Source organism: Danio rerio, chromosome 3, assembly GCF_052040795.2.
Source record: "Danio rerio strain M-AB ecotype USA chromosome 3, GRCz13ab, whole genome shotgun sequence".
Classification (NCBI taxonomy): Eukaryota; Metazoa; Chordata; class Actinopteri; order Cypriniformes; family Danionidae; genus Danio; species Danio rerio.
In genome coordinates, this window is record NC_141023.1 from 63,308,805 (window position 1) to 63,452,983 (window position 144,179).

General features: G+C 38.6%; 5 protein-coding genes across 12 annotated transcripts in view; 3 read left to right on the forward strand and 2 right to left on the reverse strand.

The window, feature by feature from the left end:
• The first annotated feature begins 1,255 nt into the window (after positions 1 to 1,255).
• Positions 1,256 to 43,274, forward strand: sdr42e2 (short chain dehydrogenase/reductase family 42E, member 2). 3 transcript variants are annotated; one of them, XR_015481362.1, is made up of 13 exons: positions 1,256 to 1,336; positions 7,152 to 7,529; positions 11,837 to 11,932; positions 15,280 to 15,337; positions 18,504 to 18,622; positions 25,516 to 25,591; positions 28,087 to 28,169; positions 33,436 to 33,573; positions 35,954 to 36,019; positions 36,091 to 36,154; positions 36,242 to 36,315; positions 41,351 to 42,063; positions 42,290 to 43,083. XR_015481362.1 is itself a non-coding variant. In XM_087245295.1 (12 exons), exons 2-12 carry the CDS (start codon positions 7,182 to 7,184, stop codon positions 41,561 to 41,563), a joined length of 1,335 nt encoding a protein of 444 aa, XP_087101421.1. In that variant the 5' UTR covers positions 1,256 to 1,336; positions 7,152 to 7,181; the 3' UTR covers positions 41,564 to 43,274. The 3 variants fall into 3 exon arrangements, 2 of the variants coding, with proteins under 2 accessions (XP_087101421.1, XP_087101422.1); XM_087245295.1 differs by having other exon boundaries at positions 41,351 to 43,274; XM_087245296.1 differs by lacking the exon at positions 1,256 to 1,336 and adding an exon at positions 3,744 to 3,883 and having other exon boundaries at positions 41,351 to 43,272.
• A 6,529-nt stretch (positions 43,275 to 49,803) lies between these two features.
• On the reverse strand, positions 49,804 to 80,201 carry cdr2a (cerebellar degeneration-related protein 2a). 4 transcript variants are annotated; one of them, XR_015481371.1, is made up of 8 exons: positions 79,955 to 80,201; positions 74,075 to 74,187; positions 63,704 to 63,852; positions 63,342 to 63,509; positions 58,709 to 58,946; positions 51,619 to 55,985; positions 50,679 to 51,482; positions 49,804 to 50,514 (listed from the first exon to the last, which is right to left on the reverse strand). XR_015481371.1 is itself a non-coding variant. In XM_087245311.1 (6 exons), exons 1-6 carry the CDS (start codon positions 80,034 to 80,036, stop codon positions 55,440 to 55,442), a joined length of 1,296 nt encoding a protein of 431 aa, XP_087101437.1. In that variant the 5' UTR covers positions 80,037 to 80,201; the 3' UTR covers positions 49,804 to 55,439. The 4 variants fall into 4 exon arrangements, 1 of the variants encoding a protein (XP_087101437.1); XR_015481369.1 differs by having other exon boundaries at positions 49,804 to 51,482; XR_015481370.1 differs by having other exon boundaries at positions 50,679 to 55,985.
• A 153-nt stretch (positions 80,202 to 80,354) lies between these two features.
• Positions 80,355 to 93,765, forward strand: mfsd13al (major facilitator superfamily domain containing 13a-like). 2 transcript variants are annotated; one of them, NM_001122620.1, is given in 6 exon segments: positions 80,361 to 80,735; positions 84,687 to 85,406; positions 87,342 to 87,496; positions 90,492 to 90,575; positions 92,780 to 92,923; positions 93,509 to 93,765. In NM_001122620.1, coding segments are annotated over 6 exon segments (1,383 nt in total). In that variant the 5' UTR covers positions 80,361 to 80,588; the 3' UTR covers positions 93,642 to 93,765.
• A 3,541-nt stretch (positions 93,766 to 97,306) lies between these two features.
• si:ch211-165g14.1 lies at positions 97,307 to 110,618 on the forward strand. 2 transcript variants are annotated; one of them, XR_015481360.1, is made up of 6 exons: positions 97,307 to 97,414; positions 99,833 to 101,664; positions 102,723 to 103,982; positions 104,378 to 105,141; positions 106,622 to 106,696; positions 109,767 to 110,618. XR_015481360.1 is itself a non-coding variant. In XM_087245284.1 (6 exons), the coding sequence occupies exons 2-5, from the start codon at positions 99,835 to 99,837 to the stop codon at positions 106,664 to 106,666; spliced, it is 2,019 nt and encodes a 672-aa protein (XP_087101410.1). In that variant the 5' UTR covers positions 97,307 to 97,414; positions 99,833 to 99,834; the 3' UTR covers positions 106,667 to 106,696; positions 109,767 to 110,618. The 2 variants fall into 2 exon arrangements, 1 of the variants encoding a protein (XP_087101410.1); XM_087245284.1 differs by having other exon boundaries at positions 102,723 to 102,816; positions 105,092 to 105,141.
• Positions 110,619 to 125,862: 15,244 nt separating this feature from the next.
• The window catches only part of unm_sa1261 (un-named sa1261), a 40,270-nt gene continuing 21,953 nt past the window's right edge, over positions 125,863 to 144,179 (reverse strand). The window contains exons 3-4 of the mRNA XM_087245306.1: positions 134,742 to 134,944; positions 125,863 to 131,426 (exon numbers count right to left, since the gene is read on the reverse strand). Coding sequence (XP_087101432.1) covers positions 130,572 to 131,426; positions 134,742 to 134,944 — 1,058 coding nt within the window. The 3' untranslated portion in view covers positions 125,863 to 130,571. The remainder of the gene's footprint in view (positions 131,427 to 134,741; positions 134,945 to 144,179) is intronic.

Consider the following 144,179-nt stretch of genomic DNA (forward strand, 5'->3'; position numbering starts at 1 on the left):
TTGAAAAATATCATGAGTTCAATATAAATTAAATCAAAGCATATCTTATTCTGGATCCAATTCTTTGCAAAAAAGGCAAATTTGACAGCCCAAATATAAAGACAACAAATGGCATTGGCAATAAGCTACAATAGCAAGCAATGGTGGTGCACTGAGTTCTGTATTTTGTATTTTGTTGTCCATTGTGTAATGATTAATTGAAAGAGCTCATATACTTGTTTGCAAGTTGTGTTGTTTGAAGGTAAAACTAGCTTTTGTTGCATATTTTAAATGTTTTGACACTATATGTGCCTTTTGCAAGCAAAATGTGTCGTTTTGACCATGAGTGCCGCAGTTTAGGCCTATGTGTTAACTGTTTTGAAAATGTGGAGTTTCAGTTGACAACTGCATCAAAGCAAACGAGAAATACCTTAACAGTGGGTCTTTATCACTATAAAGTGCCTTTGAGACATGAACCTTTTCAAAAAAAAAAGTTTGAGATGTTTGATTTAAGCACATAGTTGTTGTATTAATTAGACTTTAGGCTGTAAGAAATGAATGTTGGTCAAGCTCCTGCACATTTTATAATACAGTTTTTATAAAATGTGGCAGAATTGAAAAGTTTTGCCCAATGTGTGTGTGTTTTTTGTGATTTGTGTGTAGAGTTCTGACAATATGAGACCTGCTTTCAGAAAATGTGTGTAAACAATTGGAAAAAAACTGTAACTGTCATGAACTAAGTAAATAAATGAAGTAATAAATATTGTAGCAAGCTTTAGATTTTGTAAACTGTGGTGAATTGTAGTATATATATATATATATATATATATATATATATATATATATATATATATATATACACTAGTAAATATATATATATATATATATATATATATATATATATATATATATATATATATATATATATATATATATATATACTAGTAAATACTTGTATTATATATACTATAAATTTTTTCTCAGCCTCCTTTGTTTATGTTGAGATATCACTTTCAAGACCGGGAAAAGGACTTATTCTATGCCATAAACGTACTAAACAAACCCACATGAGACTGATACTTATTTTAGAGGAAATGTTCAGACGGCATTTAGAGGTTTTTGCATCTGATCTCTTCATATATTCAAGTATTCAAGTATTTTTCATGTGTTTGTAGTCACCATAAACCCAACGTGATGTGTGCATTGTGCGCATGCGCGTGCTTTTGGTGTTTTACGGTTACGCGCTCAGGTGAAGCGCAGCAGGTGATTGACAGCTGCAGAACGTCAGAAACTCCGGCAGGATGACGCGGGGCACGCGCAGCTGATGAACAGAGCACACCGATGACCACAGACTGAGGTAAAACATGTCATTTTTCTTTTTTAACTTCATCAGTTGCCTAATAAATGTGTTGTGGAGGAGCAGAGAAATAATAATTAGGACATGCTGCAAATTTAATGATCCTCCAGGACGCACATGCAGGCTGTAGGCTCGTATCGATTACAAACCAGTCTACATTAGTGCTGCTACAACTACATATGTTTTATTTGATATGTCACCCTCTATGCACTGAACACTTGATGTGTGGGTTTAATTGTGCTTTGGGGTTTGCGAGCTGTGTTTTATTTTGGGTCACATTGTTTGGAGGGTTCAGGTTACTCTCTAATTACATGGTAATTCAGTAAAGGGTTTAAGTTTGCCCTATTTTTGGAGCCATTATGGACAGTTCTCTGATAAACACCGGATTCAGTTAGGTATTGTATTTTATTGGGTCATTATTTAACCCTCTCTGCTTTTCCAAAACCTTTTTCCACTTAAACCAAAAGGCAAGCTGATTATTTATGAGACATGGAGTCGACAGGCTTGAGAACAGGAAAGAAGTGTATGTATAAAGGAATTCGTCCATTCAGTGTCATTACTTTGTCATAAAATAATAATAATAATAATAATAATAATAATAATAAATATAGCTGCAAGCAGCAATTAAGGGGCCAAGCACTTTTGCCCAAAAGGTGGCGCTGCTCCTGAAGTTTTTGAGCACTTTCAGGGCATGGGGTTGAAGATGCATACAATGTTTTGTAATGATATGTGAATGTGTTGGTAAAATATAGCATTTTTGGCCAAAAATTGAAATGGGTGATGGCCAAAATGGCTGACCTGTGAAAATCAGACATCATTCGACTCAACATGCTCTGCCGGATGTAATAAGACCAGTTTTACGAGTTTCAGATGAAAGGTTGAGACGTTATAAGCAAAAATGCAAGTTTTTTGTATCTCCAGACCACTATGGGGCAGTGCGCTGAAACTCCGCATATAACCTCAGACCCTAGTTGTCATAACACACACCAAGTTTGGTGTGAATCGGTGAATGCGTTACGGAGATATTGTCTCAAGTCCATTTTCGCAAGTCCTACGTTAAATTTTATCGCAAGTTAAACAAAAACGGTTGGTCAAATCAACTGAAATTCCATAACTTTTGGTTGGCATGGTCTGTAGATCATGTGATTCAATTTTGGTGAAAATCGGAGAAACGGCCTAGGACGAGTTTGATCAAATAGGTTTTTCGAAAAATTTAAAATAGCGCGAAAAAATTCATGACGGAAAATGACGTCATAGGGTTAGGGTTTGAATCGGACTGAGCCAAGGGATCTGAGTTTATAGTATACAACACACTTTGTAGAAAATCTGTGAATTAAACTGCACAACCCAAAAGAAATAATGCTAATCAAAAAGATAAAAGTTGTCTCGCTACAGAACAAACATGATTGATTTCATTTTATTTGACATTTTTGCATTTTTGAGGGAAAAGCTTGGTTATGGATGTGACAGCTTTCCGTTATGGATATGATTGATGTTTAATTGGCACTTGTGCGACTTCGGTAAATCAAATATAATTGTATGAAAACATTGACAGAGACATTTTTTTGTATTTTTACATAACTTTAAAATATAAGTCTACACAAAGCTAGAAAGGGTTTCACTGTGGCAAGGTTGACATTTGCATTGAATTGCTTAGTGGAAAAGCCTCCACAATTGAGCCTTACTGTACCTATACCATATCATGCATTGGAAAAAATGCCTTAAGAGAACGAGAACAACCCTTTTAGACAATACAAAGTGTGTATTGACCTTTTTTCCCATTGTTAAACAAGCAAAAGTGGAATTATATGCCCACACATGTGCCACGAGTTTCTAACCTAGAGGTTAAAATACAGTAGGGAACCTTGTATTTAAACTTCCCATGCCACTAAACCTGTTCTCTGGTTTTGTAATTTGTATTAATTAAATGTGAGGTAAAGTATGTCCCACCTGACCTCAGGAATTCCTCACCTCCACCATTAAAACCTAAATAACATGACAGACAGCTTGAACACCCACACACTTGTAAACAGAGACGTCTCTGTCATTTTGGGTGAAGATTTACTACAAGAAATAAGTTGGAAGTTACTTCAGACGACCTTGGGGTAGTTACTTAATTTCATTGACAGGTTATTGACAGATTATCCTCCAGAAACAGCCATAAAGGAGGTTCTTATTCCCTTCAGTTGTGCATGCCTGATAAAAGGCAGTTTTCGTTTGACTCAAACATCCAGAAACAACATTTAAGAGACAGCTGTCGTTCATTTTCATTGGTGATTCCAAATAGAAAATCTAATCATAACCTTGACAAACAGTTTTGGAGAATTTAATGTTTTCTCATTCAAAGAGTGACCTGACCAATACCTTTAAATACCTGCTACACCCCCAAATCGTCTCCAGAAAAAATTTCTTTCTGTATTTTCCTTTTCCGACAACTGAACTAATTTCGCGCCTCGTGGGACTATTCGACTATTCAACCACAAAATCGAGCAGGACACAAGAACTCCTAAAGGATCTCCAACCTCCACGTGCATCAAGAAAAAGAGAGTAAGAGAGTTAATGCAAGTATTTTCTTTATATGTGCTTTAAAGCTGTGCCCTTTTAAACGTGTTTTAATGATCCTTCTGTGACTCTTGTTAAGTCTGGTTGAACTGAGTCATTCTGTACCCAGCTTCTATTTTCCCTCCCTTTCTTTTACTTACTGTGTGTTATTTATTGTGCGTTTGTGTGTTAGACTAGTCAATAAATCGCGCTATAATCATGTTGGATTGTCTTTGTTTGCCTCACAGAAACGGTAACTTTAAGGGTAAAAGACCCTTGCTACAGCTTATAAAAGTGAAAAAAGTCTTATAGTCGTTGTTACATTTATTTTGTTAAATTAACTTTAAGTTAGTTTTGAATATTCATAATTAATAATAACTTGGTTTTCTTGATCATTAATATTCAAATATTGAGCTAATTTTGCTACAAAGTGTTAAAGGTTACCATGTTCAAAAGTAGTGGTGGGAACTAAAGAAGTGTAAAAGGTTACCATATTCAAAAGTGGTGGCAGGAACTAAATAACTGTAAAAAGTTTACCATATTTAAAAGAAGTGGCGGGAATTAAAGTGTAAAAAAGTTACCATATCCAAAAGTAGTGGCGGGAACTAAGGAAGTGTAAAAAGGTTATCATATTCCAAAGTAGTGGCGGGAACTAAGGACGTGTAAAAAGGTTATCATATTCCAATGTAGTGGCGGGAACTAAAGTGTAAAAAGGTTACTATATTTAAAAGTAGTGGCGGTAACTAAAGTGTAAAAAGGTTACCATATTCAAAAGTAGTGGCGGGAACTAAAGTGTAAAAAGGTTACCATATTCAAAAGTAGTGGCGGTAACTAAAGTGTAAAAAGGTTACCATATTCAAAAGTAGTGGCGGGAACTAAAGTGAAAAAAGGTTACCATATTCAAAAGTAGTGGCGGGAACTAAAGTGTAAAAAGGTTACCATATTCAAAAGTAGTAGCGGGAACTAAAGTGTAAAAAGGTTACCATGTTCAAAAGTAGTGGCGGGAACTAAAGTGTAAAAAGGTTACCATATTCAAAAGTAGTGGCGGTAACTAAAGTGAAAAAAGGTTACCATATTCAAAAGTAGTGGCGGGAACTAAAGTGAAAAAAGGTTACTATATTCAAAAGTAGTGGCGGGAACTAAAGTGTAAAAAGGTTACCATATTCAAAAGTAGTGGCGGGAACTAAAGTGTAAAAAGGTTACCATGTTCAAAAGTAGTGGCGGGAACTAAAGTGAAAAAAGGTTACCATATTCAAAAGTAGTGGCGGGAACTAAAGTGAAAAAAGTTACCATATTCAAAAGTAGTGGCGGGAACTAAAGTGTAAAAAGGTTACTATATTCAAAAGTAGTGGCGGGAACTAAAGTGTAAAAAGGTTACCATATTCAAAAGTAGTGGCGGGAACTTAAGTGTAAAAAGGTTACCATATTCAAAAGTAGTGGTGGGAACTAAAGTGTAAAAAGGTTACCATATTCAAAAGTAGTGGTGGGAACTAAAGAAGTGTTAAAAGGTTACCATATTCAAAAGTGGTGGCGGGAACTAAAGTGTAAAAAGGTTACCATGTTCAAAAGTAGTGGCGGGAACTAAAGTGTAAAAAGGTTACCATATTCAAAAGTAGTGGCGGTAACTAAAGTGAAAAAAGGTTACCATATTCAAAAGTAGTGGCGGGAACTAAAGTGAAAAAAGGTTACTATATTCAAAAGTAGTGGCGGGAACTAAAGTGTAAAAAGGTTACCATATTCAAAAGTAGTGGCGGGAACTAAAGTGTAAAAAGGTTACCATGTTCAAAAGTAGTGGCGGGAACTAAAGTGAAAAAAGGTTACCATATTCAAAAGTAGTGGCGGGAACTAAAGTGAAAAAAGTTACCATATTCAAAAGTAGTGGCGGGAACTAAAGTGTAAAAAGGTTACTATATTCAAAAGTAGTGGCGGGAACTAAAGTGTAAAAAGGTTACCATATTCAAAAGTAGTGGCGGGAACTAAAGTGTAAAAAGGTTACCATATTCAAAAGTAGTGGTGGGAACTAAAGTGTAAAAAGGTTACCATATTCAAAAGTAGTGGTGGGAACTAAAGAAGTGTTAAAAGGTTACCATATTTAAAAGTAGCGGCGGAAACTAAGGAAGTGTTAAAAGGTTACAATATTCAAAAATTACGGATGGTGGCCGATAGACATCATGATTCTGAGCCGGCATCACGATCTTCAGTCAGACAGTTTATCAAGAATGTAGTGCTGGATTGCGTCTCATTATAGTTGTTAAATGTGATATTTAATTAATCTTATCGGTATAAAGCTTTCACTCGTACTGTTTGTTGGTTTCTGTCGGTTTTGCACCTTTTTTCCAAACAAGTTTGTCGACGCCATCATAATGCCACAGATCCCACAGAAAAAGTGATTGGCAGGTGGTAATTTGTGGTTAAATTATCTTTATTTATTCATGATTTGGTTATGGGTAAAACGAAGGTAGTTGAAATGGAAGGTTACAAATAATTAATTCGTTATGAATTAATAAATTATTCATAAATAATTAATTCACCGCCACCTACAACGACGATGCAATCATCCATTGCTATGTTTCACGTTAGACATCGTACGATGCCAAATTGGTCGACATCGCTCAACCCTAGTGTACATTCTATCCAAATGAATTGCACGGGACTGTTTGGAGCAGTCGGCACTTCAGCTCGAAAACTATTTGATTCCTGGTTATCGCTGATTTAGCAAGTTGTACGGAAATTATGTAATTAATTAAATACATTTTAGTAAGAGTGAGCAGGAGGCGACCAGACTAATTGGGTTTTTGTGAACCCTGCACCCTCTGACTAAATTCAGATTGTCAAGATCCTGTCTGTGAGAAACACGTAAACCCCCGGGCGTGAAAATTTGGTCACTAATGAATTTGGTCACTTAAAAGTAGAGTCAGATTGAATTCAGAGTTGCAAACAAATATAAATAAATTCTAATAAATAACACAATTCTTTTCAGAAGCGCTAAAAAGGCTTAAACGCTTTTAACCTTCGACCATTCATTAGATTCCGTTGTTGGGCTGATAGAATGGGATCTTACAGCAGCAAGAAGTGGGATATAAGCAGTCCCCATGTCTCAACAACCAGTGAGTCAGATTTTGGTAGCGGTTTCAAAGAGCAAGTGCAGGGTGTAAGGAAAAGTTTAGCATCGGCCTCTGTACATGGAGAAGTGAATTATGCATTCATTCACTCACTCATAGGCAGATCCGTTTCACTGTTCATTAGACTCTCGCTGTCTGTGTTCGTCCTGCAGACTGGAGGCATCTGAACCCACGTGTGCATTATGAAGGAGAACAGGTCCTCGTGTCAGATGGAGCAGCTGCCCTGTGCATGTCTACTGGACTGCCACAGGCAGACCCACTCCCGCAGCGCCGCCGCCACCATCCCTCTCAGGCACAGAGCTAACGGGGCTGTGGGCGCCTTGTGCAGCAGTCCCAACTGTGTGGTGTCCGACAGGCTGGAGGACTCGGGGAAAGGGCGGTTCGGGACCGGCAGGGTGCTGGTCACAGGGGGAGCCGGGTACTTCGGATACAGACTGGGCCGTGCTCTGGCCAGACAGGGGGCCGCCGTGGTGCTGCTGGATCTCCACCAGCCGCCCTGGGACATCCCCGATGGAGCCGTCTTCCAGCAGGTGAGGGGAAACCGGAGAGTGTGGGGATATTGGGTTGAGAGGCTGCTGCTGGGGGCGGTGGACTGTGACAGAAGCACAGGTGTGCAGTACAGGACGCGCAGGCCTCGAGTTTCAGAGAGGGTTTATGACTCTTCGCTGATGTGCTCGGGTGTCTCGGAGAAACTGCTGTAGGAAAGAGCTGTGAAAGTGAATCTGAAACTGCCATGAAATGAGTTCACTCTGATATGATTTGCTTTTCTTTACTTGTTTCAATCCTGTTTGAGTTTCTTTCTTCTGTTAAACAGAAAGGAAGATAAACCAAAGAATGCTGGAGAGAAACAGCCATTGACTTCAAGTAATTTGTGTTTTTACTATGGAGGCCAATGGTTGGTTCTTCTTCTTAACATTCTGTAGTGTCTTGTTTTGTGTTTATCAGGAGAGAATTAAACCACTTGAGTTTATTTTTGGGCGAACCAACCTTCAAAATCAGGCTTTGCTTTTGTCATTACAGTTTTTAGCATACAAAAGTATAGATGTAGTTATATGATTATATGCGAGGAGCCTAAAGGGATAGTTCAGCTAAAGATGATTTTCTCTTCCTCCACTTGTTTCAATCCTGTTTGAGTTTCGTTCTTCTGTTAAACACAAAGGAAGATCAAATGAAGAATGCTGGGAAAAAATAGTCATTGACTGTCATAGTAGTTTGTGTTCCTATGGATGCCAATGATTGGTTTTTCCCAGCATTCTGTAGTGTTTTGTTTTGTGTTTATCAGAAGAGAGAATTAAACCACTTAAGTTAAATTTTTGGGCGAACCAACCTTCAAAATCAGGCTTTGCTTTTGTCATTACAGTTTTAAGCATACAAAAGCATAGATGCAGTTATATGACTATATCAACCCGGGCTCATTGTGGAAACGTAGCCCTGCGGACCTCGAGATACGTCCTGGGAGGTTTGTATTCGAGCGGTTTTTGTTTTCGCGGATCCACGAGAGACCGCTGTGCGCGCTTTTTCGCCGACCCGGCCGCCCTCCTCTTCCTCCTTCTCCTCCTCCTTCCTTAAACCCAAGCGACAGTTTGCAAAAGCCGTCCAGAAAAAAAGCCCTCGTCTTCGATTTTGACCGCATTTTTGGATCCTGCCGCGTTCTCGCCCTTATTTTTCGGATTCTGTTTTTCATCTTACCTGGTTTCTGGAACCGCTGTTCCCTGGACTCGATCCCGGTCGTCGTCCCCCCTCCTGCTCCGGGGCCTCCGCTCTGCGGACGCAACGATGTGAGCTAAGCGGACAAACTGGTTGCATCGGGAAAGCCCTCCACTCGGAGGCGAGCCGTCGGCCGACGAGCGCAAAGAGAAGGAGCAGAGCGGCGCTACACCGCCCTGCAGCGTTCGCTCGAAAAAACTAAACGCGTCCGTATGTACCTCCGGCCACGTAAATCGCGGTCTCCAGAAATGTCCGCGGGGCTACGTTTCCAGAATGAGCTTGGGTTGGATTATGTCCGTGGAGCCTAAAGGGATAGTTCAGCTAAAGATGATTTTCTCTTCCTCCACTTGTTTCAATCCTGTTTGAGTTTCGTTCTTCTGTTAAACACAAAGGAAGATCAACTGAAGAATGCTGGGAAAAAACAGCCATTGACTGTCATAGTAATTTGTGTTTTTACTATGGAGGCCAATGGTTGGTTTTTCCCAACATTCTGAAGTGTCTTGTTTTGTGTTTATCAGAGGAGAGAATTAAACCACTTGAGTTTATTTTTGGGCGAACCAACCTTCAAAATCAGGCTTTGCTTTTGTCATTACCGTTTTTAGCATACAAAAGCATAGATGTAGTTACAGTTGAAACCAGAAGTTTACATACACACACAAAAAAGGAAAAAAAGGAACATAACCATTTTATTTTAAATGTCTGATGGTAAATCATACTAAACATTTACTATTTTAGGTCCGTTAGGATTTGCATAATCTAGATTTGCTAAATGCCAGAATAATGAGAAATTTTTTTTTTGAAGAAGAATTTTTTAATTATTTTCTAGACAGTAAAAAGTTTACAAACATTTCCTTGGTATTTTCTTAGCTTTGCTTTTGAACCCTATAACTTTGGTCAAATGTTTTGGGTATCCTTCCACAAGCTTCTCACAATAGTTTGAAGTAATTCTGGCCTATTCCTCCTGACAGAATTGGTGTAACTGAGTCAAAGTTGTCTTGCTCGCACAAGCTTTTTTAACTCTGGCCATCACAAAGTCCTAAACTCAATCCTATAGAAAATTTGTGGCCAAAACATTCACTCTGTTGTCCTCAAAGCACATTTGAACTAATTTGGCAGTATGCTAAGGGTCATGGTCTGTTTGGAAGACCCATTTGTGGCCAAGTTTAAATTTCCTGGCTGATGTCTTGAGATGTTGCTTCAGTATTTCTACATAATGTTCTTTCCTCATGATGCCATCTATGCTGTGAAGTGGACCAGTCCCTCCTGCAGCAAAACAGCCCCACAACATGATGCTGCCGCCCCCATACTTCACAGTTGGGATGGTGTTCCTAGGCTTGTAACCTTTCCCCTTTGCCCTCCAAATGAAACACATTTAGCAAATTGTAATCTGGCTTTTTTGTTGATTCTGGCTTGTTGATTTTCCCATGTTGTCACACAAGGAAGCAGTGTGTTTGAGGTTTTCCTTCAGCACTATTCTACAGTTGTGCCTCCAATTAACTCAGAGGTTGTCAATTAGCCAATCAGAAACTTCCAAAACCTTGACTCCATCATCTGAGCTTTTTTAGAGGCACAATAATCTTATTGAATGTAAACTTGACTTTCAAGAAAAGTTATAACAATTTCTCAAAAATATCTCTCTCATTATTCTGCTATTAAGCAGAAACATAGTTGATAATCCTAACTTACCTAAAAGAGAAAAAGCTTAGTCACATTAACATCTGACTTTTTTTTAAATGGTTATGTGCTTTTTACAGTGTATGTAAACTTCTAGCTTCAACTGTATAACGTTATATCTGAGGAGTTTAAAGGGATAGTTCAGCCAAACATGATTTACTCCTCCTCCATTTGTTTCAATCCTGTTTGAGTTTCTTTCTTCTGTTAAACACAAAGGAAGATCAACTGTAGAATGCTGGGAAAAACAACCATTGACTTTCATAGTAATTTGTGTTTCTGCAATGAATGCCAATGGTTGGTTTTTCCCAACATTCTGAAGAAGGTCTTGTTTTGTGTTCAACAGAGGAGAGAATTACAACACTTGTTTTTCGTTTTTGGGCGAACTAACCTTCAAAATCAGGCTTTGCTTTTGTCTTTACAATTGTTAGCATACAAAAGCATAGTTATATGGTTATATCTAGGAGTGTTCAAATTAATTGTTACTTCAGTGCACTGCGATGCATGTAGGGACAATTCGATATCTGTTCAGTAAAAGATTATAACCAGTTATTACATACTGATGTCATTTATCTCCTATGCGTGTAGTACACTCGTAGTAAAAAAAATGGTACAATGTTGTACCAAAGACGGTGCAAACCCTTGTCAGTACCTTTTCATGGAACAGAATTATACCTTAAGACAAAGAGACACAATTGACCATTGCAGTTTAAATCTTTAAGGACATTATTTGTACCATGGTAAACCTAAATGTACCTTTGGTTTTTCAAACCTGCAGATACAATATTGTGCCTTCATCAAAGGTATAAATGTGATACTTAAAGGCACCACCAGTAGCTATGTTTCCATCCACCTATTTTTATGTGCATTTTGGATGTGCTCATTAAAAAAAGGTTGATGGAAACAACAAGATGCGCATAAATTTTGAAAATTAGTAACTGAGTAGGTTAAAATTTTTTATTCGATAAGAAAAGATGGAAACACTTTTACCAAACAAATTCCAGTATGCCGTTAAAAAAGGTCATGTGATTTTGTAATAAGAGATCATGTGATGATATGATGTGTGTAAATGGACAAATCAGCAGGCTGAGCACATTGTAGAACATCTGAAATGTAGAACATCTGAAATATTAATAATGACCTCCAGAATCAAGAGTGTCTTAAAGTAACAGTTTAGGCAAATTATTGTTAAGCCAAGCATTTTCTAAGTTTATTAATAAAGCATTATTTTTCTTACCGCAGTTTGTCTGTTCCAGATGTACTTATGTAGAGAGATGTTATGTTAAAAAGATGTAGTTTCCTAAATCTTTTTAATAGAATAATAAACTGCATTATTGGAGACCAGCAGTTTGTATTAAAAAACACTGATATAATGAACGATTACTGTGATATTGATAATGATCGAATGGCCATTGTTGTGTTTCAGTACATCTGTGTGTGTGTGTTTTTTTTCTTGAAGATCGACATTCGGGATTATGATACTCTGTATAAGATCAGTGCAGGAGTGGACGTCATATTTCACACTGCGTCCTATGGGATGTCAGGACCTGAACAGGTCAGTCTGTAAAAACATTAATCTACTGAGAGAACCCTAGGTAACACTTTATAATAACTACACACTATGGGCTCTATTTTGATGGTCCATGCGCAGAGCGCAAAACGCAGGGCGCAAACGCTTTCAGGGCGCGTCAGAACGCATTTTTGCTAATTTAAGAACGGGAAAATCCGCTTTGCGCCATGGCGCATGGTCTAAAAGGGTTGAGTTTATTTTTTTAATGAGTTATAGGTGTGTTTTGAGAATAAACCAATCTGAGTCTCATCTCCTATTCTCTTTAAGAGCCAGCTGCGTCGCGCCATAAGCGCATTTGCTATTTACATGACGTAAAGTAAGTTCACTTACACTTTTGCTCTTGTGAATAGGGAAACCTTTATGCACAGACATCAATTAGCTTATAAATAATTAATTTTGATTGTTAAGCGCAAAGATTTGTTTCAAAACTATTTCTAAATTCAGTAAACTAATAAATGAACAATAATAACGAAGTGTGGTGAAAATACTGAGTTATATCCAAATACAACTGCCATACCCCATATGGTCTAAAACCTGACAGGTGGACAAACCTAAGCTTGTTTTTAATAAAACAAATATAAATATGGATATAATAAATAATACTGCTAATAATAATAACATTATACAAAAGCAAATTGAATTAACTGGAAAAGCCTCCCGAGATGAAGAAAGTAAAGACAGTGGTTTTTAAATTCATGTAGGCTAGAAATTAATGTTTTGTAATATTTTAATCATTTATATTTATATCCTATATATATCCTTATTATATATATAACCTTAATATATGATATCTTTTTCAAATGTAAAGATATTTGCGTATTGCTCTGCATATTGTTTGTAGTGTGTAAGACAGGCGCACTCTGCGCTGGACAATAGACCGACTTTGTTCTGGACTAAAGAACAGACTATTTACAGTTTCTCAAAATAGCAACGCGCCAAAACACGCCTGCTTTTTTAGACCAGAACGCCTATGGGCGCACATTTTAGCGCAAATGCATTTGCTATTTAAACTGTGTGGCGCAACACCTCAAAATTACCCTTGCGCCGAGCTGAAAGTAGCCACATTGCGCCGGGTGTATGATAGGGCCCCATGAATCATCAATTAAGCATTAGCAAATAGTTAATTTATTATTGTCAAGTATTAACTCTACATTAACAGAGGTTAGTAAGCAGTTTATAACTGCAGATACAAATGCTGTATTCTTGACTAATAAGCACATTTATAATGTTCTTAATAATTGTATTTCATAATTTATTACTGATTAATTGCTCATTAAATTCAGTATTGCATTATTTACAAACCATTTGCATTCATGAGTAGTTGGTGGATTTTAGAATCATTCAGAGTGAGGTAGTAAATGGTTAATAAACTATTCAAATCAACATTTATATATCTTATTATTCAGCTAGGGCGAGGCAGTGGCGCAGTAGGTAGTGCTTAACAGAATTTCTGCTTAACAGAGAGAAGATTTCTACAACACATTTCTAAACATAATAGTTATAATAACCCATTTCTTATAAGTGATTTATTTTATCTTTGCCATGATGACAGTAAATAATATTTGACTGGATATTTTTCAAGACACTTCTATACAGCTTAAAGTGACATTTAAAGGCTTAACTAGGTTAATTAGGTTAACTAGGCAGGTTAGGGTAATTAGGCAAGTTATTGTATTGTGATGGTTTGTTCTGTAGACTATTGAAAAAAATAGCTTAAAGGGGCTAATAATTTTCACCTTAAAATGGTGTTTAAAAAAATTTAACTGCTTTTATTCTAGCCGAAATAAAACAAATAAGACTTTCTTCAGAAGAAAACATATTATCAGACATACTGTGAACATTCCCTTGCTCTGTTAAACATCATTTGGGAAATATTTAAAAAAGAAGAAAGAAATTCAAAGGGGGCTAATAATTCTGACTTCAACTGTTTATACAGTTGAAGTCAGAATATTAGCCACCCTGACCTATTAGGACCCCTGTTTATTTTTTTCCCCAATTTCTGTTTAATGGAGGGAAGATTGTTTCAGCACATTTCTAAGCATAATAGTTTTAGAAACCTATTTCTAATAACTGATTTATTTTATCTTTGACATGATGACAGTAAATAATATTTTACTAGATAATATTCAAGACACTTCTATACAGTTTAAAGTGACATTTAAAGGCTTATCTGGGTTAATAAGGTGAACTACACAGGTTAAGGTAATTAGGCAAGTTATTGTATAATGATGGTTTGTTCTGTAGACTATCGAAAAAGAAAATTCTTAAAGGGGATAATAATTTTGTCCCAAAATTGGTTTTTAAAAAATTAAAAACTGCTTTTATTCTAGCTGAAATAAAACAAATAAGACTTTCTCCGGAAGAAAAAATATTATCAGACATACTGTGACAATTTCCTTGCTCTGTTAAACATCATTTGGGAAATATCTAAGAAAGAAGAAAAAAATCAAAGGGGGCTAATAATTCTGACTTTAACTGTATATAGCATATGATTTTACACATGTAGCATTATTGCAGTGCTCATTTTGCTTTTAGTGACTGGAAATTACCAGAGACATATTTTATATGAATATTTTGAATGACTAAAGTGCTGGCATCAACTGCATACCATAGTAGATATATTCACAGTAGCTCATATGGAAGATCTGGGTAATGATTAATAAACAAAAAACACTGAATATTGAATTTAATTATATTATTTTGTGCCTCATTTTGCAAAGAACCATAAATGATAACTTATGACCAAACATACAGTCATAAAAGTTGTAATAACCCCGAGTAACATTGTAGTATTTAAACGAATGCCTTATATATTTCATTTCACTTGTTGACTTAGTCCCTTTATTAATCTGGGGTTGCCACAGCAAAACTTATCCAGCACATGTTTTACACAGTGGATGCCCTTCCAGCTGCAACTCAGTGCTGGGAAACACCCATACACACTCATTCACACTCATACACTATGGCCGATTTAGCTTATTCAATTCACCTATAGTGCATGATTTTGGACTGTGGGGGAAACCGAAGCACCTGGAGGAAACCCACGCCAACACGGGTAAAACATGCAAACTCCACACAGAAATGCCAACTGGCTCAGTTGGGACATAAACCAGTGACCTTTTTGCAGTGAGGCAACAGTGTTAACCACTGAGCCACCGTGTTGCCCCCAACATACAACCAGTGTTCTGTAATTCATCAAACTGTGAATCGTAAACACTTCTTCCAATATTTCTTAAAACACAAATGCTTGCGATTGTTTGTTGAGTTAACCAGTTTTATAATGAAGTAAAGCAAGAGGTTGATTGTGTGTTGTTTTTCTTCTTGTTTGGCAGCTGAGGAAAAAGCAGATCGAGTCAGTTAACGTTGGCGGCACAAACAATGTCATAAATGGTGAGCAGACCCCATTCCTGTCATCCATGCTGTGATTATTACACCTGATATTTAAATAATGAGTGAAGTGTCTCACACTTAATCAAGCTTTTATTCTAATAATGTTTTTAGTAGTACACATTCAGTATTTCTAAAGCCCCCTTTCCACTGCACACGACATTTGAACACGACTGTCGGAATACGCCCCCTTGTGGCAGCCTCAAAGTATTTAGTGTTGCCGTGCACCATGGAGGAGAAGCTGATTCTCACGGTGTCCAAAATAGAGGAGTGCAAAAGCAAGAGCCTTTATTCTCTGTGCGTTTACATGGTTTAATAACGGAATGAATACTAGAAACTCATAGACCGCTAAAATATTGGAGGGAATGTGGAGATAACATAAAAAATATATATTTTTATTACTTTCTTACTTACATTTATGAACAGAAAAGTTTTTTTCTTTAATATAGACTTTTTATAATTAAAAAAAATAACCAAATAAACTCCTATTTCCCATCTCGTGTGCACAGACCTGCTTGTACAACACTAGAATAAATCACATCCGGTCAGCCAGTCGTATACGGTCTAGTCGAGTTCAAATATTTTAACGGATCCGCAGCTCAATTCGGATCCGAATTTTCCGCATACGGAAATGATCGGAACTCAACGCAGCTCCCGGACTGCTCTCCATTGGAAATGATCGACTTCCGGTCTGTCGTTTGTCGTGTGCAGTGGAAAGGAGGCTTAAGACCCTGGACCACAAAAGCAGTCATAAAAGTAAAATTTTTTCCATTGATAATGTTGTTTAGAATAGAAAAAATTAGTTGAGATACAGAATATCAGGAATCTGACGTTTAAAAAAAAATTCTAAATACCTATGTTAGCCCGATTCCACTGACTGGTACAGTACTATACGGGTCACCTTTAACAAGCTTACAATTGCCCTGCCTAAAGGGTACCAAGGGTACTCTTTTGGTGGTTGTGATGTACGACAGGAAGTTTTAAACGACATAATTTTTACTCAAGGGTTGTTTATATATCATATGAGAAGCACTTCTCACAAAACAGAGGCTTTATGCTGTGTTCACACCAGACGCGGTACGCGCACATAAATTGCGCTATTCGTGCACATTTGAGATTACTCGCTTCATTCGCGCGTCAACCCCCGCTTCATTCGCACATCAAATTCGCTTCAATCGCGTGTTAAATTCACTTCAAAACAGACGCGGATTCGCATGATGGGCAGGGCTTCTGTCTGCCCGGTGACTCTAGCTTCATAGCTAAATGGCTAACATGGATTTTATTAAGAAAATAACAGTGTTAATGTGCTTTATGGAGACTGAAAAACAGCGTCAATACGTTTAGGGTCTGTGAGCTCATAAACTCCTCCAGAAACTGAACCTGGATGACGGAGACTTTCAGCGGTGCCTCTGACTGAGCCAAGCCCAGTTTGATGACTTGTTGTCGGTGTCGCCTGCAGGATTTGCCCCGGGACACCATTAACAGGTTCTATGTCACAATCACGCCCCCACAAGAGCAAGCTTCTGATTGGTTAATGTGGCGTGAATGTCCACTGAAGTTCAGATTTTCGAACTCAGGAGATTCGCGCGAAACGCTCGTTAAGCGAGCGTCAAACGCGCAAACGATCAATTCGCCTCGCGCGAATCTCGCTATTCACACCGCGCAATTAGCCTCATTCGCTCCGCGCCATTCGCGCGTATCGAGCTGCAGGATGTCTATTCGCACGTTTACATTGACTTAACATGTAAATCACTTGCGCTTGACGCGCGTTCCGCGTCTGGTGTGAACGCAGCATCATACACATAAATACATCAGTATAAATGTTCATTACTGATCTTACTATGAACAGGATTTAATTATAACTGCAGATCAATGACAGTTTGAAATAGCCTACTGTAACGTCTGCAGTTTTATGAAATAAATCAATAAATGCAGCAAATATGAGCACATACAGACCCTTACAGTTTCCGATATGTTACCAATTACAGAAGAACTACACACAGCAGACATTTAGCACTTATTTGGGTTAAAAAATAACATGAAATATAGCCCACAGTCAGAGCAAACCTCTCATCTGTGTCTGTAATCTTCTCTAGCACATGTAACCTCTGCTAGAAAGTAATTCCCTCATTCCAAGTTCTTAATAGTCCAAAAGGCGATGGTAATAATTAAACATGTCATAGTTCATGGTTAGGTTCGCGTTTGTCTGTTTCTGAAAGGATTGGATGTCAGAAGCACTTCAATAATCACATGCACATTGTTATTATCAGCTCAAGAAGTTTGTTGTATCAAATATAGACGCTCGCTGAGCTCTCTGGAGAAAGTGAAACCGCTCGCAATTTTAGACGGACTCGTAAAACAACAATATGACATGGCAGATTTTGTTCTTCTTGTCTTTGTGGCTGTTCATCAAGACGACGACTAGGTTTGTTTGAGCTCATTTCGACCATAGCTCATTATTATATGCATATATTATTACGGTGTAATGTCTCGGCTGTGTATTTAAAAATGGCAGTTCCTTTGTTTTCACTCTCCTGCTTGTCCACAAGCAAGTGACGTATTTCTGGAAACCAATAGCGCTCAACTGCACGTCTAGTTCCGCCTTTTGTTACCCTTTTGTCATGCTAGGTATTCTTTGCAAAGGGTACCCAAGAAGGGGTACGGTACAGTTTGCTTTTTGGTACCCTTTGACAGTGGAAACAGCCATAAAAGTGTACCAAACCATCGATTCAAAGCATTATAAAACATTATTTTCTGGACATTTTGAGCTAAAACTTCCCATACACACTCTAGGGTCGTCAGATATTTATTTAACATCTTGTAAAAAAATTATACAATTGGTTCCCTTTAATATTATAATGATTTTTGGTCTAAAAGAAAAATCAATAGTTTGACCCTTACAATGTGTTGTAGCAATTTGATTGGAAATATTTACAGCAATAATGAATGCACTTTAATAGTTGTAATTGTATGTTGTGTTTAATAGTTAATAGTCACAATTGACTAATACGTTATGAGAACTTCATTGATATTTGCTTTTGAGCCGATTTGTAAAGCAACATTAGTAGAAAATGCACTGTGACAAACTGAAGAAATAGGAAGCTTAATGTAAAATGGGGTTATTTTTCTCAGTGTCAGCATGTGTTGTGTTGTGTTGTGTTGTGCGTAGTGTGTGCGGAGCGGGGCATCTCCAGACTCATCTACACCAGCACAGTGAATGTGGCGTTTGCCGGACGGCCCATTGAGGATGGAGATGAAGACTCAGTACCCTGTGTGCCGCTAGACATGGTGAGTGAAGAGCTCTTGTATTTGGGTTACACTACTTGAAGGGGATGGCTGAAAGACTGTCATGACACCTTTATAACCATGATATGACATGTCATAAATATAATTCAGATTTTATTCATACTTATAACAGTGTTAAGTGTCATTCAATCGGTTATGTCAATCTGTTTTTATCATGATAACTTTACAGAAGCAACAAAGCTAAAAATGACTACCATGAGGCCTTTATAATTGTGTCATGATTTTTATAACGTCTTTTTTAATTTAATGACATTGAATTTGTTTTAATTAAAATTATATTCTAACCTTATTTGACATAGAACTGACAATTTGGTCCCACTTTATATTAAGTGGCCTTAACTAATATGTACTTACACAGGAATTAATAGTTTGTTACAATGTACTTATTGTGTAAATACATGTATTTACTGTGTACTTAAGCTTGATTAAATACATGTATGTAATTACAGCTGTAATTAACTTTTGTAATTACATTTGTAAATACACTGTTGACCATCCCTTACACCTTAACCCACCCTTAAACCTACCCATACCACCAAACCTGTCCATAACCCAACCCCTATCCCAACTCAAAAGCACCACAAGTGTTCTCAAATACATTTTAAACACAGTAAGTACATTGTATTTATTTTTTGATGTAAGTACATAGTAGTTAAGGACACTTAATATAAAGTGGGACCGACAATTTTATTAAAACATTTTAATGACAAATAAAAAACATATATTCATGACACAATTATAATGGCCTCATGACAATCATGTTTATGACGGATTTATGACAAGCTGTCTTGGTAATGTCAAGTTGTCATAAAATAAATAAATCTTTGCATTTTTTGCAAATAATATAACTGGGTGAATGCCACCTAATGACAGTTGTCATAAGCATACATACAATCTCCTTTATATACATGACATATGCCATGTGGAGTTTGCATAATCTCCCCATGTTAACGTGGGTTTCCTTAAGGTGCTCTGGTTTCCCCCATAGTCCAAAGACATGCGATATAGGTGAATTGAATAATGGTTGTCAAACTGTAGTACGCGGACCTCTGTCTAGTACAGGGATGTCCAAGCTCGCTCCTGGAGGGCTGGTGTTCTAGAGAGTTTAGCTCCAACCCTAATCAAACACACCTGAAGCAGCTAATCAAGCTCTTACTAGATATACTAGAAACTACTTGGCAGATAAACTCTCCAGGACACCGGCCCTCCAGGACTGAGTTTGGATACCCCTGGTCTAATGGTATGCGGAGAATCGTTAAATAATAAAATAAATAAATAAAGGAGCACACTTTTAACCCTTTGATATGTACAATAACACAGATGTGATCAGCACCGACTGTTCACTGAAGCGTACGATCACTGGTGTGTTTAGAATGTCTAATCATAATTGTAATATTTAATAATATCGTGGCGCAGTGGGTAGCACGTTCACCTCACAGCAAGAAGGTTGCTGGTTCGAGCCTTGGCTGGGTCAGTTGGCATTTCTGTGTGAAGTTTGCATGTTCTCCCTGTGTTTGAGTGGCTTTCCTCCGTGTGCTCCAGTTTCCCCTACAAGTCCAAAGACATATGGTTCAGGTGAATTGGGTATGCTAAAATTGACCGTAGTGTATGAGTGTGTGTGTGTGTGTGTGAATGAGTGTGTATGTATGGCTGGAAGGGCATCTGTTGCGTAAAACATATGCTGGATAAGTTGATGGTTCATTCCACTGTGGCGACCCCAGATTAATCAAGGGACAAAGCCGAAAAGAAAATGAATGAATGAATGAATGAAGTCATGCAGCTCTGGATAACTTGAAACTGTGAGCACAAGTAAAAAGTTCTCTGTAGTCACCTCAGTGATAGTCCTGCCTTTGCTTTCATTTGATTGATGAATGAAAAAGACGCGACTGACGTAACTCGCTTTTTTCACTCAGAGTTGACTTTTTTCTATTGTGAGCACACAGCCACAACAGCAAAAACGCGAGGCGCATAAGCAGCGTGCAAAACACTTGCAAACGTTAGCAAACCATTCAAAAGATGCACGTTCGCTGTGATCGGCCCCTTGTTACCATTAATTGGTTAACAACGCACACTCTCAGTTAATGGTTGATCGATTATTTTGAGCATCCTTACACCAAACCATCAGTCAGCATTGTTGGTGGGCAACCATAGTTGGTTTAGTGTGTTCCACACATCCCCTCTCTTTGAGTTAACGTCAGAGCTCATCGGTCAATTCAACGTATAGAATCAGTTTCGGGTGTCGGATGTAGAGAGCCCTCTGATCAGTTCTTCAGAAATAAATCAGAATGTGATAACAAAAACAGAAGTGATGTAGCATGTAAACAATTCAAGTCAAGAAGAAACACAACGAGGAAGGCTGAAATATTGCTACATTTTTCAAATATTTACAAACAGTATGGATTATTAGATTATCAGACATATTAACATGAGTCAATCTCTCTGTGGTGAGTGACTGATAATGCCGCTGATTGCTGCTTTGTTTACTCTCTTTACGTGCTCTTCGGAAGTTCGGCTTATTCTTGTTGAATAAGCAAACAGATTACTTTCATTATCACTAGCTGTTTGGTGTCGACATTTGTTGTGTCCCGTAAATGACCTGTAGTAACCTATAAATAGTAAACAGTAACTTTAATACTATTTTAGCATTTTAAAATACTACAGGATTGTCTATGTCAGTGGTCTCAAACCCAATTCCTGGAGGGCCGCAGCTGTGCATAGTTTATCTACAACCACCTTCAACTCACATGTGCTTAATAGTCACAGAAGTTTACTGTTGTTAAATAATTGCACAAAGACTTGGGTTTTATGTATTACACTGTAATTTGTGACCATTTTACACTTTATATTGAGTGGATATATAAGTAAATACTATGGTACAGTGTGTACATACACTGTAGTTACATACAACATACACATCTACTTACCATGTAAATTCACAGGTATAAGCGACACTTAATGTAAAGTGGGACTGTTTGAATGAAATTTTGCATTGGCTCCACAGACCACATGCTCTGAACTGTGCTGGCTTATTGATATGGATATCGATTCTGAAGCAATATATTGTGCAGCCCTAGACTTAACCTTTGCTTCATTTGTTTATGTTGAAAAAAAAAAGCTGTAAAAATGCAATTATATTGAAGGACCAAAGTCAAATGTTGATAATTCAGGATGGAGAAGCGCGTTCAGACAATCTCCAGATCCAATATCTGACCTTCTTTCTTAATCTGCATGTAGTTTTAAATCATCCAGCAATGACGTCAAATGATGTTGATATTTGGTTGTTTTAAAGTTGTGTTGCAAACCAAAATCTAACGTCAAGCCAACATATTAAACCAACATCATATTGACGTCAAATACTAACATTTATACAACCAAAATCCGATAGACGTCATAGTGCTAACATACACAAATCAAGCTGTTAGACATTGATATTTGGTTGTTTTTAGGTTGTTTTGGACCAAAATTCAACGTCTGTCCAACATTGGACCTTGACATTGGCCTGATGATGGGTTCTGATGTTAACCCGATTTTCATTTCCACCCAAAATGCAATGTCCCATGACTTTGAGGTACATAGTCAATCTGTTGTCATCTTGTGCCTGCTGGTAATATTTGTCGTGTTGGCGTGGGTTGTCCTCAGGGTGCTCCGGTTTCCCCCACCGTCCAAAGACATGTGAATTGGGTTAACTAAATTGACCGTAGTGTACTGAATGAGTGGAAGGACATCCACTGCGTAAACATATGCTGGAATAGTTGGCGGTTCATTCCACTGTGGGGACCCCTGATAAATAAGTTATAATTAATTAATGAATATACAATACTATAAATACATAAGAAGCAAGATAAATGGTGCTGTTAATGTAAGTACAGTATTTTTGCAGGGATTGGTTTACAGTGAATTACTGTACTGAATTGCTGCCCAGTAAGGCAGATAGCATTATTACTTTTTCTCTTGAGGTCATGGACTCTTTTACAGTCCGAGCACTTTCACTAGGCATTAGCATGTCGTGTTGGACTGAACTCTTGCTTTCGCTGTGCTGGAAAACAGTAGACTGAAGCTGAGGAAGGTTAATGGAATCAAATGAGTCCATCCGACACCTCGCTCGCCTGATGGAGCTCCAAGTGTTACACAAGTCATGTGCTTTTGTCTGGCCAAACATCATACATGAATACATAACATCTGATGAATCATATAACGGTACCGCTTACACACTCAGATTTCACTCAGAGCTCGCTTTTGGCCAAGGTTGACTGATGTGTGAAGACTTTCACTAAGCGCTGGGAAAAAAATAAAAAAGGTAGCACTTTACTTGAAGGAGGTGTTCGTAAGACTGTCATTAAACCTTTTTAATCATGACATGATCATGAATGTGAATGAGATTGTATCTGTGCTTATAACAATCGTTATTAAGTGTTGTTGATGCAGTTTTGACATTTAAAAAGCAACAATGACATTGTTCGTTATGACAACTTGACATGAACAAATACATCGCAACCTGTTTTGGTCTTTGTCATGACAACTTGACATATCAAGACAACTTGTCATAAATCTGTCATAAACATGATTGTCATGAAGGCATTATAAATATTTCAGGAATTATCAGACTTTCACTAAGCGGTGGAACACTTTACTTGAAGGAGATGTTCATAAGACCATTATGAAACCTTTATAATCATGATATGACAATTTGTGAATGTGAATGATATTTTATGCATGCTTATAACAACTGTTATTAAGTGTCAGTCGCTCAGTTATAACATTTTAAATGGACAGATGACATTGTTTGTTATGACAACTTGACATAAACAAATACATCACAACCCGTTTTTTGTCTTTGTCATGACAACTTAACATTACCAAGACATTACAACTTGTCATAAATCTGTCATAAACATGAATGTAATGAAGCCCTTATAATGTGTAGTAGATTTTAAAACAGACTTTCACTAAGTGCTGGAACAGTTTACTTGAAGGAGGTGTTCATAAGACCATTATGAAAACTTTATAATCATGACATGACTCATGTCATGAATGTCAATGATATTTAATGTATGCTTATAACAACTGTTATTAAGTGTCATTGGCTCTGTTATGACATTTTAAATACAAAGATGACATTGTTTGTTATGCCGACTTGACATAAACAAATACATCACAACTTGAAATGTCTTTGTCATGACAACTTGACATTACAGAAACAATGAAACTTGTCATAAACCTGTCATAAACATGATTTGTCATGAGCCATTATAAGTATGTCATGAATTTATAACAGCCTTTCAGTAAGCGCAGGGGAAAATAAAGTAACACTTTACTTGGGGGAGGTGTTCATAAGAGTTCATGAAACTTTTAAAATTATGACATGACTTGATGTGAATTACTTTTTATGCTTGCTTTTAACAACTGTCATTAAGTGTCATATGCTCAGTTATGACATGATGACATTTTTTGTTATGACGACTTGACATAAACAAATACATCACAACTAGCTTTCATCTTTGTCATGACAACTTGACATACCAAGACAATAAAACTAATCATAAATGTGTCATAAACATGATTTTTATGAAGCCATTATAAGTATGTCATGAATTTATAACAGACTTTCACTAAGCGCTGGAACAGTTTACTTGAAGGAGGTGTTCATAAGACCACTATGAAACCTTTATAATCATGACATGACTCATGTCATGAATGTGAATAATATTTATTGTATGCTTATAACAACTGTTATTAAGTGGCATTGGCTCAGTTATGTCATTTTAAATACAAAGATGACATTGTTTATGACGACTTGACAAACAAATATATCACAACCTGTTTTTGTTTTTGTCATGACAACTTGACATACCAAGACAATAAAACTTGTCATAAACCTGTCATAAACATGATTTGTCATGAGCCATTATAAGTATGTCATAAAGTTATAACAGCCTTTAACTAAGCATTGGGCAAAATAAAGTAACACTTTACTTGAAGGAGGTGTTCATAAGACCTTTACAAAACTTTTAAAGTAATGACATGACTCGATGTGAATTATATTTTATGCTTGCCTAAAAAAACTGTCATTAAGTGTCATTCGCTCAGTTATGACATTTTGGAGATGACAATGTTTGTTATGACTTGACATGAACAAATACACCACAACCTATTTTTGTCTTTGTCATGACAACTTGACATACCAAGACAACACAACTTGTCATAAATCTGTCATAAACATGATTGTCATGAAGCCATTATAAATATTTGAGGAATTTTTATAACAGATTTGACTAAGCGCTGGAACACTTTACTTGAAGGAGGTGTTCATAAGACCATTATGAAACCTTTATAATCATGACATGACACATCGTGAATGTGTATGATATATTAAATGTATGCTTATAACAACTGTTATTAAGTGTCAGTCACTCAGTTATACATTTTAAATACAAATAGGACATTGTTATGACGACTTGACATAAACAAATACATCACAACCTGTTTTTTGTCTGTCATGACAACTTGACATTACCAAGACAATAAAACTTGTCATAAATCTGTCATAAACATGATTGTCATGAAGCCATTATAAATATGTCATGAATTGTATTACACAATTTATATTTTATATACAATAAACATACATAACATATGCTAAAAAAGTTAGCGGTTCATTCTGCTGTGGCAATCCCTGATAAATAAGTGTATGTGGGTGTATTTTCTTTTATCATTTTGTTCTTACTGGTTATAGTTCCTACAAAAATCTCCAAATCTCCTTCAATTTAATAGTCTCTTTGTATGAAAGTGTCTGCTAATGTTATATGTATGAATATAAAACTGCATCTATAATTTGAGATCTGACTCTGAATGATCTTTTATTGTCTCTCTTCAAGCACATCGACCATTACTCCAGGACTAAAGCTATCGCTGAGCGCATGGTGCTCGCTGCCAATAGGAGATCAACAAAAGGTACGGAAATGAAAACTTGTTCGTCTCTGAAGTCGATTGCGCGCAATAGCAATAAGCGCAAGTGGTGTCATGTACCCTGCTCATATTGTGTGTGTGTGTGTGTGTGTCGGTGTGTGTGTGTGCTGATGAAGTACTGAGGTAACGGCTGCTATGGTAACGGCCACAGTGTGCAACCCTAGCCAAGCAGACCCGCTGACACTGTTTTAAATTTAGACCTAGACTTAATCATTAGGTCGGCTTAACCTCGAGGAGCAAATAGTTCAGTTGATTTAATTTTAATTTAATATTTTTGGTAGCACTTTATAATAACTACACACTATGAATCATTTATTAAGCATTAGCAGGTAGTTAATTCATCATTTGTTAAGCATTAACCCTACATTAATAGACGTTAGTAAGCAGTTTATAAATACAGCCACAGATGCTGTATTGTTGTAATGTACAACGTGTTTAAAAATTGTGTTTTTATACTTTGTTGATTCATTTTTCAGTACTAAATTAAGTTTTGCATTATTTACAAACCAGTTATTAAAGAATAGTTGGTGGGTTTTTAAGATCTTAATTTTTTTTTTTAAGAATTTGAGGAGATATACTTTGGTATTTTGATTGGTCTGAGACTTTATTATAAAGCGTTTCACTTTCATCTCAGTGTTGTCTACTAAAAATAACTGAGATGAGTTTATAATCTCACCGCCTACCGAGTGACCCGAAGGTCCGTTCTGAATGAATGGTGAAAATTAAAAGGCATATCAGAACTCATTTTTAGCCAAGTTAAGGGAAATGGCACTAATTAGCTAACGTTTTCTTTCCCAAACACATGTTTTAGGTGCCATTTATCAAACTCGAGTTAATGAACTGATTCTTTCACTATATTAGACCCGTCACGATACTGAATTAAAAGTAAAACCGGCAATTTCCCACTCACATTTAAGGCCCTGTTGATGGCTTTCTTAAAACAGCGCTGATTTGCCATTGTGTTCATGTGCTCAACAGAAATGACTGTGATTGGTCGAGAAGGTCATCAGTTCACCCTCCGCTGTTTACCGAGCACAAACACAGACGAGCGATCTGCTTGATGACTCGACTGATCTTCACAGCTTCTTGGCGCTCCAGTCTCCGTGTATCTGTATTCGCACTGGATGAAGAGCGGAAAACTGAGTGCAAACACAGATACACGGAGACTGGAGTGCGAAGCAGCCGTGAAGATCAGTCGAGTCATCCGCACTCAGCAGCGCTTCAGTGTTAGCAGGAAAAAGATGTTTTTAAAACCTCAGTACCGGGACAACACTATTACAGACAACATGAGGATGTGCTGCAGAGGACTGTAGTGTTTTATCACTCACCAGGTTACATAGGCTGAAGCAGGATTACGTCCCCACAGTGTTTAACTGGTGCCATGAACTGAAGCCTTGAGCATATTACTCTTACAGATGTTGTTTGATGCTAAATTTCTTTTAATTGTTTAAAATAAACTTACTGAATGATATTAAAGTGATGTTTACACCATTTCTGCATTATAAAATATCGGCAACAGCTGGAGGTTTGTAGTACACATCAATGTTTACAGTAATGGTCCTAAACTTGCGGGTTTCTTCCCATCGCAGCCTCGCTTTAGTTCTTTAAAATGGCGGGCAGGTGAAATAAGCAACCCAGGCTCATTGTGGAAACGTTTCTGGAGACCGTGGAATATGTCCTGGCGGGTACGTACGGCTGCAGTTTTTGTTTTTGCGAATCCGCGAGAGGCCGCTGTTGTGTGCTTTTTCGCATCTCAGACGCCTCTTGCAAGAGCAGTTCGCGCCCGTGCTGTTCTCGTGTGAACCCACCAGAGGCCGCTGTCCCGACTGACCGGATGATTGACTGCGTGACCGGCCAATCGGCTGACCCGCCCTCCTCCTTCCCTGAACCCAACCAATTTTACAGATTGACCCGCCCGCCCGCTCGCTTCCCTAAACCCGAGCAACAGTTTACAAAAGCCGTCCAAAAAAAAAAGCAGACTCGAAACCGGTCGCCATGGTCAACTCCTCTCTGCATCTCGAGCCTGCCGACGTACACAGTGAGCTGAGTGGACAAACGGGTTGCAGCTGGGAAGCCCTCCACAAGGAGGTAAGCGGTCGGCCGGCCGGCAAGCACGAAAGGGAACAGCATCACACCGCCCCGCAGCGTTCGCTTGCAAAAAATAAATGCAGCCGTACATACCTCCCGGGACGTATTCCGCTGTCTCCAGAAACGTCCGCGGGACTACGCTTTCAAAATGAGCTTGGGTTGGAAATAAGCGTATAGAAATCGATCATTGGCTCTTGTACTAGTAGACAGGGCTTTAGGGCTTCACCAAATTGACCATTACACTTTCCCTCATTCAAAACTATATGAGTAACAGTCTTGTGTATTCTATAGTCTTTGCTATAACTAGGTCAGATATCAATTCTAAATGTGAAATCAAAAAGTGGAGTGATGCTTACGGATGTAATTCAAAGTTTTTTTTTTTTTTGTGATAGGTGGTGGTCTTCTACACACATGTGTCCTGCGCCCCTCTGGTATCTACGGTCCTGAAGAGAGAAGGCATTTACACCGAGTGATGGTGAGTTTTATTATTGTTTTGAAGAAGACCCTGAGAACGAACTTGCTGATCCACATGCAGTTTATTAAAGAACAGATCATAAAGGCAAAGGTCACAAACAGGAGAATAGGGGTAATCCAATAAATGTAGTCACAATGCAGATGAAAAGACAGGCTAGGCCCCAAATAAAGTCTAGAATCAAAAACACAGCAAAAACAAACAGGAGAAAACCCAATGCAATTCGTAACTTTTTGCTATAGTGGCTAATTCGTATGAATTCGTACGATCTAATTCGTACAATTTAGTACGATTTGCTCATCACCCAATGATGGTTGGGATTAGGTGCCACACTTCTCTTTTAAAATCGTATATTATCATACGACTGAACTTTAACGAATTCGTACGAATTAGCCCTTAAACTGACAAAACGTAAAATACTTACGTTTCTCGTGAGATCAGGCTGGAAAACCGGTGTTTTATTTGTGAGAGACACAAGACTCAGCAAAGGGAATGTGAATGTGATTAGTTCTACTAATCTGTCCATTATGAGCTACAGCTGTGTCTGTGTGAGTGTCTGGATTATTGTCAGCTGTTGCAGGGGTTGATGGGAGCAAAGAGTTCTAGGAGTTGTAGTTCGTTGAAATAGCGGAAGTTATCTCCAGTGGAGAAAACACAGCTGGCGATCACAACAGTTATTCTCTTTCTATCCATTTCCTACCATCTAAGGCTGCAGAATATATCATTTCAGCATCGCTATCGCAATGTGTGTGTCTGCAATAGTCACATCGCAGGATCTGCAATGTTAAGGGATTATAGTTGAACAGCACAGTTGAGAATACGTGAGTCATTGCAAAGTATAACCATAACAAAGTGAAACTTTATAATTAACAAGTGACTCAAGAGAGTTTATCGCGATCGAGCTTAAAAAAAAGTACTTTCACTTTTATTAACTTTATCAAAGAATAATTTTACGGAATTATTAATACACTGAAGACTATACAGTGTTATTTTACACTGCATTATTCAGTTTCTGTTCCAGAATACTGTTTGACACTCTGGCAAACCATAAAGCACTGTTTACTTTTTTTATTGCTCCACTGTAATTACTCTTGCTTGCAATTAGTTTATTATTTTTAGACATGATTCACACCCTTAAAGAATCACCTTCATCAATTTAAATGAATGATTTCTTTCCAATTAGAGCTATTCAAGCCACCTCGTGAAATCTTACTCATTTCTCAATATATACACTACCTGACAAAAGTCATGTCCTCTATACAGGATTTAGGAACAACGAATAACTTGACTGCTAGTTGTTCATTTGGTATCAGAAGCGGTTTATATGAAAGGCAAAGGCCTCTAGATTACGCTTATTTACCAAAATAAAATATGATCCCACCTTAATTTTGAATTATTTTATTAGGGCAGTAAAGTCTGACTTTGCTTAGACAAAAGACTTGTCACTGAACATAAATAATGTCCAGTTTAGAATATAAAGTCCTGCTGCAGTGGAGAAAGAATGAATGTTGTGTCTGAATCCATCATGAGCTTGGAGGACTGCATCCATACATCTGTGCAATGACTCAAATCACTTATCAATAAAGTCATCTGGAATGACAAAGAAAGCCTTCTTGCAGGACTCCCAGAGTTCATCAAGATTCTTTAGATTCATTTTCAATGCCTCCTCCATCTTACCCCAGACATGCTCAATAAAGTTCATGCCTGGTGACTGGGCTGCTCAATCCTGGAGCAGCTTGACCTTCTTTCAGGAGCTTTGATGTGGAGGCTGAAGTATGAGCAGGAGCGCTATACTGCTGGAGAATTTGCCCTCTCCTGTGGTTTGTAATGTACTGGGCAGCAAAAAAATCTTGACTCCTCAGGATGTTGATGTTGCCATCCACTCTGCAGATCTCTCAATGCCCCCATACTAAATGTAACCCCAAACCATGGTTTGTCCTTCACCAAAACGACTGATTTCTGATTGACTGGTTCCTTCTGCCACTTTTCCAAATGATCATCTAGAAGTCAAGTTATTAATTGTTGCTCTTACAACTGGGATCTATGACAATTTTTTTCTCAGGTAGGGTATATCACTGAAAAAATATTGCAATGTCAGGTTTTTCCAATATCATGCAGGTATTTCCTATCACATCATGATTTAGAGCAGGGTTGGCCAACCCTGTTCCTGGAGAGCCACCTTCCTGCAGATTTCAGTTGCTGCCCATATCAAACACACTTGGACCAATTAATTAGGACCTGAAGAACACCACGTGATAATTCAACCCAGGCTTATTGTGGAAACGTAGCCCCGCGGACGTTTCTGCAGACCGTGAAATACGTCCCGGGAGGTACGTATTTGAGCAGTTTTTGTTTTCGCGGATCCGTGAGAGACGCCTCTCGGGAGCGCGCGCCGTTCGCGCCCGCGCTGTTCTCGCATGAAAAGCCGCCGAAGGCCACTGTGGAGCAACCGTACGTCCGACTGACTGGCTGAACAATCGTCCGGGCGGCCATCAAATTGGCCGACTCTGCCACCCTCCTCCTTCTCTAAACCCAAGCGACGGTTTGCAAAAGCCGTCCAGAAAAAAAAAAGCAAAAGCCCTCGTCTTTGATATTGACCGTGTTTTCGGATCTCGCCGCATTCTTGCCCTTTTTTTTTGGATTCTGTTTCACCTTTTTTTTACTTACCTGATTTCTGGGACCGCTCTTCCCCAGACTCGATCCCGGTCGTCCCCATGGCCGGCTCCTCCTCCTCTGGGCCTCCGCTCCGCCGACGTAACGCTGCGAGCTAAGCGGATAAACTGGTAGCAGTGGGAAAGCCCTCGGAGGTGAGCCGTCAGCCGGCGAGTGCGAAGAGGAGGAGCGGAGCGGCATCACACCGAAAACTAAACGTGGCCATACGTACCTCCGGCCACGTAAATCGCGGTCTCCAGAAACGTCTGCTGGGCTAAGTTTGCGGAATGAGCTTGGGTTGTGATAATTACAGGCAGGTGTGTTTGATATGGGTTGCAACTGAAATCTGTAGGAAGGTGGCTCTCCAGGAACAGGGTTGGCCACCCCTGATATACAGGGACACTCAATAAGCATAATGTATTTTATACTGTTAAAAACCATAGACTGTAAAATAAATGGACGTAGTATCCGTGACGTCACCCATAGGTTTCTAAAGAGCGCAAAAGTAGCCACAAGTAGGCGTGGCCAACCGTCGCCATTTTGTTCGCTCGTCATCACACCCACGGCGGGATACCAAACAAGGGCAAAGAGGCGGAGAGTGAGCGGAGCTACAGACGCCTGCTGACAGTTTGCTTGGACCTGGTTCAGACACACTTTACTTTGGGAGAAATGCTTAATACTTTATCACCTGTGACCCGTTTGTATTCTGACCACTTGTGCTTGGTTGTATACTATATCAATAAAGTGTTTAGACTTTTAAAAACACTGCTGTAATACATTGAGCCACTGAACATTGTTCTGTTATGACGTTTTTTAACAAGAGGAAAACGCGAATTACTTCCAAACACTTCAGATATAGTCTGTGTTAGTTACTGTAAGACTATTGATGAAATCCTGCATAACCCTGTATGACAACGCTTCAGATGACTGTTCTAGAGCCTACAGCTAATCAATTCATCAGATTCTGAAGTGCATTACAGCTCTAATTATAAATATAAACAATAAATGACCTTAAATAAAACAAATACATGTACAGAGATGGTATATAAGTAACTTATATAAATTTACTCACATGGGAAACGGAGGCCACGTGAATGGTTTGTGAGCACAATTAAGTGCACTCAGCATGCCATGCCATCTAATAATTGTAGGAAACAAGTCCAAAAGGCAGTTGACTGTGTAAAGCCATGTAAAACAACACAGAAATACGATAAATATGCCGAGTTCAGTGGCTAATCTGCAGGATTCAGCTGAGGTGACGTGACGGCGACCAATGAGACCAAGCTGTCACTCAAGTGGCCACGCCCTTAATTATGCAAACTTAATATAACTTAATATAAAGGAAACGGATGAGTTATAAAACAATTCACCCCCCTCACAGTTGTCATGAAGGGTAATATTAGCTGTATTAACCAAAATCTTTTTTTGTACCAGGCTGTAAACACCTTTTTTTCTGCTGTAAAGTTGGCCATTCTAACAGTGGGCTCAATTGAAATTTGCTCTGTTTTGGAGCCAGGAGCGACCAGGACTAGCGGAATTTCGGATGAATTGCAGTTTTAGTTACTTCCGTATTGGCTTCCTGAGGGAGAGCCGGAGGTTGCCGCTTGTTAAAAACAGGCTTATTATATGGCCTTACCCTAACTCTACTCCTAATCTCAACCCTCATGAACTCTTGCCAAATTTTCCATTTTAAAACCCCAGTAAGTATATTTTTAAGCCTTTTGAATTACAGTAACATGAGGCGTGTCCCTGTAAAACACCTTAATAGAGTACAATTAAGTCATTATCCAACTTCATGTCCCTGTAAACCACATAAACTTATACACACACATACAGATTGCAGACAGTTGTACTCTGCAGCTTCAGCGGTGCCAATGTGCCCAGAGCTGTACAATATTAATAGAGTCTGTGAAAGTCTCCTGTTACAACCTGAGCTCCTACTGTGCCTGACAAAATACAGACACACGACTGTCTAATATATCTCTAATATACAGACACATATTGGGCATTTCGTTCAGAAAGATGGGTAAAAGGGTTTGTGGAGAGTTATCAGAAGCTAACAGACACCTTGTATCTTGTACAAGATACAAGATGTGCAGCACCTGAAACTACGGATAATGGAAGCCTGTGCTGGCAATTGTCTTGCTGTTTTGCTATCAGTGTGTGAAGAGTGGAGGAAGGGGGTTGCATTGAATTGTAAATAACTCATGAAAGAATAAAGTTAAAACCAAGCACATCGTAATTTTTCTTGTGAAATTCCCGGTAAGTTTGATGTGTCAAATGCCCCTCTTCCTATTGAAAAAAACAGAAGTTGGATCCAAGATGGCTGACTTCAAAATGGCCACCATCCATCTTTACAAGTTTGCCCCCTCACATATACTAATGTGCCACACACAGGAAGTTAATATCACCAACCATCCCATACAAGGTGTATCCATATAAATGGCCCACCCTGTAGATTACAAGGGCAAACAGTTATTATTTTCACCACAAAGCTAGCAATATGAGCTAACAAAATCATAGTTAGTTTTGATTTCTTGTATGGCTCTAAAGGTTGTTATTAGCTCTATGAGGTGAATCTGGAGACAAATATTTTTCTTTTCTTTTCTCTTCTCAGGTAAACGTGGAAAGACGGTTCTTCAGCTTTTGTTTTGGGGACCCCAATGCCAAGATGAACTGGGTGCATGTGGATAATCTGGTGACGGCGCATGTTTTAGCAGCACAAGCACTTACTGCGGAGAAAGCCTTTGTGGCGGTATGTGTTAATTTTTTTTATATGTATTTTGATAGAAATTTGTATTTTGTTTGAATCAGCAGATTTGAAGATGTATTATTGTACAATAATAATTTTCTGAAGTCAGAATTATCAGCACCCCTGTATATATTTTTTTCACAATTTCTCTTTAAAGGAGAGATTTTTTCAACATATTTCTAAACATAATAGTTTTGAAAACTAATTTCTAATAACTGATTTTGATGATGACAGTAAATTACATTTGACTAGATATTTTTCAACATACTAGTATTTAGCTTAAAGTGACATTTAAAGGCTTAAAGGAGCTGTGTGTAAGTTTTTGACTCTTCTAAAGCATAAAAATACCCTTTCAAGAGTTCCCACTTAGATATATATGCTTGGCATTAATAGCAGGTTTGGTATAAATGGCATAAATGCTGTCCTGGGAGAGAACCCTGAGCTCGGAGATATTTGAGCCCAGGACTCCAGCCCGGTGTAGAAGCATATCAGGGGATCCAAGATCAGGTAGGTCTCGATCGCTCCCCCTTTAGAAGGGGAGAAAAAGGAGGAGATGGGGTGGAAGGGGGGATTCTTCCAAAAAGAAGATAAGGAGCAATAAGGAGAAAGTGATCCATTTATATTAAGCTAGGATCATTCTGATTGGATTATTACTGATTACGGATGAGTGGCCAGCAGTGCACAATCATATCACGTGCTCCTCTCGAAAATATTTTGTGAAACTTCACAATATGCTTGCAGATAGTTAAGAAACATGCCAAGTGAACAAACTTGTTTATCTGAAAAACGATGCTGCAGTCAAATATTCTGCTTTGAAAATGTGTGTTATGTGCCAGAATGTCTGTCTTTGTTTTGGTTTTTTTAACCAACCCATTGCCAGTGTAGCCAATTATATTTCAGCCAGTGTTTAGTTTATGAATTGCGTGGTCCTGGAACAGAATAACGGATCCGGCATGTAACCCAAGGATGTAGAGGTACCGCGCATGAAAGTGGAAGGAGGGGTTGGGGGTTTGGGGCAGACAAAAGTGAAGAGAGGAGGGGTTGGTAAGATGGCGGAGGGATGTCGCAAATGAAAGTGAAGAGGTTTGGGTAGTCGCAGAAGAAAGTGAAAGTGAACAGCAGTCGGCTGAGGAGGGCGGTTGAGGAAGGGGATCCGTAAAATGAAGTGCTGGATCAGATTTCAGAGGTGCCGGATTTGGATCTGGCGTGTTCCGGCATAAATCAAGCCCTGATTTCAGCACCCCTGGTTGCCTTGCTGGAAATCCATGTATTTAATTCACTCAGTAAGGCTCTCAAGTGTGCGTCTGTTACCGAAATGCGACCTCCAGTGGACAGTAACAGCCCCGAAATGAATGCAGATTTAATTCCACATGAGGTGGCTATTAAATAGCAAATATTATAAATATTACAATCGTAAACATTAGATGAGCAGGTTAGATTGTAACCCCATGTTCTAACAACACACTACATGACAAAATTTGCAGTGATAAGCAATTTTGCTGTTTGTATCAGACTAAGCATGACAGAAATTTAAACACAGCCATTCAGAAGCACAGAATAGTGCACTCACTGCACTCCAATGAAACGGTAAGATTTATAATCTAATTAATACATATTAAACCTCTTAAACATTATTAAATGTACATGCTGAATCACTGATATGTGTTGGTTTAAAGTTCTAAAGTTCAATTTCAAACAGTTTATGTTATTTTCCAGATCTGAGGTGAACTATCTGCTGCTTGTATTGTTAAATAGCATTCAAACTCACATTATTAGCATTTAACACTGAATAAAGCACATGGGGTGTACCTGAGGTGTTTACAGTTCATCCTGTTGGTCAGCTGCAAGAAATAGAAGCCATTTCTTAAATATGAATTTCAGGTGTTGGTTAGGACAAAAACTCATTTTAATATGGAAACTAATTCTTCTATCACATGCTACTGCTCTTATTTAGAACACAACCTAAATCAGCCTTTAGGCTCGATAGTCAGGCTCGCTCCTGTTGGTGTCTTCAATCTGGCAACCTGCACTTGCATGTGTTTTGAACCAGTTGTGCAATACCAAGTTCAACCACTGGGTGTCAGACTTACATACTGCACTTTTAACCAGATTAATTAGGTAAGTTAGGGTAAATAGGCAAATCATTGTATAACAGTGGTTTGTTCTGTAGACAATTAAAATAAATATCGCTTAAGGGGGCTAATAATTTTCACCTTAAAATGTTTTTTTTAAATAAATAAAAATTTTCTCTAGAAGAAAAATATTATAGGAAATACTGTGAGGTGTGAACAATTCCTTGCTCTCTTAAACATCATTTGGGAAATATTTGAAAAAGAAAAAAGGTCTAATAATGTTAACTTAACTGTCGTCAATTTGCTTTCAGAGTGGCCAGGCGTACTTCATCAATGATGGGGAGTCGGTTAATGTCTTTGAATGGCTAACACCACTGGTAAGTAGCACATAAACCCAAGCATGTCTATTTAACCCTTTGGAAATATTCTAACGTTTTTCCATCTCCAGTTTGAAAGACTGGGTTACGGTCGGCCACTGATTCACCTTCCTGTGTCTCTGGTCTACTCAGCAGGTGGGACTTAAGAAATGTGACATTTCAATTTATGAATTCATTTATTTATTAAAAATATAAACAATCCATCACTCCGGTCTTCTCCAGCCATTCTGATGGAGCGGCTGCATGTGGCTTTGAGACCTATAGTGGAAATCCCTTTGCTTCTGACCAGAAATGAGGTAAAGTCCAGTCTTAATTATATCATTATATCATATTCAATACCTTTTAAGACCTTTTTTAAGACTCTTTGTATACATTTTATGGGCTTATCACCACTTCAGGTTTCAACCAGTAACATTGCCGACATTTTAACTTGCAATGTATTTACTAAGAGCTGAGGCGAAAGGCAAAGCTCTCGAATTTCCGGTCAATCTACGTTCCTACTCTCACCTATGGTCGTGAGCTTTGGGTCTTGACTGAAAGGACAAGATCTCGGATACAAGCGGCCGAAATGAGTTTCCTTTGAAGGGTGGCAGGGCGCACTCTTATGGATACGATGATGAGCTCTGACACCCTGGAGGGGCTCGGAGTAGAGCCGCTGCTCCTCCACATCGAGAGAAGTCAGCTGAGGAGACTCTGGCATCTGTTTCGGATGCCTCCTGGAAGCCTACCTAGGGAGGTGTTCCAGGCATGTCTCACCGGGAGGAGGGCTTGGGGAAGACCCAGGACACGCTGGAGAGACTATGTCTCTCGGCTGGCCTAGGAACTAGTATTATTATTTATTATTATTAGTATATTAATATATACTGAATAAAAATTATTAGTCCAGCAGGTGGCGACTATTAAACAGCAGGAATAACAGTGGTTCCCTGGTTACCACAGTAAAAAAGCAGCGTGATGTCAAATCTAGTTTGAATTATTTGATTTCATAAACTTCACAACATTCCAATATTCAAAGATTAAATTCAGGCAAACTTTAGCACACTGATACAAAATTTAATACCTTGTAAAATGGCATTTAAGACTTTTTAATACCTTAAAGGGCCCTAAATTTCTTTTAATTGATTTATCCATTTTTAATACTTTTTAAGACCCCGCAGACACTGTATAGGAACACGTGTGTGTATGTGTGTGTGTGTATGTGGAGCTATAGCCAGTGTATAGCAGCTTATGTTACCATCTCCATATACTTTAGACACTTACATTAACATGTACAGTTTACATTTAGGTTTTCATCAGGTTTAATAAATCATAATATCGGGCATCTGTGGCCATGAAACACATTAGACTGCTTGCATCTCCTCCGGTTGTTTAAATATCGCAGAGAATAAGAGGTGACAAACATGTCGGCGTACGGTTTGAGCCAGAAAGGCTGGTGTCAGTAGAGCTGGGTGTGGATTGGCTGTCATGCATTACTCATGAGAAACACAAGCCACGGCCTGAAGCGGCGATTCTGGTCAGATGGCGGCAGGTTTGATGATTGCTTTCTGAATAAAACATGAATCTCCGCAGCTCCTTGCTGGAACTTTAGGCTGGAGACGGACAGGTGAGGAGCTGCCGGGGAATGATACACACACTGGCACAGGAAACTGGGAAATGAGTGTGTCAATCACACAGCGGAAGCCACCATCACTGTTTATCACCCACGACATGGGGTGGCCCCAAAACCAAACTTTGGACATTTACAGTTAAAGTCAACATCATTAACCAGTTTTTCTTTTTTAAATATTTCCCAAATTATGTTTAACGGAGCAAGAAATTTTTCACAGTATTTCCCATAATATTTTTTCTTCTAGACAAAGTATTATTTGTTTTATTTTGGGTATATTAAAAGCAGTTTTTATTTATTTTTCAAACCATTTTAAGTTCAATATTATTAGCCCCATTAAGCAATAAATATATATATATATACATACATACATACACACACACACACACACACACACACACACACATATATATATATATATATATATATATATAAATATACACACACACACACACACACACATATATATATATATATATATATATATATATATATATATATATATATATATATATACACACACACACACACACACACACACACACATATATATATATATATATATATATATATATATATATATATATATATATATATATATATATATATATATATATATATATATATATAAATATTCATGAGTTGATCTAAGGTTAATACTGCACCCCTTGACCCCAGACACCCTCCAGCTGCTCCCTTGGCCTGTTTTGGACACTGGTCAGCTGGCTCTCTGGCTGTGTGGAGACTTTCCATGTAGATACCCAATCTGTAGACTGGTAAGGGGAGAGAGACTGTGGGGGCATTTCATCGTGCCAGGAGAGCAGGCGGGTACAGAGACGCTTTATGTAAAAGTAATGCCAGGTAAAAGGAGGCCATTAAAGCCATTAGTAAATGTGAAGCCCTCAGAATCTGATCTGTGAAGTCAAATCCAGGGTCCGTCTCTCAGCGTAGTGGCCAGCTTCAAGACAACCTGACAGTGACACCTCTTAAAGGGACAGCACTTGTAGTGAAGGGATACTTGTCAAGTACGGTTTTAGCCACACCTGAAATTGATTCCTCTGATTTTAGCCCGTCCAAATCCATACACACCCATTTTGAGTGAGGAGTGGGAGCACACACACACACACTTACACAGTAAGCATACATCTGGAGCAGTGGGCAGCTGTTGCTTCCAGCACCCAGGGAGCGGTTAGAGTACCGAAGATGGAGAGAGATTCATCCATCTTTAATTCCTGTCACAGTTGTACTTGAAAGCTTGTGTCTGTGAAGTGACCAGTACATCTGATTTGAGATTACAGATAGACTCTTCTGTGCTATCTTCTCATCTGTTTGTTTGTGTTTAGGGCTGGGTGATACAATAGTATCTGTGTTGACAGTGCACCTTAATTTCTTAATTTCTTTAGCGCTTTTACAATGTAAATTGTGTAAAAGCAGGTTAACATAGAAGTTCTAGTAAATTGAATCTGTCTGTCCAGTTTCCAGAGATGAAGTTTAGTTTAGTTCAATTCAGTGTGGTTTAATTTTCACTGCTGAAAGTTCAAACACTGAAGAGCAAATCCATCGATGCACAGCTCTACAAGTCCCAAACCAAGCAAGCTAGTGGTGAGAAACAAACTTGACGAAACTTGAACAACAAATTGACAAATGTGAAGGAAAAAAAAAAGCCTTGAAAGAAACCAGACTCAGTTGGACACAACCATTTGTCCTAAGTCCAAACTTCTTGTGCAGAGTTGCATAGGCAGTGGAGGCTGGAGAATGCTGGACGTTCTATTGTGGAGAAGCTGCAGGTGGGAGTAGGTCACCGGCGAGTGTATAGGCGAGCCCATGGAATCAATGCAGAGACTCATCTATCACTGGGGTCTTTCAGGAATTTCCCGGCCTGGTCCAAGATTATGGAGAACTCAATGAAAAACAGACTAACAAAAGCGCAGATGCCATTTAAATTATAATGTCTTTTGGGAAGTGTTCCTGGCTCCGGTTGTCCAATTAATGCAGACTAACAATCCTTTAATGGATTTAGATTTCCAAAGCCTTTGTTTTATGTCGGTGTTCTAGAGTTTAGGTGCCAGATATGAGAAAGATCTACCACCTACCGTTGATTTTGAAGAAAACTGATCCCTGAACTGTGCACTGTAAAGTTCCTGTCGAGTTCTGACAAAGTCCCACGCATCAATAGTCTTTTACATTTACATTTACATTTAGTCATTTAGCAGATGCTTTTATCCAAAGCGACTTACAAATGAGGACAAGGAAGCAATTTACACAACTATAAGAGCAACAATGAATAACTACTAAATAAACAACTAAATAGTTGAGTTTTTAGTCGTTTCTTGAAAACACGGCGAGTGACTCTGCCGTTCTGATGCAGTTAGGGAGTTCATTCCACCAACTGGACAGATTGAACGCGAGCGTTCGGGAAAGTGATTTCTTCCCTCTTTTCTGGTTCTTCCTTTAAAATACGGCCGATGAATCCCCCTTTGTAAGCGTGTAGAGTGCTGAAGCACTTATCAGAAAATGACAAGAACACAAAACAAGGCTAGGGCTATAATGCTGAGGTATTTTTGTAATAATAACCTTCAACCACTGACTCTTCACAGACTCATCTTTGGGTTGGGAAAATAACACTAACTTCCCTCACACTACAGAGCACAGTGTCTTCGTGGCATGATTCAACCGGGAACTGCTACAGTGTTTGTCTTCCTCCTTTTCTTTCGACATTGTTTGTGGGCGGGGCCGGGGGGTTCAATTTTCCCAGAGTTTTTACTGCTGCAATTTATTCGAACCACTCTGAGTCGACTCTAGTATAGATGAATCAATAATTTCAAACACGGTGCACTTTCAGATTTAAGCCTTAAGGCTCCAACACACCAGGACGTTTTTAGTTTGCGTTTATCGTCAGTGTTTTACGAGATGTTTTTCAGTGTTCAAACCAAAGCGCTTTTCACTGGCGTCAAGCAGAAGAGTATGCTAAATCACTCTTTTGACGTTAGATGGCGCTGCACAACTATAAGCTTCTGACACCAGCTTATAACACAGAAGAAGAGGAAGAGAGGAAGTTCACATACTTGTTGTTTAAGTTACTGGTGACTCGAACAAGCATGGATGGTTCAAGTAGCAGCTCCAGCTGAAGAAATGATTATTGTTTACAGAGCAATAAGCAGCTCCACGTTCATATCGCCTCTGGGCATCTTCAATGTGCGCTCGCATTGACAGTTTTGCACTTGAGCGCCTCCAAGTGATGTTTACGGTAACTTCAGCAGCTCCGTGCACGTGAACAAAAGTGCCGATCTGATTGGTGGAGAAGGTTTTGACGCCGCGCCTCAAAACAAAAAAAAAACGAGCATGAGGCGTTTTTTTTTTCAAATGATGCTTTTGCGCCTTGTGTTTTCCACGTTGGTGTGCACGATCACATTGACACCCTTTATTTAGTCACGAGGCATTAAACGTCAACGGAAAACGCGAGCAAAAAACGTCTCGGTGTGCATGAGCCTTTAGCTGGATACTTCACTTCACACACCATGTGTTACCCATGTGTTAGGTAATTTTCAAAACCCATAATAGGGGCTCTTAAAAACAATTTGCCTTAGTAATGTTGGTATCCTTAAAGATTTCCAATAATTATCGATACCGAATGATGTGAAGCATTAAATCGTTAGCATTTTTTGCTGTGTCGCCAACCCCTATGTGTGTTAGCATGTTAATGACATGTCCTGCTTCTCTCTCAGGTGAGGAACATCGCAGTCAGTCACACCTTCAAGATCGAGAAGGCTCAGCGTGATCTGGGCTTCAGTCCTCAGAGATTCAGCCTGAAGGATTCGGTGGATCAGTATCTGCAGAGTCGACCGGTGCGCTCTGCCTCGTCCTTCAGCGCACAACACCTGATGCTGCTGCTGCTGATCTGCGGGTTCTTCGCTCTCTTCATGCACTGCTTAGCCTGAAAATGGCAAGCCTCACGTACAAACAAAAGCTAGCTGAGTTTCAGTTAAAAGGGGCCAGTTATGCAAAAATCACTTTTATAAGGGGTTTAGGCACAGTTGTGCAGAAATACTCTGTGAATATAACCAGCTTCTAATGCTAAAAATTTATTAATTATATTTTGTATAATCACACTTGATATTAACAATCTGCAGAAACAATTTGATTTACATCCTCCCTTTCTACATGTCATCAGAGGAGAAAAACCCCGCCCACTAGTGACCATCTCTCCCTCATAAGCATAGGATGTTAGTCTTTGAATCTGTAGCTATGCTGACACATAGGGATTTGTAGCTCCGCCCTCTTTTGAAAACAGCACAATCTCATTTGAATTTAAAGCGACAGTCACCAAAATGGCACAATTAGGATCAAAGCCTAAAAGGGGCAGTTTCAAAAAGTTATAACACATTATATGTGTGGTATTTTGAGCTGAAACTTCACATACACACTCTGGGGCAGGCACGTGCACACATAGGGCTCAACCTGTGCAGTGCACATGCCCTTTATAGTCTTGGATAGAAAGTGCCCTTCCAAAATGATCAAAAGTGCCCCTGCGACGCGGCACACCTTCGGTCCCACCCTTCAGTAGGCGCGCGACAACACCGCTCTTGAGTCTGCGCGCGACAACACAGCTGATCAGTACGCGCGCGATAACACCGCTCTTCAGTACGCGCGCATCCACTCTGCAGATCTGCACCTTGTGAAAAGGGGCATACTAGGTCCCCTTTAGGTCTGTTTTTTTAGAAACTTCACAATCTCCTTTTTGTTGAATGTCATACTTGATGACTCTGTTGACTGATATACGTCACTTCCTTGGCAAAGGAATGCTAAAAATGAGTTCTCGAGGGACTGCCCTGGTGGCTAGTTCCTGATTCCTTCTGATTATTCTTAAAGGGCTAGTTCACTCCAAAGATCTAAGTTCTGTCACGTAGTTATCAGGGCCGCCGCATCCATAGAAGCGACCTAGGTGGCAGAATAGTGAAGGCGGCGTCCGTGACCCAACGTTTTCGTCTTCACTTACGGGTTGAGGGCAGCGTGATCGTTCTTTGCTTAGTTCAGCTTGCTCCAGCCCTGGTAGTCATTCTCAACCACTTGACATGATACGTCACACTTCACTTAATATAGTGGCCGTGTTTATGTACACTAATAATCTTGAATCAAAACTTAAACTATTCGTTCAGCAACATCTCTGCCCGTCTCTGATTGGTGCTTACTGGTGTGTGTGCAGGGCTGACCTGCCACTCATGTCAGATCAACTAAAAGCAAACCACAATCATCCAATCAATCCCTCAAGTCCAGTTATTCCATAGTTTGTTTTACTTTTATGTATGCTTTCTGGAGTTACAATTCACTGTTCTCTTTTTTATTTTTGCGCACAAAATTGTGTACAATTATTACGTTTTATTATTGTGTCCTGTTATAATGGTGCATATAAATATAAACTATAATCAAAAACACAAGACGTTTCCTTGTGTTTTAAATGTAATAATGTTGGTTTGAGATGATTGATGGACGTTCGTGTAAATGTGAAATATAACTTCCTGGAAACTGTATCCAATTTTCAAAACTGTGACTGAATGAGGAATCAATTGCTAATTGATGTCCTTTAATATTATGCTAGTACTTAGACATTAATTCATGTATTTATTTATATCAATTAATAAATATTTCTTTAAATAATTGTTTATTAATTTATTTCTATTAATTAATTATTCATTCATTCGAATTAACTAATTAATGTTCATTAATTTAATTGTTTTAAATTATTTTAAGTCTGCACCTGATCTACATTAAGCATGGTGTTTGTGATGCCGGAAAAGTTGATGAACTCGGTGTGTACAGTATTTTGGGTGTAAGTGAGCAGATTGTTCCACAAGTCTTCCACAGAGCGTGTATTAATATTCATTGTAGGGGTTTCTCACATTCATACTATAAGAAATAGAGTTATATTTGTCCTAATGATCCAGGATACATGTCATACATGTCATTAATCAGATTTGAATATACAGACATATTCATATTAATGTTTAGTTAGAGAAAAGACAGACACTATAGATAGACAGACAGACACAGTAAAATAAATGAGAAGGTCATTTCATCTTAGTGTTATCAATGAAGTTTGCAGAATCACTTGAAGAGCCCTGTATGAACTGATGGAGTGTGTTTGGGGAATATGAGTGAGATTATTGGAGTTAATATGCTTTCAGGTATTACATTGGAGTTATGTTGACATTTCAGAAGTGACATGAATTTATATATACGGATGGCATAGATGCAATAGAAGAGTGTGTTTAGAAAAATATAGATGTAGATGGTTGATGGTGGTGTCATCTGTTAATGGCAATGTTAGTCTGTGTATCATGCTTCAGTGAACCAAATTTATATATTTAATTCAATTACATCTAATTAACCAAACATATTGAAATGTTCAGTGTTTTGAGGGATATTGAGTGTTTTCTGACCTGCAGTAATCTATATTTCAACGTAATTTTGAAAGATGACCTGTTTTTGTATAAAGCAAACGATGACAAGTTTGCGTTCTTGCAGTAATAAATGAAGAACTGTGAAAGATGGCGTTAATTTAAATGTTTAAATTCCATGTTCAAGCAACGGTGTCTTTTAAAACACAAAACTATGAGTAGAATTTAATTTACTTTTAGGCTAAATGTAGATAATACCTATATTTTAGAAAACTCTTGTAAAGTGTAAAGGCTTTTAATCTAATTAATGCATATTAAATCTCTTTAACGTTAGGCCACTGAGTGACTGATGTTGTTGGTTTGCACAGTTCTGACGTTCGTTTTCAAACCGTCTGCTAGTTATTATAATGTCTGAGGTTTGCTAGCTTATGTCAATAAATGTCAAACGGTGTTCAAACTCAAATTGGTAGCATTTAACTCTGAATAAAGCTGAAGTGTGCCTGTACCTGAGGTGATCAGTTGTAGTGTTGTTGTGCCGCGACATCGCTGAAATAAAAATCGTTTCTAAAATAGAAATTTCGCGCGTCTTTAACATTGGCGCGGTTAGGCGTTCACAATGGTACGATCCATAATAGGGGTGGTGACATGTATAATTTATATTCTCTGTTATTTTACTCAATTATTATTAGTTGAGATAAATATTGGAAAAATCTATTTCTCACTGACCCCGCATAAATGTTGTTTTGACGTCCTTCAGGGGATCAAGTGTTGATTTTGTTGATCAAGTGTGGATAAAATCCCCCTGTACTGTTTTCCCCCCAGTGTCTATAAAGGTTAATGTATGCCATTGAAATGTTTTATATTCTGAATCTGTACGTTTGATGGCACATGCAGACGGGTGTAATTGTTGGTTTTGTCCCACTTGTGTTTTCTGTAAGACTTTGCATGTTGTTTTATGTTGTTTGTCATGTAAGCTACAACTGTTGTTAAGTGTTTAGTGGTTATAAATTAATTAATTGTTGTGATTCCTTGTGCTTTATTATAATATGATGTCTATGAACATTTTTTCCACACTAAAGTGGTTCCAAATGCGTCTTTCTAGATAATCAGAATGTTAAGCCATTGATTTCCATATAATATAACATTTTTCAGTATATCTTCCTTCGTGCTCAACTGAAGAAGAAACAATGGGTGTTTTTGAACATCTAGATCAGGGATGTCAAACAATTCCTGAAAGGTCGCAGCCCCGCACAGTTCAGTTCCAGCCCTGCTTCAACACATGCCTGTAGGTTTCAAACCAGACTACAGCACTCAATTAGTTTGATCGGGTGTGTTTAAATCACTAAATACTAGTCATTAGTTACTTATAAGCCCCTGTGCAGGGCTGCGCCCCTCCAGGAATTGAGTTTGACATCCCTGATCCAGAGGATTAAATGACTTTCATTTCATCAACTAATATTTCCTTCAATGTACCACAAGAGGGCGCCACAAGTCATAAAATATCGCAGAAATTAATAATGTGGCAATGTATTTTATTATGGTTTTGTCAAAACAGAAGTTAAAACGATATTATTATAACAATAAACTTTCTTCTTATATCAAATAGAAATGGCTTAATTTGTAAAAATAATAATAATAATAAAATAAATAAATAAAAAAAAGCCTTTATGCTTGCTTGAAGCTGATTTAGAAAATGGTTAATGTGACTAATTGGAGATGGAAACACAATTGTGGAATGGATCCGGGTTTCTCAGTAGCGGAAGTCATCATAGCTGGATAAACTTAGAGAGCAGTGCATGGAAGAGTACAACAGATCATTTTTGTATAATCCTATTTGCTGAAATAGCAAAAGAAAAAACTCCATGATGGTGTTATCAAGACTTTCAAAAGAAGAGAAAAAAATAAACAGAGAATAATGTCAGATTTCCTGTCCTGACCCTTATACGCTGCATTAGAGATGCTTTGCATAAGCAGTAATTCATTCATTAATTTTCTTTTCAGCTTAGTACCTTTACTAATCTGAGGTCACCAAAGTGGGATAAATTTGTCCATTGTGTTTTTACGCAGCGGATGCTGTTTTAGCTGCAACCCATAACTGGGAAACATCCATACACAGAGATTTGCACACATACACTACAGACAATTTAGCTTACCCAATTCACCCGTACAGCATGTCTATGGACTGTGGGGGAAACTGGAGCAACCAGAGGAAACCCAGGGAGAACATGCAAACTCCACACAGAAATGCCAAATTACCCAGCCGATGCTCAAACCAGTGACCTTCTTGCTGTGAGGCGATTGTGCTACTCTCTGAGCCATTGTGACGCCCCCAAGCAGTTATTTGTGTTTTGTATTTTTATGCAAAGATGATTCATAAATAGATGTTCATACATTTTTTTATTCAAATATTAAAAGCTTAATACGTAATGCTAGACACTGATGACCATTAAACGTGTCATAACAGTTTTGTGAAAAGGGAAACTCTGACATAGCGAACATTAAACTCACCTGACAAATCAGCAGTCTCCATTATACTTGCCTTGTTTACCGCTGGTTGCTAGGTTACCAATACACATGTCAGCTGCTCTAACATTCATTCATACAAGTATTTTCTTTTTCGGCTTAGTCCTTTTATTAATCCGGGGTCGCCACAGCGGATTGAGTGCCAACTTATCCACAGCAAGTTTTTACGCAGCGGATACCCTTTCAGCTGCAACCCATCTCTGGGAAACATCCACACACACACTCATACACTACGGACAATTTAGCCTACCCAATTCACCTGTACAGCATGTCTTTGAACTGTGGGGGAAACCAGAGCACCCGGAGGGAGAATATGCAAACTCCACACAGAAATGCCAACTGAGCCGAGGCTCGAACCAGCGACCTTCTTGCTGTGAGGCGACAGCACTACCTACTGCGCCACTGCTCTAACAACTGGATAAAAAGTTTTGCATCTGGGAAATTGTTTGACAATTTGCTTCATGCTAGTATGGAAACCCTGATAATGATAATTTAAGCTTCATTATGTCACAGGGTATATACAGGGATCATAGAGTAAAATTCAATACCATTTAATAAATATTTTAAGACACTTTCCAGACATTTTAATAACCTCATCGCCACTTTAGGTCTGAACCAGTAACATTGGTAACATTTTAAATACATTCATTAAATACTTTAGCATACAACTACAATTATACAACTGTATTTTCAAAAATGATGAAAATTTATTACCTTAGTGACAGCATTTAAGACTTTTTAAGTGGCTTAAATTTCTTTACATTTATTTAGCAACTTTTAATACTTTTAAAAACCCTGCGGACACCCTGTGTCATCATTAGGGGTGTAACGGATCATGGTTAATTCGTGATTCAATCATAACCCACGCTTCGGAAGACACATGGCTCACGGATTATTACTTTTTATTTACTTGTAGATTAATCCTAAATTTGTAATGATTGCAGAGAGACCGTGTCCCACGTCATTCAAATCACACGTATGAAAGAATTTCCTGCATTTACAGGCTTTCCTAAAATATGAGGACAGAAGTAGTTGTGGTGGGTTATTCAGGATGTGGTGGGTTTCTTAGGTCATTAAAGGCGTTTTCTGTCACTACTTTCATTAAGGCATTCAGTGTAAGCAGCACGATTAATCATTGAAAGATCAGGATCTCAACACCCACGCAACACAAACTAAATGATGGTAATTTGCATGCCTTTATTAATTCTTCGAATCGCTGAGAAAGAGAAAGATTGAGTCTTTAGTTTACAAACAGTCAAACAAACACAGAAGTACTAGGAGAATGGTTTATAACAGATAAATACACGGAGGTTTATGATTAAAATAAAATCACTGATGTTCTTTAAAAGGTGCAGTAGGTGATTGTCTTCAGAAGCATTATTTGTTGTGCTGATTGAAAGTCTCTTCACTGTCCAATAATAACGATTACAGTAAATGATCTAATTGTGTTTATATGTATTTTTATATTCTGGGTAAGGCATAAAACTAAAAAATGCTCATCCAATCAAATATTGTCGGGCCGACATCTCCCATAATTCCGATAAGCAGCTCAGACTGTCTGTCAGCAAATGTAGATTCCGACTTCTTCGCATCTGTACACGCAGATCCCCCATTCGCGCGTGCCCTTCTGCATAAGCGCCGCGCAGTCACGAGACAGACCTGGAGAAATCAAATGCTTAATTGAAACTTTTAAAAACCTGAATCAATTTTTGATACAATAAGTGTTATTAAATCAATAAGTGTGGCTAAGTAATAAATGTAATTCCTGCACGCTGACGCCGCTGCCTAAACACTAACTAACTGGCGAATGACATGAACTAGGGGGTTGTCTGTCTTCTGTTGTGACACCGTGCGCACGCTCTTGATTTCAGGGGGTGTGGCTTTGAATCACAGTCCCTCCCCACCGTCCAAAGATAATATGCTAAGCGGTTAGCATTTCAGCAGATCACCTACTGCACCTTTAATTTGACACCCAAAAATAAAAGTTGTAGGCAGCAATTACATTATTTAACCAATGGGGTATATGCCGAAGCATGCTAATAGGACTTTTAACTTGCCAGTAACCTGGGTTAAGCGCTTCCGGCGAATTGAATGCCAATGCAAAATCAGGTGTGTTTAAGGTCTGTTTTCTTTAAAAATCAGCGATCTCCACTGGCTGAGTGATATCCGATTTAAAGTGGGTCTCAGATTGTACAAGAAGCACTGCATTAAATTACATTTCCCCCGCCATGTCTTTATAATATGAGCATTTATTTTACCCCAGTATATTCAAAGAGCTTTTGCGTTAGCCTGCCGCTTCTGACAGGCGCGTGCGAGTAAACAGCTTTTTGTCTCGTTTTACGCTTGAGCAACTAAATAAATGCTAAAGTTTATTTAACTGAATGTATTTTAACGACATTACAACATCGATGCTGTATAAGGAACCGTATAAAATGGAAAAAAGTTCACAATAACAGGTCACCGGAAGTGTATCAGCATGGGAACAGCACTAGCTCGGCGTATTGACCTTATTCTCCGCAGACGAGCGGGCGCTGCCATTTGAATCTTTTTGCCACGAGACTTCCGGTCTCATTCACTTCCATTTATTTTTAGACATTAAAAACTGCTAGTTTCGCTGTTTGATGTTGCAAACTGATATTTCCTTGTTATATTATTCTACTTGGTCTGTACAGTCATGCAAACATTTGTTTGTAGAGCAAGTAGTTTGACCGTTTTTTTGCCGTTTATTATTCCTTGTCATTTCTCCCAAACGGAAGTTTGGACAAACAGGAGCACTTCCGCATTTTAGAATAAGGTCAATACCCTATAGATGGCGACAACCAGCCATCAAAAAATGCCACAGAATAATTCTTCAAAAATTACACATCTCGCAATGAAACAAAGTTTTATGAGTGAAGAACTGAATCATTTATTGAAAATGAGACTAAAAATAAAAATGGGTTCTACAAATTATGTTAGATTAATACATTTAGCATCATTAGAAACAGTAGTAGTAGTAACAGTGACATTTTCACAATGCTGAATATTTTACACTTTTTTTATTTTTATTTAGCTGACTATTTCTTTATTTTAAGTTCTATTGGGTAAAACCAAAATTGTCTTGCACTACTGTTTTTGTAACAAATGGAAAGCAAATTACATCCGTCTCCTCCCCCTTTTTGGCTGTTTTGAAAAAAAAAACCCTAATGTGATCCAAACCGTGAGACTTGCGATCCCTATACACCACTAGCCACCATGAAATAAACACAGCACAACTGTAATCGGTTCATCCATACAGTTTTATTTCCAGGCTTTTTGGTAACCCAAGTTCAATGTTAGTCATGCTGTTACACACACACAGCGATCAGAGATCTTCAGAAAGGCATTGGGTCTAGTCTACACTGCAGTATTTCTAAGAAGAACCGCGCATATTCAGCACCAGTAATAATCAGATTGTGCATTCCTTCACTACGCATGTCAAATTTTACAATCATCAACCGCTAATAATAATAATAATAAATAATGTAGAAAACTATTCTTTTACTTAAAACATTGAACTCCGGTTCCAGGATGGCTGAAACAATCAACTCTGGATGGAGGAGGTAACCGATTTAATATCGTCAACAAATACTAACGTGGTCGTCGTCACCAGAAATTTGATTGTTTTCCCAGCAAGGTAGGTATTATTACAAGACAATCCCAAACTTGGTCTACATTTGGTAATTTAACCACTTTAACACTTTAATGAACACTGCTGAATGCTTTATTTTAATAATATTACAAAATCAAGAGCTGTATTTTTCCGCTGCACGCTATCATCTGATCATGCTTTCCAACACATCGCTGACCGAGAAGCACATCATCCTACAAAAGCTTGGATGGTGTATGAAAATAATGACAGGAGTTTAATGCCAAAAATCACTTATATAGCTGAAGGACGGCTGCGGAACAGTAGCACCATTTTCCAAAACCAGTGTTTCCCAACAGTGTTCCTGAAGACACATCAACAGTACACATTTTCAAGCTCTCCCTAATCAACCACATCATCAGAACATTAGAAGAGACTCCAAAACCTGAATGGGTCAGATAAGGGAGACATCCAAAATACTGTTGGTGCGTCTTCAGGAACAGGGTTGGGAAACAGCATTCATAACACTGAAGCGATAAGCTCAGAAATGCAAAACACCACTTTTTTCATCCCTCATAAAACAATCTACAATCTATAAACACCTCCCTGTGACTAAAGGAATGGGTCAAATCAAAAACACTTTCCGTATATCCAGTCTGTCACTATCCTAGCTGTCTGACGCTATACGTCGATGGAAAACAGCTTGTTTACACAATCAACTCAAGGTATTTATGTACTCAAAAAGATCTGAGTTACGTATTAAATATCACATGAGCAGTGTTATGTGTTACCAAACACATAAGCCAGTAATAATCGGGTATTGTGGAACTATTAAACCACAAACTATTTCATGCTACACTGTAAAAAAAACATCCATTAATTAGCATTTTTTTGTATTTTGTAATTCATGTTTTTATTCTTTTCCATGTTTATTTCTGCTTTTGAATTGCTTTATGAGATCTTGATCTTTCTTCCAACAACTTTTAACATTGAAAAGTTTGAAAAAGTGACTTTTATTGACATCTTTAATAGTTTAAGGTCATATATTGTTTTGTATTGCTACTAATACATTGTAATAAACTGCCATTAGGTAGTGATCTACACTAGTTTTTAACACTAGATGGCGCTCTAGGTTAGTTTTTACCACTAGATGGTGCTCTAGGCTAGCTTTTTTTAACAGTAGATGGCGCTCTAGGCTAGTTTTTTTTTAACAATAGACGGTTCTCTAAGCTATTTTCTTTACAGCAGACTGCGATCTAGGTTAGTTTACCATTAGATGGCGCTCTAGGCTAGATTTTAATATTAGATGGTGATCTAGGCTAGTTTTAAACACTAGATGGCGCTCTAGGCTAGTTGTATACAGTAGATGGACTTTATTACAGCAGACTGCGATCTAGGTTTTTAACATTAGATGGCGCTCTCGGTTAGATTTTATTATTAGATGGTGATCTAGGCTAGTTTTAAACACTAGATGGTGCTCTAGGCTAGTTTTTTACATCAGTTGGTAATCTAGGCTAGTTTTTAACACTAGATGGCATTCTAGGCAATTTTTTTAACAGTAGATTACCAGTAGATGGGGCTCTAGGGTACTTTTTTTTTTTTTACAGCAAACAGCGATCTAGGCTAGTTTTTAACATTAGATGGCGTTCTAGGCTAGTTTTTAACACTAGATGGTGATCTAGGTTAGTAGTTTTTAACACTAGATGGTGATCTAGGCTAGCTTTTAACATTAGATGGTGATCTAGGCTAGTTTTTTTAACAGTAGATTACCAGTAGATGGAGCTATTGTTTTTTTTTGTTTTTTACAGCAGACTGCGATCTAGGCTAGTTTTTAAGATTAGATAGCAATTTAGGCTAGTTTTTACCCATTAGATGGTGATCTAGGCTAGTTTTTAACAAGATGGCATTCTAGGCTACTTTTTTAACAGTAGATTACCAGTAGATGGTGCTATTGGGTTTGTTTTTTTCCAGCAGACTGTGATCTAAGCTAGTTGTTTTTAACAGCAGGTGACGTCCTTACAAATGGTTTGTTAGACATCGTCTGATGCTAAAAACTAGCCTATCTGCAGTTAAATACTAGCCTAGAGCATCGTCTGATGCTAAAAACTAGCCTATATGCAATTAAATACTAGCCTAGAGCATCGTCTTATGCTAAAAACTAGCCTATATGCATTAAATACTAGCCTAGAGCATCGTCTTATGCTAAAAACTAGCCTATCTGCAGTTAAATACTAGCCTAGAGCATCACCTCATGCTACAATCTTGTCTATCTGCAGTTAAATACTAGCCTATTTAGAGTGCAGTCTGCTGTTGAATTTAACAATAAAATTAGACAGAGCAGAGATCAACATCCCACAATGCAATTCACAACTGTAAAAAAAACAAAAAAAAAAAAACATGGAAACTGTTAATTAAGAGATTTTTTTTACAGTGTAGTCACTTTCAATATCCGTCTATGCTCAAAACAAACACATTCATGTCCATCAAACTGAACTTTCTACTGCTGATCCTAAGCACAGGAGAGAAAAAAAATAAATAAATCTGAAAACAGTAAACGAACGGCAAACAAGAACATAAATAAAACCTCTCGACACTAAATGAAAACAATAAATAAATAAAAACGTAACTCAAAAATCCAAAAACTGACCACAGGTCTGTCTAAAGTGCATAGTATCACAGTGGTGTTTACATGAACGCCAAAACAAAAAGTGCTTGAGACTATTAGCTAGAGTGAGTGTGTTTGCGAACGCAGAGCCACGATTTGATCCGAACAAACTATTTACACAGATTTTCAAGCATATCGTTTACATTGACAGGAGCTGATTCCGCTAGCATATCAAAGCACTGAGGTAAAGAAGCAGCAAAACAGCAAACAGTATTGCTCGAATACAAGAGATCACCGTTAGTAACGTCATCGAAATCACATGCAGCATTTTCTATTATAAGTTAATAAGTATTGCATGTGAAATGTCTAGACACTTAAAATCTAAGGCTACATACACGGTCCTACTGAATTCCATTTTGTTTATATACGTATATATTTCTAATGTTTATCAAATGACTCTCATAAAAGAATATCTGGTTCATATTCCGTTATAAAAAGCTTGTCAATTTTTTTTTATTACTATTATTCCTGTAACAGTGTTTTCTCGCACAATCTTAGATTTTAAATTAGCGCATTAAATACTTCTCAGATATTTTTTTTTTTTACAAATTTAATTTGTGCATTAATGTAATGGCATTTAGATTATTATTTTTTTAAATATGCAAATAGAATTGGGGATATAAAGCTGTTGCAAAAAATTGGAGAAACCCATTCTAAGATTTTCTAAATGCATTATTCTCGATTGAATCAACTTTGAGCTTAGTGTTTAACAGCAGATGACGCTCTAGGCTAGTTTTTAACATCAGATAGGCTAGTTTTTAACATTAGCAATAGCAATTTAGGCATTTTTATAACAATAGTTTGAACTTTAGGTTAGTTTTTAGTATTAGATGGTGCTCTAGTCTTGTTTAACAGAAGATCGGCTAGTTTTTAACATTAGACTGCGATTTAGGCTAGTTGTTATCAATAGAGGGGGCTTTAGGCTGGATTTTAACATTTAATGGCAATTTAAGCTAGCTTTTAACAGCAGCTAGGCTAGTTTTAAAAAATAGCAATTTATGCTAGTTTTTAACAATAGATGGGACTCTAAGCTAGTTTTTTAACATTAGATGGTACTCTAGGCTAGTGTTTAATCATTAGATGGCACTCTAGGCTAGTTTTTAAAAAACATGGTGCTCTATGCTAGTTTTTAATCATTAGGTGGTGCTCTAGGCTAATTTTTAACACTAGATGGCACTCTAGGCTAGTTTTTTAATGTTAGATTAACAGTAGAAGGCACTCTAGACTAATTTTTTTTAAACAGTAGATGGCACTCTAGGCAATTTGTTTTACAGCAGACTGCGATCTAGGCTAGTTTTTAACATTAGATAGGCTAGTTTTAACATTAGCAATGGCAACTTAGGCTATTTTTTTAACAATAGATTGGACTCTAGGCTTGTTTAACGGCAGATGGCTAGTTTTTGACATTAGACAGCGATTTAGGCTAGTTGTAAACAATAGAAGGGGCTTTAGGCTAATTCTTAACATAAGATGGCGATTTAGGCTAGTTTTTAACAGCATTTGCTAGTTTTTAACATTAAATGGCAATTTTGGCTATAGCAGATAGGCTAGTTTGTAAAATTAGACAGCGATTTAGGCTAGTTTTTAACAATAGATGGGAAATGTAGGCTAATTTTTAACATTAGAGGGTGCTCTAGGCTTTTCAAAATTAGTCCAGAATGCCGTGTGTTGCTATAGCTAGCCTGTCTGCTGCTAAATACTAGCCTAGAGTGCCATCTGCTGTTGAAAACTAAGCTCAGAGCCGATTCAAGATAGAATAGAAATGCACTTCGCAATCGTAAAATCCATTCCTCCAAATGATTGCCACAGCACTAGGGGCATTCGTCATGAAGATAACGTGTAATTTCAAACACAACAACAAAAACGTTAAATTTTCCTAAAAAACTGGCTCAAATTTACAATGTCAATTGCTTTTTTGTTGTTTTTGTTGTATTTTTCGATGTAAAACCTCATTTTAGCAGCTTGTGTGAGGTTCACCAATATTATGGTATATCATGTACATCAAGTTAGTTCCATAACTGTGTTATGTAGTTGTTAGTACTAATAACAATAGTCTTCCTCCAAACCTGATGTATCTCAGGCGTCTGGTATGGCTGATTCACACAGCTTGTGTGTGTCGTTCATTAGAGTAAGACGTATAAAAGTAGAAAAACCCCATTCAGACCATTCAGGTTCTGGATGTGGACGGTTTGGTGTTGTATACTGTGTATAGGCACAGCTGTTATAGTGCAATAGACACACACACAAACACACTGTTAAATCACATTAGCAAGTGCAAAGTCACTACACTCAACTTAAAGGGACAGATCACCCAAAAACAATGACCATTTACTCATAATTTACTCAAGTGCTTCTTCTGTTGAACGCAAAACAAGAAAAATGTTGGGAAAAAGCAGCCATTGGCATCCATAGTAGGAACAAACAAATACTATGGATGTCAATGGATGTTTTCCCAGCATTCTTCAAGATATCCTCTTTTCTGTTCAGCACTCTTCAGTTCATCTTCCTTAGTGTTCAACAGAGGAAAGAAACCCAAACCGTTTTGCAACAAGCAAATGATGAGTAAATGGTGACAGAATTTCATCAGAATTTTGGGTGAACTCCCCCTTTAAAACAGCCACACCTTACTGGGCCTGCAAAGCCCTGTTCTCACTCAGGTCCTCTTTGGTCTTCTGAATGCAGGTGAAGATCTCTTTGAACAGGGCTTTGTACTCGGGCTGATGGAGCTGGTCGGAGAGGCAGGCGGTGTCTGTGGCGGAGCAGCTCTGGGATTTGGGCGTCTGGACGGCTTTATGGCTGAGGCTGTTGGCCCCGTGCTGGCAGCGGCGCAGCAGCTCCTCGTATTTGAGCTGCAGGGCGCTGTACTGAGCGTCCACCTCATTGAGCAGAGAGATGCCGCGCTGCTTGACGGCCTGAGCTCTGCGAATGCAGGAGCGCTCGTGTCCACGCCGGATCTCCTCCGCTCGAGCTCCTCTGACGTAACTATCACTGCTGCAGCGGCAGCGCCCCTGAGGAAACTCCGCCTCCTCCTCACATTCAGGCTCCACCCCCAGCCGCTCCTCTGCACTGAAGAAAACACTGTCAGGCAGCAGCGTGTCGGTCAGTCTGGAGCTGGAAGACTCGGAGCGCCACAGCAGACGCAGCTCCTCCACCTCGGCCTCCAGCTCCGCCTGTCAAAAGTGAAACCGCATGTCACAATGTGTGTCACATGTTACAAACACTAAAACCCAACCTGAAACTGTTATATAATGTCGAGCTTGATGAAAACACTCGCATTCTGCCTTTCAGCTCATAAAAATACTTTGGTCATTTGCAGAAAACATCATTAGCCTATGCAACAACCACATGTTTTTGTTTCATTTCATTTCAAATTCAACATCACTGAGTGCAAACAAAGGCAGCATGTATCATGCAAGTATGGATGATAGCTTGTTTTATTGGGCGGAATGTTATATAACAACTAGCGCTGTCAAAATTAGTGCGCTAACGCATGCGATTAATTTTAAATAATTAACGCAGGGGTGTCCAAACTACGGCCCGCGGGCCATCTGCGGCCCGCGATCAGTTTTGTGGCGGCCCGCAAGGCTTTTTATGAATATTTTATAGAAACTGGCCCACTATACAAAAATGTGTGTAATTCAATAAATAACCACCGGGTGTCGCTATTACATGCCTTCAATTAGGCAGCAGTTCCTGTTATGAAGTAAAACGGACCGAACAACAAACTGAAAGAAACATAATTCATAATCAGGTTTAGGCGAGCCATGGCACAAGCAAGAACAAGGAAAATCAACAGTGAGTGCAGGAAATTTCAGTCAGGATGGGGCAAAGAATATTTCTTCACAGAGGTCAGCGGGAAATGTGTCTGTTTAATTTGCCAGGAATCAGTTACAGTAATGAAGGAATATAATATTAAAAGACATTATAAAATAAATCATCAGGCTTTCAGCTCTTACACTGGTGCCGAACGAGATCAAAAAGTAAAACAAATAGCAGCTGGCTTATCAGCTCAACAACAGCAGTTTTTTTTCGTGCTAATAAAGTGCAAGAAAATTCTACGCTGGCTAGTTATGATGTAGCCCAGCTAATCGCACAGCACAGGAAACCTTTCACTGAAGGAGAATTTATAAGGGAGGAGTGTTGCAAGTGTAATTTGCCCAGAGAAGATTCAAGATTTTAAAAACGAAAGTCTTTCTAGAAACACAGTTGGACGATGAATTAAAATAACAAATTAAAATAATTCTATAACACACACACACACAGGCTACATACATACATACATACATATATACACATATACATATTCACACACACACACACACACACACACACACACACACACACACACATATATATATATATATATATATATATATATATATATATATATATATATATATATATATATATATATATATATATATATATATATATATATATATATATATATATGCACGTGTCTGTGTAATGTATTTAATATATGGCCCGGGAATAACTTTTTTTTTTTTTTGCTTCTGGCCCTCGGCCCAAAAAGTTTGGACACCCCTGAATTAACGGGTTAAAATAAATTTACGCAGTTGCAGGTTTTTTTTACTTCCTGTTGTGGTGGACGTGTGTTCAACATGCAAGAAATGTGGATAAGACCAAGGAACCACTTTTTGAAGGCAAGTTTCAGTATAAAACAATTAGTCGCATAACCAGGCTCTCCAGAGTTTCATGCAATTTCGGGTGTTTCATTTTTAACTTTCGACATCTGTTGTAAGTTGATACCGCATGGCGAACAGAAAGAAAATCCTCCGCATTTCGTGACTCGGTGTTGCTTTAAGGTAATAAAATCACTGCTTAGGCTACACGGTAGAATTTTAATAAGAGTATTATCTTAATCATATTAAAATCGGAGTATTGGTGTCTTATGCGAATGTACTCAGAAAGTCTCTGATGAAGTCGCGAGCTGTCAAAGACAGGGCATTACTCTGCCTTTCAGCATGAACCCTCCAAGTTTAGCATGTTTCCTCATTAAACGCAACAAAAGCGTATGCTTCACGATGTTGTGTCAGAATCCTTGTGAAATACAGTAATACTTTAGGACGCTTAGTTTAGGCAAATTTGATGAACGTGATCATGCGTGTTGAATCTGAGGGGAGTCGCTCCAGTATGGAAGGCCGTTGGGGCCAAAACGTCTGCAGCGCGTTGTGTGTGTGTCTGTGTCAGGCCGGTTGAAGGGTGTCAGGGGTGGAGTGAGCGACATATCTGAGTAGGGGCGTGTGCGCTCGAGACGTACCTGAAGGACGGTGGGGGTGAGTGGTGCGACATAGGCTACCTGAAGAGGTAGGAGGGATCCTGTCAAGCCAGGATCTTGATGGTTTATTGTGGGTATGTTGTTTACGTGAAGAAATCTGTGTTACAAGTTAAACAAAAATTCTAATAAACAATTATATTTTGAATTTTAATTCTAATAAACAATTATATTTTAAATTTAAATAGTTTTTGTCTTGCGTTTACATTAATTTTACATTTGAATAGCCAAAATTACAAGTTTCAGTATTTTAAATGCGATTAATCGCGATGAATTTTTTTAAAAAGGTGCGATTAATTAGTTAATTTTTTTTAATCGATTGGCAGCACTAATAACAACCAAAGTCTCTTTTAAGGGAAGCCATTTCACTCGGCGGCCATCTTTGAAACGCCTCTCGGGCAGTATGCTCAGGCATTCTGTCTGAGCGGAGAAACATCAAATTCATCAAAGCTTAAGATCTCATTACATATTTGGAATCACCAGTAAAATTAAACATCATCTGTCTCTTAAGTTTCATTTCTAAACGTCCGAATCGAAAAAAAAAAAGACATATTTTTAGGTTGCCCAAGCTAATGCGCTAACGGGTGGAGGCTGTACCTGTCTGCGGCGGGCTCCCTCCAGCAGGCTCAGGCGGTCCTCCAGAGCACTGTTCTCCAGAACAGTCAGCTCAGTCTCTCGCTCTGCCTCCACCCGTCGGGCTCGCTCCGTCGCCAGCTGCTGCTTCAGCTTGTGGAGGCTGTGCTGAAGGGTAGAGGTCTCCTCTTCCTCCTCTACACACCGCTCACTAAGCACAGGCCACGACCGCTCCTCATGCAGACCCTCTGAGGTCCAGCTCCTGCAGGACAACAGGCATTTCATGAGGGAAATATTCAATGTAGCAGAACTAGTTCACTGACTGGAGACATCATAAACACATCATAAAACAAGTGTTATGAATGTAAAGTTAAGGTACGATGTTTTTAAATTCATACATTCATAATGTACATGCAAGAGTATTAAAAAATACAATCAAACATCAAAAATCACAACCAAATTATTTTTTTTTTATAATAATAATAATATTACCAATAATACTATTAATAATAATAATTATTATAATCATAATAATATTAATATCAATAATAATACAATTAATAATATCAATAATAATAATAATAATAATAATAATATAATTAATAATAATAATAATAATAATAATAATAATAAAAATTAATTTTAATAATATAAACAATAATGATACTACTACTACTACTACTACTACTACTACTACTACAAATATTAATATTAACAATAATAATATAATTAATAATAACAACAGCAACAACAACAACAACAACAATATACTTAATTATAAAAATAATAATAATATGATTAATAATAATACTAATAATATCAGTAATAATATTAATAATCATAATAATAATTATTATAATATAATTATTAATAATAATTATATAAGTAATAATAGAAAATAATATAATATAATAATAATAATAATAATAATAATAATAATATCATTAATAATATTAATAATATCATCATTAATAATAATAATAGTAATAATAATAATAATAGTAATAATAATAATAAACTAAGCCTTAAGGACACATTTTTCCTTTTAACAGGAATCAAATTAAATTTGAGAAGAAAAAAATCTAAAGTATATTGTCAATTGTAAGTTGTATATTTATTCAATTAAACTGTAGTTTAAAGTGTTAAACAACAAATATCATAATAACAGACTTTGTTTACTAAAACTGACTTTTCCCATATATATATATATATATATATATATATATATATATATATATATATATATATATATATATATATATATATATATATATATAATGAATATTTATATTATATTTATATTTAGGCCCACAGAGATATATGCATGTATCAAAAAACAAAAACAAAAAAAGTATATATATATATATATATATATATATATATATATATATATAAATAATAAGAGGGGGAGGACTATAAAATAAAGTATTCATTTTCATTATGGAGTTTATTTGTATGGAGCTATTTAGGTCACACTGTTTGAGAACGCATTCAAGAGCAAAGCAGCTTTTCAAAGTAACGGTTACTTAAAGTGGAGCATTCCAAGGTGGAGTTGACATTCTTCACAAGCCTTACAGTGCAAACAACACAGAAATAAACCATTTGATTCCCAGGTCTGGCTTCTAAGGCTTGAAAAAGAACATAAACTCCACCTTGGAAAACTGAAACTATACTCATGTTATGGTGATGCACTTCATTTTTATGTTAGGCATCAAAATTATAAAGTAGAATACACAAAAGACATTCATTTTGAGATTCCAGAAGTAAAACAAATAAGTGTTTAAAGTCCATGTGAACCCAAAGTTGATGAAACTTATATTTCAGCATGTTGATGTGCTTCCAACGGAAATGGAATATTGAGTAGGGGGCGGGGCTTTCTTTTGCACATCATTCCCTTATAGCAAACTAACGGTGTGAGGGTATTCATTTGCAGTTGCTATGGAAACCCTCAGGTTGACATCAATAGAAGGATCTCAACCCCAAACACGGAAGCAAATGATCAGATTTTGATTGAAGATGACCAAAACAAACACATTTTCAGTGGATTAACTTACACGGATTGATTATTTACCATAAAAATAACAATGAGAGCTAGCAAAATAAACATCGTAATTACTGAAGACACGTGATCTTAAAATTAAAAAAATCTTGTAATTTTTATTAATCAACTAATGTTAGCTGAAATAAGCACAAAAAATTCCCATTTTCAAGGTGAGGTGCTAATGGTTTAATCCATTTTAATGATCTATACTAAGCTAGGCTAAAAGTGCACCCACAAGAGCTAGCGATCGGCTGAATGGATTCAAATATAAGACTTTAATTGCAACAGCACTAATTAACATGTGAGCTGAAATGAGCATAAACAATTCCCATTTTTTAAGCAAGATGCTAACGGTCTAATCTAATTCAATGATTTATGCTTAGCTAAGCTAAAAGTGCTCCCACCAGACCTAGCGATCATCTAAATGGATTCAAAAATTAGGACTTTTTTGCAACAGCACTAATTAACATGTTAGCTGAAATAAACATAAACAATCACATTTTTATAGTGAGATGCTAACGGTCTAATCTGATTCAATGATCTATGCTAAGCTAAGCTAAAAGTGTTCCCGCCAGACATAATGACTGGCTGACTGGATTCAAAATTGGTAAAAATTTTTATTTGCAACAGCACTGATTAACATGTTAGCTGAAATAAGCATGAACAATTCCCATTTTTAAAGCAAGATACTAACGGTCTAATCTAGTTCAATAATTTATGCTAAGCTAAGCTAAGCTAAAAGTGCTACCACAAGACCTAGTGATCATCATAAAAAGGATTCAAAAATTAAGACTTTTTTTGCAACAGCACTAATTAACATGTTAGCTGAAATAAGCATAAACAATTCTCATTTTTAAAGTGAGATGCTAACGGTCTAATCTGATTCAATGATCTAAGCTAAGCAAAAAGTGCTCCCGCTAAACGTAATGATTGGCTGAATGGATTCAAAAATGGTAAAACTTTTTATTTGCCACAGCACTAATTAACATTTTAGCTGAAATAAGCATGAACAATTCCCATTTTTAAAGCAAGATGCTAACGGTCTAATCCGATTCAATGATCTTTGCTAAGCTAAGCTAAAGTGCTCCTGCCAGACATAATGATTGGCTGAATGGATTAAAAATGGTAAAACTTTTTATTTGCAACAGCACTAATTAACATGCTAGCTGAAATAAGCATAAACAATTCTCATTTTTAAAGTGAGATGCTAACGGTCTAATCCAATTTAACTATTTATGCTAAGCCAAGCTAAACTGGCTCCTGTCAGAACTAGTGATCGGCTAAATGGATTCAAAAATCTAAAACTTTTTAAGTTTGCAACAGTGCTAATTAACATGCTAGCTAAAATAAGCCTAAACAATTCTTATTTTTAAAACGAGATGCTAATGGTCAAATCTGATTCAGTGAGCTATGCTAAGCTAAGCTAAAATGCTCCAGCCAAAACTAGTTATGGGCTGAATGGATTCAAAAATTATTTATTTATTTTTTTTATTCAACACTGATAAACAGTCCTCTCTAATCTCTGAAAGTAAATACAGTTGGATATGTCATTAGCTTTTCACTGGCATTCAAAGAAACCGGTAAGTATCTTCATGAACGTTCCGCTGCACTGTTTTCTCCCTGCTCTGTGCAGATTACAGCAGGATTACTGGATTACAATAGAAGGGTCAGGTTAGATTATGATGTCTGGTTTGGAGGCCCTTGAGATGCCCAGTCAGCAGGACTGAACGCTGATACTCAGATCACAGGGGTCATCCATGAGCCGGACATCATGGAGAGACATGTCCACTTTAATTATCTCAGTGGCGGTAATGTAATTAAAGCCCAGACCCCAGTGGAGGAAAAACAACCTGCTTTCTGGAGACGAGCTGTTTTCTTGTGGAAAATACAGGATCTTAAAATGAACACTTCATTTTTTCAGGTTTTTTTTAAAGGTTTACTTTAACCACTTTTTAATCCATTCAACTGATTTGTTGGTCACTTTTAGCTTAGCATAATGAATTGAATCAGATTAGACCATTAGCATGTTGTCTTTCAAATCTCTGTGGTTTTAAGGCACTTTATTACACAATGTAACTACAGAAGGTTAAAATAGGAAAATGATCAACCCTTTAACAAAATGCTAATGGTCCAATCTGATTTAACTCATTATGCTAAGATAAGCTAAAAACAAAAGTGACCCCGCCAAAACAAAACTAATAAAAAACAATGATAAAATTTAAATAATCGGCTGAACGATTAAAAAATGGTTCAAATTAGCTGTTTAGCTCTAGGAGACTTTTAAAATTAGCCTTCTTTAAAATATGTTATTTTAAAAGTCTTCAAGAGCTAAACAGTTGACCATTTTTAAATCCATTCAGCCGATTTCTTGTCCTGGGGGGACCCTTTTAGTAAAAGAGAGTGATATACTTTAAATAAATGTCACTTCATGGGTGCATTTAGCCATATTTCTCAACATCTTGAGCTCAAAGCTAACAGACACAACCTCCACTTTTTCAGTACAAGCAAGAACTTCAGCTCAAAGTAGGTCAATCTTTGGCACGTCGAGACATGAGTGTATGACTGTGTGTGATGATGATGATGTGAATGATAGTGGTTTCTTGGCTCCACACTCACTTGTCTTGCTGCAGATCGTAGATTTCCTTCAGGCAGGACATGCTCTGGGCCCCGAGGGCTCGGCGTGCCGCTGTGAAATCCCTCCTGGACTGGGACGCCTTCAGCTCGTCCACCTGCTTCTGGAGGCTCTCCATATGAGCCTGCAGGCCATCGATGGTCTCCGTCAGGCTGCGGATGGAGAATAATAAAGTTGCAGATGCTGTGAGAACTGCTTCTCTAAAATAAGCAGCTGTGAAACTGCTGAGTTTTAACTTTGTTTCATGCCAACTTTAAACAAGTGAGACATGCACGATATAAAGAACGGGAGGGTCATTTATTTTTATTTTATTTTTTAAACCAGCCAGAACTGGCCTGATCCTCACCTCTGGATCCTGTGCTGGGACGTGCGGTTCTCCAGCACCAGCCGCTGGTTGCTCTTCTCCAGGTCTCGAGCAGCCAAGTCCAGCTGCTCGTACACTTTGGCGTGCTGGTCGTTCATCTGCCGCAGGAGATCCACCTGCTTGGTCAGATACTGAAGAGAGAAACAGACAGACAAAAGGCTTTCAATATTTACTCTTATCCAGATTCAGATGGACTCATACACACAATGTTAATACAATTATCGGTTGAAGACTGATGGTGAATTAACAGTGTTTAGTGTCAACGCTTGACAGAGGGCGTGTCTGAAGTTGGGGCTGGCACGTTTGTCATAGCAAGCGTCAGCCAATGAAATTAGCCAGCAATCAGCTACTTTCTGAGCTGGTGTATTTGCATACAGCGATCTGATTGGCTGATGCTTCCATCGGTGCTTGAAAAGTTGAGAAAGTCTCAACTTCTGCAGCAAGCAACGCCACTGAAGCAGCACCGACAGATCCACAATGCAGTTCGGCAATGCCTGATGTCACCCATTCAAAGTGAACGAGAAGCCAAGTGTGAATGGGGCGTAAATGTTTTCAGTCACCAAAATAGTACATATTCAATACAGCGTTACTGTCCATACATTCACTACATTTGTTCAGGTTATATTCTTATTTCCTCTTGTGGTGAAAAATAAATGACTGTTATATGTTTTAATAACAATTTTTAAAAGACACCCACTACAATGCCATTCGGTGTAATATCAACAGGCATATTCAGATTAAGAACAATTGATGACATTAACAGACTGTAAATATCATAGTTTTGCCCTTAAATACTCATTAACTATCATTTTAAAGCTTTATATTTTACATTCTCCCACAAACCACTAGGTTTTACCCATTTTTCAGATGATTTTAATTGCTTCAAATATGTAACATAATTAACATACAATAATTTTATATAACTCAGAATGAATATGTTTTAACTTTTTTCATATGCTTAATGTCATTGGAACTATTTCATCAAAAAAGTACATTAAAGAAGACAATTTATTTGCATGTAATTTACTAGATAAATACAACTATATATATATATATATATATATATATATATATATATATATATATATATATATATATATATATACATATATACATATATATACACATATATATATATATATATACATATATAAACACACACACACACACACACACACACACACACACACACACACACACACACACACATATATATATATATATATATATATATATATATATATATATATATATATATATATATATATATATATATATATATATATATATATATATATATATATATATACACATATATATACACACATATACATATATATACACACACACACACACACACACACACACACACACATATATATATGCATACTAGGGTTGTAACAATATACCGGTATGACGGTTTACCACGATTTGAACGTGCACGATTATCATACCATGAACAATTGCATATCAACGGTTTTAACCCTTAAAGACCGAGACAGCCGCCCGCGGCTAAAAATAAGTATTGCTCTTAAATGTTTAATAACTTTTGATCCGCTGATCCGATTCATACAATTCAAAGATTGGCATAAAGAAGAGAACCTCAGCTTTCCAGTGCTGTATCACATAACATTCGCGGACTTTCAGAGGCTCCGGAATCAGTGCGGTTACGTCATCAACATTTGACAACGCTGATTTGACAAAGAAACGCTCGTCACTGTGTCTCCGGACAAATCAGACATGATACATTGATGCATTGTCCCTCCTCCATGCCCAGATTGGTTCAAACTCGCAATATCACAACCAATAAGCATAGGTTTCACTTTTGTTTGTGGACCAAGCTTTTTGAACAACACGGAATGAGAGAAAGGCATACATTTATGCGCGGCTAAATAAAACGCAAAAAAAAAAAGTTTTGCATGAAATAATTCTCATACTAAGTACTTTTGCATGCACAGCAGCACAGAAACATGACAAAACAGTGACACAGCAAAGACAAACTGCTGCTCTTGCTGTTTTCAAAAGACGCAAATGAAGATGCAGCTGTTTGTCTGCATTGCAGACAACCATATCCATATCCATAGACAACCATATCCATGCTGGCACATAAAACCTAGGGATGTTCCATATTAAATCTAGTTTCGTTATGTAACTATTTATAGTATAGTAAATATTTATATCTATTTTTTACTGAGGATTTGCACCATGTTTATTTGGACTTTATTTGGACTTTGACACATTATTTATTATTTTCTTATTTTTATTTGTTCATTGTAAGTGGTGTTGTTTATAGTAACTAAAAATATATTATTTGGAAAAAGTCAAATTTGCTTCACTGTTCTATTATTTTGTAACATACCGTATACCGCGAAACCGTCAAACCGTGGTATTGTTTTAGACGATTATCATACCGTGAAAAATTCATACCGTTACAACCCTAATGCATACATACACACACACACACACACACATATACTTTTTTTTTTATAAATAGATATAGAGATATAAATGTAACAGAAAGGAGAATTTCTAGTTTCCTAAACAGTGCATCATCAGACCAGTCTCATGCTCGTCTCATGACTCCTGAGTATCTTCCTCACCATTGTTTTCAGTCTCCTCATTTAAACATTAGATGTTCAGAATACAAGTGTGAATCATTTCAGTGAATCAGATCACACTGGGCATCTCAGAGAATGTCTAAAAAAACATATTTGCATAATTATATTGAAATGCATGCTAAGCTTCTCCCTTACTTTGAATATTTTTTTAATATTGGCACAGTTCTTCAGGCATCCAAGAGTATTTTTCCAATTCATTTTCCCATAGAGATTTTTAAAAAGTCTTGGTTAAACCATCAACAAAGCCTTGAACAATTTCAAACCTGCTAGGACAGGGATGGCCATGGAGAGTTTTGATTACACCTTATCCAAACACACCCGAACAAGCTGAACAAGGTCTGGGTGTTACTAAAAAAAACAACAATTAAAAAAAGGAGTGTTTTAATTAATCAAGTCTGAACTTGCCTGTCTTTGTGCGAGGAGGAGTATCACAGCATTACAAATCAGACAAAAAGACAAACCAGTGAAACAGTGTTTAACAATAGAACTGATGAGAAATGACTGGAAATGACAAAACTCGACACTGTCCATTTAAAGGGGACCTATTATGCCCTCTTTTTACAACATACAAAATAAGTCTCTTAATGTTTCTAGAGCGTGTGTTAATAACTTTGACATGGTGTCTATGTTATTGCATCTTTTCTATAATATGTTTATATTGTGTATATACTTTTTTCTCTCTCTCTTTCTCCTTTATTATATGTATATTTGATATTTTTGGTATTTATGTTACGAAGTGTTCAGTAAAAGCGGAAGTCTTTTATTTTGAATTAATTACCATTACGGATAAAAACAGACACACAGAAAGATCGCACATGATCACGGCGACTCAGCTGTGCGGTCTGCTACGGACTAAAGGTTTAGCTTCTGGTTTGATTGGAGAACAAGGTACTAACACTTCGTTTAATATGTTTGTTTGTTTGTATTGAGTTTGTATATTGAGCTTAAGTGATGTCTGTTTGTTTGTATACGGTTTTCATATTTGCTTATATGTGGTTTCATTTTCTCTTTGTATACAAGCTCTTACGGTGTTTGCCGTATGGTGCAAGGTGTTCGGTGTATGGTGCAAGGTGTTTAGCCTACGGTGTAAGGTGTTTGATGTAGATGACTGCACTGCTGTGCAATGCTGCACTGAAAATAAATCATGGGAAAACACCAGTGAAAGAGTCAATCCTTTATTGAACCAGGGAGCTACAGTGTGTATGTAAAGTTTCAACTCAAAATACCACACAAATAAAGTTCAATAACTCTTTGAAACTGCCCGATCCTGTTTGTGTTGTTTTGGTGACTGTCACTTTAAATTCAAATAAGATTGTACTCTTCTCAAAAGAAGGCGGAGCTATAAATGCCTACATGTCAGCATAGTGGCAGATTCAAAAACAAGACTAATGTGATATGTTAATGAGAGACAGATGGTCATTAATGGGCGGGGCTTTCCTCCTTTGATGCATATCTGTCAACCGTGTGAAGTGAAAATAAGGGATAATCCATTTTGCGTTGTAAGGGCAACAACTCCTGTAATGGAAAGGAAGGGAATCCCGCCATTTTTATATTCATTTCAAAATGTTTTCATGCCTAAACAAAAATTAAAGCACAGAACAGATTCACATTTAAGAGCAAGGAGCGTCCCCTAGTGGTTTGGTGGTATGGGTTGCGTATAGGGAGGATCGGCTCTTATGTATATTGCCACCCTTCATAGAAATATTAAAAATATGGGAGGGAAAAAAAAAAAGGGAAAATATCTTTAGGGGATGATAGTGAGATAGAATATAGGGGAAATCCCAAAAAAAATAAAAAACAGGGTTGACAGGTAGGCTCTGATGACACGTACAAAGAGCGAATGTGAAAAAGTGTTTCTGCAGGCTGTTTCTATCAATTGTGATCATAAAAAATATAGTTAATTTTGACCATTAGAAGCTGGCTATATTCACAGACGTCTTCCACAAAACGGTGTTTAAAAGTGCATAATAGGTACCCTTTATAAAATAATCAACGCTCAACAAAGTCACAAAACTGCATTGGTTTTCAGAACTTTCTATGAAATTCCACAACTAAACGCCACTGCGGCTGTCAAACGCTTCTCTGCTCTGTTAATGTTTCACTACAAGAGACGGAAGAGAAAGTTCATGCTGTTAAAACTTCCCAGTACACTGTTTAATATTTAACTAGTGAGACAATGAACTGGAGAAAACAGTAAAGTATGTCTGAAACCATTTATTACAGCATGCAAACCAGTTACAACACAGGATTCAAGAAGCTTTTAATCCAAAGCTGATCAAGTCTTTTGGAGATGCAAAATCCCCAATTATTCGCCCTCCAAATATTTCCCAAACGATGTTTAGCAGAGCAAGAAATTTTCACAGTATTTCCTATCATATTTTTCTTCTGGAGAAAGTCTTATTTGTTTTATTTTGGCTAGAATAAAAGCAGTTTCTAACTATTTTAAAACCATTTTAAGTTCAATACTATTAGCCCCCACTTGCCTAATTAACCTAGTTAGGCCTTTAAATGTCACTTTAAGCTGTGTAGAAGTGTCTTGAAAAACATCTAGTCAAATAATATTTACTGTCATCATGGCAAAGACAAAAGAAATAAGTTATTAGAAATCAGTCTAGACAATTAGACTTGTTAGTGTAGTAAGAAAATTTGTTAGTTAGAAATCTAATTAGTAAGAAGCCATAGATATTTACATTAGATGTCGCCTACACTACTGTTGTATATTGGAAGGAATTCATCAAAAGCCGCCATTTTAGTACAGGATAGCGCTCCTTTGAAAATAAATGTGGAATCAAGGTGTAGAGGAGGACTTTGGCCATCCAGAGACAGAGATATACACATGTACATCTATCTATGATAGGAAGTTTTCCCGGTGGTCAATATGCAAATATTATTTTTGCTATTTACTATATCACTATTTTACATCGATGGCTGAGTGACCGCATGGGCATTTCTGACAAAGAGCGAGTGTTTGTGTGTATGGAAATGTATTATCTCCTTCCCTGTTTAATTTGATCTAATTCGCGTCCTGAAACACACCTCCTCTCCTGCTTTCACTTCTCATACTGACGGAGGGAGCGATTCGTTTGTGAATGAATCTCTGTTATGACTGACTTGTTCACTGAGCCGACAATAATACTAGTTTCTAGCACCGCAGCGTCTTGTTGGCATACTTCATTTACATTGTTTGCTTATTTTATTCAACCAAGCTAGCATAAGCAGAGTATTTAATGCAGGTTGGTGCTACTGTCCTTATGGTCAGTGCAGTAAGAGACTGTATTATCATTAATGCTTGTTTAGCACAAAAAGTTAATTACATACAAAAGTCTAAAAACTAAATCTTAAATGTTCTGCACTTTGTGCCTTTGTTTGCTTGTTACTACATCCATAAACAGCGCTAAAGTCCCCATCTTCACATTGTCTTTAGTCTAGACTAGTGTGTTTAAATGACATTGGTCCTGGGAGCCCTGTACAAATATGGCGGCAGCACTGAAGCATGCTCAGGATCCATGTGCGATATCTAATGATAATAATTCCTTACATTTATATAGCGCTTTTCTAGGCACTCAAAAGTGCTTTACACAATAGGGGGCAATCTCCTCATCCACCACCAGTGTGCAGCATCCACCCGGATGACACGACAGCAGCCATTTTGCGCCAGCACCAGCTGATTGGTGAAGAGGAGACCGAGTGATGATATGCCAATTATGATATGGGGAGGGTTAGGAGGCCATGATGGACAGAGGGAAGATTTGGCCAGGATGCCGGGGTTAAACCACTACTCTTTTTCGAAGGACATCCTGGGATTTTTAACGACCACAGAGAGTCGGGACCTCGGTTTAACGTCTCATCCGAAAGATCTAGTGTATATATATAGATCTATGGTAAGAAACTATTATATTTAGAAATTCCGTTAAATCAGAAATTGAGGGAAAAAATATACAGGAGGGCTAATAATTCTGACTTCAACTGTATATAAGTGTTAAATAAAACATTTCTACAGAGACCCCTTAAGGCTGATTTATACTTCTGCGTCAAACGCCGGCGTATGCTACGGCGCTGACGCATAGCCCTTCGCCGTGGCCGTCGGCATCACTGACGTGCACCTCTCAAAAAAAATGTAACTACACGTCACAACAACGGGTAGCGCAAGCTCTGTGATTGGTCGGCTTGGTAGCGCTGACGAGTCTGGGCGGGACCGAGAGCCGCGTGAATGGCGCGTGCGATTGTTTACAAGTGTGGAGTCCCATGAAGGAGCTCCGGATGGAAAGTTTTGTTGTGTGTTTACCTCATAGTTAAAGTTGTTGCACGTCCGCCGGTTCCTGCCTCAAAATGAGCGAGTTTGAGCCACTTGTACAACCAGGAAGTGTTCAGGAAAAGCAAAACAGCAGAGAAGAAACTCGACACAGAGGAACATTTACACCTCACTGCCAACTAGCGTTTCGGAAGTGTTAATGCAGACCAACAGAGACAGCTCGCAGAAGTATAAATGCACAGCTGCGCGCGTTGCCTGCGCCGTGAGTTACGCCGGTCACTTGACGTAGAAGTATAAACCAGGCTTTAGCGCTCACTTGTGTCCTCCTGGGGCTCAAGTCAAGCGCATTGCCTTGCGGGATGCAACGCAGGGTGCAAATTACTGTGGGGATTGGGAGGGGGAGGGGGGGGGGGTGTATAATTAACGCTTGATCCCCTCTGAAGGACATGAAAACAAGATGTATAAGGTGTCAGCCCTTTAATACCGAGAAATAGTTCACTCTGATCTGCATTTTAAATAATAATGGTAATAATTAAAATAATGGATAATATAAATATACATTTGACCACTCCTTTTATGGTTTATACCATTGTGAATGCATAATTGTGCCAATTTGTCTATGCTAGAGTAAAAAAAAATCCTTTATCAGTCTGAAACTGCAGATCTAAAGCACCAAGTTCTCGTAAAATAGGCGTTTGCTTCTACATATACCCTAATAGTAAACTCAAAGTAGATGCATGGTTTGAATAGCTTGACCTACAGTAGCCTCTGAAATAGCAAATCAGATGATAATTGCAAGTCGGAAAACACTAAACATTCCTCAAAACACTGTTCATATAATAATAATTTAGATGCAATTCAAATAAATACATAAATGACTGAAGCATGTATTACACAAACTAGCATTACCAAAGAATTTGCTTTCTGATGTAATGTATATTATAATGTACATAATGGCATTCTGTATACAATACTGTAGTAGCATGCCACTGTAAACATTACATAAGACTATACTGTCATGCCAAGCCAAACGAGACAGTGTTAATGTCTTTTTTCAGGCCTGGTGCCGTGCCAGACACACACACACACACACACACACACACCCACACAGAAATAGAAGACCTGCAGCACGATATCCACACAGTGAGGAGGAAAGAGGATCAAGCAGGAAATCTCCCACTGTTACTCACATCCCCTGAAGAGAAAGACTAGCGAAGAACAACACACGAACACACAATCCAGCCTGTTCACTAGACGACTGACTGGTAGACTTTTCAGGATTTTAGGTTACAACATTGTGAATAACTGTATTCTTGGGCCAATTAGCTCATCAGCCTTTTTGCCACTGATTTCTAATCTGACTTTTTCTCTGGGTTCGTCTCATTTGTTAATTTTGAAAATCATTCGGCTGAGTCAACAATATTTTATTTTCTCAATACGTGATACGATGTGATTATAAAAGATGCAGGCATAATTGTTAATACTATTGACATGCAGTGCATTCGGAAAGTATTCATAGCGCTTCACTTTATCCACATTTTTTTATGTCACAGCCTTATTCTATATATTGTGTATTATAGTATATATTAGGTCCTGCTGCTACCAACAATTCAATTAAAACTCAGCTAGGATTTCTAAGTAGTAATCTGCACAGTCACGCCAAAAATCTCGGAGTACTTTTTTATCCACTTTTGCAGTTTGACAAGCATGTAAATGCAGTTGTAAAGAGCAGCTTTTTCAAACTTGAATTGGTGGCAAGAATTAAATCATTTCTTTCTAAAAAAAAAAAAGATTTAGAAACTGTGACCCAAGCTGTAATCTCCTCTCGGTTGGACTACTGCAACTCCTTATACATTTGTCTACCCCAGTCAACAATCTCTCGGTTACAGTTTTGGTCCAAAATGCAGCTGCCAGATTGATAACAGGAACTAAGAAAAGAGATCATATCTCCCTTGTCCTCGCCTCATTGCACTGGCTTTCTATAAAATTCAGAGTTGATTTAAAGAGCCTTCTTTTTACATATAAAGCTTTGCACAATTCTGCCCCAGATCAAGTCAGTGAGTTTATTAGGCTATATACAGCTTGTAGACCAATAAGGTCCCATGATCAGTTTGTTTTGTCCGTCCCTGTCTCACTGCAAATCAAAAGGTGATCGAGCTTTCTGTGTTGCGGCCCCAAGGATTTCTCCATCAGGATTTCTCCATCCTTGGATACTTTTAAATCTAACTTGAAGACCTATTTTTACTCCCTTGCCTTTGAGTGACTCATACATGTACTTTCTATACGGTATTTTAGTATTACATATATACATATATTTCCTTTTCTTACATTTTTAATACAAGTTTTATTTTGTTTATTTTCTTAAAGATTTTATCTCATTGTAAAGCACTTTGGATCAAGTATGTTTGTATAAAATTGTGCTCGGTAAGTAAAGTTTGCCTATTCCAAAATGAATTAAACTCATTTATTTCCTCAAAATTCTCCACACAATACCTATAATGACAATGTGAAAAAGAGTTTTTGAAGTTGTTGCAGATAAATTAATTTAATCCAAACAGCATCTTAAACCATTACAAAAAAAAAATAATAATAATATATATATATATATATATATATATATATATATATATATATATATATATATATATATATATATATATATATATATATATATATATATAATAAAATTATTAAATGTATAAATAAAATCATTTGATACAAAAGCAATGTATAAATATAAATAAATAATAAATCACTTTTAAAAAAATTATTTTACTGCCATAACATTGTTTTTTTTATTTATATTTTTTTAAATGCAAGAAACTACACTAAAAACACAGAATAAAAATGACAAAAGCATGCAACAAAATGATTAAAACTCAACAAAATTCTATCGTGAAATAATAGCGTTTTAGCTTGCAGAGCTTTTGCATAAAACTAGTGTGTTTAGAAAGGTTTTGAAATATCTTCAGCATTTGGTAAACATAAAATAAGAATGCAAGTTTCATAGGAGGGCTGATAATTGTGCAACTGTACATCAACATAAGCATCCAAGACCAACTACCCACTCAGATCCTCAGAAAAGAACAGTTTTGTGTTTGATTATATTACGTAGGGTGGAACTATATTACATAGGGTGTGTGTGTGTGTGTGTGTGTGTGTGTGTGTGTGTGTGTGTGTGTGTTATTTTCTAAGCAGTAGGTGTGTCTGTGTTTCCTCCAGTCCTCTGCACAGCTGTATGTTTCTGCTGACGCGACCGTGTGTATATCATGTTCTGAGCAGTGTGTGGTGTGTGTGTGTTAAGGTCTGAGCATTGAGAGAGAGAAAGAGAGAGTTTCCTCCATCAATATCAGTGTGTTATAGTCTGAGCAGTGAGTGTGTGTGCTGTGATCTGAGTGGGAGAGTGTGTGTTATGATCTGAGAAGTGTGTGTGTGTGTGTGTGTGTGTGTGTGTGTGTGTGTTTTGTTTATTAGAAGCTTCACCTCGATCTCCTGCAGCTGCTCGTGATTGGTGGAGTACATCTGCTGAAGGCCCTGCTCCAGCTCATGGTTCCTGTCCAGCAGAGTCTTGCCCAGCTCAGCAGCCAAGTGCAGATCTGTCACACACAAACACAGGAGAGTGCACAGTAAGATGGAGGAAAACAGCAGACGTCATCCAGCCCGATGCACAATCACAGCGGATATTTTAAAACATTTTAAAATCCTACCGATCCCAAACTTTTGACCGGTAGAGTGCATGTACACAGCTCAAAATAAGCATATCGTTTCATTTTAAATAAATAAATATTAAGCTTAAGCCTGTCATGATAAATTATTATTGTTGTGTGAAACAGAGCTCATATGGACAACTTCCAAACCATTACAAGATTGAGGAAAGTAGGGGTGTCAAAATTAATTGTTTCTTTGGTGCACCGCGATGCAGACGCGGACAATAAGGTATCAGTTCAGTAATAATCATAACCGTTTATTATATACTGACGTCATTTATCTCCTATGCGCTCTGTCGCGAGGGAGGTGAGCGCGAGTATTTACAACACTCAGCCAACTCAGGGCCGGCCCGTGGCATAGGCACCATAGGCAAATGCTAAGGGCGCTGTATATCCAGGAGGGCGCCAGAAATGAGCGCGGTTCAGTTGGTTTTGTTTTCAACATTCCTGACACACATTCAGTTATAGCGACAATAACTCAAAAACCTCTCACCCTAAAAAGATCTAAAGTGTGTTTCCTACAAAAAGACAAAGCTGGTTATGTTTCACAGCTGTCTTTCTTTTTTTTCGCTCGACATTACGAGCACTGCTTCGTTTAAGCCCTCGCAAATGTGTTTAGCCGGGAGAGCTCACGCTGAGAGGAGCTCTCAGTAAGGGACATCGCAAAAGTGCTTATTTTTTTCGTTTTTTTACGTTTTTCTGCTCTGCTCAGCGCGAGCTCTCCCTGTTGCGAGGGCTTTAGTGCGTGCGTGTGTGTTTGTTTGTTTGGTGCTGTCTATGTTTGTGAATGTGTTTGAATGAGAGACAGTGTGGTGCTGTGTGTCTGTGTGTTTATACAGACAGCTTGTTATAGCCTCCCCCCTAAAATATAACACTGTATATGGAAAGCATCGTCAATGCACCGTGATGCACCGAGATATTGAATTGAACCAAAGGCATGATAATCATAACCGAACCGTGAGACCAGTATAGGTTCACACCTCTAGAGGAAAGTGTGAAAATTCAGATTTTTCGACATTATATTGACTGAAAATGCTGATGGGATAAGGATAACTCTTCCTTGCTTTAATCTTTTATTAGTCATCATTGCTTGTGTACTTGTCTTTTCCTCTTATTTTAACACATCAGCTCAATGTCTCACAAATGTATCCATTTCAGTGTGCTTGTGGTCTTGTGAGGGTGGGAAAAGGGTGGAGGAGGTTTAGAAAAGAATATTTACACATATACTGGAATGATTCTGTAAATAGTTGATATGAAAATATGACAAGTTTTGATAATCAGCTTTTCTACATCCAGCAATAACTATTAATTGTTTTTAAACCTGAACTCTTTGACTCAAAGCTGAGATTAGATAAGACGACAGAGGCTGCCCAATCGAAAATTGCATCATCGAAAATTATTATGGTCATTTTTTTTGCGCAATAAGCTGATATAATGATTATTATTACCACAGGCCAGCTAATGCAGAATGATGCAACAAAATTCCACACATATCTAGATATTAATTCTTTATAAATGTTGTTATATAATATATCATAAGGCAGAATACTGTCTCTGAGACATATTCTGTGAATAACAAATCATTTAACATTTTAGACCTATAATGAATACACGAGTTCCTTAAAAACAAATACATATTACCACTGCTTTGGAGAGAAAGAAGGAAAAGGCGTCCTGCCAAGTGCAAACAAAGTCCCAGCACAACACTCACCCCTATTATTATCAGAGGAATGAAAGCATTATCTACATTATATTTACAAAATAAAACACTTTTCAGCATTAAATATTTGTATTTATTCTGAAATACATGAGCAAATAAAACACCAAATGGGATACATCATGTACAGTACACAGATTCAAATGTCCTTTGGCAATAGAGTAAGGCCTTATTTTTGTACATTAGTTAATATGTTAAACAAATTAAAGCAGGTCTTTAGCTGATTACCAGACGTTAACCACTGATCTTTAAATTACTGAAATTGATGATATTAAGATTAATAAATGCTGTTTAGTTAGTTAAATTAAAGGGCACATAGTTTATCCCTTTTTATGATTTAATATTAATATTCTGGTTGTTCTGAGTGTGCCAGTTCAGGTTCAGTTCAACACAGTTCAGATGTTTTCATTATAATGTGTTTAAAAGTATCATGTTGGGGGTGTGTACACCGCTCGCTGTTTTAGGGGTGTGTTGCTTCACATGAAAATTAGTTTCGGCTCCCAGCCAATGTAACAAGGGGGCGGAGTCAAGAGCTCCCACGCTCTGTGTTTGCAACAGACAGGCTGACAGACAGAGAGAGAAGCTAAGCTAAGCTAGGATAAGCATTTAGCCGTACATGTACGACTCGGACACAGATCATTTGTGTCTTGGTATAGTTTGTATAGTCTCGGTGTACAAGTGCCGAGCTTGTACACCAAGACTAATAACCACACACACTGAATTAACTTTGACTGAGGCACCGAATGCGCAGCGACACGGCACAAAACATGAAGTGTCCCTAATCGTCGTGCCAGGCATTCCAGAACTCCAAACACAAACCTCCACCAGGGCAAACACAACGGCGGCGCGACCATCGAGCCGCCAAACCGAAGCCCCGCCGCGTGCACCTTGACAGAAACCCGCGTCCAGAACCCCGAAAAGCACAGCGCTACGCAAAAGGTACAAGCAATAATTCCAATTAGAGCGATGATGTGGAGAATATTGAACTTGTGTTGAGCCCAATGAGCCTTTCATCTAAAAATAGAGCACGGGTGTTACTTTAGTGATATCGCTTTGACTCACACGCTGAAAATGGCAGACTTGAAACAAGAAACTGAGGATATGATTGTGACGCGAGGCTGTCAATCAATATTGATGGGCGGGGGGACCGCTCTCCTACGTAAAGTTGCGGTCGGTCTAAAAAACCGCTCCAATTGGTCCACCATTTTTATGTTGTTAAATTGAAAAACAAGGACTGGGTGTGTTTATATCACCCCTATATGACTGTTTATACACTAAACCTACACACGTCTGTCCAAACAGCGTGAAAAGTAAATTTTTCACCATAGGTGCCCTTTAAATACTTATTTAACAGTAAACAATAAAACAGTTGCTTGTTTTTATACATTAAAAAATAATATATTTATTGTAAATATTACAGTGCTTCTGAACCATACTGTAGTAAAGTTTATTATATTGTATATTTTATAGCATTTTCTATATTATTGACCTTATTCTTCAATGCTGAAGTGTGTTCGTTTTTGCAATTGATTTAGAACTTCTGATTCTGTTGCCTCTGAGAGAAATGACTAGGAATAATGAACGGCAGAATACAGTCAAACTACTTTCTCTACAAACAAATGTGTTCATGACTATTTTTTTATTTTTAAATATATATATATATATATATATATATATATATATATATATATATATATATATATATATATATATATATATATATATATATATATATATATACACACAGGGACAATGTACAACATGACATCTGTAGTCCCTGGGCAGGAAGTAACAAATTTAACAGCAATAATCAATACAATATACACTTACAGTTTAATAAATACAATACATCATTGTCAATAAAATCAAATCAAATCAGTGCCTGCATATTTGATTTTGTTTAAGCCAAATTTTAAGAACAGTTTTAAAATGACTAAAAGTGGTACTCTCTCTAATATACACTGGTATTTTATTCCATCTATTCCGACTATACAGACAAAGAAGAGCAACAAATAATAAGAAAATATCAGTTTGCAACATCGAGCAGCGCAACAATTTGTTTTTAACCTCTAAAAATAAATGAAAGTTAATGAAAGCGAAAGTCTCCAGCCAAAAAGATTTAAATGGCTGCAACCACTCGTACGTGAAGAATAAGGTGAATTATATTCATTTACAACACTTCGGAAATGAACACGACAGCGTAGTGTAGAATAAACTGCAATGAACTAATAAACTGGAATAAATATTGAAGTATACTGTAGTTTTTACTACAGCAAACGGTGGTGTATTATGGTATAAAATATATAGCTGTAGTAAAATACAGTACAGGGTTTTCATCAGTTTATATTACTATAGTTGCTGTGTTACTCTTGCAACTATAGATTTACCTCAACAGATTGACTTTGGTATGTCTGTTACAACAGTATAAAGTACTATAGTATTTTTTTCATATGGGATTAAGTGATTTTTAAATCCATCAAACTAATTAAAGAGTACTTTAAGTTTTAAACTGCTCAAACAACATGCAACACACTCGTCTGTGGCACAAAAACACAAAAGCAAGCATCTTGAAGTCTAAAATGTTTCAGTGTTTGTTTAGGGATTTTACCAGCTTTTTTTATTTTGATAGGATGGTGTAGATTAGACAGGAAATTGTGGGGACGTCGACAGGCAGGTTTGGCAAAGATTGAGGTATAGTTGGTTTTATATTCTTCTCAATAAGATAACTTAAGAAAAGTAGTCTTTGCAAATACTCTAAATGGGGTAATCACATTTGCATTTAGCATTTTCAGCCAATTAAATAGTGCGAATGTTGTTTTAAAGTTATACTTGCATGCAATTCTAGAGCAAATATTCAAATTAGCGTGGGTAAACAATTTAGGGACTGAGTCACAAGTTGTCATTGAATGAATGTGCAAATATAAAACCAATCCTTTTCCGAATAAAGAGAAAGTTGAGGTAAAGTTTGGTTTTATATTCGCAGACTTATTCAATTTAACAGTGCCTATATTGTTTACCACACTACTTTGAATATTCAGTCTGAATGTTTCAATAACACATAACTATAGTAATATAAACTGATGAAAACTCACACTTTACATACCTGAAACTTGCCTACAGCACTTATTCATTGTTGCTCTTATAATTGTGTAAACTGCTTTCTTGTCCTCATTTGTAAGTCGCTTTGGATAAAAGCGTCCGCTAAATGACTAAATGTAAATGAGAAATCACATTTAAATATGACTTCAAAACAACATTAGCAGTATTTATCTGACTGTGTTATACTTTAATAGACATTGGCTGGTAATGTTTTCCTTATATTATTTTCTAAAATTATAAAATTAAGGAGAAAGTCTGAATGTGTAAAAATAAAAACAACTTTACCTTAATCGGAAACAGACATCGAGCCGGGAATCGAACTCGGGTCACCGTGAGCACCTCAGCACTATATGTCGACGCACTTTAAAGACTACCTTTCAAGCATTTCAGAATATATTTTTTGTTTGTTTGTTTTCATCATCATACTCCATCATCATCATCATCATCTTTTTTTGTTTGTTTCATCATCATCTTCATCATCTGATGACGTCAGCGGTGCGCATTTAAAGGGCTTCAATGGGCGTGACCTTCAGTTAGACAGATTACACACTGCTTAGATTATCGCCTCATTAACCTGCTTCTCATTCACATCACTCAACATTTAAACCCTACAGTTTTACCCTGAATATTTCGCCTGACCTTCGCGAAATTCAGGCTGTAACGTTATCCCGATTGATGCTGAACATAGTAGCCTGACTACAACCGTTAACTGCAACATTTGTAATAAAACGTTACGTTGGACATTTCTTTAAACCATCTTTTCCTGTAGCAGTCTACATGTGTGTGTGTGTGTGTGTGTGTTATTAATGATGCATATATTATTAAAGGAGTTTGTTTTACCGTGCTCCAGGTCTTTTCTGCTGTACCACAGCTCCTCCTCACTGCGGTCAAAATCCTCCTCTACTATCACGTCCGTCAGCATCTCGACTCCTTCTAAAGCTCCCACAAGTACCGCCTGTCTATTCTCTTTTTCCCGTGTATTTTAAGACATCAGCGCTCTTTGTCTGCGGTATAAACGCCGGTGAGTGGCTGCTTCGGTCCCTGGCGGTGAGAAGAAGCGGCGCCCGCGGCAACGTGGCAGAGTCAGACTCAGCACTGGGCGAACACTGGATAACAACAAGAGCGGATCTGCCTGCTGGCCAATTAGAGAGCGAGGGCGGGATCTGCGCGGCGTCTTGTCCAATGAAAATCTACTACTGGATCGATTTGCGTACAAGCCACGCCTTAGTATTGGAATACCAGGAAGTGGTGCAGTGCCTTGTATTTGGATGAGGTGAAATTGAACTCTGTTGTGGATATACACTCAACTGAAAAACATGTATTCTGTTCATGCTTTCTGATATAATCAATGGAATTAACTAATATGGATCACATATCAGCGACTGCACGAGTTTTATAATAGCGTCTCTTTGTATTATTATTATTATTAGTATTATTATTCAGCTCTGACAGACATCTCATCAATCTCAGCATCATGAGAAACTTTGCTCATCCCGCCGCTTTGGCTTATTGCATGACGACGCTCGGTGCAGGCATGATGAACAGCATTTTCAGTTTCTACTATGTGAAGCTGTTCTTGAATAAGTACAGGATATCAGAGGCGGCTTTCCACCTGTCACAGGTGAGCTTTCAAATCTTTTAACATGAACTCCTACAAAATAAGAAGTCCACACAAGACTTTAAATCATTTACAAGTACTATAAGCTCTAAAAAACCTAAACAGTTTGTGGGAGGGACCTGCACTTTTTTTTAGCCAATCAGAAACGGTCGTTGTCTGTCAGTCACTTGCTGTATTTGTCATTCTGACACGGGATTGGCTGGCTTTTGTTTGCAGGTGTAGAGTGGGCGGTGTCGGAGTGTTAATATTTATTCATTCGTTTTCTTTTCGGCTTAGTCCCTTTATGAATCAGGGGTTGCCACAGCGGAATGAACCGCCAACTTATCCAGCATGTGTTTTACGCAGCGGATGCCCTTCCAGTCGCAACACAACACTGGGAAACACCCATACACACTCTTTCACTGCCAATTTAGCTTATTCAATTCACCTACACCGCATGTCTTTGGACTGGGGGAAACCGGAGCACCCAGAGGAAACCCACAAGAACATGGGAAGAACATGCGAACCAGCGACCTTCTTGCTGTGAGGCGATTGTGCTACCCACTGCGCCACCATGACGCCCTGGAGTGTTATTATGGGTTTTCTTATTCTGTGCATTACATTTTAGCTTTTTAAATATTTTCAATTGCTTTACGAAACCCATTTATACAATAATTTACACAAAAAAGTGAATGTGGTTTTGACAGTTTTGCACAAAGCAATGTCCCGAAAGCAAGTTTTGCTCGGGTGTCAGCATGGTCAACATAATTACAAAGATACATTACAATAAATTATAATAAAAGGTTTACATTTTTCCCATTATTTAGCATGTTTCAAGCTATTATGAGCAAAAGTAATGACTATCATACATTTGTTTCACCATTTACCCACACTAAAATATCTTAGGCATATTTAGGTCAAGAATGATTTAATGAAAAATTCAAAAGCTCTGTTACAGTTTGGTCCCAAAATAATCATTAATTATTAAATGTTTATATTTTCCACTGTCTTTTAAAACCACCAGGTTGTACCCATTTGTCAGCAGGGATGTTTTAATAATTTAAACAGAAATTTTTGTATGGTTACTTATTCTTTTACACATTTTAATAAATACAGATGACAATAAGTATGTTTTGGTTTACCAAACGACTGAAGTTGCCTCTGAAATGGCATATTTCCATACTATAGAGGTTATGCTAAAAAAAGTATGCAAGTCAAGTAGCATGTCCGAATTTAAAAACTGAAAAAAATTATTCAGAGATGATTCCTTGGATTTACTAAATGTTTTTAAGTTAAGGGGCTGTAAACAATTTATTTGGGCTGAATTTAAACAAACAAATTAAGTTGAATTTTATTAAATTTAATTTGTTTGTTTAAATTCAACACAAATAAATTGTTTGCAACAGTTTTGCAGACATCATTTTTTTCATTGCAGTAGGTGAAGTATCCTGATGACCTAATACTTCTGTTGAGATTCTGATGGACGCTACGCTATCCCATGTTGCACTACTAGAGAAATCATGCATAGAAGTAAAGTGATACAACTGACATGTGTAGATCACATGATAATGACAAATGGTGGATGTAGTACGTCCGAGCTCCATTCATACTGCTCATATTCATATGGTATATAACACACTTTTCTAACGGTCATGTAGTAAATTTTAATTCGTATGTAGTACTTCTTGAGTAGTAGGCGATTTCGGACACAGCCAGCGGGTCTGACAAAGTTTGGTGACTTTCTGGTTCTATGAAGGCCCTCCCTCTTAAATACACATTGGTCTCTGATTGGCCCAGTGTGCTTTGATTTGCTGACTTCCTAGTGCATGTTGGAGGAAGGTTGCATTCCAGTCCTATTTTTTATATCTTTCATTCACTAATGCCGAGGTTAGAATGCATGATTTTTTAAAATAGTTGTGTCACTCGGTCTGAACTCAGCATAACTTCTCTCCATCTTGTTCCCTCTGATGTACGTCATTGATTACATCACCAAAGTGTCCACTACTGGCGGAACATCTTAATGGGTTTAAATGCAATGCCCTCAAACTCAAACTCAACTCCTGGAGAGCCACAGCTCTGCACAGTTTTACTTCAATCCTAATCTAACACAGCTGATCCAAGTAATCAAGCTGTTCAAGATAGGGTTCGGCCGGCAGACGATGCCATCGTTCATTGCCGATGACCAATAGAAAACACAATGCTGAGCCGGCATCGCCGATCCTCCGCCCTGCCCCCGTTGCAAACTCGCTCGCGAAAAATACACACTCAGGCCCCGTTTACACTAATACTTCTTAGTGTAAAATGGCATTTTAGAAGGAAAATGATCCACATCCACACTATCTGAACAGCCCTTCATCCGCTGAAAACGCACATCACATGACCACACACAGACACACATTGTCATGCACTCCTCTGAGCTCCAGAGAGCAGTGCACGTCGGACAGTTCATCAAGAATGTACCACTGGATCGCGTCTCACTATAGTTGTTAAACATGATATTCAGACATCCCAAGTCTCCCGGAAGTTCCAGAAGTCTCTATGCATTTGCAGGACTCATAATGGCCGCAAATGAGTGATAATTTCCCTGAAAAAGGCGTGTCTCCCTCCCGGTCCTCAAATAAGTCGCGCACCCTTCTCACCCACGGATCCCTCCTCGCTCTTCAGACATCGTACGATGCCAAATTGGTCGACATCGCCCAACCCTAGTTCTAGACTCTTTTGATCACCGTAAATTAATTGGATCAGCTGTGTTTGATTAGGGTTGAAGCAAAACTGTGCAGAGCTGCGGCCATCCAGGAGTTGAGTTTGAGACCCATTCCCTAAACCTTTGAACACTTGGGAACAGAGGTGGACTGGCCATATGAAGCAGCGGGACGGTGGCCTGATGGGTCAATCTGACCTGCCACCATCACTCTGACCTGCAGCTCCCCCATCCCGCGCTCTTCAATTACCAATCACTTTTACGCCCCCTCCCCCCCCACCCCCCACTGCTCTTCAATTCCCGATCGCTTCTTTTTCTTTCCCTATCTAGTCTTTTATATCCACTTGCTCTTTTAAAGCAGAATTTCGATGCATTGCAGTTTCAGTTACTTCTGTATTTGCTTCACGAGGGAGAGCAGTAGGCTGCTACCTGGCTCAAACTCATCAGATGAAAAACAAATGTGAAGCATCTTGAAGGGAGCGGAGCATGTCAGATACTAGAGAGCATTTGATTGGTCTGAAGATTTGTTGAGAAACTGAAATATGAGATGACCTCAAAGAATTGTTGATCTATTTAAGCGAAAGTGACAAACTGCAAGCTTTGGATGCTTATATGAGGTTAACATCTTCCAAATGCAAATATTGTGACTGTTTTGGAGCACACTAGCTTATAGATATCCTAAAAACTAACATACTTAGACTAACATCTAAAAAACTTGTGGATAAAGCATTATTTAGGTTTTTAGATATTTTGCTAAACTCTTAAAAAGTGTTTCAATTGCACATGCATTAGTTGATCATCAACACTATGAAATATGATACATGTTATACTTTGATAAGTGAAGTCTAAAGTAAGTTAAGCAAACAGACTTAAACCAGATTAGCGGGTTTAGCTGGTCATCCACCCTTTCCACCTTACAATGCAGTTATAAACCCTTGAAAACCATTGAAACAGACCAGCATAACCAGTTGAGCACCTGAAGACCCCCATATACCTCAAGCTAAGTCATGTAAGAAGCTGGTTCCTTGTGTATTTTGATGGTTCAGCTCATCAGCTTCACAGTTAACCAAAAATGAAATAGATGTTAGTTCAAACCTGGATTCATTCTCTCATTTTGTGAAACATGCAGACATGCTAAAATGTGTAAAACGTCTAAATAAAGAAAACCAATGGCAAGCAAAAGTGTTTGATCACCAGCATTGATTACTAGGATATCTAAACAACGTGCCAGTTTGGACCAATAAGGATCCCTTATTTTTCATGTCTCCACACAGGTGGTCTATATGATCTGGAATGCTCTGAATGATCCTCTGTTTGGATATTTGCAAGACAACTCTCGGATGGAGTGCTGCTCCCGGCGCAGGCTCTCTATCTTATACGGAGCCCCTCTGTACTGCCTGTCCTTCCTGCTTGCCTGGTTCCCCTGGAGGACGTACGAGACCGAAGACTGGCTGAGCGGCGTCCACCTCATGGTGACCCTCTGTGCTTTCGACGGCATGCTCACATTCGTGCTGCTGGCCCAGTGCGCTCTGTTCGCAGAGATCTCTGGAAACCACCACAACCGGCTAAGGCTCATCAAGTACAGCCAGTTGGCGTCTCTGGTGGGATCCTCCAGTGTGCTGTTCTGCGGCCTCCTCTCAAAAAACATGGAGGATTTCGCATCCTTCCAGGCCTTCAGCGTGCTGGTGGCTGTAGTGGCATGCGTCTGCATGCTGTACACGGGCCTCCACAGTGAGAGCCGTTTCGACAGCAAGAGCTCGGCCGATGACGCGCAGAGTCCGCCACTCTCACTGGCATCTGTGCTGTCCATGACCTGGCAGATCCTGACCAACAGAGACTTCCAGGTCTTTGTCTTCATGAACTTCTTCCAGGTCTTCATGGTGGCGTTCTGCAACAACTTCACCATGATCTTTGCAGAGCAACTCATTCCTCAGGACGTCCTGCCGTCACTTGCCAAGAGCATCATGTATGGAGCCGGATTCATCTGTCCGCAGGTGCATCAGACGACAGAACTACCACTTATATTCTTAAGGCTCTAGTAAACTGATTAATGTGCATATTTATTGTCAAGTTTAACACTATAACTAAACTAAGGTCGTTTAATGGCAACTTTAAAATCAAGACTAGAGCGCCATCTGCTGGTAAAAAAAGTAGTCTAGAGTGACAAATGCTGTTCAAAACTATCCTAGAGCACCATCTGCTGATAAAAACCAGCCTAGAGCACCATCTGCTGTTAAAAACCAGCCTAGAGTGCCATATGCTGATAAAAACTACCCTAAAGCGCCATCTGCTGCTAAAAGCTAGCCTAGAGAGCCATCTGCGGTTAAAAGCTAGCCTAGAGCGCCATCTGCTGTTAAAAGCTAGCCTAGAGCACCGTCTGCTGTTTAAAGCTAGCCTAGAGCGCCATCTGCTGTTAAAAGCTAGCCTAGAGCACCGTCTGATGTTAAAAACAAGTTTAGAGCGCCACCTGCTGATAAAAACTAGCCTAAAATGCCTTCTGCAGTTTAAAAACTAGCCTAGATTGCCATCTGCTGTTAAAAAATAAGCCTAGAGCACCGTCTGAGGTTAAAAACAAGTTTAGAGCGCCATCTGCTGCTAAAAGCTAGCCTAGAGTGCTATCTGCTGTTAACAACTAGCCTAGAGCACCATCTGCTGTAAAAAAGTAGCCTAGAGCGCCATCTGCCTTTAAAAACTAGCATAGAGCACCATCTGCTGTTAAAAACAAGCATAGAGCGCCATCTGCTGTTAAAAACTAGCCTAGAGTGCCATTTACTGTTAAAAATTAGCATAGAGCGCCATCTGCTGTCAAAAACTAACAAAGAGCATCATCTGCTGTCAAAAACTAGCCTAGAGCGCCATCTGCCTTTAAAAACTAGCATAGAGCGCCATCTGCTGTCAAAAATAAGCATAGAGTGCCATCTGCTGCTTAAAACTAGCATAGAGCGCCATCTGCTGTTAAAAACTAGCCCAGAGCGCCATCTGCTGTTAAAAACTAGCCTAGAGCGCCATCTGCTGTCAAAAACTAGCGTAGAGCATCATCTGCTGTCAAAAACTAGCCTAGAGCGCCATCTGCCTTTAAAAACTAGCATAGAGCACCATCTGCTGTTAAAAACTAGCCTAGAGCGCCATCTGCTTTTAAAAACTAGCATAGAGCGCCATCTGCTGTCAAAAACGAGCATAGAGTGCCATCTGCTGTTAAAAACTAGCCCAGAGCGCCATCTGCTGTTAAAAACTAGCTCAGAGCGCCATTTGCTGTCAAAAACTAGCATAGAGCATCATCTGCTGTCAAAAACTAGCCTAGAGCCCCATCTGCCTTTAAAAATTAGCATACAGCTCCATCTGCTGTCAAAAACTAGCATAGAGCGCCATCTGCCTTTAAAAACTAGTATAGAGCGCCATCTGCTGTCAAAAACGAGCATAGAGCGCCATCTGCTGTTAAAAACTAGCCCAGAGCGCCATCTGCTGTTAAAAACTAGCCTAGAGCGCCATCTGCTGTCAAAAACTAGCATAGAGCATCACCTGCTGTTAAAAACTAGCATAGAGCGCCATCTGCAGTTTAACGACTAAACTCTAAATTAATTTAATAGAGAACAGCAATAGCAATGCTGTTTGAAATCTCAGAATCAATGCAGAATGGATTTATTGATTTATTGACAGCTCTAGTAAAATCTACATTTCTTTCACTGACAGATAAAGATATTTTAAGCCAACCCCGTATGATTAGTTTACATCTTTTCCCCAAACCAGAAAGGATTTATCAAATGCAGAAGACGAATTAGGAAAATGTGGATAATAATTTTGATCAAATCAGCCTTTTAATGTATTTAATTTGTACAAGTCCTCATTTAATGCACAGAAACATTCTACATCACCATTAGAGCCGAATTAAAAACACTTTTGTTTTGACCGGTCTTTGTGTTGTTAAGCAGATATTGGTGTTGTGCAGTCAGGATCTCCTGCGTAAGTTCGGCTACTTCAGACTGATCCTGATCTCCTTCTGTGTGGAGGCCGGAGCCGCGCTCATCATGCTACTGCTCGGCCCACACAACTACTACTTCCTCGCATTGTTCCTCACTTCCAACATGTAAGTATTTACACTGCTCTTTGTGTCCTGCTCTGGGCTAAAGGGAAAAATATGAAGAGACAGCTCATGATATGTGCATACGACACCGGGAGCGGCTTATATGCCGTCTTTTAAGTTGGGAAGTTTATGCATCTGTACATATGCACTATTGTTTAAATGATTAGGGTTGCCTTTCAGCATATTTGGGTGTTTTGGCTGCATTTATTTAATCACAAACACTGTAAAAAGGGTAATATTAATAAATAATAGTTGTAGGCATGCACTATTGCAACATTATCGTTAACGCAATATTTGTATAAGCAATGTTCTCCCTGCGTTCGCGTGGGTTTCCATTGTCTGTAGTGTATAAGTGTGTATGTGTGTGGATGTTTCCCAGAGATGGGTTGCGGCTGGAAGGGCATCCGCTGCATAAAAACGTGCTGGATTAGTTGGCGGTTCATTCCGCTGTGGTGACCCCAGATTAATAAAGGGAATAAGCTGACAAGAAAATGCAGCCCAAGCTCATTCTGGAAACGTAGCCCTGCGGACGTTTCTGGAGACCGCGATTTACGTTTAGTTTTTTTCAAGCGAACGCTGCGGGGCGGTGTGGCGCCGCTCCGCTCCTCCTCTTTGCGCTCGCCGGTCGACAGCTTGCCTCCGAGTGGAGGGCTTTCCCGATGCAACTAGTTTGTCCGCTTAGCTCCCAGCGTTGCGTTGGCGGAGCGGAGGCCCCGGAGGAGGAGGAGCCGGCCGCGGGGACGATGACCGGGATCGAGTCCGGGGAACAGCAGTTCCAGAAATCAGGTAATACGAAAAACAGAATCCGAAAAATAAGGGCGAGAACGCGGCGGGATCCAAAAACGCGGTCGAAATCGAAGAAGCTTTTTTTTTTTCTGGACGGCTTTTGCAAACCGTCGCTCGGGTTTAGGGAAGGAGGAGGAAGAGGAGGGCGGCCGGGTCGGCCGATCCGGTGGCTTTTCACACAAGAATAGCGCAGGTGCGAACGGCGCGCGCTCCCGAGAGGCGCCCGAGACGCGAAAAATCCGCCTCTCGCGGATCCGCGAAAACAAAAAACGCTCGAATACAAACCTCCCGGGACGTATCTCGCGGTCCGCAGAAACGTCCGCGGGGCTACGTTTCCACAATGAATCCGGGTTGAGAAAATGAATGAATGAATGATGACCGATGCATGCTTTTATATATTAAAAACCGAAAAGGTTTTGCTGCCTAATATTTTTTTTTGTAAACTGAAGAATAAAAGCAGATGCATTTATTTGAAACTAAAAACTTTACAGTAGTGTATTTTGAGTGAATAATCACTTTAGGAATGCAGGCCAGATTATGTGTTTTCTGCTGCTTAGTGCATAAAGCCTTCTTTCATGCATAGTAACTAGACGTATTACAATATGTGTTGTGTTTATGAATCCACCTTTGGACCGGTTTCAGCACACAGGTCAGAATCATTAGCCCCCTTTTTATTTTTGTCTTTCTTTTTTGAATATTTTCCAAATGATGTTTAACAGAGCTAGGACATTTTTCACAGTATGTCTGATAATATTTTTTCTTCTGGAGAAAGTCTTATTTGTTTTATTTCGGCTAGAATAAAAGCAGCTTTAATTTTTTTATGAACCATTTTAAGGTGAATATTATAAGCCCCTTTAAGCTATATTTTTTTCCGACTGTCTACAGCAGGGGTGCTCAATCATGTTCCTGGAGATCTACCTTCCTGTACAGTTTAGCGCCTACCCTGATCAAACCCACCTGAACCAATTAATTAGGACCTGAAATCCACTTGATAATTACAGACAGGTGTGTTTGATAAGGGTTGCAACTGAAATCTGTAGGAAGGTAGATCTCCAGGAACAGGATTGGCCACCCCTGGTCTACAGAATAAACCATCGTTATACGAAAACTTTCCTAATTACCCTAATCTGCCTAGTTAACCTAATTAACAAGCCTTTAAATGTCACTTTAAGCTGTATAGAAGTGGCTTGATAAATATCTAGTCAAATATTATTTACTGTCATCATGGTAAAGATAAAAGAAATTAGTTATTAGAAATGAGTTATTAAAACTATTATGTTTAGAAATATGTTGAGAAAATCTGCCCTGTTAAACAGAAATTGGGGGAAAAATAAACAGGGGGGACTTAAGTTAAGGAGACTTAAAATGATTCAATGTTTGTTTAAAATGAAAAAAAATAAATTGAAATTACAGTTCAAAAATTAATTATCTTACATAGTTTTTTCTTGTTTCTAGACCAAATATCTATGAAATCTTAAATCAAAAAGCATTTAAGTCAAAAATAGTTGTTTTATTAAGTGTAATTATTAATATTATTCAGAAGTGCAAAGGATTATAGGAAATGAAGTTAAACTACAAAACAAGCTAGTGCCCTCAAGTGTCCAAAAGAGGGCACTGCAACAGGTGTGACAGAAACTGGAAGTTGCTGAGACTTTTATTTCAGTATGCTGATGCACTTCCAACTGATATGGAATATTAAGTAGGGGGAGGGGCTTTAATATTAATAAAACAGAAGGACTGCCAAACTTGGAAGCAAATGGTCAGACTTTGATTGAATATTACAATACAACACATTTTTATAACTAATTATGGATTAATTAGTGGATTAATTAATTGATTAGTGGATTTTAAAGGGTCTTTGAAACCCCCAACTAAATATCAGAGATTTTAATGTGTGCTGAACATCAATTAATGATCTGTTAAAGATATTAGTCAAGGAACAGCTGGCTAGTTTTGAGCTTTCCCTGGGGGTTGTAGCATAAAACTTTTTGTATTATGATGATGCATCTGTGTCTAATTATTATTCATGAGAATGAGTTTTCTTATATGTGAAGACACTGTTTGTCAACTATTAAGTCAAGCTGTAAAGCCGTATAAGTTCATGAAATACCATTAATACTATATTAACCTTACATGGAGAAGGCATAAATAATGCAACTGTTCATAGTCAAGTGTATAATGTATTATTTATGTTGTTTTGCTGGTGATTTAGGGTGCTGGTTCAGGCCGCCTTCAGTCTCTTCAATTTGCCTCTGGCAGACATCATTGACTCCGACCTACAGAAATACAAACGCAGGTACAGTGTGTTGCCTCTTTCTTTTCCTTTGTGAAGCATTTAGGTCATATGTTATTTAGCTATACATTATTACAAGGCTTACATTGGTCAGTCACGACATTCCAAGGTATGTTATTCCCAAATAACAACTGCTGAATAACCCAGCCTACTCCGAGAACTTCAAGTCACCTTGACTTTTAGTCAATACGTTCCAATCAATATGTTTACATTCACATTCATAAGTATCCGCTAGTCCAGGGGTCACCAACATGGTGGGCACCAGGTAGCCCGCCAGGTTCACATGAGTTGTCCGCAAGGCCTGTTCTAAAAATAGCTCACCATAGCACCACATATGAGTACACTGTATCTAATATTTTTATAGGTATTCTTTTTAAATCACACTTGCATTGGTGTAAATTTGAAAATTACTTTAAGTTATATATTAAAAAAAAAAAAACTTTAAAAACAATTTCAGACAAATGAAGTGTTGCATATTGATAATTATCTAACTTGTTAAATCATTGTTGACAACTACTGTGAGAAATCATTAACATGATCAATGTCTTCACATAGATGAATATTATTAATTATTAATAATAACATATAACTAAAAGTAAACTAAGAAAAAAATGTGTTATTTAATAACTAGTAGCCCTTCACACTAATCGGTACCCGAGAGGTAGCTCTCAGTTTCCAAAAGGTTGGTGACCCCTGCGCTAGTCTGTCTCGCTGTGGTTTTTAGCTGTTTGCCGGCATCTTGTGAATGAATAATGCATTGGTAAGCAGTTTTGAGGGAAGTTACTTTTAAAAGTAATGCATTACAATGTTGAGTTACTCCCCAAAAATGTAACTAGTTGGGTTACGTAGTTACTTTTTATGGTAAGGGATGCATTACGTTAATTGTTTTTGAGTTACTTTTGAGTAATTTTTTCTAATGCTGTGTTCACACCAGATGCGGAAAGCGCGAATAATCGCGCTATTTGCGCGTAAATTGCCGCGTGAACATTTGAGTTTCCTTTCTTCATTCGCGCGTCAAACCCCGCTTCATTCGCCCGTCAAATCCGCTTCAATTGCGTGTCAAATTCACTTCAAAACAGACGCGGATTCTCGTAATGGGCAGGGCTTCTGTCTGCCCGGCGACTCTAGCTTCAAATGCTAGCTAAATGGCTAACATGGATTTTATTAAGAAAATAACAGTATTAATGTGCTTTTTGGAGACTGAAAAACAGCGTCGATACGTTTAGGGTCCTGTATGAGTCCACTGCATCCTTTCAGAGGTGCATCCAGCTCTGTGAGCTCATAAACTCCTCCAGAAACTGAACATGGATGACGGAGACTTTCATCGTTGCCTCTGACTGAGCCAAGCCCAGTTTGATGACTTGTTGTCGTTGTCGCCTGGGGGATTTGCCCTGGGACACCATCAACAGGTTCTACGTCACAATCACGCCCCCACAAGAGCAAGCTTCTGATTGGTTAACGCGGCGCGAATGTCCACTGAAGTTCAGATTTTCGAACTCGAGAGATTTGCGCAAAACGCTCGTTAAGCGTGTCAAACAGCAAATGCTCAATTCGCCTCACGCGTATTGCGCTATTTGCACCGCGCAATTCGCCTCATTCGCTCGGCAGGATGTCTATTCGTGCATTTGCATTGACTTAACATGTAAATCACTCGCGCTTGACTCGCGTTCCGCGTCTGTTGTGAACGCAGCATTACCCTGAGGCTCATGGGCATTGCTAGGCCTATTTTAGGGGGGGTGTAGCAAAATGTTCAAAAGAAAAAAACACATTTTCAACATTTTAATAGATATTTTGCATTGAATAGATCACAAACATAATTTGACAACAATTGGGAACATTTTCTTATTTATGACAGGTGTATATCCTTAACATTTAAATAGTTCCGCCATCACCGTCCTGATGAAGTCATGTGATTTTACTCACATGAAGTCCAGGCTAAATTTATAATAAAAGTCCTGTTGACTAAATTTCGTTAGAACAGAAATAAACACACTAAAACTTGGGTGTCCCAGATTACCCAAATTCACCCTTCTATATCCCCAAGATAAAATATTGTAGCATCAACCACAACGGTGTTGTTCTTTAGAGCTAAAACGGTAAATATGAGGCTCTAAAAGTCTAATGTCAGCTATGAGGGAATGTGCATGTGTTGGATGTGTTCAGTCTGATTGATTGCTTCTGTGATGTTTTCTCCTGAATGAGTCCAGCTCTCCTCTCTCCTCAATGGTTTTCGGGACCAATGCTCTCTTCACGAAGCCGGCTCAATCTCTGGCTCCAATGCTGGTGGTGTCCGTCCTCAACCAGTACGGATATGCAGAGATAAAGGATGCGGGGAAGAATGTAGATTCAGCGTGAGTTTACTAGTCAATTATTACTACTCACTCAGATGGATTGCAGAACAGAGTTTTTGTATGTTTTGTTCATCCTTGACTGAAACAAAACTAAACCGAGCCTTAAAAATAAGATTCACCAAGCATCAAATGTAAGTAAAATTGGGGAATATATATATATAGTGTCTTTAGAAAATCATTATAACCTGTGAAATCTATACCCTTTGCTCACCTTGCTTTCAAAAGACCTTCAGGATAAAGTTGTAGAATTTTATACCTGTGTACTGTACTACTGTGTACTAGTACTGTATAATAAGGATATATACTTTTTTCTTAATTGTCCTCAGACGAGAATGGATGAAAACTTTGGTTAACGTTAGCAGCCTCTAGTGGTTGAAGAGCAGCATTACACTGCATTACGGGAGTCTGTGCATTTGTTTCTGCTTTGTGTGTGTGTGATTATAATAAATGTTGTGTGTGTGTGTGTGTGTGTGTGTGTGTGTGTGTGTGTGTGTGTGTGTGTGTGTGTGTGTGTGTGTGTGTGTGTGTGTGTGTGTGTGTGTGTGTGTGTGTGTGTGTGTGTGTGTGTGTGTTTTTCTTCTGCAGTGCTCTGCGCAGCTGTATGTTTCTGCTTGTGTGTGTGGTGCCGCTGTGTGTGGCGCTGCTGCAGGTGTTGGTCTGGAGGCTCTTCTCTATACGAGACAGTCACACACTGGACGCCAAGTACACCGATGGATGATTGCAGATGTTTATTTCGTGTGTGTGTGTGTGTGTGTGCTTCTGTAAAGGTACATTTTGATTGTCAGAATGTACTGCAGTGAGAGGGTGTTTCTAGATAAAAAATGATTCAGGGATTTCTCATTGATGATTTTTCTGGTGGTTTTCTTGTTTTATTTATTGTTGAAATGTATGCTCAGATTGCATGCAAAATGCAAGACATGAGATGCATTATCTGAAATGTAGGAAGCTGTGATATATGAAAGGGGAATCTGCAATCAACTAGTCATCTTTAGGAAAATAAACTGTTAATGTTTGATTAAGGACTGAAATGGGAAGGGAACAGATGGATCTCCTGACCTGGTTAAAGGATTGTAAGTAACTTGGTTTATCAAAAAACATGCACTTGAGTGTATGTGATGTATGAAGGAGGAGAGGGAGATGGAGATAGTAAAGTCTTGCAGAATTACAGGGACCAAAAGTGCCATTTGTCACAGGCCAAATTGAATTTGCCATTTTCTTTAAAGGGCCATGAAACCCTCTTGTTTCAGCAGGGTGTTTCCACACCTCTACTTTGGAATATGTCAGGAAAGTGGGCGTGTCCAACTCTGTTCAGGGGGGAGTGTCGGAGGAGCAAAAGAGGGATGATATGGGAGTGTCGATTTAGGCACGGGCTGATTTTCAGAGTCAAAACACAGACACATACACATACACAGGGGAGAAAGTAACTGTGTTTACTTGGACATCTGTAATCAAATTATTTGACAAATTATTAAATGCTGGACTTTAACTGCAGTTTGGCTCTTTCATTCAGGGAATTCATTCGTGCCCCTCGTGACAAATGAGAAATTTGGTTCAAGGAGCTGCTCTAAGCGTATAATTTCCATGCAATGTTTGTTACCCCACAGCGAATAAAAGAAAAATATCAGAATAAACAAAGAGCACTGGTTGCTCACTTACCAAATCTGTAGAGACAGGAAAATCCACAGCAACTAGAGCCACGTCTTTATTAAGAAGGGACGAGCAGCAAATCTGGATTTCACAATTTGCTGATGAGAAAAGCTCTCGGGTAAATAATGTTCCTTAGACTTGTACTGTTGTGGCACTGCAATCCACACGTGAGTCCAGCTGCGCTCTCATAGAGAGACAATGAAAACAAAACCTTCACTGCAGCAAATTATAAAAGCAACACTGCATGTTGTTTTGCCAACACAAGGTGGCGTCTCTCTGCCATCTGAACACTGTAGCATTAATGAATATTAATGAAGTTGCTCAATAGAGCGTGCTGATTGGTTTGAACCAAGCCTTACTCATGCATTAATGCAGCACACTCTGAGACGTAATACGGTACTCCCAGGTACAGACGTTCAGTCTACATGCTGTAATACAAGCTAAGATTTCATGGCCGTGACGCAGCTTCAAAAATTAGTTTCAAACCGGAAGTACGAATTTGCTCAAAATAACGCAAAAAACAACCAATTTACACTTTTTAGTGAAATATAGGTGTCCTAATAGTGTTTTTAGTAGTGTGGGACACATATACGACTGTCAACAGCTCAAAACATGTGTTTTGGTGTTTCGTGACCCTTTAAATATAAAATGTCATTTTGTGGTTGAACAATCAATCCGAATATATACACACACATTAATATTAAGCTAGGAAAGCTGTAAGGTGTTTTACTAATTAAATGAATTTGACATTGAATGGATTTTTGTGCCTTTTACATTTGATTCACTGTTTTTTATGTATGTATTTATTAGTTCGGTAAGTGGACAAATGGTTGTTGTTGCTTGTTATGTTCTTTAAGGCAATAAACTTGACCTACTTTGTGTGGTGTGTCTTAATTATGTTGATTTACTGTATATAGATAGAACAATGCATTGATACAGTATAAAAACAACCGTGATAAAAAATTAAAAGAACACTGTAATACGCCAGCAACACAAATTTGGGTAAAATACGAGCAAATTCAGTGGTTGGGGTAAACATTATAAACCATAAAATTTTAATTTTTATTTATTTCGTTTTTATTATTATTATTTTTATTATTAATTTTTTGGTTGCATTTTATGTATATAGTGTATGACCGAATAATCTAATGAAGGGATAAAAGAGTCCACTGTAAACTCATGTGTCAGTCAAATTAAACAAAAATGCTGAACCTGGGTTCTTGAGTTTTTTTTTTTTTTTTTGTGAAAATTATATGAGAATTAATGTGAATTTAATTAAACAGCCTCAGTTGCATTTTTAAACATAACATTTTTGAAAACATGTAAAACAAAAATGCATTTTTTTAACATGATAAATGAGCTGATAACAGTATTCACTTATCTTTTCATATACTGTACACACACCGGACACTTTATTAGGTTCTCATGCTCATTAATTCAAATTGTTAATCAGCCAATCGCATGGCAGCAACCCAATGCATTAAGGCCTATAGACATGGACAAGATGATTTGCTGCAGTTCAAAGTGAGCATCAGAATGGGGTAGAAAGGTGATTTAAGTGACTTTGAACGTGGCATGGTTGTTGATGCAAAACGGGCTAGTCTGAGTATTTCAGAAACTGCTGATCTACTGGATTTTCACGCACAACCATCTCTAGGGTTTACAGAGAATGGTCTGCACAAGAGAAAATATCCAGTGAGCGGCAGTTCTGTGGGTGCAAATGCTTTGTTGATGCCAGAGGTCAGAGGAGAATGGCCAGACTGGTTCCAGCTGATAGGAAGGCAACAGTAACTCAAATAAGCACTCGTCACAACTGAGGTCTGCAGAAGAGCAACTCTGAACACACAACACGTCCAACCTTGAGATAGATGGGCTACAGCAGCAGAAGACCACACCAGGAGCCGCTCCTGTCAGCTAAGAACAGGAAACAGGCGACAATTCCCACAGGCTCACCAAAACTGGACAATAGAAGACTGGAGAAACGTTGCCTGCTCTGATAAGTCTAGATTTCTGCTGCGACATTTAGATGGTTGGGTCAGACTTTAGCATTAACAACAATAAAGCATGGATCCATCCTGAATTGTATCAACAGTTCAGGCTGCTGGTGTAATGGTGTGGGGGATATTTTCTTGGCACACTTTGGGCCCATTAGTACCAATTCAGCATCCACACCAAAGCTTATGTATTGTTGCTGACCTGCTCTCTGTTTAATGTCTTTTTTTCATAATTATTTTGTGTGGTCACTTTATGTACACTGTAGCCAAAACAAATTCCCTGTGTGTGTGTGTGAAGCACACTTGGCAATAAATCTGATTCAGATTCATCACCACCTTAAATAATACAGCACAGTTACTTTATGTATGACATGTAACAAGTTACAAACAAATCAGCTGGGTCAACAAAAAGAGCAGAGATCGGTCCAAAACTGAATATGGGACAGCCAAACAAAAGAAAAGAAAATGGGGGGAAATTGTAGACCTGACATGTAGAGCTACAACATTAATATTGCAATTAAATAAGTAGTGTATCTGTTTAAAGCTCATGGATTTCTCCGTTCAGTTCACATTTCTATTTTTCTCACTCGAGGTCGAGCTGAGGTCAGTTTTCCCTCAGTGAGTTTGATAATAAAGCGCTCGATTGGCTTTTATTTTGAATTCGCTCTATTGTGCTGCGCGTTCCGGTCGCCATGTTTAGCCGGATTCACTCAGTTAAACAGAGGAACTGCCTTGTCCTGCTGTCGCCTGTACTTTTACTCTTTTATAGGATTTTAGACCAGATTCATTTTTAAAATAGCCGTGCCTTTGGAAACATGTTGCGGCAGTGAAGGGACGCGCTATTCCTCTGGTAAGTGTCTGTGGGTCACTGACACCTGGTGACTGGTTTACTGGTTAGCGTTATTAGCCTCGATCAGGCGGCCGATCAGTTATTAATATCAGTCAATACATCGATCCAAACCTAAGGCAGAACAACTCTTAAAACCGCAGTAAACAACACTGCTTTTACTGAGACTCATACAGCTAACTTAGTCATATCTGTAACGCTAACGTTACTTTTTTATTTGGGTTTGCTTGAAGATGTTTCATACCTGTTTGAGATCAACTTTAAGAGAGTCCGAAAAGGCTGTTCTTTGTTTATGAACACTTTATTTTAAATCCATTTTTTGGTTAAGTGTTGAATATTGTTCATTAACACCCACAGAATATTTCAGTTTTAAAGTGAAAATCTATTTTTATTTTCACTTTATCGACACATTGATGTCTGTAGTGTGATTTATTGTTCAGTAAATCATAGTTAAATTAAGGTTAAAATATATGGTCTTTCTTTCTTTTTCCAATTTGTTTATTAATTTAGACCCTTAATAAAGGCAAGATTAAGATATATTGAAATATATATATATGTACAATGAATTATTATTGTTATTATTAATTAATATTTTAATCAGGATCGCAAATATAATTTTATAATTTATATTTTTAATTTATTATATAAAACTTCTAAAATTTTATATAGTTTATATTAATATTTAATTTTATGATTTGTATATGTATAAATACAATTTTATTGCTATTCCTATAATTTATTTACTCTTTTAATCAAGCCACAATTTAGGTATTTTCTAAAAAAAAAAAGTATGAATAATTAATACATTATTATTAGTATTATTATTTTAGCTGTCAGTAGAGTCCAAATTTAATTCTAATTAATGTAATTTTTATTACTATAATTTATACTAACTTATATAATCAAGTCATAATCAGCTTAAATACAGCCATTCTTTATTTATTTAGATTTTTAATCAAGGCAAGATTAAGATATTTATTATATATATATATATATATATATATATATATATATATATATATATATATATATATATATATATATATATATATATATATTAAAAAAGCATGAATAATGAATATATTATTACTGGTATTAATAATTCATATTTAAATATATTTCAGTGACGTCAAAATTTAATTATGTAATTTATATAATTAATTTATTATATTTAATTTATATAATCAATCATATAGTTTAGAATTATATAACTTATGCATGTATAAATAATCTTTTTTTGCTATTACTATAATTTATTTACTCTTATTTTCTAAAAAATAAGTATAAATATTGAATATATTATTATTATTTTAAAGGTCAGTAGAGTGCAAATTTAATTCTAATTAATGTATTTATTACTATAACATGTTATACTCCTAATCAAGCCATAATCAAGATATATTCTTTGAAAAGTATGAATAATCAAATATTTGTATTATTACTATTATTATTGTAATTTATAATTATTATTTTAAAATATGAATAGAGACCCAATTTGATTATACAATTAATGTTTTAATTACTATTACTAGAATATATTTGCACCTTTAATCAAGACATAATTAAGATTTTTTAAAATAAAAAGCATGATTAATGCATATGTTATTATTATTTAGATATCAGTAAAGTCCAAATTGAATTCTAATTAATGTAGTTTTTATTAAAATGACTCTAATTTGTTTACATTAATACTCAAGCCATAATTGGGATATTTCATTTTAAAAAAATACATATGAATAATGAATATATGATTATTTATTAATAATTAAATAACAGTAGATTCCAGTTTAATTATATAATTAATGTTTTTATTACTGTTACTAGAATATTTACATATTTAATCTAGTCATAATTAAGATATTTTCTTAAAAAATAAGTATGAATAATGAATAAATTATTAGTAGTATTTAGATATCAGTAAGGTCCAAATTGAATTCTAATTAATGTAGATTTGATGACTATTACTTTAATTTATTTACACTTCTAAAAAAGTCATAATGATAGAGACTCACTGCAAATGAGTCACTGCGAAATCATTTTAGGCTGCAAAAATTATTTCTTTAGCACATTTCATACACCATGGTAATTCAAAGTGTTTTACATAAACAAGTTTAAAAGAAACAAGAAGAACTAGAAAGTTTAGTTAGAGAGTCTAAATTTGCCTTGATCAGATCAGACTGTCCTTTGTCCTATCAGTGTGCCATGGTTTGTGCAAATGTTGCAAACCATTCATCGGGCTCCCATAGACTCCAAAAGAATAATAATAAGAAAATTCACTGATATTTCATGTCTTGGACAAAAATTAATATTAAAATCCCTGATATTCTATGCCTGGAATAGACCTTCAAAAATTCCATGATTTTCCAGAATGTTCCATGACCGTGGGAACCCTGAGTGTATATTTGCACTTTTGTTTTCCAGTTATGGACCCTCATGACCAGGCTGACGTCATGCACCTTCAGGACTCTCGTTCCTCAGCTCTGGATCTGTCGGTGGGCTGCAGGCATACAAACCCAATAGAGGCTCTGGATCTGGTGAAGAAGCCTAGCTGGTGTGGCCTTACCTCAGGAAGCAGGAGTGTCAACCTGTCAGAGTCCTGCTACATCGAACAGACTCCACCCCATCGTCCCGAGCCAGGAGAGACACCAGCCCATGACTCCTACTCCATCCCCTTACCCCTAATCAATGGCATGCCCTCTGTGGCACAGATACTGTCCCAGTGCTCATCCACAGACCAAGAGTTTACAGATTGTCATGAGGAAATGGAGGAAGAAGAGGAGGAGGAGGTGTTGATGCAAACTAAACAGTGTCACAAGAACGCAGAGTCTGTGCTGGAAAACAGCATTCTAGGAGGTAGGATAGCGCACGTCGTATTAGAGAAACATCCACAAGACATTGGGAGTGACACAGTTTTTTCTAAGGGCTCGTCATTTTTACCTCAGGACTCCAGTGCTGCTGCGAACACACTTCACTCCACCAGCTCAGCAGCAGAGCAGACCGCCATCGAAACCCTCGCATCCGAATGTACAAAAACATCTACCGAGAGCACCTCCAGTGATGCCGACAGTGACATCATTGAGGTTCCAGTAAGCAACTCTAGATGCACAACCCGCCCAAACTTGCGTCCCCGACCAACAAGTGTTATAGTCAGCGATACAAGCGGCCGGACGCTCAGAAGTTCCCGCTTAAAGCAGCAGGTTGATGCTGATCATCAAATGAACTTCTCTCCCAAAAATGTGAACAGCGTCTACACTATGGATGAAGCCGTTTTTGAAACCGCCAACCATAGGGTTGGCTCCGAATCCAAATCGCTGCTGTCTTGGATGGAGTCAGTGTTGATCCCCATTTCCCCGGAAGACAGCGAACAAGACACCAATTCTTCTTTCCCTAAAAACTTCCCATCTACCTCCGATGCAGAAAACTCAAGCATCTTAAGGTCTCCAGAGAATCGGAGATCATCATCTTCAACGCCAAGCCATCAAGAAAGGACTCCACCTTCGAAAAGCAGGAAACGGGCAAAACCAAGGCCCAAACCGAGACCCAAACCAAGACCTAAACCCAAGAAACAGCCGAAGAGAGCGGCGCCAGGCCCCAAAACGACGAAGAAAAGACGACGGAGGAAACCTCAGCCATCAGGACCGTCATCCATGTTTTCTCCTAAAGAGCCGGAGATCAAACTAAAATTTGCAAATCACAAAAGCGAGAAGAAAGAGGTTCGGACTGCCGTTCACTGCTTCGTGCCGTACATTCGTATGGAGTTCTCGTCCTGCACAATTGTCAATTTTAGGGAGGAGGAGGTGGCCTCAAAGAAAGGCTCCCAGCTTGCAGACTCAGGGGTCATCCCAAAGACATCCTGTCTACAGCTGGGTCGCATTGGCTCTGACGCCAGGCTTCAGGAAACGCGTTTTTGCTGCCTGTGTGGAAGTACTGGGAATGTTGAGGGTCTTGGGGATTTACATGGACCGTACCATCGCAGTGGAGCTCACCCCGTCTGTAAGGTTGACAGCAGCCTTCCTCTGGCCTTAAAACAAGAGCCCGACTGCAGCGACGTGGACTCGTTGGACAGTTTAGAGGACGGTGGGTCTCAAGTCAAACGACGGAGGAAGGAGAACGGCTGCGAGAGTCTGGAGGAGTCTGGTGCGCCTGGGGAGCACTGGATACATGAGGACTGTAGCATCTGGACGGCAGGCGTCTTTTTGGTTAAAGGGAAACTCTACGGACTGGAGGAAGCAATCCGGCTCGCGCAAGAATCAGTAAGTCATCTTTTCGTATATACAGCCGAAGCCCTGCACAGTTTAGTTCCAACCCTGCTCCAACACACTTACCTGTAGGTTTCAAACAAGCCTGAAGGACTCAATTAGTTTGATCGGGTGTGTTTATTTGGGTTGGAACTAAACTGTGCAGAGCTGCGGCCCTTTTGGAACTGAGTTTGACACCTGTGCCTTAGGTCATTTTCCATCCGCACTGTGAAGCGCCGTCCAACGAGTTCTGAAGCATTTAGCTTAATATGAGCAGAAAATATTGTCTGAAACACTTTAGAATTCATCCTGCTGCTTTTGTCAGCAGTCACAACATCAATAATTATAAGAGAATCAATTCTATTTACAGCCATACATGCCCACGTTACGTCACTACTACCATCATGCTTCACTGCTTAGGATCATGAGCAGTTCCTTCTCCATACTCTTCCCATCACTCTGGTACAAGTTAATCTTGCTCTCATCTGTCCATAGGATGTTGCTCCAGCACTGTAGGCTTTGTAGAACTTTAAACTGGCCTACCTGTTTTTGAGACTCACCAATGGTTTACATCTTGTGGTGAATGCTCTGTATTCACTCTGGTGACGTCTTCTCTTGATTGTTGACTCTGACACACATGCACCTACCTCCTGGAGAGTGTTCTTGATCTGGCCAACTGTTGAAGAGGGTGTTTTCTTCACCAGGGAAGAATTCTTTGGTTTCTTATTAATATAAGTTTTTCTTTAGGATGTTTGGTGTCAGTTTATCAGGAAGTGATCATTTTGTTTTCTTCAACTCATTGGATGGAAACGCTGCTTTATTCGCAAATGTTTTAGAAATATTTCAGTTTTGCGCATACAGTTTTTTGGATTGAAACATGTCTGCAGCATTTTAGGCAGACTTTAAATAAAATCACCTGCTAAATTAATGCATTCATACATGTCTATTATAATAAATGTTAACGTTTCTCTGTTTTTGTGAGGATTATTATAATATTGAGAAATTTTGATTAAGAGAGATATTTAATGTTTATGTTTAAATAATTCTGTGAGGTCTGTCTGGTGTTTTTCCAGGTTTGCTCGTTCTGCAACAGGGTTGGTGCCACTTTGGGATGTTTCTTCAAAGATTGCCCTCAAAAATACCACTTCCCTTGTGCCGTGCAGTCAGGTAAAGGACAGCATGCTACCTGTATGGTCACCATCTCATCCCACCACACACTGTCATGCAGTGAGTGTATAAATCCACAATGGCTTGTTTGAGCTGTGGTTCTTCTAAATCAGGGGTCACCAATCTCGGTCCTGAAGGGCCGGTGCCCCTGCAGGGTTTAGCTCCAACTTGCCTCAACTCATCTGCCTATGTGTTTCAAGTATACCTAGTAAGACCTTGATTAGCTAGTTCAGGTGTGTTTGATTAGGGTTGGAGCTAAAGTCTGCAGGACACCGGCCCTCCAGGAACAAGTTTGGTGATCCTGTTCTAAATGAATAATTGACTTCTTAGCACATGTTGAAGGTTTGCTGTGTCTGACACTCATGCATTTCAATTCTGCCCCATCAGAATTGTTCATTTCACCTCCTTCACATGCCTGAGCATTTGTAATGAGTATTAAGACCTTGATTAGCTGCTTCAGGTGTGTTTAATTAGTGTTGAAGCTTTAAGCTGCGGTCACACTAGAGTTTGGGTGTGCGTACAGTGCTGTGGGTGGGATTAAACAAGATTATTAGACATTTAAAAAGCGAGCAATTGCTGCATGTTTTAAATTTCTGTCCGGAGAGGTCATGTTTTGATTCTCGATTGGTCTCACGCAGTCAAGTGATGCGATTTCGCAGGTCAGAGTTCACCAAGCTTGAACTTTGCACCCTGCCAAACGTAACGCATGACCCTGCGTTTCCGGTCTGATGCATTCGCGTGCGTATAAATGGAAGTCTATGGGAGGGAAAGCCCAGTGTGACCGCAGCTTAACTCAAGGCCCTCTAATGCCAAGTTCAGATTGCATGATTTTCAGAGCAGTTGCGTTGTAAATGTTTTTACACTGCATGACTATCTGGGGTAGCATTTCATAGTGGAGGGCAAAGCGAGGCTTCATGAAACACTGAAACAGTCGAATCAAATGTGTTTAAGCTTCGAAACGTTTCGAAACCCCACTCTATAGTGACACCCAGTGGTCATTCTTTATGTATTGCACCTAAACAGCTTCAGCAAAAAAAACAGTTAAGGAAATTGGGGTATTAAACCCCATGTTGTAGAGTTAAAGCTTTTTGTGATTTAGTGGAGCGGTGAGAGTTCCTGACTAGCATGCAGAGATGGTGGGTTCGAACCCAGGGTGATGCAGTTATGCACTTGTTAAGTGTGACGTCACGCGAAGCGGCTTCCGGGTCCAATTGCTCTATTCAACTGAATGGGGAGACTCATGAAATGGTAATAATAAACATTTACAAAGCGATTTAATACTTACGAAAGTCACGATCGCAATATATATGTCCATGCCTAATATCCGATGGCCAGAAAGTGATCCATTGTTTTATAAATTGTTAAAATTTTGGTATTTGTTATGCAGCAAGCCCAGAGATTGTTGTGTACACTATGACTTTATGTAAAATTAACTTTAATGTGTGATAGGAATAAAACGCGATCATAAACGAATGATTTCTCCACTCAAATGAATGGCGGCTTGGACCCGGAAACAGTATTACATACGTCACAAACACGTCACCACTTAACAAGCGGATAGATATTAGGTTTGAAATGCTCTGTTCTTGTATCGTTTTGTTTTAACATTGATCTGACATTCAAATGAACACTTTGTGAATAAATATGTCTTGTTTTAGTCGTAAAAAAAGAGGGTTGTTGCTTGATCGGATATGATTGCAGCCGGAAATTAACAAGAATTATTTATATTGTTCATTAAATTTCACATTTATTGTATTTTATTAATGTCTACCCGAAGCCTAAACCCAACCATCACAATACTGTGAAAATATTAATTATTGTTATACAGTGTTACAAAAATGATTCTGTATAGATAGCATATTCGCAACTGTATCCTATATAGACTACACCATAAAACAGTAACATTATTAAAATACATGAAATCATAACTTTGCAGTATTTGTACAAGTCGGGATTTGTACCCAAAAGACATTTTTAGCACAATAACAACGTCCACATGATTGAGCAATGCATCCTTTAAGCAGTACACCTTGAGTGGCCTTTTAATGTGACCAACCTAAAGCACACCTGTGCAATAATCATGCAGTCAAATCAGCATGCATTGTGAAAAGTATGCCATTTGAGATGCAGCTATACAGTTGTATAGTCCAGCAGTGTTGTTTTGCCAGACACTTGGTTGAACCTGTGTAGTCCCGATTTGTACAAAATCAAGTTTGTATAGAGCAAGTGTCTTTTTTTTGTGGAGGTGTTCATCTGTGCTGTTGTGTCTTCACAGGCAGTGCTCTCAACGAGGAGAACTTCACCATGAGATGCCCCAAGCACAAGGTGACCTTAACTTGTTGCTCTAGCTCTTATACAGGATTAGGATGGCATAAATGAAAGGGATAGTTCACCCAAAAATCTAAATTTACTCTATTAACTCACAAGCAGGGTTCATGGTGTAAACTCCAAAAATGACATTTGCTGTTTGTTCAAACTACTTATTTAAAATAAGCTGAAACAACACAATTATTAAGTTTTAATGCGACAACTTGTTTGTTTTTACAAATTTAAGTGGATTGAAAATGAAACAATTAAATTACCTTAGGGTGCTTTCACACCTACACTTTTGTTTCGGAACGTGTCTCGTTTGGCCAGTTAGCGCGGTTCGTTTGGCATATGTGAACAGGGCAATCGCTCTCTGTTCCGCGCCAAAGTAATCGCTCCGAGATCGCTTGAATGAGGCGGTCTCGGCTCGATTGAAACGAACCCTGGAGCGGTTCGATTGCAGTAAGAAAGCGATCCGATCTGAGTGCGATTATATCACAGTGTTTTATGGATATGTAATAGGCATACGGCTATATGAAGAGAGAGTTATGAGTAGGGCGGGAAGTTTTTACTTGCACGTGACTTGTTTTAGCTCTTTTGGTCTGATTAGAAACTTTGCAGTGTGAAAGCGAACCGCTTCAAGAGCAAAGAGCAACAATGTAACATTTGTTATCTCTGTTTTGGAACAACTGAATCGATTCACGGGTGTGAAAGCACCCTTAAAGCCAGCATTGGAAGCCAGCATTTATTACACTGTAATAAATTTCAATGTGCATTGTTTTTCTTATTATTTACCACTTGTATATTTTATCCATAACCTACAGAAGAACAAAATTGTAGGTAATAATTACATTAAAAAACAACATGCATATAAATAGGTATCAGCCTTTCGATATTTATTTTTGCGACCCCTGGGGTGATTATGTTATAATAAAGGCACTCCAATAGCGTCAGATGCAGAACATTGATTTGGTGGCACTAGATAAAAATTTCTGACACCTTTACGCCCCATTCACAAGGGGCTTCAGCTTCAACGCTTGACACAGGGCGTGTCTGAAGTTGGGGCTGACGCGATTGTCATAGCAGCATCAGCCAATGAAATTAGTCCGCAATAATCCACCGTCTGAGCTGGTGTATTTGCATACAGCAATCTAATTGGCTGACACTTCCATCGGCGCTTGAAAAGATGAGCAAGTCCCAACTTCTGCAGCAAGCAGAGGATCCAAAATGCAGTTCGGCAATGCCTGACATCACCCATTTAAAGTAAATGGGAAGCGTTGAAGCTGACGTCCCGTGTGAATTTAAAAACAATATCCCGTCATTTCTTTTTGCCCTCAAACGCAGAATGAAAAAGAACTTATTTTGAAGTGAACCTATTTTATTTACACCGGGGCCAGAATATTCATTTTTGGGTGAACTGCTCCTTTAACAAATTAAAGTACTGGCTTACTCTGATTTATTAATGCTTCACTGATCACAGCTGTGTTTGTCTCCTCAGAATAAAGTGTCCAGAATGAGCGTCAGCAGACTGAAGAACAGATGACGTTTGGCAGGAGTTGAGATATCTTTGAAGGTCTGTTCCTGCAAACTTTGACTATGTCTTAAGCTACATCTGTAATCGCATACTTCCCTAGTAGCTGAAAGCAGCATGTAAGCCAATTAGTATGTCTGAAAACAGAAAGTGAGAATTATCTGGATGACCTACAGGCAAGATTACGTAGTTTGCATCCAATGGGTGCTATGCTGTCCTATGATGCCATGCAAGTGAATTCATGAATGAGAATAAAGCCTGGTTTATACTTCTGCGTCAAGTGACCGGCGTAACCCACGGCGCAGGCAACGCGCGCAGCTGTGCATTTATACTTCAGCGCGCTGTCTCTGTTGGTCTGCATTAACACTTCCGAAACGCTAGTTAGCAGTGAGGTGTAAATGTTCCTCTGTGTCGAGTTTCTTCGCTTCTGTTTTGCTTTTCCTGAACACTTCCTGGATGTACAAGTGGCTCAAACTCGCTCATTTTGAGGCAGGAACCGGCGGACGTGCAACAACTTTAACTATGAGGTAAACACGAAACAAAACTTTCCATCCGGAGCTCCTTCACGGGACTCCAGACTTGTAAACAATCGCTCGCGCCATTCGCGCGGCTCTCGGTCCCTCCCAGACTCGTCAGCGCTAACAAGCCGACCAATCACAGAGCTTGCACTATGCGTTGTTACGACGTGTAGTTACATTTTTTGAGAGGTGCACGTCAGCGACGGCGATGGCCACGGCGAAGGGCTATGCGTCAGCGCCGTAGCATACACCGGCGTTTGACGCAGAAGTATAAATCAGCTTTAAGGCGACAAAACTGAAGTGGGAAGGTCATGTGTTAATGACTAATGGTGGATGTAGTACATCTCAATTCCATTCTTAAGGCTGATTTATACTTCTGCGTCAAGCGCACGCATATGCTACGGCACAGCCTTGCGTGCGCCGTTGGTTACGCCAGTCACTTGACGCAGAAGTATAAACCAGGCTTTAGCCATATATTTATGTTGGCTTGAGAAAGCCAACATACTGTTATACTACTCTGTCCTTGAAAACAAACGTATCTCCTCCTAGGCCGTTCATGCCACAAGGCCCAAATGTGGTCAAAATGTGCCTTCTACCTTCAAGATTGTTGCTATATCTCCTCATGCCTATAAGACTTATTGTTTTTTTAATAAAAAATGTTAAATATAATTTTTTTATAATCCGGGCATATAAAAAAATTATACAAGCCCCAAATTTGGCCAAAAGCTGTATTTAGATGCGTTAGGTTTTGTTGCTATATCTTTAACGTTTATCAGACTTATAGTTTTCCAATAAATCATTTTTAATCATTATTTTTCTTAAAATATGGCAAGCCATTTTTGACTTAAACTCCATATTTTTTACTGATATGGCAAGCCATTTTTGCATGTATCACTTTCACACTTAAGCATTGTATTTTCAAAAAAATACGGCAAGCCATTTTTACATAATGTTCATTCCCTTAGTCCCTTTATTAATCAGGGGTCGCCACAACGGAAACTTATCCAGCCTTTGTTTTACACAGCGAATGCCCTTCCAGCCGCAACCCAACACCAGGAATACATAATGTTCGAGTCCAGTTTTTGACACTCATAAAGACTGTCATAGAAACATCGGGCTTGATTAAGATCACTCATATTGCCAAGAAGCTTTGAAGTATCATCACTAACCTGTCAAATGTCCCCATAGCAATAAAACAGTATAACCTAGCAACCATTTAAAAATAGCAATATCTCCACATCATTCCCAGTCCTAGCGCAGTCACGTTCTCAAGCGAACATCAAAGTTTATCAATAAACTTTAGGTTCTAGTTTTCTATTGTTATTCCTCTTCATTTGATATTAATTTAACATTATTTTTTTATCATTTAAAGGGCACCTATGGTAAAAAATCTACTTTTCAAGCTGTTTGGAAAGATCTGTGTGTTGGTATAGTGTATAGACCGTCATACTGGGGTGATATGAACACACCCAGTCCTTTTTATTCAATTTAACTGCAAAAAAAGGGTCGGCCAATTGGAGCTGTTTTCAAATCGATCGCACCATTACGTAGGTGTGCGATTCCCCCCGCCCACCGAATTGATTGACAGCTGCGCGCATTAACATGTTCCGGTAGTCGCGTGTATATGTCAACAAGACCAGGCAGACATACACAAAGCAACCGGGAATAAAAGGTCTGTTCTGTTCGCTAGGATCAGCAATCATCATCAAATGTGATTAAGAGTAAGTTTCACATGTTTAAAGTGTTTTAAAACAGAGTATGTGTGTAATTAATTACAGCGTTTTACTTCAGCTTTACTTCATCAGCACAGCGTGTCCGAACAATTATAAAAGTAGACGCTTCAATCCCAGTTTGTGGAAGTTAAATCAGGTTTATTTTGTACATTAGCATAACAGATATCCACACAGTACTTGAGGTTAGCCTTGACTAAGCTAATCGCGCTCTGTCTGTCTGCCTGCGTGCGTGTGTGTGTGTATGTCATCTGCGGTGTGTGTGTGTGTGTGTGTGTGTGTGTGTGTGTGTGTGTGTGTGTGTGTGTGTGTGTGTGTGCTCGCGCGCAAATTTGTAACGATATTGTGTGTGACTCATCAATGCAACTTCACAATACTGATTAGTAAAGGTTAGTTCTTACTGTAGTATCTCACAAACGCTACGTGAGACCTTCTTCCTTTAAGTCTGTCTGTTGTCTGACGCAGCTGAGGGAGGAGGCATGTAGAAATAGTAGGCAGGAAAGACTCGTCTTAAAGGCGCAGTACGACAAAACCACCCCCTGCTGGAAATCAGTATAAAACAGCATCTTGTAAAAGGTATAATGAAAAATCTGATGGGTATTTTGATCTGAAACTTTATATACACTTTCTAGAGACACAAAAGACTTATATTAAATCTGAAAAAAAGGGGTAACCTAGGTGCCCTTTAAGTCAGAATGATAACAAATGAAACATGCATCCTAAACTGTCATCTGTGGCATTGCCATTGCATTCAGCAAAAAATGCTGGGTTCCACACAATACCTCCAACACCAATAGATTTTCAATTTCGTGCGAACGACCCCTTTAAATTGAAATATAATCATGTTTTTCTCCTCCTCCACAGGCAGACTTCACCAGACATGGGTTTATCCGGCTGTGGAGCAGACGCCTGATGTGTTTACAGCTGATTTTTGTACTTCACATGTACGTATGAGTGTTTACACGTGCTCTCAGGCAGATAGATGAATGTTGGGACTGGATGTGCTGTTTTGAGACGCCGCTGGCTTTTTTTTTTTCATCTGGCACTACAGCGGTACCCTCGGATGATTGATGCTGGATGATCTTCATTACATTCCTCAGTGTTAAAAGCACTCACAGTTTTTTTTAACCATCAACTCTCTTGCATTGACTCTAGGCCAAACATCTCCATCTTTAGACTGAAGCACCTTTGGTCATGTCTACACAACAGTGACGTCATTAATAATACCCTCGAATCATCTGAAGAAGCAGGATGTGCTTTATTTTTTAATTTTCTCCTTTATTTATAGTCCTGAAGAAGAGCTTCAGATGATTAGTGCTGTTAGACATGCTGTCCAATCTAAATCAGTGCTGTCCTCATCACATAAAACTGAAATGCTGAGTGAACTCCGGTGGTACCGTATGCACTAATGAGTGAGCATATTTATTTCTATTTATGTTTAATGCATATGCGTCTATTTATTTGCCAATGAACAGCCTCCTTCAAAGAGACAAGAGTGTGTTTTAGCACCTTGTGTGTCCGCATTAAAGGAGCCGTTGTGATTTAATGTCGTCGGTAACAGCTACAGGGTGCTTTGAATATGAATTTCCGTCGATTCGTTTAAAACGCGTGGCCTGAATCAAGCAGTCGCAGTGTCTGTAGGGTTTCCCCATTTCACCTGATGCCTTGTGAAGTCTCCAGTTCTGTTTCAATAAATGTTTTTATTCTACATTCCTACCATTGTGTGCGACGCTCCCTTCTTTTGGCATTGATGTGTTGATGCACTGTTTGTCCTGGAGGTGGTGCTGAACAACCTTAATGTGTTGATGTCTGTTTTACAGCTGATGAATCTTATTCACAGGCAGCCACTGCTTATTACTAAATCAGACTGATGGGTTTAGGAAGTTTGAACCTTTTCATCATAGAAAACATTACAGTGGTTTCCACAAATAATTTTAAATCAGCTGCATAACCTGAGCTCTCATATATACTGTAGTGTTGAAAATGTGCATATTTGAGTTTAATACAGACACTATTGAAGTTCTAAATAAATGAATTCAAGGTTTTCCTGTGTGGAGGTTCTTCTCTTGTATCTAATAAAAGAAAACAAATCAAAAAGCATTTTTAATCATTTTAGGTTGTTTTGCTGACACCACTGGCAGATTTTGCTTGTTTTAAGGACAAAAACTGTAATTAAATTTTTTTCTGGCACATTTTGCTTGTTTTAAGGACAGAAAAAAAGTAATTTGTTGTCCTTTAAACAAACTAAATCTACCAGAAAAGGGTTAGAATTACAGTTTTTGTCCTTAAAACAAGCAAAATTATGTTTTTTTTAGTCTTCAAAACAAGCACAATCTGCCAGGAAAAAAAAAAGTTAGAATCAGTTTTTGTCTTCAAAACAAGCAAAATCTGCTAGAAAAAAAAGGTTAGAATTACATTTTTATTTGTCCTTAAAACAAGCAAAATAACAGTTTTTGCTTGTTTTAAGGACAACAATTGTAATTCTAACCCTTTTCTGGAAGATTTTGCTTGAAGCAAAAACTAATTCTAACCTTTTTTTGTCAGATTTTGCTTTTTTTCTAGCAGATTTTGCGCAAAAAAAGTAATTTTGCTTGTTTTCAGGACAAAAACTTTAATTTTAACTTTTTTTTGCAGATTTTGCTTCATTTAAGGACAAAAACTGTAATTCTAATTTTTTTTCTGGCAGATTTTGCTTGTTTTAAGGACAGAAAAAAACATTTTTTTTGTCCTTAAAACAACCTAAATCTACCAGAAAAGGGTTAGAATTACAGTTTTTGTCCTTAAAACAAGCAAAATTATGTTTTTTTAGTCTTTGAAATAAGCACAATCTGCCAGGAAAAAAAAAAAGTCAGAATCAGTTTTTGTCTTCAAAATCTGCTAGAAAAAAGGTTAGAATTACAGTTTTTTTTTGTCCTTAAAACAAGCAAAATAATCGTTTTTGCTTGTTTTAAGGACAACAATTGTAATACTAACCCTTTTCTGGAAGATTTTGCTTGTTTTAAAGCAAAAACTAATTCTAACGTTTTTTGTCAGATTTTGCTTTTTTTTCTAGCAGATTTTGCGCAAAAAAAGTAATTTAGCTTGTTTTCAGGACAAAAACTTTAATTTTAACTTTTTTTTTTTTTTTTGCAGATTTTGCTTAATTTAAGGACAAAAACTGTTATTCTAATTTTTTTTCTGGCAGATTTTGCTTGTTTTAAGGACAGAAATTTTTTTATTTTTTGTCTTTAAAACAACCTAAATCTACCAGAAAAGGGTTAGAATGACCGTTTTTGTCCTTAAAACAAGCAAAATTATGTTTTTTTAGTCTTCAAAACAAGCGCAATCTGCCAGGGAAAAAAAAATTGAATCAGTTTTTGTCTTCAAAACAAGCAAAATCTGCTAGAAAAAAAAAGGTTAGAATTACAGTTTTTTTTTTTTTTGTCCTTAAAACAAGCATAATAACCGTTTTTGCTTGTTTTAAGGAATTACTTGTTTTAACTGTAATTCTAACCCTTTTCTGGAAGATTTTGCCTGTTTTGAAGAAAAAACTAATTCTAACCTTTTTTGTCAGATTTTGCACAAAAAAACTATTTTGCTTCTTTTCAGGACAAACTTTAATTTTAACTTTTTTTTTGCAGATTTTGCTTAATGTAAGGACAAAAACTGTAAATCTAACCTTTTTCTAACAAATTTTGCGCAAAAAAAACTGATTTTGCTTGTTTTAAGGACAAAAACTGTAATTCTAACCTTTTCTGGCAGATTTTGCTTGTTTAAAGGACAAAAACATTTATTTCTATTTCTGTTTAATGCATATGCGTCTATTTAGCACCTTGTGTGTCCGCATTAAAGAAGCCGTTGTGATTTAATGTCGTCGTTTACAGCTCTGTTTCAATAAATGTTTTTATTCTACATTCCTATCATTGTGTGTGTGTGTGTGTGTGTGTGTGCGCGCGTGTGTGTGTGTGTGTGTGTGTGTGTGTGTGTGTGACGGTCCTTTATTTGGCATTGGAGTTGATGCGTTGATGCACTGTTTGTCCTGAAGGTGTTGCTAAACATCCTTTATATACACATGTCTGTTTTACAGCTGATGAATCTCTTGTGTACAAACAGCCACTGCTTATTACTAAATCAGACTGATGGATTAGAAAAGTTTGACCCTTTCCTTCAGGAAAACCAATGCAAATCATTTAAAATCCTCTGCATAACCTGACATAAACTGTCCTATAACTCTCATATAGTGTTAAAAATGCATATTTGAGATTGATAATATAAAGATAATATAAAAGTTCTACCTTGCAAAACAAATAAATACACATTTTTCTTAAGCTTTTGTCTTGTTTCTAATAAAAAAACTTAAATCAAAAAACATTTTTAGACATTTTAAATTATTTTGCTGACTCCACTTGCAGATTGTTTATTTTAAGGACTAAAAACTGTAATTCTAACCTGGTTCTGGCAGATTTTGCATATTTTAAGGACTAAAAACTTTAGTTCTGACTTTTTTTCTGGCATATTTTGCTTGATTTAGGGACAAACTAATTCTAACCTTTTTCTGTCTAATTTTGCTTCAAAAACTTTAATTCTAACCTTTTTCTTGGCAGATTTTTTTTTTTTATTTAATGACAAAAACTGTAATTTTAACCTTTTTGGAAACTTTTTCCCATTTAAAAATACTTAATGATTTCATTTTTCAAAGATTTTTGCACAAGTAACAAGACAAAACCTCAAAGTGAGAGAATCAGTCAGCTGAAGTGGCGCTATGACTATCTTCTCAGCGATTGGCTGGTTGATTAGGAGGGCGGGAATGCTCCGTCTTTTTGCCGTTGCTCTGTTTCTCTCGTGTGCTTCTGGTAGTTTACTGAAGCGCATATTCTAGTTTTTTGTGTAATTTAATGTTTTATATTCAGTCTTTGTTTTCCCCTGGAGCTGTTCCTTAGTTTTGGTGTCCACTCCCACTCAGGTAGGGCTGTAACTGCTGCGATCAGTCATGACTGCTGAAGGAAGCTTTGAGAAATATCACGATTGTGGCGTCGCCATCTATTGGTCTTAATCGTGTATAGCAGTGAACCACTGCTTTTGCTTGCATTTTTGTGCTCCTAATTCATTTGATTCAGATTAATAATTCTTTATTTTAAATGATGCTTAAGATTTTATTTGATTTAACTATGACTATAACCAGTGTTGCGGAAAGTTAGTGAGCTATATGGATGTGACATTTGCAGTAAAATCTCAAAACATAAATTGACAGAGGAAGTATATGTTAACATCATATTGAAACATCTCTTTGTGTGGTTTATTCATAAACTAATTTCGAGAGAATCATGTGCTTATAATCAACACGGCTGGCTCCTTGTTAGCTCCGTAATCAGCCCTATTAGATGATTACGGAAGCATTATAAATAACCTGAGTTTTTCACTCCAGTTATCTTTGTCTTGAAGCCCCCCCCCTTTCCACCCCTACATCCTCCCACTTTTTGTGATCGGGCGACACGGTGGCCCAGTGGCTAGCACTGTTGCCCCACAGCAAGAACACCGCCAGTCCAACCCATCGGGCCGGTTGGTGTTTCTATGTGGAGTTTGCATGTTCTCCACGTGTTCGCGTGGGTTTTCCCCGGGTTCCCCGGTTTCCTCCCACCGTCCAAAAACAAAAACCATAGCCAATCGACTAAAACAAATTATCACCCAATACAACCTCAGTTCACACTTCTCACGGTGACAAGCAGGGGAGTTCTCGAGACCTACCTGACCTCGAATTCCCCTCTCTCCCTTCTAACGGGGGCGAGCCCCGGGCTCGAGGATATTACGAGCTCAGGGCTCTCTCCCGGGACAGCATGCCAAATACGCTTTATTGATTATCAGCTAAGTGTGAACTCTTGAAATATTTTCAAAACAACTAGCCACACAGTTGTGGGAGCAGAAAAATATAGCAAAATTAAATTTGACCTTCATATGATAACATATTAGTAGTAATAAGCTTAAAGGAAAGTGAGGTGAGACTTTGTTATAACATCCAGCAGTCTTTAGAACTCTAGAAAGTTTAGTCTGACCAGTTAGTACAGCCTAAAACATGACAATGATTGAACTGTCACCGGCAGTAATCAGCAAAACATGCATGTGTCTTTTGGTTCAGTGGAACTGTTTACCTTCTGCTCATCATCATGACCGACTGATGATGCATCGTGAATTAACTCTGCATGTATGTTCTCGGATTCAGCTCAATTCAGGCCTTGCGAGGGATTCTTGTGAGTGAAAAGTCAGTGATATTATTCTTATTCCAGTGAAATCCGCATGACTCACCCTCATTAGCCTATCAGATCAGCTCTGCTGGGCTGTCAAGGTCCCCGCTGACATCCGCTTTGTTTGTGGTGGAAATAGTGCACTCGTCTCTGAGCAGTGTGTGAATGATATAATGAGCGCCGTCTCCATGCAGCGTGTGAATGATATAAAAACAGACCTCTGCCTTTACCTGCCTGCGCCTCTGCTCTGTGATTATCCCTGAATTCTCTGATAATTGGCTTTGAGCTGATTTTCCTGGTCGAGTGAGAACACAAGGACATCTGTCCTGCTTCCTCAGGGTCTCACCATGACTGGACAGGACAAATATCTGAACTCAGGTTTCCAAATTGTGCACATGTAGACAGAGAGTCATATTCCTGTCTAATGTCATACAAACATAAAGGTTATTTTAGTATTTCAGTAATGATATTATTAGACTATTTTCACAAGATGGTGATCACATGATTCAACAGTGTTTGATCAGGGAGAAGGAGCGCTATCCTGCTGAAGAATTCAGCCCTCTCCTGTGGTTTGTAATGTAATTAGAAAAATCAGGCTAATGATGTTGCCATCCACTCGCACGCCCCCATACTGAAGGTAACCCCGAACCATGATTTTTCCTTCACCAAACTTGACTGATTTCTATGAGAATCTTGGGTCCATGTGGCTGAATTCTGTAGGAAAGTAGATCTCCAGGAGCAGGGTTGTTGTCTCGCTGCCCTTCTCAGTTGTAAACTGGTTCGACACAGGATCTTTAATGCTAACTTTGAATATTTCAGCCTCAGCCTGAAGACCACTCTATAGTCTATCACTGTCACTGTCTTTGTGGTGGTCTTTAGTTTTAATAAAGCATAGTTTAGTATAGTGCCTTAATCGACCAGAACCATCTTTCGGGACATTTTATTGCAAGTGTAATAATTTTTTTTATTTGGGCTCAAGTCTCCTTCATTAACACGGAGGAGGCGGGCTTTATGACTTGTACTGCAGCCAGCCCCCAGGGGGCGATCTAACGGCCGAGACCTTCACTCAAACGCAGGCTTGCGGCACACTTGGTAAATACCAACAGTTCTGTTTTAATGCCAACAGCACAGTTTGCATTGGCGCAAGTTGAAAGTAAGTCTGGTCCTTATTGATAATGTTCAGCAGGATTATTAATCACCATAATATGCGAGCCAGTTCAGTCAGTAGCACTATTTACGTTCTGCTCTCTAAAATAGCCTATTGATGATGTGTCACGAAAACACTGTTTAGTCAGTCATCGAAAGTAGGTCTTCTGACATGAAAAGCATCCACTAGTGCTATTATCCAGTGTGTGGACTAATCTGTCCTGCTTATCTCCAAGATTACCCATCAGAAGATGAGAGAGATGAGATACAGGATCTGTCACGCTTGCATGGAGTTGCTTTATGACTGAAGCCTGCAGCTAATGGTGCACACTCTCTCTTTCTCTCTCTGTGCTCGGCTTCTGATCGCTCTGGGCATTAACACTATCTCAGAAGCCAGAAATCCAGCAGCATAATTTGTTTTCTCTTTTTATCATAATCTCCAGCGCTACCCAGAGGGATTCAAGATCATACACATCCTGCACCTCTCGGATCTTTCTACAACTTTATTAATTAGTGATGTACAAGCAAACGCCGTGCACTAACAATGAGTTTCTTCTGAAATATGCTTCTGTATCCTCTTCATCTTCTTTCATGTATTCCCATTATGCAGTTCTAAAGGTTTCTCTTGGAGTTCTTCTACAATAGCATTTGCATTGAGTCTTTGATTCTAATATAAACCGCAGCATCAGCTCTGTGATATGGATCATTGATCTGGTCTCCCTGACTTTCTGAGAGCCTTGATTGGTCATGGTACTGTGTGTTGTGTGCAGTCATAAGCTAAAATATGGACAGTAATGATGGCCATTTCAATTTTAGCCAGTCCCGATTAGGCATGGGACGATAACTGTTTTCAAGGTACAGTAGGTGAGATTTCAAAGTGGCTATTACCGCCGCAGCATATACTGCCGCCATTTGAAATAACTGCCGCTCTGTTTTTAGTGTATGACCGCAGTTTGTGAGTAAGCCGCCAGGGGGCGCAAAAGGACGGGATGCAAACGGACAGAAATAGCCTATACAGCAGCTTTAAATATGCCTCTGTGCTTGTAAATGAGATTAATCAAGAAGTCAAAGCATTATAATTCCTTCATTAATCATTTAAAATTTGTTAACACGCTTTATTGAAAACTTTTTAAGTGCAAAGAGGATTCATTTTGGAAAATAGAATTGAAGAAATAAAAGACAACTAAAATGAAAGCACAAACATTCAATACAAATAATTAGTCTTAAATAAATAAATAAATAAATAAATAAATAAATAAATAAATAAATAAAGCAGTTTTTTAGCCTAAATATAGAAAGATGTTCAGTGTTAGCTATTTTGATAGGACTAAGACAAGACATTTTCATTTGTTTTTATTACTGTTTTTATTTCCATTTTAATTGTTGATTATATTTTACTATCTCATTTTATGTCTCAATTATTGTACATAATAATAAACGAATAATGAAAATAAATGAATAATGAAAATAGGCCTAAATAAATGATTTATTTAAAGACATAGCCGCGAAACACTGAGAAACGGTCAGCAGCATGGTCTAAAGAGCTTAAGTTGAATGCTGCTTCATCAAAAGCAAAAAAATAAATTGACCTACCTTAAGCAGATCACTAAAAGTATAATAAAAATATTTTTCGCAGGTCATAAATTAAGTCTCGCAGGTTTATTTTTAATAATTTAGTTTCAGTTAAGTTTTTTTGTATACCGCGGTTTGGACAAGTCACGGTTTTAAAACCACCAACATTTTCTGACATACCGTTCCTAAGGTATACGTAAGTTTTTTTAATTTATATATATTTATAAACATGCTGTTTTAAATTGAAAAAAAATCTGTGTTTTTGAAACTAATAAAGACAGCAGAAGTCAATGACTCTTTGAAATATTTAGCCTGACATGTTTACAGCTCCAAAATCTTATAAATCTTTAAAAAAATAAAATGTTGTTTTTAAAGTTTTAGTTTTTGACCCAGACATTTAAAAAGAAGATATTTTAGGGCAGTAAACACAAAACCGTGATACTGTGAAACCGTGATATTTATATCCAAGGATATTATATCGTCAGAATCTAATACTGGCCTATGCCTAGTCCCGAGTGCAAGCAAAGTGGATCGGCTTTAGCTGCATCAAAACTCTTCCAGTCTTCTGCTACAACTGCAGTATTTAGACTAGCATTATGCAAATTTAGCTAAAACAAACCTGCGTAGGTTTGTGCACAAAGCTGAAATTACAACTCATTAATCGTGATGCTAGAGTATTGTCTGTTAAGGTCTTGTCCTATATATCTTCTGCTAATTAATTAGCCAAATTACTTACATGCCAGTATGGTAAATAAATCTGTCAATATGATAATGGATGTCTACATATTAACATATATTAGGAAATGTCCAACATGTCAACAATAAACATGTGCCTTTCCTTCCTGGTAGCCTAGCAACACAGGCTCATTCTGAAAACGTAGTCCCGTGTACGTTTCTGGAGACTGCGAATTATGTAGTCAGAGGTATGTATGGCTGCATTTCATTTTTTTGAACGAAGGCTACGGGGTGGTATGACGCCGTTCCCTTTGTGTGGAGGGCTTTCCTGCTGCAACTGGTTTGTCCCGTTAGCTCGTCTTGAGACACAGAGAGGAGGTGACCACGACGACAACGACAGGGTTTGAGTCTGGAGAAGAACAGTTCCAGAAATCAGGTGAGGCAAAAACAGAATCCAAAAACTAAAATGAACGAGTGAACAACAGGGTGAGAATGCGGTAAAATCCGAAAACGTGGTAAAATCAGATGAATGGATGGCTTTTTTAAACTGTAGGTTGGGTTTAGGAAAGTAAGTGGGTGGGCGGGTCAATTGATAAAATTGGTTGGGTTTAGGGAAGGAGGAGGGTGGGTCAATCGATTGGTTGGCCGGCTAGTCAGTCATCCACTCATTGTCAGTCAGTGAGACAGACAGTTGCATGACAGCGACCTCTGGTGGGTTCACGTGAGAACATGGGGTGCATTTGGCACTCGTGAGAGAAATGTGCGATATGAAAAAGCGCACACAGCAACCTCTCACAGATTCGCAAATACAAAAACTGCAAAAATACATACCTACCGGGACATATTTTACGATCTCCAGAAACATCCATGGGACTACGTTTTTAAAATGAGCCTTGGTTGTAGCCTTGACCTAGCAGGTTGGTATCCTGCTAGCTGTTTAATAAGCTAGAACATGATGTAACATTATTGTGGAAAGATTTGATAGAAGAGGTGTAATTTATATACGTTCCTTAAATAGCTTTAATAATGTGCAGCCAATGTTGTTTTGGGGGGGATGTGCTCGGATGATTACAGCAATCAGCAGGCTTCACCATGTGTTCAGTGTGAATCACTTTAAAACCATATGCTTCCACACATAAATAGTTTACATCATTGTCTGATGAATAGCTCTTGCCCCCAGCAAACTGCACAAAACATTCAGCATATGCGTGGTTTAAAATAGGCTGATGTTGAGAACTTGGAGTTCCGGTTTGAGGTTTAGGCATTAAAATCCCATCAGACGAATACATATCATACTGTTCTTTCTGTCCTGACTGCCTGTACCAGGCTATATTTCGCTACCACCCACTGCTAGATGGTCGACAGTCAACGTTTTCTCCTATTCATATACCTATAAATTGTCCTTATGCAAGAACAGCCACTGAGTCACCTCGCTAGATGTCCAAAAAAGCACCACAGGGTTGTGATTTGAGCTATATAATCTTGCTAAACCATGTTTGGCTCTGAGGTGTGAAAGAGGAGGAACGCTAATAAGGTGGGAGTGAGATAAATTCTGTCCTTACCCAGCATGTACCATGGGAACAAAATGTACAACATAGCTGTTGTTTTGTTTTCCTGCTTCAGTCTTGCAGTCCGAGGCATCCAGATGGCAGAAATACTAGAGCCAGTGCTTCAGTCGAGCATTCCCAGCAAATCTTTTGACAAATCAAAGCACATAAGACATCCTCATGAAATTTTTAATCACCTTCGTGTTTGTTTTCAGTGGAGAATGTTAAATTACAGCACCAAATCAACACACTCACAATCCTCTCCAGGGCTTTTTCTCACTTCGCATCTTTCTTTCTCATTAGCATCCCGTAATGAGTCAGCTCACTTCTGTCTCTTTATTCTTTGTAAGTAAACTGGACAGTACTTGCCCTAGTCGTCTCAAGCACACCATATTTCATACATTAATGCAGTTTATCTGATTATTTTAGTATTCATGGACTTATATAAAACAGACACTGTTGTGTAACAACAAATGCATTTAGTCAGAAAACAGTATTTAATATTTAGTGGGGGTTTAGTTCATCATTCTAAAATAAAAATTGCTCAACATTATTTCAAGAGTTCTCACTTAGGGTGCTTTCACACCTACACTTTTGTTTCGGAACGTATCTCGTTTGCCCAGTTAGCGCGGTTCGATTGGCATATGTGAACAGGGCAACCGCGCTCTGTTCCGCGCCAAAGTAATCGCTCCGAGATCGATTGAATGAGGTGGTCTCGGCTCGATTGAAACGAACCCTGGAGCGGTTCGATTGCAGTGGGAAAGCGATCCGATCCGAGCGCGGTTATATCACAGTGTTTTATGGATATGTAATAGGCTTACGGCTATATGAAGAGAGAATTATGAGTAGGGCGGGAAGTTTCGCGAATCTCCGGATGCCCGCAAACGAGTGATGATCTCCCGGTAATCTCGCGTCTCCCTCCCGGTCCTAAGCATCGTCGCGCACCCTTCTCAATCCTCCCCACCGCGTCTCTCCTCAGACACGTCACGCGCGTGCACCCTGTCAATCACCATCAAACCACCACCTCTCCTGACAGCTTAGCGGGACGCTGCAAAATAAACCCTGACACTCTGACCAATGTGAGGTGAGTTTACTCGCACGTGACTTGTTATAGCTCTTTTGGTCCGATTAGAAACTTTGCAGTGTGAAAGCGAACCGCTCCAAGAGCAAAGAGCAACAATGTAACAATTGTAATCTCTGTTTCGGAACAACTGAATCGATTCACAGGTGTGAAAGCACCCTGAAATATGCTTGGCATTTAAGCAGGTTTGGCATGCTGTCCCAGGAGAGAACCCTGAGCACGGAGATATTTGAGTCCAGGGCTCCCGCCCGGTCGATAAGCATATCAGGAGGTTCGAGATCAGGAGGGTCTCGAGAGCTTCCCCTTTCAAAGAAGGGGAAAAGGATGAGTTTGGGGTGGAAGGGGGGATTCTTCTAAAATGAAGATAAAGCTGTAGGAGAAAAATGATCTATTTATGGAAAACTAAGATCGCTCTGATTGGATTATTACTGATTACGGATGAGCGGCCAGACGTGCTCAATCATATCACGTGTTCCTCTCGAAATTAGTTTATGAAACTTCACTTATTCATTCAATCATTCTCCTTCGGCTTAGTTCCTTTATTCATCAGGGATCGCCGCTACTGAATGAACCACCAACTATTCCGCATATGTTTTACACAGCGGATGCCCTTCCAGATGCAACCCAGTACTGGGAAACACCCAGTCACACCTGCCAACATTTGCATCTGAAAATGCGGAGGTGAGGGGCGGAGAGGTGTGGCTTGGTGTCGGTGTCTGAATAACACAGCTGAGAGCCAGGTACTATGCATGAGTTTCTGGTGGCCGTCGTGATCGGATACAATGCCAAAGTCATGACCCGGGGGTTTTACAGTTTGTAAAAAAAACCTGGGGACTGGGGAGAGAGAGAGAGAGAGAGAGAGAGAGAGAGAGAGAGAGAGAGAGAGAGAGAGAGAGAGAGAGAGAGAGAGAGAGAGAGAGAGAGAGAGAGGGAGGGAGGGGGGGTGTTACAGGAGTTTTTTGGGAGAAATAACAAAATGGGAGTTTGGCAGGAGATGGATCTGAAATGCGGGAGATTCCCAGGAAAACCCGGAGTGCTGTCAGGTATGCATCCAGTTATGCTAACCACTGAGCCGCTGTGCTGTCCTTGCTTACCATTATCTCGTTTCAAACCCACCAGAAACACAAAAGAAGTTAAATCTTTAATTAACTTTGAGAGATCTCTCTCCCTCTATTAAAGATGTTTGCCCAAAACTCTTGACACTTCAAAGGATTCTTAAAGAGACAAAATAAATGTGAACATGAACTGAACGAGTCTTCTGAGGAACTTGTAGAACCTGACTGGGTGAACAGATTTAGTTCAGGCTTTTATCCACATATAAACATTGCAGCAAACAAAAACAAATACTTAATGCTAAAGAACAAACTTCACCGGTTCTTGTTGAAGCTATATTAAATGTATGAAGCTGGTTGAATGTGGTGTTCACTGTCCACTGATCCCACACCTTGAACAGACCAAATGCTGTAGCCCATTAGAAAGGAAACTTCCAGAGAATGCCAGAGATAACACACAAACCAACAATTGCCCAGAGTTAGAGCCTACCTCAACCCTATTCCACCAGCATGATCTGGATACTAGTTCAAAGTCAGTGCAATTGCTGGTTTGGAGCTGGTTCGTCTAGCAAAACTTTGAAGAACCACTCTAGTTTGGAACAAGAGCCACTGTAGAATATCACTGAACACATCTTATCTTTCCTAGAAAGCCAAATGCAGAAGCTCCACACACAAAAACACCATTGATGTTGCATTGTTATTATTGCATTGCACATTTACATCGACATCCAAACACAGCGAATCCAGCATGTTTAAGCAGTGCATTGTAGTTTGCATAGGCCGAGATTACAAGCAGAACTTTTATGTTCGCACAGCATGACTTATTTGCATTGACAGAGAATATGAATAATATTAATGTGTTTGTGCTGCATGCCTTAGATAGACGGAGATTACAAGTGATAATGCGTTTAGCATTGTGTTCCATTGCTTTTAAAATCATGTTCAGAACTGTGTCTGTTCATCTCAGCTCCTGACGCAAGTGGTTCTTACTTTTTGCCCAGCAATGATTTGCTGCTTCTCATAAACCAATTTCCAAAGAGCTGATTTTTAACCAGTCTCTGGCTCTGGACCAACAGCAAAATGACCTTGATGGAGCAGAGGTTCCAGAGGGTCTGACTAGGAGTATGAGCTGAAAACATAGCCCGCTCCTATCAGGATGCCTTTTGAGGCATGGAGTACAGACCAAGCAACATTCTTATTTCCCATATTCCCTTGTTCTTGAATCTTGCATCTTCACTGATTCAGTCCTGTCCTGAATATCTCACACCTTCATTGATTCTGTTCAACAGTGATTCTCTTTTGGCAGCGTTCTGTCTGCCTATCCCTGAATCTCACTTATTGGCCACTTCCAAGGGTCCTTCAATTATTTCAAAGGCTTCCTTCAGCATTACTACCTTACCTTTTTCTTTACTAGTCCAGGCCTACTGCTGATATTTACTTTGAGCTTCTATGGTTTTCAGCTCCACCTTATGTTGTTGACCACGGGCTCCACTTTGGTTTTTCGACCCTTCAGCTCCTCCTTTGCTCCACGCTTTCTCAGATCTACCTGGTTCCATTAGTCTTTGGATTCAACTTCCCATCTCATTGCCTTTGTCAGTTGTTGACCTGCCTTTATAATGATTTTACACTTCTCTATCTGAACTTACATCCCTCTATAGTTCTATAGTGCTCCTCCTTTGCTCTAGCTCAGTCTTGGTCCTCAATCACACCAGCCATTCAAGCTCCCATCATGGTTCCTTCTTTCCTTCAATTGTGCCATGAGCCCTCCTCCTTTCTGGACTCACTTGCCTCCCCTTTTTCTCATCTCTGTCCCCTGTCTGTATTCTTCAAACTGTTTTTTTTCCACACCAGGAACTGTTCCTATTGTGGCCTGTTATTGGCTCGCCCCTCAACAGCTTTCCCCTGCCCCTACCCACCCACCTACCTCTGCTGGACATTTGATCATTTTTGTTTCCTATGATGCATTGCCACACCTTTTAGAACGCGTCCCACTTTCCTGCTCATGCTCGGTTGTCATAATTACTCAGTAATTCCATAATCTGTCTTAGTTGTGCTGGTAATTGGCTCATCCGATGTATTTAAGTGTTCTGAGTTCAATCTTTTCTATGCTTGATGCATGTAGATGGTTTGTCTGTTGCTCATGTGGATTTAAAGGTCCTATTTGAATGTAATCTGTCTCACTCGTTGCATTTTACTACTGCTAATGCTAATGTACTAAACTTACCACGCTTCACCTTTGCTTCAAACATTCTCATTCATTCATTTTCTTGTCGGCTTAGTCCCTTTATTAATCAGGGGTCGCCACAGCCACCAACATATCCAGCACATGTTTTACGCAGTGAATGCGCTTCAAGTCGCAACCTCCCTGCTGAAAAATCCAGCTTAAACCAGCCTAGGCTGGTTGGCTGGTTTTAGCTGGTTGACCAGCCTGGTTTTAGAGGGGTTTTGGCCATTTCCAGGCTGGTTTCCAGCCATTTCCAGCCTGGTCTTAGCTGGTCAGGCTGGAAAATGACCAGCCAAATCCAGCTAAAACCAGCTTTACCAGCCTGGTTTAAGCTGGTTTTGGCTGGACTCCCAGCTTGACTAGGCTGGTCAAGCTGGTTTTAGCTGGTCATCTCCCAGCCTGACCAACAAAGACCAGGCTGGAAATGGCTGGAAACCAGACTGGAAGTGGCCAAAACTTCTCTTAAAACCAGCCTGGTTGACCAGCTAAAACCAGCCAACCAGCCTAGGCTGGTTTAAGCTGGATTTTTCAGCAGGGCTAACACTGGGAAACATCCACACACTTTTACAATCACACTCATACACTACCAATTAGCCAATTAGCTAATTAAATTCACCTGTACCGCATGTCTTTGGACTGTGGGGGACACCGGAGCACCCAGAGGAAACCCATGCAAACATGGGGAGAACACACAGAAATGCCAACTGACCCAGCCGGGGCTCGAACCAGTGACCTTCTTGCTGTGAGGCGATTGGGCTACCCACTGTGCCACCATGCTGTCCTTGCTTCAAACACAACTTACAAAATGAATATTTATTTCTATATGCAAACATTTTGTAAGACTTTGCTGTTCCCTTGCGCCATTCCTGCCACCTCACCAGACTTTTTCCTGCCACCTCACTCTTTTTCTTATAATTTGTCTCCTTTTACAATCCCTATTTCACATGTAAACATATTTTCTCATCTGGAGTCCCATTTTGAGTCTTGTCTTGAGGTTCCACTGCTAGGTCTCAGCTAATTACGATTTTGCTCCATGTTGCTACAATTCATCCTAAATATGTGACCAAGATAGAACTTAAATAACACTTTTTTCAGTTGCATAATGGTGATGGGGCTGAAAAAATTGCAATATCACTAGACTGGAATGATCAGGAGCTCCAAGTTGTCTTGATACAGCTGTCTAGAAGTTCGTAGCATGCATGGTAAGTCCTTGATTATATGATTAAGCTGTGTTTATTTAGGCTAAGAGCTAACCTTTGCAGGACATCGGCCCTCCGAGAGCAGGATTAGACACCACTGATTGATATGGATGGATGGATTCCTTCTCATTGTTCAGACGTAAAGTTACCCTATGATATCATAAACATGACGAGGGAAAAGGTTTTGCATAGGGGGCTGTGTATGTGCAATGCAATGGTATAAAAAAGCCACAAAAGCCACACGACTCAGTACATTGTTGTTTATTTCTACAATGTTTCTCCAGAGCAGTGTTGATTCATGCAAACATTTCTGGATAAGACAGCACAATGAAATGTCTGTTTTAATGTTTGTCCTTTTCATGAAAGATTTGTCATAATTTCCTCGTATGAAGGGTTGAAGGTTTTGCAGGGTTGAACTGTCTTTTAGTGTAACATCGATCTTCTTTGTGAGTTATTGATTATTGAGAGCATTTTCCAGCACTAAAGAAATCAATATGTTGTGTACTGCCCATCACTGATATGTGAAGTCCACGTTTTGCTATGCGAAGTCCATGCTTTGTCCATGACAAAACAATTTTCTCAATTTGCACATTGTCCTTGATGACTCCACTAAAACGTGTATCCAGTTAGGGAAACGTGTGCTAATTAAAATGACTACACAATAATTGTCACAGTTCTAAAAAGTAGCACAGATACCAACTCTTCTTCTAGATTTCTGTTATATCCATGCAGAATGCCCCCTTTTTTGCTTTTTTTTTTTAATCATACAAGAACAAAACAATTCCACCAAATTAACGTTTGCTACCATTCTTCAAACGAGAGTACAAAATTGAACAAATTACATAATAAAACGTATAAATATAAAAAAGAAAAATTAATTTGCGCAAGACTGTGGAACAGGAATTACGCTCCACTTTGTTGCGATTTTAGTAAATTTAAAAGCAACTTATACCAAGTTTAGCAGCTGGTAATGTTTTTTGAGTTAATAATCGCTCAAATAAAAGGATCTAATAGAGTTACAACTGGACCTTCATTCTCGGGTCCAAAGCAGCAGATAATTTAGACATCACTGCTCCATTTGTCATGAAACGTAAATCATACATAAGACATCTTCATATTTCCATACCTCAACTGAGAAACAAAATGATTGGTGAAGACAACATGAAATTATGTCAGTTTACTTAAACTCAAAATTTGAATGTTACATACCGGAATTGAAGTGGGGATGGTAACCAACAGGCACACAAGGTCATATGACATAAATAATAGTTCAAGAGTTCACACTTAGCTGATAATCAATAAAGCGTATTTGGCATGCTGTCCCGGGAGAGAGCCCTGAGCTCGTAATATCCTCGAGCCCAGGGCTCCCTCCCGTTAGAAGGGCGAGAGGGGAGTTCGAGGTCAGGTAGGTCTCGAAAAACTCCCCTGCTTGTCACTGTGAGAAGTGTGAACTTAGGTTGTATTGGGTGATAATTTATTTTAGTCGATTTGGCTATGGTTCATGTTTTGGACGGTGGGAGGAAACCAGGGAACCTGGGGGAAACCCACGCGAACACGGGGAGATCATGCAAACTCCGCACAGAAACACCGACCGGCCCGAAAGGTTGGACCGGCGGTGTTCTTGCTGTGAGGCAACAGTGCTAGCCACTGGGCCACCGTGTCGCCCAATCAGAAAAGGAGGAAGGATGAAGGGGTGGAAAGGGGGGAGCTTCAAGACGAAGATAACTGGAGTGACAAACTCAGGTTATTTATAATGCTTCCGTAATCATCTAATAGGGCTGATTACGGAGCTAATAAGGAGCCAGCCGTGTTGATTATAAGCACGTGATCCTCTCGAAATTAGTTTATGAATAAACCACACGTAAGATTTAGGTCATGACGTCAAGTGACCAAAACTGTCTAGCCAGTGTCTAAGGACAACGTTATGAACGACGTTGATATTTAGTTGATTTTAGGTTGTGTTGGAAAGTGACCAAAATCCAATGTCAAGCCAACATCTTAAACCAGGGGTGTCCAAACTTGGTACTGGAGGGCCGGTGTCCTGCATAGTTTAGCTCCAACTTCCTTCTACACACCTGTCTGGAAGTTTCTAGTATACCTACACTCTCAGAAATAAAGGTACGCAAGCTGTCACTGCGGTGGTACCTTTTTAAAAGGTACACATTTGTACTTAAAGGGTCCATATTGGTACCCCGAATGTATATATACGTACAAATTTTAAAAGGAACACTTTTGTACTTTAAAGAAACTAATATATAGCCTTGACGTATTAATATAGAAGAATTTGTACCTTTTTAAAAGGTACCACCCCAGTGACAGCACACGTACCTTTATTTCTGAGAGTCTAGAAAGAGATTATATAGCTGGTTCAGGTATGTTTAATTGGGGTTGGAACTAAAATATGCACTCCAGGACCGAGTTTGAACCCCCCTGTCATAAACCAAGGTCATATTGACGTCAAATACTGACATTTATTCGTCAGGAATGACAATCAAAATCCAACGTCTGATAGACGTCATAGTTGTAACATCCAGATAACGTCAAACTGTAACATTATTAGACGTTGATGTTTGGTTGATTTTAGGTTGGAGGTTGACATTGAGTCCTGATGTTAACCCGATTTTCATTTCCAAATAAAATGCCCACGACGTTGCAATACAACGTCAATCTGACATCATGTTGACGTCCTGTGCCTGCTGGGAATTGAGTGGGATTTGCGATCAAAATAATATTAGAAGCAGAAATGTTGGTGAACATCCTGTAAAGATAACCAATTTCATCTTGATATAATGTGAACATTAAACCAGGAATGCGTATTTAAAAAAACAAACGGGTAATGTGGATTTCACATTGATTTTCAATGTAACACAGTGAATGGTATACCTGAGAAAGCCTCAAACTTCACTCGGTAAGCACATGTGCATCATCAAGACATCCAATATAGAGGACATCCTCTGGAAAGATTAACATTCTCTAAGAATCATGTTTCATGTACAGACTTTTCATAAAAAGAGCCAAGTCATTTATAAATATGTCTTTATAGCATCAGCCAGGATGTCTTCATAACATTGCAAAGACTCTTAAACTTACTGATCTTCTATAGGATGTCAAAAAAGAGATCTCAATGACATACATGTGCTGTTATGTCCCCATGTATGATGCTCAGACAGAATGCTAAAAGAGGAAATGTACATCAATATGTGGCATTGCACTGTACTGTATGAACATATCAATACACAGCGGCTGAATGGATTTTGAACTGTGCTTCCGGGAGCCAGTATGCCTGAATCACTCTTTTCTTTAACGGTACAACCACAGCCACAACTGTTTGTGAAAGTAAAGATTTATCCAGTTGTTCAGTACCAAGGTGGCCAAGTACTGCACTCCTACACATGGAGGAATTACTCATTTATGCGGACTGCATCGATACAGGCGTTTACATTTATCATTCAAACTTATCTAACTGAAGTTTCAAGAGTTCACACTTAGCTGATGATTGATTATAAGCAAGTTTGGCATGCTGTCCCGGGAGAGAGCCCTGAGCTCGAAGGTACTTGAGCCCTAGGCTCCCTCCCGTTTGGAGGAAGAGAGGGGAGCCTCAAGCTCAGGTAGATCTCGACAACTCCCCCTTGATAAGAGCTGATGACTAAAACTTGAATGCTAATAAAAGAAATGCTGCATTATAAGATTACCTGAATTGCAAATTTAGATTTATCAATTCACTTGTCGTGCATGTTTTTGGAATGTGGGAGGAAACCGGAGGACCCGGGGAAAACCCACGCAAGCACGGGAAGAACATGCAAACTACACACAGAAACGACCACCGGCCTGTTGAAGGACTAGAACCGGTGACGTTCTTGCTGTGAGGCAACAGTGCTAGTCACTGGGCCACCGTGCTGCCCTATGGAGGCAAAGGTGAAGAGGTAGGGGTGGAAGGGGGGATTCTTCAAATCGAAGATGACTGTAGTGAAAAAACCCTGGCTCTTTATAGTGGGTTAGGAATGGCCTGATTGGTGGATCATGCGTGCTAATGCAGAACCAGCCGTGTTCAATCATAATCACGTGCTCCTCTCGAAATTAGTTTATGAATAAACTTCACTTAGAGTGGTCTATGTTTTCTTGACAACAATGAACGTACAAAAGAAAAGGGAAGGATTAGCTCAAGGTGTAATGCTGCATTGTGATTGCCAGGCCAACAGGGAGGTGATGTCACTTTCTGAAGAAACAGTCCAGCAGCCAACCATTGCTGTTTTAGAGTTTGGTGCTCTAGTTTTCAGTAACACATAGGCATTAAGTAAGACTGTTATCACAACAGTCAGAACAATTTTCTGGAGAATATTCAGTTTTTAGTTGACGATTGTGTTGTGTAAATGGCCCCAAGTGACTTTCTTGCCAGTTTTGGTGTAATGGTGAGCAATTTGATATTTGACAGTGCAGTTTCTCTGCAAATTAAAACATTGTAATGCTACAATATTAAATAAATAACAGAAAGACTGAAGACTGAAAATGAATAGTACAACATTTATCAAGTAACCAATAAGCTTCCAAAGTCCAATATCCACTGACCACAGGGATACACACAAGCACAAAACAATACCGACACGTTTCTCACTGTGCTTCAGAAACCGCCTGTCTCCACGTGAAATGTTTGTAAAAATCTCTTCACCTCGACATATTGCTTCAGTTTTTCATTCTGCTTTCTTCTAAAGAGTACAAAACTTTCATTTTGGTCTTAATATACGTGGAAAACGTGGTTGAGACACAATCTTTGGCGATTGTCTTACACATTCCCTCAGAGGTACTCGTCATCAGGAAAACGTTCAAGCAGTGGCTCTTCTTGAGATGATCTAGTGCACCAGCTACCGCCTTTTCCCTCTATGTGTTTGCTTCACGAGGACTTGACTTGTTTTGGTCATCCCATGTGTATATGTGCAAGATTAAAGTCGGCGATGTCTCTACACGCATATTTCGATTGGTGTCGTGACTAGAATGCGCCCACTGTTGCCGTTATTGTCACGGGACACACGCTCATAACCTCCGGTGGAGGAAGCAGGGCTGTTTGTGGATGTTGAGGAGTAGTGTGTGGTCACTGGCTCCATGATGATGCCTCCTTTGGTCACCCCGCACACAGGCGACAAGCTCTGCTTGTTTAAGCGGTCTACCAGATCGTCCTCCTCAGAGGAGGAAGAGCTGAGCTCAGCCTGGCGGCCGTTCATCACCGTGCCACTGTTGCCGTTACTGCTTGAGATATGGGTGGTGTTGCCGTTCTCAGTATCAAGCATCCAGCAGTGGTTAAAGTAGCTAAACACCTCTTTGACGGAGCATCGGCGGTCCTGCTCGATGGACAGCAGGCATCGAAACATACAGAGCGCCTCTTCAGTGAACCGTCGCCATTGTGAGGGCACCGAACTGCTGCGCCGCCTCCGCTGCTGCCAGCGCACAAACTCCTCGTAGAAAGCATCCGAGGGCAGCGCTTTCTCCCAGGGGAAATTCCCGGTGAGCATGCAGAACAGAAGCACGCCAAATGCCCACACATCAGTGCTGTAGTCCACACACAAACCCTCCTGCCGGCCTGGGTCACAGAGTTCTGGTGCCGTGTATGGGATGGTCCCGCTTACTCGTTTGACTGGAGAACCGGCTCGCCTTGTCATCCCGAAGTCTGACAGCTTTACCTTCCGGCACTCCTTATCAAAGATCAGGACGTTCTCTGGCTTTATGTCACGATGCACCAGCTTCTTGCAGTGCAGGTAATCCAGTGCAATAGCCACCTGGTGTACGCAGCGCTTGGCAACGTTCTCCGGCAGTCCCACCTACACACAGGAGAGAGTGTTGAGAGTACGGGATTAGACAACTACGGTGTGGTTACATAATGAATATTACGATCATAATTCTCACAGAAACAGCATATGAAGCCTCCGCAGCTAAAAACCTTACAGGACTTGTTGTAATGCAGCAACTTTGCAAGGAACATGAAGTCCTTGTTTACTTCAGTGTGTGTGTGTAGCACTGTTGCCAACTACGCTCAATGGAAACAAGCTGAAGTCTGCTAGAGCTGCTAATTTTCACATCACTGCATTGCATTAGCGCCCTGTCTAATGTCAGGTCTTCACACTCCTACTCTTTAAGCTCGTATAGTGTGTTTTAACAAAATCTGTAAATAGTTTTCTGTTTCTGTTGTCAGACAATGGAGTGGTCTGCAGGCTGGTGTCCTGCAGGCCCAATCCCAATTCTATTTTTGTACCCTTACCATCGGGAATGGGCTTTAACCTCCATCCTAATCAAATGTACCAGAACAACCTAATCAAGGACCAGAATTGCCCCATGTAACACTATTCCCTACACAAGTCCACTAATATAGTCCACTTAAAGGTAGGGGTGTAATGATACACTCAGCTCACGATACAATGTGTATCACGATACAGTGTTCACGATTCGATATGTATCACGATATTTGGAATAAAAATTGAAAATTAAACTGAAATGCAAATTTTAAATTACCAAGTAAACTATTTTGTATGTATTTCTTTTGTTTCAACTTGTTAAACTGAACCTTCTTTAAGAAAATAAATTAAACAGGCCTGTCTCTGGAAAATAAAACAATTTAAAAACTTCTTATAAAATATTATTGAAATGATTCAATTGAATTGAATTTAACAGTAAGAGCTTAAGGCTTTGCTTGGTGACTTGCGTTTTTTGTGTGTGCAAAAAAAAAACAAAATCTACATTTCCAGGTAATCAGCAGTTCTATAAAATAATCCTGAACTGATGTGTATCTGTCTGAGAGGTTTTTATGGATGGCTGTCTTCATGTTGGGCATGATAAGTGACAGGGTGGCGCGCGTGCGTCTATCATAGTCCGCCCTCTGTAGTAACAGCTCACGGTCAGCTCACGTCATGTGTGATTTTGCGGCCGCCAATACATCATTATATGAAGACAGAATGATATTTTAGGGTGAATTGTACCTTATAAATACAGTATGTGACTCTTTTAACACCAATTAGGAGGTATCCATGTCGCTGTGCAAAGTATGTAAATCACTGTGAAGACTTTACTATGTTTGACCCAGTATGCGTGTCAAAAAGCAAACGAGTCTAAAGCAATGACTGTACAACCGAAATGTAGCCAGACGTCTGATTTTTTAGAGGATGGGCCATCCTCTATTTCAACTCCACTCATCTTGGTCTGCTAACATTACTGCTGCTGCAATCTGAACTCACGTGCGACAGCAGGTGGAACGTAGCTCACGTGCAAACAGCTCAACTAATGAGAGAAAACGGACGTCATATCGTAATCAAATCGTCATAATGCCATGATGCATATTGTGACATTTTTGCATCGCAATAAATCGCACAACGATAAATCGTTACACCCCTACTTAAAGGTGTGAATGAAAAACGAACGGAATCCTATTGGTGTGTTACAGTCATATGTATATGCCTGTCTGTTTTTCTTGTGTGTGTGTGTGTGTGTGTGTGTGTGCGCTCTCTCTCTCTCCCTCTCTCGCTCGCTCGCTTGGTCCCTCCCTCTCTCTCTGTCAATTCTCAGGTTCGCCCATTCCAGTATGCCATTGGTCCATTAACACGTCAATCTCAATGCCACCTTGTGACGTCATCACCTTCACAACCAATCAGCATAGGAGCTCACAGTTTAAGGCCGTACTCACACTAGGTACAGTTGCCTCGAACCGGGCCAAAGCACGCTTGTCCTCCCTCCCGTCTCCCCCGACGGCCCGCGCTCACACCACAAAGGGGCTTCTGCACGCTTACGTCATCGCTGCTGCGCTGTTCAGTGAGAAGCGCTCTCTCACTCAGCAGCACAGTGGAGATTTCTCTAGTTATATCGTTTTAGTCGTTTGATATGCAGTCAAATATTTCGCCAAACAGTCCTTAGGGATGCAGGGACACGCAGTCAGATATTTTGCAGAACAGATCCGCCACTTTTGGCGCTCATAAACAATCATAAAGCTCTCATGCTGCAGGAATGAGGAGGTCTGCTGAAGGTGCAGCTGTCATGCAGTGAGGGGTTTGCGTCTTTAATAAACTACGTTGCTAAACTAGCATAAAACTACCGTGCTTGAGCCCAATTCAGCGCACTCACACTTCTCAAACCATCCGGGAAACGGGCCTGGGCACGGTACGGATGGCATAGTGTGAGTAGGCCCTAAAGGGACGCGAGCGGGGAAGCTCGTTCTGCTTTCGCTCGGACTTACTTGCTGTCTTTGCTTGATTTTGTGTGTGTTGTTGGCTTGTTGTTGTGTGCTGTGATGTTGACGGGAACTTAGTTTTGATTTTGGTCTTGTTCTTGTGTTTATCGCTGTTACCGTCTTGGATGTGTATATGTCTGGGGTCAGCCTCTTCCTTGGATCCGAGAAGTTTCGATGTCACGTGACATACACTTTGCATCACGCAGATAACTCCACTGTTTCAACACACTAGTTTAGAAGTGAGCGCCACCCGCTGTAAGATTTCTCCGTATTTTTGGTTAGCAGAGTAGTTTAGTTTTGTTTGTTTATTTTGTATTAGACAGTTTAGAAGGTAAATATTAGTTAGATTTGGGGTTTTGTTATATTGCTTTCATTTATTTGGCGCCACTTTATTCTCGTTTCCCCCATCCCTAATCTATATTAATTGATTTATTTTATGTTAGGTAATACTTTATTGCTTTTTGACTTCCTTTCACTATTGTAAATAAATTCACTTATTTTTGCAGTATTTCTGTTGTCGTGTTGATATTTTGCGACCAACTCACCACAAAGTATTATCACCTTAAATGTTACCTTTTAAACCCTAGAGACAAAACTTAAAAGTCTTAACAGTAAGTTTCTAAATAAATTATTTATCTGTGAAATTAACATCTGTATACATGACAGAAATTAAAATACTTTGTTCCATTACTAATAGATAGCTCGCTAATGCTGTTAAATAACTATCAAAGTTTCTCACCAATAAGCTGAAAATCTAATGAACCAGTAAAGCTAAAACCAACTGGCATCCCTCCAGTGCCCTCGCCCATTACTATCTCACACTTTTACACAACCAAATCATTTTAATGCTTATATTTAGCACTTAAACAGTGCCAAAAACAAGTATGAAGTAGCACAGCGTGACTAGCTGAACTTCTCTCACCTGGGGAGGAATGATGTCAAAGAGATCTCCAGCCGGCGCGTACTCCTGAGCGAAAATGTAGTATTCGTCAGTCTCGAAGGCGATGCCGTACATGTTGATGATGAAATGGCAGGGTGACAGGTAGAGAGAGATGCTGTACTCGCGCAGGAAACTCTTCAGCTTGGTGGTTTTCTTCCGCAAGAACTTCAGAGCCATTTTTGTGCCTGAAGGGAAAGAGAGAGAGAGAGAGAGAGAGTTTTAAAAGAAGTACTGATTATTCTGCCGGTGGCGCAGAGTTAATGGCCTACTCGTGAGATCTGAATGTGCTCCGTCAAATGTCAAGCCGAGACAATGTCAGGTCACGCATTAATGTGGGGAATAAATGGCAACAGCTCTGATTCTGACCAACTTATTATGAAGCAAGTTTGATAGAAATACGAAATGAAGTTTCTCTAACATTTAGGGTGCTTTCACATCTGTAGTTTGCTTCATTTGGTCCGGACCAAGGGTAATAAATGATGCATTGTTGCATCTTCTGCCGTCTTTGGGTCGTTTTCACACCACACTGCTGGCTTTGGTTCGAACCAGTTGAAACGAACCAAAATGCAGTCATCTGACAAAATCCACATCTCTCATTGGCCAGATGTTGTTGAACATATTTCCTAAACTGCTTATTGATTGGTCAGAATTCACGTGCGGGAAAATGCCAGTGAACTTCCACAGGTAAACAAAACCTTTTACTCTGGAGGGACGACTGCGCTGGCTGATTGTATCCCTGCTTTAGACAAACTATACATTACGAAAATGAAGCGCCACCGCGGCTGGAAAACAGTGTTTAATGCATCGCTCGTCACTTCAGGAGGAGACGTGAATTAATTTAGCTAAACTGCGACATGATCATCTTGCGGAAATATTACCAACGATCCATCAGGTAATGTTTTTCCCTTTCTCTCTCTCTCTGTTGGTTAAGCGCTGTCAACAAATATTTTTCCTCCGTATCCCATAATGCACAGCGCATCGGCCTACGGCAGCTGAATTAGTGCAAAACGTGCAGTACTTTTTGTGGTTGGACCTGTTTTAGTACGAATCATATTCTCATCACAAACCAACCGCTCCAGGGTTCGTTTAAAAGCAGGTCTTCAAGCAGGTCTCGGTACGCTTATTTGGTCCGCTTTTGGTGCGCACTCGAGTACGATTGCTGCATTCTCACCTGCCCAAACGAACCGTAAATCGAACTAAATAAGGCAGGTGTGAAAGCACCCTTAATTACGGAAGGGAAAATACGTACTAAACAAGTCATGTTTTTTCCAGTGAATAATATTTGTAAAGGAGCTGTTGACATGAAATTAAAGCAGATTTTGGTAAAAACCCAAACAACATAAACATAAAAATAAAACAAAACAAATCTGAAAAAAATGGGTGATGTGTAATAACAACGAAATGACACAAGGAGAAAGGGCTGAACTACTAAAATTTATTTAATACTCTATATTAAAGAATTGCTTGGTGATGGCAGCTTAAAGACGCCTCTCATATGGAGAATGAAGTCACAGACATTGCTCAGGTGTGATTATATTACAGACTTCAACAGAGTGTAGAAATCTTGATGGTTCTGCGTGTCTCGTCTATCAAATCTGAGCTTTAATTTGTATTCTCTATTGGATTTAGGTCAGGTGATTGGCTGGGCCATTCTACATTTGCAATTTTTCTTTCTCTGAAAGCATTCGAGAGTCTCCTTGGCTGTGTTTTGTATCATTGTCTTGCTGAAATGTCCACCCTGGTCATCATTCTGCTAATGTAGACGTTGAACTGAAGCACTGCCTGGGCTTTCACTGCTTTTCTACAGCTCACTTTTTTTGCCTGTATCATTTCATTTTATTACACAACTTCATTTGTAAACTATTTTGTTTTGTTTTCTTTGCACATATTGATGTCTTTGGTTGTTACCACAGAGTGTCCGCGGTGTCTTAAAGTATTAAAAGTAAAATAAATAAATTTAGAGAAATTTAAGACCCTTATAAGGTCTTAAATGATGTTACAAATTATTACATTTTCATCATTTTTGATAATAACGTTGTATAATTATAGTTGTATGCTAAAGTATGAAATTTTGGGATGCTGCGTAGTTTATGAAATCCATAAAATCCAGCTATATTTGAAGTCACACTGCTACTGCAGTAACCAAGGCAGCACCATTGTTTCTGCTGTTCTATAGGCGACACCTTCTGCATTAACATTTTTATTAAGTATATTAATAATGTTTTAGTTTAAGATTCATTTCTTACAATCAGTATTAAGTGAATATATTTAAAATGTTGCCAGTTAAGTACAAAAGTGGGGATGAGGTCTTAAAATATATGGCAAGAGTCTTTAAAAATGTCTTAAAAGGTATTGAATTTTACTCTCTGATTTTTGTATATACCCTGTACCCACATCTGTTGAAAATCAAAAAAAGTCAAAAAGCTCCTTTAGAAATATTTTTCAGAGAAAAATAGCTGTAACTTCTCTTAGCTTTCTTTTTGCACACATTACATGTATTAGACAATGAATGAGAGAAAGCAGATGCTTCTAGCTACACAAGTCTGATTATTTGGAGTGCAGCAAATTGTATAAACGCCAAGTCACCAGTCATTTTTACTTTCAAACAACATCCACTGCTAGATACACGGTCTGCTCATTTGCATTTGTTCTGTGCAGGTTTATCCAGTGCAAACAGAGACATGCGTTTCATATTGTGTATGGAATATATATATTTTTTTGTCATGGTATTGGTGCATTTCTTTTATCTTTGCCATGATGACAGCACATAATATTTGACCAGATAGTTTTTAGGATACTGGTATTTAGCTTGAAGTGCAATTTAACGTTTTAATTACACAATTTAGGGTAATTAGGCAGTTCGTTGTATAGCCAATTAAACAAAATATATTGCTTAAGAGGGCTAATAACATTGACCTTAAAATAGTTTTTAAAAAATTTAAAACTGCTTTTATTCTAGCCGAAATAAAACAAATAAGGCTTTCTCCAGAAGAAAAAATATTATAGGAAATACTGTGAAAAATTCCTTGCTCTGTTAAACATCATTTGGGAAATACTTGAAAAAAAATTCACAGGAGGGTTGATGATTTTGACTTCAACTTAATTCAATAGTTTTGACTATTGACTTCATGTCTGCCAATTTCTCCACAGTTTTGTGCTGCAAACAGAAACATTTATACCTCATTGTATTGTTTTTTCCGCAGCTCAATTATTACATTTAGTCACCTTTAAATAATCCAAACTTTGCCTGTCGGTTTCTAGCTTTATTACCGTCCTTAATGAAAATACACTTTGAGCAGATTTTGCCTGCGAGTCACTATTGAAGGTCTTTGCATAACACTGCGGAAGGTTAAGCAGTTGCTAAACACTTTGAAAGGAAGGTCAAACGAACCCCCCCGCCCCCAACTTTGTTATTGCATAACACAACAGATAGCAGAAGCTGCCTGTGTGTTTAAGATAAAGGCCTTCACAAAGGGCCGTCATTATAAGCGGCAGTGACAGCTGCACCTGCTCAAGCAGATGACAGACAATCTGCCACTGCGCCAGGTGGATCCTTAGCGGGAATTATTGCATTATCATCCACGGGCAAAAACACAGACACAAATGCATTTAACTACTTGATACACAGCTATGGGGACTATTTGAAAACACTTACTCAAACTCCGCAGTTAATATTAGTTGTACTCTATAAAATAATTAATTATATATCTCATTCAATTTCCTTCGGCTTACTCCCTTATTTATCAGGGGTCGCCACAGTGGAATGAACCACCAACTATTCCAGCATATGTTTTATGCAGCGGATGCCTTTCCAGCCACAAACCAGCATTGGGAAACACCTATACACACCCATTCGCACTTTCACTCATACACTATAGCTAATTTAGTTTATTCAATTCACCTATAGTGCATGTCTTTGGACTGTGGGGGAAAACAAAGCACCCAGAGGAATCCCTCGCCAACACGGGAAGAACATGCAAACTCCACACAGGACACAGGAGCAAACGGGTATATACAAGGAAATCCAGAAGCATAGTCAGGTCACATGGTCAATAGAGGTGGCAGACAATGTAAACAAGAAAACAAGGCAACGGTCAAAACACAGAGCTTCGTAATGTTACAGGGTATAAACCAACAAGACTCAGTAATGCGAGTGTCAATCTGAGCAGTTTATATAGTTTGAGTAATCAGTTCTTGAGCAGCTCCTAGCTGTGTGTGTAATCAAAGGTGAACTAGAACAGGTGTGAGGGAGGTGCACGACAGGATTTGTAGTTCATATGGTGACAGGATTGTAGTCTGGGTGATAATGAATGCTCTTCAGTGATTTATAGGGGTTAGATAACTGGTGATCGTGACAATATACATTGCTTAGCATAATTGAGTACACGCCATTTGAATATTTTTATCTACTCCTCATTGAATATAGGCAATTTACTTTGGTGCTTTTAAACCAAACAGATTTATTAAACTAATAATATCACCAAACTATATCAGATATGTCACCAAACATATTGAGAAATTGAAAGATAACAATTAAATTCAAGCTAAATATTGCAAAAAAAAAAAAAAAAAAAAAAAAAAAAAAAAATATATATATATATATATATATATATATGTATATATATATATATATATATATATATGTATATATATATATATATATATATATATATATATATATATATATATATATATATATATATATATATATAACCTACAAAACTTCATCTAAATTTGTCAATTGTTTTGCTTCTTTTAATTTTTCCTTTTTTAAATTTGTATTTAATATTTTTCTATTATATATAAGTTTGGCTGTGCTAGTTTTTGGACTGTTATCGTAAGTTATTTTGTTAGATAAGCTCCAGATTTGGCTTCAGTACTGACTAATCTAATGTATATGCTCAAATATAATATTGTAAGGCTTCCTATTTAAAATATGAGTTTAAAAGAGAGATTTGTGAGGGGTGTACTTATATATTCTGAGCACTGAATATTATTTCCTATTTTTCACACTACTAAAATGTCAGTAAAAGTCACTTTGTTAAACTGTAGAGTTGAATTTTAATCATCAATAGTCGACAGAGCAGAGATCAACATCCCATAATGCAAATCTCAACTGTAAATAAAGGGCACACACACAAATATGTTGTTTTTATATATTTTTTAGTGTGGTTAACCATGATTTTACACATGCTCGTGTCCCTCATGTGACTATACTGAATGTTTTCCTAATCTGAAAAGTGCAGCCGGACACTAGAAGTCAAGTTTTCAACGTGAGAAACTGTGCCGAAATCCACAACCTGAAATGATGACATCAATTACATCCCCTACTACAGTGTTTAACAACCCTGTTCCTGAAGGCACACCAAGAGTACACATTTTCAAGCTCTTCCTAATCAAACCCACCTAAATAAACTCAGAAAAACATCGGAAGAGACTCCAAAACCTGAAGTTAAGAGGTCAGATAAGGTAGAAATCCAGAATATGTACTGTTGATGTGCCTTCAGGAACAGGGTTGGGAAACACTGCCCTACCATTTATCAATTTTTCCTTCGGCTTAGTCACATAATTCATCAGGGGATCGCCACAGCGGAATGAACCGCCAACTTATCCAGCATATGTTTTACACAGCGGATGCCCTTCCAGCCGCAACCCAGTAGTGGGAATCATTCATACACTCTCATTCACACACATTCTGACCACCTCTCTAGAACTGCTCGATCGTGCAGATTCGCACTCTACAACATCAGAAAGGTCCGACCCTTCCTATCTGAACATGCAGCTCAACTCCTTGTTCAAGCTTTTGTTCTGTTCAGACTGGACTATTGCAACTCTCTACTAGCCGGGCTTCCAGCTAACTCTATCAAGCCTCGTCAGCTGCTCCAGAACGCAGCAGCACGAGTGGTCTTTAATGAACCTAAAAGAGCACATGTCACTCCGCTGCTCATCCGTTTGCACTGGCTGCCAGTTGCTGCTCGCATCAAATTCAAAGCTCTGTTTACTTACAAAGCGACCTCTGGCTTTGCTCCTTATCTGCTCTCACTTCTGCAGATCTATGTGCCCTCCAGAAACTTGCGTTCTGTGAATGAACGTCGCCTCGTGGTTCCATCCCAAAGAGGAAAGAAAACACTTTCCCGAACTCTCGCAATTAATCTGCCCAGTTGGTGGAATGAACTCCCTAACTGCATCAGAACGGCAGAGTCACTCGCTGTTTTTAAGAAACGACTAAAAACTCAACTATTTAGTCTATTCACGGCCAATTTAGTTTATTCAATTCACCTAAAGCGCATGTGTTTGGACTGTGGGGGAAACCGGAGCAAACCCACACCAACACGGGGAAAACATGCAAACTCCACACAGCAACGCCAACTGACCCAGGACTCAAACCAGCGACCTTTTTACTGCGAAATGATCCTTTCTGCTGCTGATAATCGCACACCTGCAGAACTAACACTCGCTTCATCATCTATCCACTCTAATCTGGTTGCTAGGAGACGTCTGGAGACGAGCAGAGCAACAGCACTGACATTTTGCTACTTTTAAAAACCCTTTGGGCTGTAAAACATTTTAATGGTCAGAAGTCGGGAGATGTTATGCAGCAGTGTCCCACATTTGGAGAGATCGAAAAGTGGTAAACTAGCCTGAGCAGTGAATCCAGGCATTATAATTGTTCATCTGTTTGTTCTTTTTGGAAGAGACAAGCAGTATAATATAAAATACTGATAAATATAATAATTAGGGCTTGACATTAACACCTGCCAACCCGCCAAATGCGTGTAGATTTCAGCTCTGGCGAGTAAGACAGCCGCTCCCACTAGCCACTTTGGCTCCCCATTTATGCGTATTTAACTGCTGATCTGGGACTTTTAGCCATGGCATATTACTCTGAATATTTTAGACACATGACAATAGATCTTTTTAAATGTCCAATTTTTAAAAAAAGACAAGTTTTGTTGAATAAAAAGCACATGTATACAGCTATATTTTGCTTGTTTTGATTAATATAAAATGTGTGGCCAAGACATATTTCTTTTTGGTGTGGTCAGAAATACATTTGGTAAATCCTTAATTTTGAGCCCTAAAAAAGTCATGTGAAATAAAAACTAATTGCAATGCGACACAACCCGTTTGCTCATGCACAGTAAGCAAGCCCACATGCAACACACAGAAAAATTTATATGAATGAGGAGGACATAACAACATCTAAATTAAGTCATTTTAGCATGTCAAAGTCATATTTATTCATATATAATATATTTCCCAAACAACAAAATTGAGGCTAGTGAAAATGCTGAATGGCTAGTAATGTTGGAAATCTATTAGCCACAGTGGCTGGCGATCAAAAAAGTGAATGTCAAGCCCCGATGATAATAATATATGTTAATAGAGGGATATTTCCACTGATTTATAAGTCATATACATTGAGGAAAATAAGTATTGAACACGTCATGTTTTTTTTTCCTGTGAATAATACTTCTAAAGGAGATGTTGACGTGTAATTGAAGCAGATTTTGGTAAAAACTGGAACAATACAAACATAAAAGTAAAACAAAACAAATCTGAAAAATGAGTGATGTGTAATAACAACGAAATGACACAAAGGAGAAAGTACTGAACTACTGAAATGTGTTTAATACTTTATATCAAAGGTTTGTTTTGGTGATGGAAGCTTAAAGATGCCTCTCATATGGAGAATGAAGTCACATGCATTGCTGTGTGAGTTTCTCACAGAACTTCAACAGAATGTCAAAAACTTGATTATTCTGTGGATTTTGTCTATTAAATCAGATCTTTAATTTGTATTCTCTATTGGATTGAGATCAGGTGATTGGCTGGGCCATTCTACAGCTTGATTTTCTTTCTCTGAAACACTTTGAGAGTCTCCTTGGCTGTGTTTTGGATCATTGTCTTGCTGAAATGTCCACCCTGGTTTCATCTTCATCCTCCTGCAAATGTAGACGTTGGACTGAAGCAGCTGATATTCAATTACAATGAGGAAGAGCAGAGAGTTGCTGAATAACTACTGAGGGATTTCAGCTGCTGTCTGGGATTTCACTGCATTTCTACACCTCCCTTTCTTTATGTGTTCAATACCTTTGCCCTGTGTCATTTCATTTTATTATACATGACTTGATTTGTAATCTAATTCGTTTGGTTTTCTTTGCATATGTGGATTTCTTTGGTTGTTATGAACACCTGATGAAAATGTCAAGTCAACAGCATTTTCAGAAATATATTTTCTTTGAAAAATGGTGACATGTTAAATAATTATTTTCCCCGCTGTAGACATTAGTCATAAGATAGTTCACCAAAACTGAAAATTCAGTCATCATCCTGCTGAAAAATCCAGCTTAAACCAGCCAAGGCTGGTTGGCTGGTCTTAGCTGGTCAGGCTGAAAAAAATTACCAGCTAAATCCAGCTAAAACCAGTTTGACCAGCCTGGTTTAAGCTGAATATAGCTGTTAGCTGGACTCCCAGCTTGGCTAGGCTGGTCAAGCTGGTTTTAGCTGGTCATCTCCCAGCCTGACCAGCTAAGACCAGGCTGGAAATGGCTGGAAACCAGCCTGGAAGTGGCCAAAACCCCTCTAAAACCAGCCTGGTCGACCAGCTAAAACCAGCCAACCAGCCTAGGCTGGTTTAAGCTGGATTTTTCAACAGGGTGGCTGGTTTTAGCTGGTCAACCAGGCTGGTTTTAGAGGGGTTTTGGCCATTCCAGACTGGTTTCCAGCCATTTCTAGCCTGGTCTTAGCTGGGAGATGAACAGCTAAAATCAACTTGACCAGCCTAGCCAGGCTGTGAGCCCAACTATGTCCAGCTTAAACCAGGCTGGTCAAGCTGGTTTTAGCTTGTTTAGGCTGGTCATTTTCCAGTCTTTCCAGCTAAGACCAGGCCAACCTAGGCTGGTTTAAGCTGTTTTTTTTCAATAGGGCATTTATTCACTCTTCACTTGTTTCAAACCTTTATGAGTTTAAAAGACAACTCATGATTGTTAAGCGCTTTGGGTGTATGGCCATACACAATAAATCAACCCAAGCTCAATCTGAAAATGTAGCCCTGCAGACATTTCTGGAGACCGCGATTTACTTGGCTGGAGGTACGTACGGCTGCATTCGGTGAAGCGGAGGCCCGAGGGAGGAGGAGCCACCCGCGTCAATGACCGGGTTTGGGGAAGAGCAGTTCCAGAAATCAGGTAAGATGAAAAACAGAATCCAAAGAATTAAAAGCAAACGAGTTTGTGATGAGAATGCGGCGAAATCCGGAAACTCTGTCAAAATCGGACGAGGGCTTTTGCTTTTCCTTTCTGGACGGCTTTTGTAATTCGTCGCTTGGGATTAGGGGGCAAGGAGGAGGGCGGCTGGGTCAGTCGATCGTCCAGTCATCCGGCCCAGGCATGTGCACACATAGGGCTCAACATGTGC

Excerpts from the sequence above, each read along its gene's own strand:
- cdr2a (XM_087245311.1), bottom strand. The coding sequence starts at position 80,036 with ATGCTGACGGACGTGATAGTAGAGGAGGATTTTGACCGCAGTGAGGAG. Across the intron at positions 74,188-79,954 it reads CAGAAAAGACCTGGAGCACG|ATCTGCACTTGGCTGCTGAG; the intron begins GTAAAACAAACT and ends TGTGTGTGACAG. Across the intron at positions 58,947-63,341 it reads TACGATCTGCAGCAAGACAA|GAGCTGGACCTCAGAGGGTC; the intron begins GTGAGTGTGGAG and ends GTTGTCCTGCAG.
- sdr42e2 (XM_087245295.1), top strand. The coding sequence starts at position 7,182 with ATGAAGGAGAACAGGTCCTCGTGTCAGATGGAGCAGCTGCCCTGTGCA. Across the intron at positions 25,592-28,086 it reads CAATAGGAGATCAACAAAAG|GTGGTGGTCTTCTACACACA; the intron begins GTACGGAAATGA and ends TTTTTGTGATAG. Across the intron at positions 36,020-36,090 it reads TTGAATGGCTAACACCACTG|TTTGAAAGACTGGGTTACGG; the intron begins GTAAGTAGCACA and ends TTCCATCTCCAG.
- si:ch211-165g14.1 (XM_087245284.1), top strand. The coding sequence starts at position 99,835 with ATGGACCCTCATGACCAGGCTGACGTCATGCACCTTCAGGACTCTCGT. Across the intron at positions 101,665-102,722 it reads TCCGGCTCGCGCAAGAATCA|GTTTGCTCGTTCTGCAACAG; the intron begins GTAAGTCATCTT and ends GTGTTTTTCCAG. Across the intron at positions 105,142-106,621 it reads TGAGATGCCCCAAGCACAAG|AATAAAGTGTCCAGAATGAG; the intron begins GTGACCTTAACT and ends TTGTCTCCTCAG.